The sequence below is a fragment of the Hesperophylax consimilis genome, chromosome 22 (assembly GCF_061612785.1).
Source record: "Hesperophylax consimilis isolate HC1 chromosome 22, BYU_Hcon_1.0, whole genome shotgun sequence".
Classification (NCBI taxonomy): Eukaryota; Metazoa; Arthropoda; class Insecta; order Trichoptera; family Limnephilidae; genus Hesperophylax; species Hesperophylax consimilis.
The window spans coordinates 4356992-4479893 of NC_142857.1; the positions used below are offsets into that span (position 1 = coordinate 4356992).

A 122902-nucleotide genomic window follows, 5' to 3' on the forward strand; every position below is an offset into this window, starting at 1 on the left:
CTACCGAGCCGAACCCTCTGATATGAAAATATCTGGAGTCGGTGAATTATTTTCCCATTTGATATCTGGTGAGTTGACATGTTGTCTTGTATTATTTTGTATTTATTTTGCTTATATAATGCACTTACATAATGTTGATTGACTAGATGATCATTTGTGGGAAAGTGTGTGGAAGGGTTTAGTTTTTCCTATGGGGATGATTTAACACGGACAATAAAATCGGAAGTTAATAAAAAAAAAAACAAACTAAAATTTGGAAAAAAAATTGATTACCTCATGAATCGGCAAAAAATATAAATTTTTATAAAGTTATTCAATTATATAATTTAAAATAAAGTCTTACATATTAAACATGATTACAGCAAAAATAAAATGAAACTTTTTAAATTGTATGTGTTTTTCAAAAACATTATTTTTCCCTAAAATTCAAAGGAAACTTATAAAATGATTGTTTTTAATGAAGAATTATATTTACGGTACCGGTGGTTTCTTATTTAATTTTCGCATTTATTTTAACGAAAATTATGTTGTTTTACTAAGTTTTATCCTTTAAAACGTTGTAAACGTGTTTTTTTACCCCTGAAACATGTTTTTATTTTATTTTTGGAATATGGCATCACCGTGCATGGAATCCAATGAATAAATTATTGACAAGAATAATAAGTTCGGATTACCTTCGGATGTGATTGGTTTATTTATGTAAACATAATTTATACGAAGTATTGCTAAATAGTTCGTCAATAATGCGTCTTTTCGACCACCAAAGATAATAAACCGCCGCGACAAACCGGCAGGTTAATACTATCAGCCATTTTTATTTTATCGAAAGAGAAAGTGAAAACGAGCGATTTCGGTCTGTGATTAACTAGTGTTAACGGAAATAAATCATGGGTACGTGTCGGGAGAGGTTAATATGTTGTTTCTTTGTTATTGTGGTGGTGCAAAAATGCTGTGCAAGAGTTCTCGATGGTGGTGTGGAATTATCGTTTGCGAATCCTAAATACTTGAAGTATGACGATCTCACGGAGCTGTTCCAGCAATTGGAGAAGGAGAATCCTAACCTGGTCAAGTTGCACGCGGCGGGACGGTCCGTCCAAGGCAGGAACTTGTGGGCTATCGAGATAACTAACAATGTCCAGGAGGAGACTCCGGGGAAGCCATTGTTCAAGTTTGTGGCGAACATGCATGGAGACGAGGCGGTTGGAAGACAGCTGATGGTTTACCTGGCTCAGTATTTGCTGAACAACTATGGAAAAGTTGATAGGATCACGAATCTTGTTAATAATACTGATATTTATCTGATGCCGTCCATGAACCCTGATGGTTTTGAAGCATCTAAGGTTAGTTCTTTGTTTTGATTGTTAAACTTAACATTTTTTCTTAATTTGCCTCCCTCTCATTATTTTCATGTTTATTGTTGTATTAACAGATTTTTCCCATCATCACACAATGGCTGTATTTTATTTCTGATATCTAGGCCAATAATTATATTATGTTTTGTCCTTATTCATAATCGAAATGTGCTTGAAATGGCAGTAGCCATGTTTATTGACAAGATCTGATAAGCTAAATACTTCCCAACCTTCCTCTATCCCTACCAAATCCCTTCAGCCTCACAACGTACCCCAATTGGGGATGTCATAGTCCCACTGGCTCTGGTCAGTTGGGCGCAGCGCGCAACTCTTGTGGGATATTCACAATTTTTTTAACAAGAGCATCATCTCGTGCATACTATTTTGTTATTCTGACTCTTGACATGATAGATTATAGTATTTGACTTCCTAGGACATCTCTGTCTTCTACCATCCACTATCGCATCATACATTCTCCTTGTACTCCTTTCTTTGTTTATAGGCTTTACATGTCAACCATCTAAGCTACACCTATTTCAATCTTATTCATTATTCTTTTATTAGCCATGCATTCTTTCCGGATGTCCACATTTGAAACATTTTATACAACAATAATAATAACATGGAGATATAATAGATTTGAGGGGCTTCTACGAGAGTCGTTCAAAAGATATTTATTTTTAAACGATCGACAATTAAGAATCCAAACATGTCAATTCTGAAAACAACGGATAAGAATTCATTTAAATAGATTAGTAATCCAGACACTGTTTCAAAACAAGTCGTAATGTTGTAAGTTCATTCTAATGAATCGGTATAATTAGTTGTCGAAATACTGGCTTGGATACAACTAAAAGACATACTGTTATTACAAAATACTTATTGGTATTCACAACACTGCGTAAAAATAATCCCATATTATTCTTATTAGAATAGACAATATGCAACTTAAAATAGAAATGACTTTCATGTTGATTTGAACGGAAATCGGTGTCGCAACTGACTTAGTACCTTTTGACTATTATTAAATTGAGACAGCCTCTGTCTCTCTTTTACTGCCTGACATTGTATATCACCATTCAATTTGATTTTTTGGTAGACCAGACCCTTTTTGAGGGAAATCAATAATATAATGTAAAATGAACTTTAAAGTGTTTAAGTGCAAGCGATTCTGTTTAATTTTTTTTATGCACTTTCTCATGGCATACAGGTTTAAATCGCATATCAAAAGATTTCAGCTAGGGCGAAATCCCAATGCCAGCAGCGCATGAACGGTTTGTCGGCGGGAAAAAAATCTTGTCACTGGTGCACAAACGGTTTTCCAGAAGTTAATACTTATGTTTTATGTAAAAAAATAATTTTAGTTAGATAATAATGAAAAGTAAATATTTCAGTTTCCGGAAATGGAAATAATGTATTAATAGCCATTTTATTAAAAAGATTTGATAGTTTGACTTCTTTGTAAATATTCGGGATCGCTGACCACGACTAACACAAAATATATTTAAATAAAACCTTTTGATTCACCTTAATTACAATAAAAGGAAACTGACTGCATTTGGGAAATTTTCAATTTTACCATTTTAATTTTCAATTACATTTGAAACGAAAAATGTGAAATAATTATTTTGAAGTCTGTTTTCCCCACATTAATGTTATCTTAATTGTTTAATAATGATGTGGCTGCTATTAATTTATTTAAATGTGTTATTTTGTTTAGATTTTGTGAACATATTTAGAGCGGGGAATAAATAATTTTCCTTGGTTTATTAATTAATGTTATTTTAGGGTCATTGCTTCTTTTTATTGATTTCTAATTGTTCAAGTAAATTTAATCTAAGGCCCTTTCTTTCTATGTAAGGGTTTAAGTTAAGATATGAAATAGAGAATGTGAAATCTATTGTCACAATTATTTTATAAGTAAATCGGTTTAACCGGTAACAAATCATTTTAAATTGGGAGGGGGTAAAATAGAATCATCTAAATAAGTCCTCCAAACGTGGTTATAACCACAGTTTGATAATGGCCATGAAAGCCGAAACAGTAGTAATTATTAATTAAACCAAAAAATACTTGCAGAACTTAATAATTATAATATTAAATTTTAAAAAAAATTGGAGATGCCAAATTTCAAACAACAGTAGGTGGCAATAGACACTGAAAAAACACAAAGACATGTAGTTCTGTTTTGAAGCATAGACTAAAACCATTTGTCATTTTTTAAATTTTTTTATTTTTATATTAACTCCACACAGGAGGCCCTGAAGAAAATAATTTCCCTCAGGGCCTATGTCATCTTTGGGGATGCTGTGTGGAGGGTCTTTTTGTGGAGAGGAAGGAGTGAACATGGGTCTTGAAGAGTCCCATGTTGTAGGAGGGAGGAAACACAGAGGCCGGCAGTTCGTTCCACAGCCGAGCTGTTGAACTTAAGAACGAATCGTAGAAGCGACCCGTTCTCATGTGACAAATGTCAACCGTGTACAAATGTTGGGCGCGCGTTTGGCGTGTATCCCGACTACGCACCGGTGCCGAAGGGATCAATGACGCTAGTTCCTCAGAGCATCTTCCATTGTAATACCGATAGAACAAGGACAGCATACCTACCTGGCGCCTGTGCTCTAAAGATTGCAGTCCACCATTCAGAATTGAAACTCCAAATGGCTTTAGCCGTGTTTAGTGACTAGATCTGAATAGCCAGGTACTTCCCCACCTTCCTCTTTCCCTTCCCCACTTACCTTCAGCCTCACAACATCCCCCAATTGGGGATGCCATAGTCTCACTGGCTCCAGACGGGAGCAGTTGGGACTCTTGTGAGATATTCACTATAAAAAAAAAATAAAAAAAAGTCCGTTTGTTAAGATTGGGGAATCTATCAAACGGACCGCCCGTTTTTGCACAGTCAAGGGTCATGCATTCGGCTAAGTACTTACCAGATCAGTGTACATTATAAATACGTAAAGGCACGAACATAATCTTTGAGGTACTTATTTAAATGTCTAGAAATTATTACTAACGGAAACAAAAAACAAATTAAATTCTGGAGCTTAACCACAAATTTTCATAAAGATTTCGTTCAAAATGCTGGTGATTTTTTGATTAGTTTTTGATGTTTAAAGACAGGATCAATGGCGGCAGCAATAGCCCCTCCCCATGCTATAATTCCGTACTCGATCAAAGATTGATGTAGTGCATAGTGAATTGTTTTTAAATGATTCAAGTTAACCCCTTAAGCTAATTTGTTCGCTTTTGGGAACAACTCATATAGGTTTCATAGAAATCGTGTCATGGTGAGAAATATGATTTAAACGGTGTCTGAGAATACACAATGCTTTATATTCAAATCTAAAAGTTAACCACAGAAAAATTTCAATGTAAACCAAAGTTTCCCCACTGCAATTTGAGAAAAATTTATGGTTTTTGTGAATTGTATTTTTACATGAAGCAACGAAAAATTGAGTTGGCAATAACATTTAAAATACATTTGTCTAATAAAATAAATGTGTTTTTATTTTCTTTTTAAAATTCAGTTAACATAAGGTGAGCCGATTTTAAAATCAAAAAAAATTGTATTTCAAAAATTATAACTTTATTTGTAATAATAAAATTTTAATAACATTCAGTTTAAAAAAAAAATTATTGCAAAGTGGAAATAATCTGACCATCTGACAGAATATGCCAGAGGCCTGAGGGGTTAAGAAAGAAGCCTAAAGAAGTATAATATGGATTTTCTAAGTTTGTTTGCTCTAGTGATAATAATGTTGCTTCCACTTTAAATTACTGTAAAAAATAATACCCAAGTTCCTATTTTGATTTTAGTCACCTGTCAAATTTTATCTTGCAATGACGGAGAAATTTCTAATCTTTTAACTGATTGTCATCAAATGATTTGTTCCGGAAAAGGTTTATTTAGGTAAACCCACACACATACATACGGCTGTGGTAATTTTTGATTGTTTAATTATGAATCATCAGATTTGAGCCAATTAGCAATTTTAGATTGATTTAAAAAAATTAAATTTATGATAATTTCCTGATATTCCATCTAGCAGTTTATTTTATTTTGGTGATTACCCCACTTATTTCACACCCAACTGCCCAAAGCCAGTATAACGTCCAAGTCTAGCACTTTTTGATAGGTAATTTATTCAGTATTCGTAGTGTATTTTGCAAATCATTACCAGATAATGTGTTTATATATATTTATAAAAATAGTATATAATCCAAGTAGTTTCCCCAGAATAACTAGATATATTCAGAGAAAATATTTTTTAATAGTATTTAATTTGGTAGGTAGGTTTGGGTACCGTCGCCCTGGGAACCATTTATTGGATGACCAACACTTCTGCCATAGGTCACGTCAAGGGGCTCGCTACGTTTGGGATCTTGAATTTAGCAGGGGTGCCCGGGTTCATGGGGTGAGGTTTGTCCAGGACTTGGTGGCGGATGCGTCTGCTAATCAACGCGTGGCGGGTTGGATATGGAGAGACCAGTTGAGGAAGACCGTTTGACCTCTCCAGCAGGACTCTCTCGGAATATTGCCGTGCACCGCGGTGGTAGGAATGGATTTGTGGATCCGTCACTCGTGGACCCACCTACCCCCAGATTCCTATCCCCTCATGCCTTTTTCCTTTCCAGAACTTTCTCTCCTTCCTTTCCTAAAATAGACTCCACAGCATCCCCAAAGATGAAACAGGGCCTGAGGGGAATTTTAATCAGGGCCTCCTGTGTGGATCTTATTTAAAAACAATAATAAATCCTTAAGAATGCGATACGCTGGCGATAAATAGTTCCAATTTTAAAAATTAGTTGTTTATCTATATAAAAAAAAATGTTTGTTTGTTCAAAATCTTAAATCTCCGAAATGTCTTCACCGATTGTGTTGAAATTTTGGCACAACGTTGCATTCGAATCCGCATGCGTTTTTATATACCTATATTACATAGATGTCACCTATCACAGATAAAAACATGCTTTTTTGAAAAACGCCATCTGGTAGACATAAAAGCAACATGCGCTATTATTTCTCTATGTGACAGACTGAGACACAGAAACGCTTGGCAGGGTGCAGCTAATGAACACAATATAATATGTAAACTCTTGTTTTTCCAGGAGGGAACATGCGAGTCACTCCCCAAGTTCCAGGGGCGCACCAACGCCAACGGTGTGGACTTAAATCGGGACTTCCCCGACCAGTTTCAGCTGTCTCGAAGCATCAGCCAGGGGGAGATCTTCAGGGGGCGCCAGCAGGAGACCAAGAACATGATGAGCTGGATCATGTCCAAGCCGTTCGTGCTGTCGGGGAACCTTCATGGGGGAGCCGTGGTCGCCAGCTACCCTTACGATAGTTCCGGGTAAGAGTCTACTTTAGGTTAGGGATGTTCAGAATTCTAGTAGTGGGCAAAATAAGCTCTTTCAATTTAAACATAAATCTTTTATTATGTTTGATTTTGGGGTTATAATCCCTGTTGCACTTTTTCCTCCTTTAGAGCCTGTCCACATCACGCAATTGTCTCTGCATTTTACGCGCAAAAATTTTACGGCTCGTGACTTTTGAGCGTAATAAGAGTGCAAATTTTGAAAAATTCGAAATTATTGATGTTTAATCCAAACGATTTTTTTTTTCAAATATATCAATTTTCAGATTTCAGATTTCCTCAAAATCTTCAAACAAAAAACTGAATTTTCGTAAACAAAAGAAGACATTTTCGGCTACAACAAAAAAAATAATGCCATTTTTTGTAATATTAGCACTTTAGTAAACCCTAAAGTTACAAGTCGCCACTGGTTTCAATTCTGAGAGGTGGTCTTACACTAGGGCAAGCATCTTCCACTCTGGAACGTGCCACAAGTATACTATATATTATTTATAAATTAATAAATTGTGAAATAACACAAATTCATCGAAAAAAAATTTACATGCACATTTACGTGCACGCTGGGATTTGAACCCAGATTGTTCGGATTGTCGAGAGCATTACCCCTAGACCACAGATGCCGTCGGTGTTTGCAATTTACACGCAAGTGGTAATTGGCCGCAAGGGTATCTCGACGAATTGTATGTGCATCTAGTAAGTCGCAATCTTGCTGCTCAAATTGCTGCACTGATGCGCTATTGCGTTGGGACATGCACTTCTACGGGCTTCCTAGTCAACTTCTAAATTAACATTTAGACAGCACTGGTAGGAAAGTAACTACTCTACTAAATACTGCCACCGCGTATACAATGCATAAAGGATGCAAACCCGACACTTTGGAACACTACACAACAATTTAAAATGATTCCTTTTCTTGCTCTTAACATATTTCTTTAGCTTATAATCTCCATCAACATCATTTAACACATTGCCACGTCTCCAACAGAACAGGCAGAGAGTGCTGCGAGGACAGCCAGTCCCCTGACAATGACCTGTTCTACCATCTGGCCGAGGTTTACGCCAGCAATCACCCCGTGATGAAGCAGGGAACGTCGTGCCCCCCCGATCGTTTCAAGAATGGTATCACCAACGGTGCCAATTGGTATGAAGTCGTCGGTAAGTCATGCCAACATCATTTGCATAATTTGTAATCGGTTTATATTTCGTAAAGGCTAATCACTAGCGAATGGATGGGGCAAGTTGGAATCAGCTTTACACCCCGGTAGTTGTGATTAACAGACATTTTGATCTAAACCTGGAATGGGACGAGAATCAATTTTTTGGTGAATGTTATTTGTTTTGACAGGGACGAAAGCCGATGTTTTGATGAATGTTATTTATGTTGACGGGGACAATAACCTATGGATTGAAGAATGTTATTTACATTGAGAGGGATGTAAACCAATGTGTTGATGAATGTTATTTGTATTGGCAGGGACAATAATTTTTTTGACATGAAAGGGTATGAAACATTTAAGAAATTAAAACTTCCCAAATTTTTATTTTGGGTTATTATACCGTGTTCCGCTTCCTCATTCTTTAGCCAACATTTCAAAAGTGCATGTTTATGTATAATTAGTTAAATTAGACGGCTACACCAAAACTAAACCCCTAAAACCACATTACTTTATTTAACTAATTATACTGAAATACCGGCCCTACGAGGTAACACGGTGTCGCTTCTACATACATAAACACACACTTTACCACATCTACAAATCTGCACTGATGATGGGCACTGTAAGATGATATAAAATGCGATAATACTTAAGCCTTGAAAAATCAAATCATACCTAAAGATTGATTGTACGATATTTTATTTAAATATCTAATGTTACACAAAAATACCACAGACTTAACTAATATCATTTATCACCTGATTTTTACCACAAGTTATGTTATGTTAGTTAACTACCAACAAAAATGTGGTAAAGTTATCATCATGATTCCTATCAGTTTTGTTTGTTTAGTATTGGAAAACGTTGTTTTACCAACAATTAGTGTTTCCTGTGAGGTTTTCCCTGAATAAAGCAATATATGCTTGATGTCTTTTGTAATGAATGATCATTTTAATATTTCATTAATTATTTTGCTATCGCATGCCACAGCAAAATTATTACTGTCAATAGTTTTTTCCCTTTTAGGAAGAAGTTAGCTACCCATTTTAATCAATATTTAGATATGTGAATACAACACAAGAGTTTCAACTGTCTAAAATCAATGGGACTACGGCATCCCTAATTGGGGTATGTTGTGAGGATGAAAGGTGTTGTAGAGTGAGATGAAGGAGGTGGTGAAAAGGAAAATTAAGAAATATATGGCCTATTCCTATCTGTTCACTAAACACAACTGAAGCCGTTTAGAGAATTGTTTCGATTTCGAGCAGGGAGATATTGACAGTATCTAACACTCTGGAATATGTCACAAAAATTTTGATAAATTTTTTAATTCTGTCTGATTTCATTAAAATGTTCATGGACAATACATACATACGTGTAGGCACTTCTGTGGGTTGCTTTGTGAATACAAACTAAGCATTTTCTAGTATCTCTTGTAAACACAACTATCAAGTTTAATTATGTACTGTTGTAACCTAAGGAATTACAACTAAACTTAAATATGTACATGTTAGGCCAGAGATGTTCCCATTCATGCTACAATATTTATTTATATGGATTTAGGAATAACTTTTGACACGTGCCTGACTTTTCGTTCTCATATCAATTCTGTGTGCAACACTGCACTTTGTAATCTGCAACGCAAAATCTTCTTCTAATACGGCAGTCATAAAAATGCTTTATTTTACTCTGATTCGTAACATTCTCGGGAGTGCCTCGGTAATTTGGGGACCCGAAGATGCCATACGCTCAAATGATATAGAAAATGCACAAAAAAAGATTATGCGATACCGTAACATGCAAAAGTTTGGGTACAACCCCTTGTTATGTCCTTTTCTCGCTGGAATGCTAGGACTAGATCGCCTAGACCCCAGGGGTGCACAAACTTTAACTGCTGGCGATCTACCTCAATATTATTAGATTCCGATCGATCGACTCTGAGAGGCTGCAAGTATGTGTGATGCAGGATTGTCGTCTATGTAGGTAGTGTGTATCGTGGCGCAGGTATAAGTGTATATATAGGGACGTTGCATAATTGCATGGCCACGAATCCACATAGAATTTGGAGGAACGACAGAAATTAGTTTGCAATATGCATTTTTTTTAGTCAAGGTAGGTGGAGGTCTGCACTAAAAAGTCAATGAAAAAACTTATTTATTCAAAATTGCAAGTTTATTGGTTCTTACAAGAAACAAACGAGTTCTAGTTTCTAAACTTAACTGAATAATGACTTTGGATGTTGAAGCGTGGCACTGCATGTCCTCAGCGTACTTTTCATACGATGGTACGTAATTACCGAGTGATAATCGCAAGCACGATGACATATGTTCGTCAGTTAGTCGATTGCGATATTTTGAATTCTACAAACTACAAATAAATAATAAAAAAAGAAGACATGAAAAATGGGAAATTTTTCTCGAGATCGACTCAAAAAGCACTCTCGATCGACCGGTCGATCGCGATCGACAGTTTGAGCACCCCTGGTCTAGACGTTAGGAGAAAAATTGCAGTGGTGGTAGTAGCACATAAGCTGCTCAACGAAGGTTCGAAACCTGACATGTAGAAATAAATTTTATGGGTTATTTCACAATCATTTTATTCAAATTATATTGTATATATGCGATATGTTCAAGAATGGTAAATATCTCCGTATTGCGCTGTTGGATAGACCACCATTCATTATCGAAACATTGCTTTGAGCTGTTACCTTATTTAGTAGCCAGTTAGTTCCCAATGTTCCTCTTGCCCTTCTCCTTCACACTTCCTTAATCCTCATAACATATTCTAAATTGGATACCATAGTTCCACTGGCTCTGGGCAGTTCTGACTTACAAAAATATTGAGAGAACTTGACTACTTATAGATGCTCATTTATCCTTGTGAGTAAAGGAGTCCTTTCATTTGAGTACTGCACAGGAGTCCAACCGTCTGGAGTCAGTGAGACTATGGCATTCTCAATTGGGATATGTTGCGAGGCTGAAAGTAGTGGGTAGAGGGGGGGAATATGGGGAATCACCTGGTTATTCAGATCTGGTTACCAAACATGGCTAAAGCCATTTCAAACAACATTTCGATTATGAATGGTGGTCTTTCACCAGGGCGATACTGATAGTATCTGTCACTCTAGAATGTGTCGTAAATACACTTTTAATTTAAGGCGATACACTACGTCGTGTAATATTTTAAATTGAGCCGCTATCTTTTTTTTTTTTTTTTTTTTAAAGTCGGAGGCGGTTTACTTACGTTCCCCGCGAGCACTTAGGCCATAGGCCCATTGTACTATCTCCCATTTTACCTCATTCCCTTGCCAGTAACCCGGTCCCTTTTATGAAGTTCACCAGGGCTGTCATTGGATATGTGGCGATGTCTTCTGGTTCCACACTGTGTCTTCCCAGGTATCTGAGCCTTATTCCCAGCAGAGCGGGACATTGGCACCATAGGTGAATTGGAGTCTCTTCCTTCTCTTCACATTTCCTACAGATGTTGGTGTTTTCCACTCCCAACAGTTGCATGTGTCTCCTGAGATGGCAGTGTCCCGTTAATAGTCCTACCAGTTCCCTCAGTGAGTTTCTGTCCATATCGAGTAGTTGCCTGGTTCGGTTAGGGTCCGGTCCGTTTATGAGTACTTTAGATTGCCTCATTCCGGGTGCCTTCTTCCATTCCTTCCAGTGTTGGGATTTGACCCACCTCTTGATATGTAGTTTGGTGTGGCAAGCTGCTACTCCTACGGCCGGCTCGGATCCCGCAAGTGGTGCTTTCGCCCCTTTCCTTGCTAGTTCGTCAGCCCGCTCGTTGCCCTCAATACCTTTATGTCCTGGTACCCAGAGCAGGGTTACTTTATTGATGGTCGCCAGTTCTATTAGGATAGTCCTGCATTCCATCACCAGTCTGGAGTCGCATCGGTTACTTTCCAGTGCCATTAAGGCCGCCTGGCTATCCGAACATATGTTTATGTTCTTATTTCTGTACCCGATACTCATATTCTCCTGTGCGCAGGCTAAGATGGCTTTCATCTCAGCTTGAAACACAGTGCAGTGCATTCCTAGAGGTATACTGAGTTCCCTCTTAGATCCCTGTAGACAGACCCCGGCCCCTGTTCCTTCCTCCATCTTGGACCCGTCTGTGAACCAGATTAGTTCCTGTTTGGAGTTTGGACCTGGGACCGAGTCCCATTCCTCCCTTGTGGGGTACGTCACTTTAAACAGCTGTCCGAAGAAGTATTCGGCTTGCTTGCCGTCCTGCTTCATCCCAGCCGTCGGACTAATTGCCCTCAGTCTTATTCCTATTTCCGTGTGACTGTTTCTGGGCAACTCTCCTCTCCATTGGCCATTGCAATGTAACCTGTAGGCTGCCGCCATCGCCGCCCCCTCTATTTCTATGTTTAGTGGGGGTAGGTTCAGCAGCACTCCCATGGCTAGTATTGGAGTGGTTCTCATGGCTCCTGTGATGCTTCTGCATGCAAGTCCCTGTATGTGATTGAGTGTGACCATCACTGTTTTCAGTGTTGTTCTCCTCCACCAGACCAGGGATGCGTGCATGATCCTTGGTTTTACAACGGCTGTGTAAAGCCATTGCATCATTTTAGGTTTGAGACCCCACGTTCTGCCGCAGATTCGCCTAGTTGCCCACATCAGAGCACAGGCCTTTCTGCCTACAGTTTCCACCTGGTTTTTCCAGCTCAGTTTGGCATCTATGATGACTCCGAGGTACTTAACCGTGTCAGAGGGTTCTAATTCCTTTCCATAGAAGGTTGGATTGCTCCATCCTTCTAGTTTCCTTTTACGCGTAAAGATTACTAGTTCTGTCTTGTCTGGGTTGACTGACAGTCCTGTTTCTTCACACCATTCTTCCACTGTTGCCAGTGTTGACTGTATAAGGCCTCGGGTTGTGTCTGCATCCCAACACCTTATTATGGTTGCAATGTCATCCGCATACCCTTGCGTATATAGGCCCCTGTTGTTGAGTTTCCGGATGAGGTTGTCCACCACCAGGCTCCACAGCAAGGGTGATAAGACCCCTCCCTGTGGACACCCTCGTGTCACCAGCACTTTGATGCTTACCTCACCCCTTGTCACCGTAAGTATCCGGCCTGAGAGCATGTTCCTCAGCCACCTTCTGGTGGTTTTGTCGAGTCCATGTCTTTCTGCCGCTTCATCAATGGATTTAATAGTGGTGCAGTTAAATGCTCCCTCTATATCCAGGAATAGCCCTACCGCCAGTTCCCCAGTCGCTTGTGCCTGCTCCAGTTTGTACACCAACCTGTGCAGTGCCGCGTCGACTGACTTACCTGCTTGGTAAGCAAACTGTAACTCGTGGAGGGGCTTCTCTTTCAGTGCCCCGTCCCTTATGTGCCTGTCCATTAGCCTCTCCATTGTCTTCAAAAGAAATGAGGTGAGGCTAATTGGGCGGAATGCACCTGGTTGGTCGTAGTCAGCTCTCCCCGGTTTGGGTATGAACACTACCCTTGTCTTCCGCCATGGTATGGGGATGTATCCGAGGGCACAGCATGCCCTCAGGATCTTCGTCACCGGAAGTAGGATTGTATCTAGGCCCCTCTGTAGAAGTGCTGGAAAGATTCCATCCTCTCCTGCGCTTTTAAAAGGGTCAAACCCTCTGATTGCCCATTTGACTCTGGAGGGAGTAACTATTTTAGCCGCAGTGTCCCAGTCCTTACCTTCCCGTGTAACTCGGGCTGGTGGTGGACCGGTATCATCTGCTTCTAACTTTTTGTAGCCGGGAAAATGTTTCCCCAGCAGTACCTCCAACTCCTCCTCCCAACTGTTGGTATATCCTCCATCAGCTTTTTTGAATGGGCCTTTTGCTGCCCCTGGGTCTTTTGCAAGAATTTTTTGGATTCTTGCAGTTTGTGGGATGGTTTCCACCTCCCCACAGTATTTCTCCCAGGAGCATGTTTTGGCTTTCTGGATTGCCACCTTGTACTCTTTCTGGTATTGCTTGTGGGCATCCCAGTTTCCTGACTTTTTGGCCTTGTTGAAAGCTTGCCTTACTATTTTCCGTAGCTCCTGCAGTCTTCTGCTCCACCACGGTGTTTTGTCCCTGGTACTTGTCTTCAGAGGGCAGCTATTTTCGTATGCCCTTATCATTGAGTCCCTTAGTACTTCTACTGCGTCCTCAATTTCTTCGGGGCAGCCGTATTTAGCTGGGAATCTTGTCATTCCTATATTTAGTTCCTCCGAGTATCTAGTCCAGTCAGTTGCTTTTGGGTTCCTGTATGAATCGGTCCCCGTTTTGCTTGTTTCTCCCTCTAGTTTAAATTCTATGTGTCGGTGGTCCGACAGGGATGGTTCGTCCGATACTCTCCATCCTGAGACTCTCAATGTTCCTAGGGTCAGGTCTATCACCTCCTGTCTGTTACTTATAAAGAAGGTGGGTTCCCTACCTCTATTAAGAATCTCAAGGTTCACTGTCATCAGGTATTCCAGGAGGTCCTGTCCTCGTTTGTTGATGTCCGTACTCCCCCACACAGTGTGGTGCGAGTTAGCATCTGCTCCGAGTATCAGTTCCCTACCCTTCTCCCTGCAGTCCTGGACGAGTCTCGTTATTTCCCTTGAGGGTGGTGGTTCCACAGAGTCATAGGGCATGTATGCTGATGCCACAACTACTTCCCTGCTTCTTTGGTCCAGCGTGACCTGTAGCTTCACAGCCACTAAGTCCCTACTGCAGTGTTCGGGTAGCAGTGTGCCAGGTATCCCTCTGATGAGAATACAGGCCCTGGGTCTGTCCCCCGACTCGTTATAATAGATTAGACCTTGGTTCATGTTTAGTCCTCTGACCTTCCCCCTATAAGTCCAGGGTTCTTGGATCAGCGCGACGTCCACACTGTCCCGGGTGACTCTACTGCTAAGCACTGCAGTCGCTGCCGGACTGCGGTGCAAGTTTATTTGAATGAACTGTAAGTTTTTAGCCATTACTGCCTAATCCTTAAGTCATTCTTCCTCCTATTTACGCTCCTCGGTGTTAGGAGAGCGCACCGTGAAAGTGGCCTTCCTTATCCCGACATGCGCCGTCATCCCCATCTCCCTCAGCACCTTCACACTTTCCTCGTCCACACTCATGATCAGGCGATACATGTTCTTATCCCTGATCGAGTCGTGGACGATCCATTTTTTTGTGTGTAGCCGGGGAGTCTGGTTCTCCAGCAGTTGTAGCAACCTCTCGGTGCTTACTGCTCCATTTTCGGGGATTACTGCCCTAACCTTTACGTACTTTGGCAGTTCCTGCAACCCCACCACCTCCAGGTCGCAGCCCTGCCATTTCCGTATGGTCGGCACCATCTCCCTTAGCCATGTCTCTGACTCCTTGTCGGAGCAGGTCATTTTCAGGACGCCCCTCTGAGTGAAGCATTCGTCGAATCTGGGTTTGAACTGCCCCTTTGGGATGCTCAAAATCAGATCCGCGGCCGCCTCACTCACGAGGGCCTCCTGCTCTTTTGTAAATTCTTCCTCTCTGTTTCTATGGACGACAGCCACCCGAATTTTATTTCCAGCGGCTTCCGCATAGGTAGCAGAGGTGAGAATTCCTCGGGGCTTTTTCCTGGTATTTCCCGGTGAAAGCCCCAAGGGTTTAGGTTCCGGTGAGGTTCTTCTCCTCTTCCCGGCCTTCTTTTCCCCGGACGTTCCAGGTTGCTCCCGGTTACCTTGTGCGGTCCCCGTTAGCTTCCGGTCTGTCCCTGGTTTGCTGGTTCCGGCCTTCGAGGTCCCTGGTTGTCCCCAGCTGACTTTTACAGTCCCTGGTTGTTCCTGGTTTCCTTCCTGCCGCCCCTGCTTCTCTCTTTTGAGTTTTCTCCTCGCAGCCCCACTGAGTTTCTTATTGATGTGAATTTTTTTCACACCGTCTGACAGGGACTTTACCTTGTCTTCCTCAGCGGTGGTTGTTGGAGTAAGTCCCTTCTTTAAGTCCCCCCCTCTCCGCTGGTTCCCCGAGGACCCCAGTTGGAGTCGGGGGTTCTTAAAGAGGTTATTTTCCAGGTCCCCTGATGGTCCCTGCATTTCCACGTCTGGATCCCCTGGGGGATCCCGCCGTGTTGCATCTGTCGGAGGTCCTTCTTTATGGTTCCCAGAGGGCCCCTCAAGGGAAGAGTCCACCAGGGTGGTCCCATCTCTCCTTTCCACTTCCTCTTGGTTCCTCAAAGGCCCCAAGAGGGATGAGTCCACCGAGGCGGCCTCAACTCCTCCTTCCACTCCCCCTAGGTTCCTTAAAGGTCCCTCGTCAGTGTTGTTTTGGTTTTTGTTTTTACAGTCCATATTTGGTCCCACGAGTATCTAGGGAAATAAAAGGTCCACCCCAGCAGAGCCCCGAATGCTGGGGTAAGGTCTGTATACTCCGAGATGCGACCTTGTGTCTCGGAGGAACCGTTCGTGACACTGTTCCCCAGTGTCATTCAGCCCTGAGCACGGTATCTCACACCTTAGCTTGGGATGGCTATTGCAGGTCGTGTTTCCACTCCCTGAGCGATGGGTTCGCCACACTCCCTACGCTATGAGCCGCTATCAATAACAACCCCTACGTAGATGGCGATAAGGTTTAAATTCCCGCTTAACACCATCCGCCTGTTTTGATTTACGCAAGAAAAAAACATGGCCAAAAAGTGCCTTTTATTTTATTTTGTGGATGTTCAGGCATAAATATTTAATTTTTTTTCGATCATTTTATAAATAACTTAATTTTCCACATTATACAATAAAATCATAACCGAAAATGGGTTCGTAAGTAGGAGATTTTGAACTTTAAAGCAGTTTTCATAGGCCTATAGATTATTTTTTTTGGGCTCATAAAAATACTTATCTAAAAAATACTCGATTATTTCAAAGACCAAGATGTATTCTACTCGCAGTATTTAATTAAAGCGTCTGAAACATTTCTAGGCGACCAAATTTTCAAACCAAAAACACATGATTTTGAATTACTACGTATGGCATTGCCTTAAGTGAAAAATTGTGAAATGACACAAATTCATCAATTAAAATTTACATGCGCCTCCCGGGATTGTACACGTAACCTCCAAATTCGTAACCAAGGATCGTAACCACTCATCCACTGAGGCCATCGAAGGCCTTCAATCTAAAGTATAATACTACATTCAGGCTTAATACTGCTTCTAAATTGTTCAGTCTTAAACCTATTTCGTTTTTATGTAGGACTTTAATTCCTGTATCACGGTCAAAAGTATGATCTTTATTAATTAAATATAAATATTAAAATTTATCAATGAAGTGACAACCAAGTATTTTCATTTCATTTATTTAAAATGTCAAGTAACAATGTGTTTGCTTCTTTTGAAAAATCAAAAAAGAAAAGTTTAAAGACAAAAAATGCTCTATTTGTTTCAAAGACCAAGATGTGTTCTAGGCTCAGTATTTTATTAACCTTTCCTTATCTGTGGTGTGTATTTACTACACATTGCTTCTAATAACTTTAATAACTCTATAAATATAGTAAATTTTGGGTTCAGATTTTAGTTATTCCTCCGTTATACATTTATGCATTGAATTAAAAAATAAAATTTTACATAGTTTTCAAATTCAATTAAAAATCAGAGATTTTTGTTAAAAATCGGAAACAAATACACCAATACAATCAACCGTGTGACACTGATATGCGAAGAGTGTGCAAGGAAATGACACGCTATTGATGTCCCGCTTTAGTTCGCTGTGCGGGAACTTGAGAAATCCACACGTCCACAGTTGTATTTTGATTTAGACCATCGATACCTACGACCGCATAGCTGTGTGTGTGCTAGCCGCCAGTCAGTCAGTCGCGGACCGTCGTTAGATGTGGACCCCTCGCATGTTTTTTTAGCATCTGCCGATGGTTTTTTCATGTTTTCAGCAATTAAATTACAATTATTATCACTTTTGATATAAAATATAATAAACATAAGCGGACTAGCTATGAATATTCATATTTTTCCAATATTAAATCGCTTATTTTGAGATGTGTATTGACTACACAGCACCGGAAAGCGTGGATTTTTTAAGCATAGTAAGGGAAAGGTTAAAGAAACACATGATTTTACTTCATTGTGGCGCTTCGCCTTAACACATTTTGCATAGTTTTTTCGCACCTGCTCTGTTATACACTGCAAAATTAATATTCTATTGAAAGACCAAATCAAAATAACCAGTTTGTTATCATTATGCTATAGTGTAAATGATTGCTTCCCATCGCTGAAGGTCAATTGCTTCACTCATGATTTAAATTGTAACAGGTTTTTTTTCCAGTTAACACAATATAATACATGCTATACTCAGTAATTTACTGATCAGTGTCGGTGTGTTTCGCCGGACATTGAGAATTTTAAAATGATGTTAAATTGATCATTAGAATATGAATAAAACAATAATTTTTATCAACCCCTCCTGGCATATTATGTCAGAGTATTTTCACTTTGCAATAAAATCCATAAAATGGAATATTTCCGAATGTATCCGAAAACTAAAAACTGTGTATGAATACGCTTTCAAATTCTATTATTAGAAATAATCTTATAACTTTTGAAATATTCAAATTTTGAATGCAAATAAAAAAGATTTTAAAATGTCTCACCTTACGCCTTTTTTCACTAAATTACTGATATGAAAAAATAAAAGAAAAACACACACATTGTATTAGAAAAAATATATTATAAACGTAATTGTTACTTCGCTTTTTCATTGTTTCATATAAAAAATTCATAAATTGAAAAAATTGCTGTCGGAAACTTTGGTTTCGTAGATGTGAAATTTTTTAATTCTTTTGTGGTTAACTTCTAGATTTGAAGATAAAGCGTGTTGTTTTCTCTTTCTAATTTCTTTTATATTATATTTTTCACCATGACAATAAGGGAGACAACGATTTCTATGTAACCTATATGAGCTGTGCCCAAAAGCGAACAAATTAACCCGAAGGGTTAACCTCCAGATTTATAACAAAAGTATTTGCTATATGACCTACATTCGAATTTTGAAAAATACGGTACATAAATTATTTACTCCTATCGCTGACTCGTGAATAATTGTAGGATATTATTATAATTCAAATTTTTAAAAAGACAATTGAAATAATATTCTCTTAAAATATTATATTATAGGTGAGTACCTACTTAATCGCTTGTCTAAACTATTCTTCACACAAGCAGTTCCAATTTCGAAAATGATAATTGAAATAATATTCTCTTAAAATATTATATTATAGGTAAGTACCTACTTAATTGCTTGTCTGAATTATTCTTCACACAAGCAGTTCCAATTTCGAAAATGATAATTGAAATAATATTCTCTTAAAATATTATATTATAGGTAAGTACCTACTTAATCGCTTGTCTGAATTATTCTTCACACAAGCAGTTCCAATTTCGAAAATGATAATTGAAATAATATTCTCTTAAAATATTATGTCGTAAGTAAGTACCTACTTAATCGCTTGTCATTATTATTTTTTTACACAAGCAGTTCCTATTTCGAAACACTTAGGACGGGTTGTTTCGGAGTATTTGAACAATTCATCAAATTTCAACATTCATTTTCAAGTTCTGTGAAAGATTTTTTCAAGTTCTGTTTTTATTTCAGTTCTTTCAAGCAACTAGCCTACAATGATATACTAACAGAACTTGAATTGGACTTTCACAGATCCCAGAAATGAACGTTGAAATTTGATGAATTGTTCAAATACTCCGAAACAACCAGTCCTTAAATTGGTGTTCATTGAATGTGAATAATTTTAGGCAGGAATAACACGCATCACAGACAGTCAAAATTAGTGTTTTTTAAATACTGCTTCCTTTAAATGAAATATGGCCATGTGCCATGTGCTTTCATATTGTATTATTTTTTAATTCGGAACTATTTTTAAATCATTTAACAGCTGTTCAAAGACAACAACTTCCGTCAGTTGTAATAAATAGCGTTGTCTAATAATTCTGCATCTGTTTACACAAAAATATAGGTGTACATCTATAAATACCTATATTAGTGTTATATTTCCACAACACGATTCTATTTAATTTCACCACACGATTTAATGGTCTTTTCACAAGGCTAATGATTCGAGCAGCAAGATTAATGCACTATTAATGACATCAATATTACGAAATGTAAAAAAATAACATGTGTGTTACAATAACAATTGAATATCACTGGCGTACGTCATTAGTTTTGTCTTCTTTCTTCCCAGGTAAGACTAAGGAAGGAAATGACAATTTGAACAGGACATTGCGATATGGAATAGTCACAAAACTGGTTCAATATCAAACGGACGCATTATGTTCATACCAATCGAACGAAAAATATAGCACGTTACAATGCAAAGTGAATAACAAAATGCATAAGAAAAGAATAGCCAATAACAATGTGTGAATAGATGAATTAGCTACATAATAGCCTTCATAGCTAACGCATTAGCATAGAATGGAACGCATTAGAAAAGAATAGCCAATAACAATGTGTGAATAGATGAAATAGCTACATAATAGCCTTCATAGTTAACGCATTAGCATAGAATGGAACGCATTAGAAAGGGATAGAAAGAATATCGTCGCATTAATTCGTAGACTGCGTAACTCCAAATTTTTCGAAAATACTATTTTAATGCCATCTGGTGTTAAAATTAGACCCGCATCGACTAGTAAAACTCGAAAATTTAAAAAAAAATCAACCTTTTAGATAAACACAAATTAGAAAACTGCGTAAAATTATGGTGCCATTTTTACTCGCGAATACTTCGTAACTCCTTAATTCAGTATTGGCCGGTGAGCCGTGCACGCTTGTTGTGTTTTTGACTGAGGAAATTTATTTACGGTGTAATAGTTTTACCGTGAAATTAACTGAGATAAGTTGATTAATCAATTTTGAACATTTTATAACCTTAATTTTAATTGTGAAGTCACGAATAGTGTTTTGTATCTGTAGTCTAAACTGACGTCTTCTGCACCGTGTGACGCTCTGCCGTAGCTCTCTTGTTTTATGTGCCTCTGCGGTTTCGTAAATACCTAATAGGTCCTTGTTCTGTGATTATCTCTTCTTCAAGGTCACCATCTCTTTGCAAGTGGATCTCCTCCTGATGCATATCCGGATCCGGTTCTTCACTGTCCTCTTCAAACAAACCCAAAATATTTACGGTGGAACGTGCGGCAATTCCATCTCGTCTCTCCTCAGACACAGTCCGTTCTCTGTCAGGCATCTTCCGCGGGTCAAGCACATGTCTTGGTATGCCATCTACTTCGATGTTGTTGACTGAAGTAAGTCCTGTCACCCTTCCATGCACGATGTGCATCTCCCATCTACTGGTTTAACCGCAAGAAGATCGCCCACTTAGAGCTCAGTCAATATTTCCTCTTCTATATTCACTTGCGCAGAAGGGTGTCTCCACGAGTGTGAAGTGTGAACTATACTAGACAGCGCAATACCTCGATCATCCTGACTTTTTGCAGCCAAAGATTGTACCGAAACACTGCCTGCAGGGGATCGCTTCCACTTCTGGCTGCAGTTCTCTTTATTGTTTGATGATTTCGTTCAACTATTCCGTTTCCAGCTGGTCGGTATGCCGCGCAAAATCTTTGACGAACATTCCATCTCTTACACTTATCTGTAACACTGTAGGAACAAAATGCAGTACCATTGTCCATGAGAACTACTTTGGGCGGGCCTCTTTCCGAAACACTTCTTCCAAATGTCTGATAATCGAAGCTGCATTATCTGACTTGATTTCCCGCCACACGGCAAATCTACTTGGACCGCAATCGATAAATGTGAGTAAACATTTCCTACCGAAATGAGTAACATCAACTGCCAAGCGACTCCAGGTTGTCACAACATTAAGATTACCCGCTTCATGGGATGATGGCGGAGGGTCAATTGTCCTGCATTGTACGCAGGAACGCACGCATCTATCGACGTCCTTTCTTCTCGCCTCGGGATCGACCAGCCGGGCAAGATGAAGCGTTCACTTTACTCCAAAGTGATGCTGAGCATGAAGAGTTTCTACGCTTAAAGCACATGTTTGCTCACCAGTTCCACTTTCAAGTCTCTCCCACCTATCTTCACACTCTGAGGAGTCTCTTTCACAACGTTTCCTGTCATGGCTACTCTTTGCCCGGGTCTTGCAAACCCTAGTAAGTACATCAGTTTTATTTCTACAGGACAACAAGGGTGATCGACAATGTCAGATCAAATTCTTCTACAATCTCCTTCATCAACTCCAAGCGTCACTTAACGATCATCTCTGACACGACTACTCCCGGTCAGTGTAGATCTCACCCAGCACAAAACCGTCGCCGAATCTGTAATGATCTCCAGAGTTTGAAGATTTCACTTGAGAGTCAGATTTAATCCCTTAAGGAAGGAAAAGTACCAGCATTTACAAGACTTAAAACAGACATTAGAAAAGGATTACCACTCCTTTAACGATAACCTTCCGCATCATTAAAATCATTAAAATGCATCTAAATAGACTGCCTCGACATACACATACATTGTTGTGTTTTATTTTGTAAATGTAAAATTCCTATCTCCCAAATTTTCCGCTAGGTTGTTCATAAAACTGTTCGCAGAAAAGTATGTATCTTTTGTAAAATGCGTATCTCCATTCTCGGTTTTTACGTAAACTTCGTAACTCTGATTTGAAATAGAAAGCCTTAACTTACAAAAGTTTAATCATTGAAAATAAATTTCCAAATATATTATATGTTCGAAACATAAATAAAAAGAATAAGCCGTCTTTCATTTTTTTCACTACGAGGTTTTTTGTGCCTCCTGTAAAATTTTACTTTTGGGAGTTACGCATTCTACGAATCAATGCGACGATATGTGTGTTCGTGTTAAACAGTTATACTATTATTTATTTATTAAATTGCGGGAAATTATTAAAACCCTGAAGAAGTGAGCGTTGCTCATGAAACATGTTGGTATTTATGAACAATAAAAGTGGTAAAAACTAAGTATTTTATTAATTTGGATTATTTAATTGATCAGGTGGCATGCAAGATTTCAACTACGTCCACAGCAACTGTTTCGAGGTGACCTTTGAGCTGTCCTGCTGTAAGTACCCCAATGCCTCCACGCTGGAGAAGGAGTGGACGCTGAACAAGGAGTCTCTGATCTCCTTCATCGAGCAGACCCACAGAGGAATCAAGGGCTTTGTAATGGACAAAGACGGAGTCCCCATTGAAGTAAGTATGTCATACTACTATCCTGTATTAAAAATCTTCCAGCAAATGAAGAAGGCCATTAAAAAACTACATTAAGGCGATGCCATACGTAGTAATGCAAAATCATGTGTTTTGGTTTGAAAATTTGGTCGCCTAGAAATGTTTCAGATGCTTTAATTAAATACTGCGAGTAGAATACATCTTGGCCTTTGAAATAATCGAGTATTTTTTACATAAGTCTTTTTATAAGCCCAGAAAAAAATAATCTAAAGGCCTATGAAAACTGCTTTAAAGTTCAAAATAACCTACTTACGAACCAATTTTCGGTTATGATTTTATTGTATAATGTGGAAAATTAAGTTATTTATAAAATGATCGAAAAAAAATACATTTATGCCTCAACATCCACAAAATACAATAAAAGGTACTTTTTGGCCATGTTTTTTTCTTGCATAAATCAAAACAGGCGGATGGTGTTAAGCGGGAATTTAAACCTTATCGCCATCTACGTAAGGGTTGTTATTGATAGCGGCTCAATTTAAAATATTACACGACGTAGTGCATCGCCTTAAAGAAAATATCTAAAACAATTTGTTTTTCATTTTTATGTGACTATCGCACAGGAGACAGTTTCGTAGAATTTGAACAATTCTTCAAATTTCAAAGTTAATTGTCAAGTTCTATGAAAGATTTTTTCAAGTTTTGTTATTATTTCAGTTCTGTCAAGCAACTAACCTATGATGATATAATAACAGAACTTGAATAGGACTTTCACAGAACCCAAAAATGAACATTTGAATTTGATAAATTGTTCAAATTCTGGGAAACAACCCATCCTTAGAAGAATAATATTTGAACAATTATTCAAAATTATTTGAGAGAAGTCATGTCTTATATTATGTTTTGTCAGTACAAAAAATTGGCATTGTATAGGAAAAGTACTGAAGCAAGCGAGGCTTTGTTAAAAAATGAGTGTATAAAGCTGATTTCATGTTTTCAAATTTAAAAATTAAATTATGATCTTCTTCCCTTGTCCTGTTCGGATCGGGGACCCATCACATCGACGCATCACCTTCAGGCATCTCTGTTCTGCACTCTTTCAGCGGCTTCCGTCCATAGCAGGCTCGGCTCTCACAGCTTCTGACGTTGATTATTATAATAATACACAGCTGTACAAATCGCAGGTGCGCCCCACTGTCTGGAGCCCCAAAATACTGGAAAAAACCCTCGACTCTGCGCAGAAACAAAAGATCTTTAGAGCATATTATTTAGGAATACTGTCATTTTTCTGCCGGTATTTCGATGGAAGATGCTCCGAGGAACTAGCACCATTGATCCCTTCGGCACACGTCAGGTTGGGAAATACGCCAAATGCGCACCCAACATTTGTACACTTGACATTTTTTTAAGACTCATTCTTGAGTTCAGCTCCTCGACTGTGGAACTATTTACCGGCCTCAGTGTTTCCTCCCTACGACAAGACCCATGTTCAATTCTTCCTCTTCTAAAAAAAGGGCCTCCACACAGCATTCTCAGAGATGACAGTGGCCCGGAGGAAAATTATTTTCCTGTGTGGAGTTAATGTAAAATAAAGACCCTGGAATCTATTTGTTCATTCATTATCTATTTAACTCTTAAAACGTATGACGTGTCGATGTACTTTTTCATTGATACACGTTTGTAAGACAACTGTTGTTACGTCATCACACGGGGCACGGACGCTCGCAATCCAAACTGTTGTGACGTCCGCTTACGACAGGTTAACCTAAGAATAATATTGTCTTCAATGTTGAATGCGTTATATTTTAGGGTGCCAAGATCCATGTTGTTGGAATTGACCATCCCGTCTCCAGCACGGAGCGGGGGGCCTTCTGGAGGATGCTGGTTCCCGGTACTTATTCTGTCTACGCTGAAGCCTTTGGGTAAGTTAAACTTTACTTATGGACATTTTATACAACACCCTTTTCGTGCAGATTCCATATAGGTTGTCTTTCCGTCGTTGTTTTGACATCTATTTTCGTTACACATATGGCGCTTACGTTTCGTTATTTGACAGCTGTCATTGATTTACGTAATAATTATTTTGCATATTATGTGAAAATAATGTTAAGAATTTGAATGTTTTCAAGAGAATCTTGTCATAAAGTAGAAAAAAAATTATCTGTAAAGTGGTAAAAACCTCTAATGGTGAGCTATGGTGCTATGAAATCCGCCCAGCATTTTCTGTCTTTATTCAACACAACTATTTATAGCCTACAACGCCACATCCTGAGCTATGTAGCCACGAATTGTTCATTTAACTGGCAAATATAATACAAAACACTACTACATTGTTTGTTCCATATTGTTCAATTGCTTAACCACTCAGAACATTAGAACGTCAAAAGACGTAAATATGATAATAGCGGTCAAGACATTAGTACGTCTTTTCACGTAAACGCGCGAGATTTTACAAAAATCGATTTATTTCCATCACTAGTATACGGATTGCCATGATTTAAAAAACAGAGTATCGATAATGAATAACGCTACGCGTCTGTATTCAAGAATATCTATGGAATGTAGTGGTGCATTATCTAAGTCGATTGGATCTGTCATCTTGTTCGTTCATAATTTATTGCGTTTCTAAACAATTTATTAAAAATATTTTAGTTTGGACGGTTAATATTTTGAGGCGACTAATAGTTTTTAATTATATTTCTTCAATATATAAAGTGTTATTTCTTTATGATACTCAGAAAAAAGTACATTTTTCACAGCTTTGAAATAATGGTCAGCGATTTTTACATATTTTTGACGTTTTCAGAAAATGTATATTTAGAAACGCAAATATTTACGTATAACAATATAATACGATAGTGAATTTCATAATCTTTCCAAAACATCTTTTAGAATGAGGCTACGTTTCCCAAAACGTGAGTTATGAAGCTTTTAACAAAACTCGTAAATATCACAAAAATTTTCACGTTTTGACAGATCGCAAAGGAACACAAAGTAAATAATAGTCTTTGTCCGAGAGGTTAATAAGATTCGAAAAAATATTATATTGAAACTCAGACAAAGCCAAATGGTAAATTAAAGTAATTTATAAAAGCTGTAAATATGTAACACAGTGCACTTATTGCTATTAAGAGACAATTGATTATTTATTTAGAATTCAGAAACAAAAAATATGCACTGCTAAAATGTTTATTTAGTACAGCTTTTTATACTTCAATAGAGGCATATTATAAACATCAGCTAACATAGCACAAGAGTTACCAATGGTGTACAATCTATTTATAACAGAATTGTATCTGTAGTGTAATTGTCAAAATAATTGATCTGATTGTCCTACTTGAAAGTGAATCAACATAAATATATCAGGGCTATACAAATGAAAATTTACAATTTTATATAAAAATATAAGATCAAATTTTTTTCTTCTGTCAAATATCATAATCTATCTATCAATTTCAAAGGAATTCCAAGTCTAAAATTAAAACATCTCAAAAATTTGCATTGCACCTTTCAATGATATTAAAGTGTTTTTGTTATTTGTTTTTGCGGTGTTATGCCGTGTTGCGCTAACTCCTTCTTTAGCCAACGTTTCGGACAACTTTACAGTGTCCATCATCAGGGCAGATGTACACTGTAACATTGTCCGAAACGTTGGCTAAAGTAGGAGTTAGGGTAACACGGCATAACACCCCAAAAGGCGCCCCTGAGGTGATATCTCACAAAAGCGGCGCTATACAAATTGTCCAAATATTATTATTATTATTATTAAAAACAAATATACTTTTGGCCGTGAAAATCTTAAATCATATTTGATATTAAAGTGATTTTAATTATGGAACGGGATCTGCTGTATCTAAGTATATACATAACCTGAACACAATTAAAAAATAAATCATAAAGACCGTACTGAAAGTACCCACAAGAAAGCCTTCAATTGAAATTTTAAATAGTTTTGATGTACCAAATGTACAACAAATATATGCTAAAAATATACTATTGAAACTATTCAAAACTACTGAATCCTCTACAATACTGCGTATTCAACGAACAAGGTCAAATCACAATGACATAAAAAATATTCCAGGTCATAAAACCACATTCAGACAAAGAAATTATATTTATTTTGCGATGAAACTCCACAACATCCTTCCCCCTGATATAAAGCGAATAGAAAATATTAATGATTACAAATTAAGAATAAAAATCTGGCTGAAAGAGATTAATGAAAAAACGACATATAAAACTAATAAAACAGAAATGAATAACTTTAGTCCGCCTCAGCACAGGTCACCCTAGTGAGGAGGACTAAGAAATACAATTTACTATACATATGTTTAGCATCATATTTTGTATGTATAATGTTTAAATAGTCGCTATAGTAAAAATAAAAAATAAATATTTTAAGATGTTTGATCAAATTGTAGAGTTGTATTCTAGAATGCTTTTAATGTGGGAATATTTTTTAAAGCGTTGGAAATCATTACTATAAAACCCAATGTTTTCATCGCACTGTTAGCAATAGAAGTTATATGATACATAAAGCTGAGTTTCTGGTCAAAAATGATGCCTAGATCAAATATTTCAACTACAGAGATTAAGGACGGATTATTTCACAGAATTTGATCAATTCATCAAATTTCAAAGGTGATTTTCATGTTCTGCGAAGGTTCTATCCAAGTTCTGTTATTATTTCAGTTTTGTGAAGAAACTGGCCAATAATGATATAATAATAAAACATGAATAGAACCTTCACAGAACTTGAAAATCAACTTTGAAATTTGATGAATTGTTCAGAATTCTGTGAAACAAACGTCTTAAGCCAACATTACTCTATGAATAATTATATTTATTTATTATATAAGTGTGAAATCAAAACTTTAAAACTGATGATTTTAAATTTATTTTCAGATTTGAGAGACTTCAGTACGATGGCATCAAAGTTCAAGACAAGAATGAAGCGTTTGTGGTCAATTTTACAATGAGTGATTTATCTCTGTCAAAGGAGTCAGGTAATTACTATTGAATAATAACAAGCTGCATACTTTACAATAATACTGAACGGTGAATGAAGCACCCACTAATGCATCCTCGGTGTAAGGTGAAACAGTGAAACCCGAATATGGACATTTCAGATAAAATAATTACGTTTTTTTCCTCGATAACCTCAAAACAGACCAATATTACTCACATTTTCAATGTTAACCAATCAAAATCGCCACCACTTCTTGAAACATCGCACGCTTTGTTACAAAATGTCTTGACACAAGTGACTGTCATTTTCGCTAGACTATCATATTTATTGATTGCTCCGCCATGTTTAAAATCTCGACGATGTGAATAGCAATGACTTCGACCGGCTGATCGCGAGAGACTGGCATCAGCGGCAAGTCTACAAAATGTACGTGTATCTGTGTATGAACCTTCCGTGCAGATTTATGAAGGTAGTCACCCAAGATACTTGAATTGTTGAGTATTTCATTCGAGCGTATCCTGTAAAAGAAGTACTTAAGGCTACAGCCGTAAAATCAATTTTTTTATATGACCTAACCTAACTGTCATTTTTCGCGAACTCTAAACACGTTTGAATACTATTATGTAAATTTTCAACGCTAACCTATTAAAACGCTCTACAGCAATGACCGTAAATTCCACAGTTTTAGATATTGTGAGCTGAATAATTGTAACTGTCATATTTCTGGAACTCTAAAAACGTACATATAGATACATAACTTTGTGCAAAGTATCAATGTTTACGCGTTGGCGGTCCGCAATTATGGTCTTAAATTTCAATTAAAAAAATACATTTTTCAAAATAACATTTAAGATAGTTTTTCTTGGATTCCATTTGCAAACTTAAATGCTAATAATACCTCTGTTGAGTTTTTGTGGAATAATTCATTCTACAAAAATGCTCTATTCTTGATAACGAGAAATTGTGCAAGAATATTCAGTAAATAAAAATAGATTTTTGTTAAGGCCAACATGAAGACATACCATACTTGATAAAGTGACATTTTGATTTTTGTGTTTAACTAACCCAGTAGAAGTAATATGCAAAGGTAAAATGAATGTATAAGGTTGACACTGCCATTGTAGTGGTTTGTGACGTGTGTGGGAATAATTCTTCAACATTGCAAATGCAGGACTCCAGCTCTTAGGGGTTAAAATTTTTATTTGGGTTTCATTGTGTTAGGTAATTATTAATTAACAAATGTGGTTTTTTGAAATTTTATGTCTGTTCAATTAATAATTTTGCCATAATATTTTATTACATCTTGTACACAGTAAATGTGTTTCAATAGATCTCTGTCTTTTGTCTTCAGATATGCACCAGAAGACAGAGATCTTTTGATTATCTACATAATTGTTTATATTTTATGCCATTGTTTTGTCTGCTATAATATAAAAGTTATATACAAAAGTGTAAGTAAACTTCAAACGCTCTCTATTTTATAAATAATACTAAAGTTATAGCCTTTTTTATTGTAAGAAAGTATGTTATCATTTAGCTTTTAATGTTTACAAAAATAATGTTATATTTTTATTACATCGATGTGAATACATCTCTGCGTAAGTCATATCTGGCAACTTATCGGGAAAGACAAAACGCACCTTTTATTTTGTTATTCTGCAAAATTATGTAAAGTTATTTGAACTTGTTTTTATTTTTTCTCTTACTACAGTGCACAAATGTAATAGCTAGCAATATGAGATTTTTGGTGACCGGGTATCTCATCAAAATGACAATTCAACACACCTACAAAAAGTGATATAAAGCCATGAAAAGTGATGAAACAAAAACTAGATTAAATAAGTTACATAGGTACATATGTAACCTATTTAACCTAGTTTTTGTTTCATCACTTTTCATGACTTTTTGTCACTTTTTGTAGATGTGTTAAACTGTCATTTTGATGAGATACCCGATCACCATTTCAGTCAACTATTTTCAGCATACAATGTTGTTTCTATCACAAACTGTGACCCTTTGCAGTTTCCATCGAAAAAAAAAACAATTTTATTTACTAAACTTTTACATGTGAATACGATTCCACAAGGAAATCATCAAAATGTAAATAAATATCGACTTTCATAGACTTAAAGAATTTGTAGACTTTTGTTAGGTTAGGATTTTTATTTATCTCCGGCTATAAGGGTTTGAATCTTGAATAGAACATATGTTGGATTTATTAGAAGTGATTGCTTGTTTTACTGTGATTACAGTTTATAACTAATCAAGCACTGATTGGAGGCAATTTCATGAACTGAGTTTTTTTTATTAATGTAAGATTATTGCTGTTATTTTTTTAGATATACGAATTTGCAATAATTTATGTGCAATATATGTATTTGAACTAAGTTGTAAACGGTGGTGGTTATAAGTTTTATTGTGATTACTTAAAATTGCTGATTTAAAATCTGTTTGGTGATGGATCTCTTACCTATTTTTTGTACTTAATCTTATAATAAACAGATTGTTGATTAATGAGAGAGATATTTAAAAAAAATTATGTTCGTTTTTATTGTCAATTTTGCAAGCACAAATTGTAAGGAACGATTTATTGTTAAAATATGTGATATGTTACAATCAAATTGAATTTATTTATCATTTTATTTAGTTCTTTCAACTTTTTGTTGAGTTTGCAATGTTTTCTATGTATTTCAAATGTGCTATGTACATTAGGGCGGAGTGAAAAAACTTTTTTTCAAATTTCGTGTTTCCTATATTACCAATGTGTGCCTTGGTAGTACCCTACAAAGTACACAAAATATCATCAAATTCCAACTTCATCTTCAGGTGGCGCACTGACCCTAAAGTTCTACAAAAAATGGTGTTTTTTCAGATTTTGTTAGTAAACAAGCACATCATCTAATCCAGCTTAAACGTCACAAAATGTATTTTAGTTTTAGCCATCTAACTAACCCCTCTTCCCCCCACCTTTTGACACTATTTTGCGTAACAACAGCTGCAGTCAATCAGTAATTAACAGACATTAGCGCGGAGTGCACATTCGTTGGAACAGCTGCGAAAACTTGATTGTGATTTCTTTGTAATATGCCTAAAACAAGAAAAAATTCAATGTGTTCTATGTTTGGTTGCCCAGAAAAAATTAAGGACAATGTGTTGCCAACTTATTTGGATGTAATAAAGTATTATTTGTGGATTAAAAATGACTTGCACTGGTTAGCAAATGAAAAAGATCCTTCTGTGAAAGATATTTGTGAAATAATTGCAATTGATCTAATTACGTTGTAGGATAAAGCTTCTATTTCTATTGTAACTGAACGTCAAATTGTAACTAAACTAACCCGGTATTATCACAAGTACAAATGCTTAAAGAAATGTCGAGTACCTAAAAAGAAAACTGAATTTTATGAAGATGCAACAAAAAAACTCTTTGATGTTGCTGTTTGCAAGTGCATTTGTGTCGATTTTTGTAAATGTTTAGTGAAAATACCCAAAAAGGAGCTAGAATTCCTGCAAGATCAGAGAAGTAGCCGCAAAATGTATATCGGCTCAAAAGATTTGGTGGCAACCAAGGCTTTGGAGCATAGGCAATTATGACTGATGAGGCAAAATAAATTACTTCAAAATCAGACTGTTGAAAAACCTCTGAGCTCCTCACCAGAGACTTCAGAGACCTCGGATGATAGTGTAAGATTATCAGACAGCAATCAAGATCCAGACTTTTATACACTTTTTCCGGCATACTCCACGCCATCCACATCAAAATCACATACAAATCAGATGAGGCATCGATTAAAAAATCTTGCCACTGCCTGTGACAGGACTGGTGTCTCCGACAGATCAGCATCAACCTTCGCCAGTGAAGTTCTTCAAGATATTGGTTTTATTTCTAAACAAGATTTCTCAAAAGTAATACATAGAAGTAAATTACGACACGAGCGCCGAAAAGTTCGAGAAGAGTTGCAAAGAAGGCAGATTTCGAGCTTCGGGAGTTCTGACGGTAAAATAAGTGGGTTATATTTTGATGGTCGAAAAGACAAGACCATTGTGCAGGAAAAACATGATAACAAGTACCACAGGAGAACCATTACTGAAAAACATATTGTTTTGCTCTTCGAGCCAGATTCTCAGTACATTGGCCACGTCGCGCCTCCTTCTGGAACCGCTAATTCTATTAAGGATTCAATTGTAGAATTTTTAAATTTGCACTTCGGAGATTTATCAACCATTGTAGCCATTGGATGCGATGGAACGGCTGTAAACACGGGCTTCAATAATGGAGCAATCGCATTGATTGAAAGACATTTAAATAGACCATTACACTGGTTTATATGTTTGTTGCATGCCAACGAATTACCACTGCGTCATCTTTTTAATACTTTGGATGGCAGTACTTCAGGTCCCAATACGTTCGCAAGAGTCATTGGCAAGATGTTACAGCACTGTGAAGACCTCATTGTGGTGAAATTTGATAAAATTACGACAGTCTTACCGGATATCGACGTGAAAATTCTAAGCAATGATCAAAAATATCTGTATGAAATTTGTCAAGCTGTAACACAAGGCAGCGTAAAAACTGATTTGGCTAATAAGCAACCAGAAAAGCTGGCACACTCTCGTTGGCTAACCTGTGCAAAAATAATATTGAGACTATATGTAGCAACAAAGTTTCCAACTCATAGTCTGGTTGAGATTGCTACGTTTGTGATAAAAGTGTATGCGCCAATATGTTTCACCATAAAAACTAAACCTTCATGTAAAGATGGTCCGAAACATGTCCTTAGTATGATAAAAAAGATGCTCCTATAAAAAATATGAGCTGAAAACAATTGGTTTTCGAATAATCGAGCGGAACTCTTTCTTCGCTCCTTCTGAAAATATTTTATTAGCGATGCTACAAGACAAAAGACAGCATATAAAAGAATTAGCAGTAAGAAGAATTCTTAAAGTCCGACAAGATGCAAAGGAGAAAAAAGTAAGGACATTCTTGACTCCAAAACTAAACTTCGAAGCCAACGATTATTATGATTTGATAAACTGGAAGACAGAAAAAATATTCGAGCCACCATTCACAAAAAAATACGGTGACAGTGAATTATGGGACAAAATTATGAGCGAAGATATAAATATCCGGATTGAAAATTTTCCCTGTCACACACAGGCTGTGGAGAGAGGTGTGAAGCTGGTCACTGAAGCTAGCTTGGCTGTTTGCGGAAGTACAGCACGCGATGGATATATTCGAGCAAGAATAAAATCGAGAAAAGAAATGCCGAAATTCGAAACAAAATTACACCTTTTCCTCTGGAATTCAGGGAGCTACCCCATACGCATATGACACGACTGAAGGCTGAAATGATTAAAAAAAATATATGTTCTTAATTTTCCTTATATTTTAATGCAAATAATAAAGGTAAATATGATAATAATTTTGTTTTAAATTTTTAAAAAATTTCTAGAATCGATCATTTTTTCAAAATTTCAGGTCCTCTGCGCCACCTGAAGATCATATGTGAAAAAAAAATAAAAAATATTTTTCAACAGCTATTTATCTACAGCAACATTAAATGATATAGGGTTTTTGAAATTCGAAGAAAATTTTTTTTCGACCTCTTTCACTCCGGGCTAATGTACATCTCATTTTTTTTTCTCCGTAATAGCAAATATTATTTTAGAAACTAGATAAAATCTTCTTTTCGGTGTGTGTATTGAAAATAAACGTTTTAATATCAAACGTGTAAAATGTTGTCAAAAAAGCTTACCACATTTTTATTTAATTTTTTTACTACAAACGTAGAACAATTGAGAAAACTCGATTTTCAAAAACACATTAGTTTAGTTTATAGAATTTGTAAGAAAACTGTAATTTCACTTTTTATCTCGTTTACATATAAAAAAACTAGCTGTACCCCGCCACTCGTTGCTGTGGCTCATATTATCTGTGCAGATAGAAAACAATAGCGCGTGTTGCGTTCAAGTCCCATAGATGGCGCTGTTTAAAAAAAAAAAACCTTTTTTTTACCTGTTGTGACAAAAAAACATGTTTTCCATCCATCCATATAATATTGGTATATAAAAACACCGCATATTTGAATGTTAAATTGTGTATAAATTTCAAAGCAATCGGTGAAGAACATTTGGAAATTTAAGATTTTGAAAAAACGAACATTTACATTTTTATTCAAATAGATTAAGGAATAATTTTTAAATTTAAACCGAACGTTACGTTTGAAAAATGAATTATTGACGTTTGGCTATTTTTAGAATTTATTCATGGCATGCAGTATAAATATTGGAGGCAAACTGGGAAGAATTATTATTTATCGTTCTAATTTCGAAAAAATATGTATTTCCGCACGATAGAAAAAAAGGAAAAAAATACTTTGGTAAAATATGGACGCCTGGTCATGGTGACTGGATAACTCTTCAAAATGACAATTCAACACACCTATAAAGAGTGTTATAATGTTATGAAAAGTGATAAAACAAAAATTAGGTTAGATGGGTTACATATGTAACTATTTAACATAGTTTTTGTTTCATCACTTTTAACCTTTTGAACGCGTTAATTTGCTCCGTTTTATCTATACCCGTACGCGGTACACATTTTCAAATACCTATGCACGCAATTAAATGTCAAATTATAGCATTCTGGCATGATTTATTGGACTATATAGACAGAACAGATTATTCTCCACAATATGATAACAAATCCTCGTGTGTCAACACTCTTAGATGTTTATAAAAACAAAAACATAAAATTTCATACAAAGACGTACCGTATCTTTTGAATGTGGTCCCGCCATTCACTCGGCGTGTGTGTACTTAGGCCACTGCGTTGATAGACACAAGTGGGACACCATGATCACTTATCATTTTTAGTTATGAAAAGTTGTGAATGACATACTAGTACTAACGCCATCCATTGACAAAAATGTAAACTAAAGGACTAAAAGGCGCACTTGATTATCGATCTTTTTTTATGAAATACAATTTTATTTTTGAGAATTTCTTGTAGATGTCAGCATCGTGATAGTTCTAAGAATGTCCACGTGAGCAAGAAATACATTTATGACGAAAGAGCGCTGGAATATCGGCCGTCAAAGTTTCCGTATCAACTGTTGATACAGCCGCGTGTGAGTATAGACTTTTTGCCGTAACAACAGTTGATACGGCCGCGTGCAAAGAGTTAATAACTTTATATCACTTTTAAAAGGTGTGTTGAATTGTCATTTTGAGGAGTTATCATGGAACCCCTGGTCGTATATGACCCTAAAATGCTGCATGGGTTAAATATTAATTTCTTTAGTGAAGCGTTTATTGCTTATATATTTTAGGTTCTTCTCATCGTAATGAAATCTCACTATGGATAGTAAATAATTACATAATTAATGAAATTTAATGCATTTAATTCTTCAGAATACATTGTTTACAGACTCAGTCAAAGACTCTAAATAGTATAAAATAAAGTTGCTATCTGCGTCTGTCTGTTTGTGCACTTAGTTTTTCTAAAATATGCAACTATGATAGAATTTTCACTATTATTTATAGAATTTCCTCCGGAAGGTTTACATATATAATACATGCATATTATATTTATGAAAAGTAGAGAAAAGTCGATTTTTTGTAATCAAGTCGTAACAAAAATATTTTTTCGGGCATTTTATTGCTAACGCTGGCTAAACCTTACAAGAAATATCAAAATAATGTACTAGGGAATTGCATGTCTTGAAAAGGCTTACAGAAAAGTCTGCTATGGTATATGTCTATTTCCTAAGGATAACCCCCAGCAGCGCCGGGTAAACGTCTGCTAGTTTATATATAAATCGTTAATTTAATAATAGCAATAAATTTTTTCACTAAATTAGTTGAAACGAAGACATTTTCTCTAGTAAATTAATACCAAATTATAGTTAGAAACCAAGTAATGTTTCAGCGAATATATGAATGGAATTTTTTTTGTGAGATGATTAGATAAACTATAATAAGGAAACAAATACAGGAAAATTAGCAAATATGTTTTAAATGTACCTAGTCTTTCAAGACTTCTCTGAAAACTTGTGAACATATCTCGATGTGTAGTATAGTATTTTATGACAATAAACGAAATAAAAAAACTCAAAATGTATCTTAAGAATATTTTTATTTTTAGATTTTGTGCATGAAAAAATATAGTACTCTTTATCCCAAGTAATATTTATTCCAAATCTAAACTTTTGCATAACTGATTTTTCTTTTGACTGTAAAAGATGAAACTTTTTTTTTTCTTCTTCGTAACATTTAAAATTCTAATTTACATAATAAAAAGTGATAATTTAATTTAGTTCCTATGTTAAATGGTGCTAAGGTTGCAATTTTTTTTGGTTGACGACAAGTGCTATTTAACCCTTTAAATGCCGGAAGGTATTTTGCTTGGATGTACCGACAGGCCGCAAATTTTTTAGCTTTAAAAGAAGCTTCATTTAGATCACTCTAAAGTCGATATAATCTGTGAACTGTTATATTATAATTATTTCTTCATCATCCCAACAGATGTCACCGTGGGTTCCATATTTTATATTTTTCAAATTACTTGAGTTTGACAAGCAATATCGTCATATAGAACAGCGTGTTAACGCGCTCATTTTGTATGGCCGGCCTTGTGAGCACGGCTACCTAGAGCGCGTAAACGCGCTTAAGGCACACAACCGATTAAAATTATTGGTACCGAAATTTTTGATCAAATTATGATCAGATTGGTGATCAAGCATAACGTCAATTATGTCTGATGACTGATAAAAAGTTATAAGTAGACAAGTCTATAATTTCTGTTAGAATTATGAGGGACCATTAACTGCAAGAATTCTACATAGTGATAGAAAATTTTAAATATTTAACCGTTACTGACTGCCAAGAAATTTCAATAAATAAAAAGATATTTTTGTTGAAACTGATATGCAGACAATAACATGCATAATAAAGTGACATTTTTATTTTTTAAACTAGTAGAGGTAATATCCTAAGACAAAATGAGTGTAAAATGTCGACACTGCAATTGCAGTACTTCATACTGTGCGTGAGCAAGATTCTTCAACACTGCAAAGGAAGTGGTTCAGTCTAGAGGTTAATAAAAGCTTCTACTTCATTTATCTGCTTGATTATTTATTACCTTTTTATTGCTTTCGCTTTATAACTAACCTGGTGATAGTTTGGAGTTTAATTTTATAACAAGTTAATTAATCCCTATTGCAAATATGTTATTGTAATGTATCACTCACCACAATCTGTTTTAACATCCTTTTAATTCTTATATACTCTGCGTCACAAAAATCGAATCTATTGCAAAATCTTGTGACACGATAAAGCGATTGTCTCTTTCGGACATGCAGCGTCGTCGCCCAGATTTACGCCAAGCCAAGCCATCAGTCTCTTGCAACTTAAGGGGTTGTTTTGTAGGACTAACTATTCATGTGTCCCCTTCAATGTTCGGATAGTGAATGACCTACATTTAACTTAAACAGTTCCTTTTAAAGCCCACGAAGATGACACAAGTTGTGGCACCCATAAAGAGTATATGCATAATATTTTTTTAACGTCCTATACTAGGAAAGTTTGTATCGTTTATGAAATGAAACTTTTGTCTGCTAAGAGGTCGTTAAATGTACTATTAATTCATATAAGTATTGTTTGGGTTAGATGTATTGGCTCGGGGCTCAGGGACTTACGCTTGAAACTTATTTTCGAAGATATGCGATTTTTATGATGCCCAGTGTAGTTGGATTTTCCCCTCAATTAATTAATTAATACAAATTTTAATATGCTTTATTTAATAATTGAGTGATAAAATGGATTAATCTTTATGTAAATGAGTTTCTTTACTAAAGCCAATAATAATTATGAAAAACTCATGTTCAAAGTAGACTTTTATAAAGTTACTGAGTGCTTTACTGTCAAAGTGAGTTTTAAAAAGAATTAAATGATTGTGATTTAAAGAATATATGTTTTTTGGTTCAATTTTGAGTAATACATCAATTTCAAAGTTGAAATTACAGAATCATATGGAATGAAAGAGGCTTTGATATTCTGTTCTCTCCTAACCTTGAGGCAAAACAATATCATATTTGATGTGAACACGATGAGTGCTTACTCGTAAAATAGGTGAAAATTTGATATGAAACTAAATTCAAAAGATGTTGATCTTTCACAAAATTATCACTTTATGGCCCTACATATTAGTGACTAATTTCTTATAAAATTGTATTGCGCAATCTAAAATTATCTAAAGCTAAAAATCCAAAATTCTTCTCAGCTATTCTTAGATAAACATATTTTAATGTTGATTTTCATATTTTAGTTTCTAATTTACATTTGCTAAATACCTTAATATAATGAACATCTTAGCTAACTGAATTAGTTAAATGTTAATTATAAGGTATACACTAGCCTATATTATAAGTCTCCGGCATTGGCCGGGGTTTACGCAGAGTTTTTCGAAAACTAATGTAGACATTAATTTTTGTCTTATTTTGAACATAAAGCATGCAAAATTTCATCAAGATGTTTCAAAAATTCTGCTGTAAGGGGTGGGAAAAGGGGGTGAAGGTGGTTTTTCGAAATCTCACATAAACAGTGACTTTCTGCCTGTTTTGAGGGTTTAGTGCAAAATGTCATCAATCGTAGAATTAAACTAGACGTGTATAGAAAACAATGCTATTCATAGATAATGTTCTTTACTATACAAATATATAGAAGATCATAGAAGAAGATAGAAGAAGATAGATAGTCAGTATAAATTAGAAAATAAAACATGGAATTGATATAAAAATGTGTTTATGTTAGGGTAGCAAATCTGCAGATTCCATTTGTTTGTAATCTTAGATTGCGCATTAATTTAACAAGAATTTTATATAAACATATACATTTTTTTCTCCCTGCTTTTGTTTCTGCAATAGTAAACAATGATAATAACAATAATGAATGTTTTATTATGATGTATACTTACTGTTGGTATGGTTTTTATGAAGAAATCACCGGACACTCTGGAGCGGCCATAAGTGGAAGAAAATTCACAATCACCATCTCCATTCTTTTACCTGTCTACTTCTATTTTCTGCTTTGATGCTCATTATTTAATTTTTCTTTTACTACTTTACGATAATATCCGCACACAATAGAAACTAAAAATTAATACAAACATATCTGTATCAACCAGTAGGGGCCGAAAAGAAACTTCAACTAATAATAATCTAATTTGTCTTTAACAAGCTTGCAAAGGTAATATCCGATGCCAAAATGAATGTACAAGGTCAACACTGCAGTTGTCCAGCCCCTTGGGGTTGATAAGAATATTTTCCATAAATATTTAGATAATTCATAGATAACTTCTAATTCATTGACTTTTTATTATCTTTCTAACAACAAAAGAGGTATTTTACCATCTCTGAGTAAACTATTGAGTAACTACTCAAGTAGCTTTCATCATAGGTTTGACGTGGCAGTAAAAAACAAACATTTATTGACTAGTAGCTTTACTGAGCGGTGGTGAAACAGTTAATATTAGTGCTACTTGACGAGTAGTGCTAATCGACCCTTTACTGCGACATGAAACTGTTTTAGAATGTTCACTATCCAATTTTCAATAATTCTTCAAAGAGGCACTCAGACTATAAATAGAAGCACAATTAAGTAATTTTTTGTTATATATAAAGTATTATTGATTCAATGTTTATTGATTTTTCTTTGACATACCCAAGTATTAATATAATTTGATTTCTGTACTACATACAAAATATATAGATATCAAATATAAATTTGAACTTTTAACCTCTTCCTGCATGACGGCATCAACTGTTTCTAGCAAATTAAAAAAATTATTTTAACCTCCGCTCTTTATTTTTCGTCAGCTAGAGATTATAAAAGTGTCAAGCTATCCGTCACAACTCTTCACAAAATTTTCGTTAGTCGTCGAACACTCGCCCTTATTACACAATTCAACATGAATTAACACAGTACCCTTATCCGATTTCGAAAGATTCTGACGGATGCTAAACAAATAAATTAAAATTTTCAACAAAAAATCTTATCGATAAGAAATTTTAAATTAAGACCTTTTTTATAAAAAAATGTAAAAAAAATAATTTTTTTTATCTTTAACATCAAAATTAAAAAAAAAGATAATTCTGTTATTTTTTTTTTCTAGATTGATAGATCATACAGGAAGAGTTTAATCATTTTATATTGGGACTGTGCAATATATATATATTAAATTTAATCGGAAGTATTTCACTATTCATTCAATAATTTTATTAGATTAGGAGTTACCCAAAAATTATGAGTGCATTATATTTTAAAAGTTATTAGCTATCTGAATTTAAAAAATCGGATCTTAGTGCAAGACACAGCAGTGTCATTTTGAATTTTTTTGTTAGAACAATCGCTGTTTGGCCTTTTTCGTACAAAACTTAAATTTGGATTTGACGCCAAAATACTTGACCAAATTGAATGATTATGTTTTTAATAAAAGGGTATGGAAATGTGCTTCTTTATTTATTTTTGTTTTACATTATAAAATGTAGGCCATTAAATAATATTGCCATCTGCAAATAAAATGAAATATAAAATAAAATATATTTTTTAGGTAATTACCATTGAATCTCAAATAATTGACAAATTTGCCTCTAAAATTGTGAAAATAGATTTTTTGAATGGCCTATGTTTTATAAATTGAAACACTAACAAATAAAGCAGCACATATCCATACTGGATATTTGCTATTTGCTATGAAAAAATAATGTTATCAAAAGGTATAGCATAGAATCTTTCTGTTTCACATTTTCGAGTTTCAATATCACCTGCAATGATTAAATATTACAATTTAAGGTTTTACTCATTAAGTTATTCAACTATATAAAATAATAGTACATTATTCAGCTTGGTCGAGTATTTTGGCCTCAAATGCAAATTTAAGTTTTGGACGAAATGGCCTCGCAGCCGCTCCTCTTAAGGCGATGCACTACGTTGTTTAATATTTTAAATTGAGCCGCTATCAGTAACAACCCTTACGTAGATGGCGATAAGGTTTAAATTCCCGCTTAACACCATCCGCCTGTTTTGATTTATGCAAGAAAAAAACATGGCCAAAAAGTGCCTTTTATTTTATTTTGTGGATGTTCAGGCATAAATGTTTAATTTTTAGTCGATCATTTTATAAATAACTTGATTTGCCACATTATACAATAAAATCATAACCGAAAATGGGTTTGTAAGTAGGAGATTTTGAACTAGCACTTTTCATAAGCCTTTACATTATTTTTTTCTGAACTTATAAAGAGACTTATCTAAAAAATACTCGATAATTTCAAAGGCCAAGATGTATTCTACTCGCAGTATTTAATTAAAGCATCTGAAACATTTCTAGGCGACCAAATTTTCAAACCAAAAACACATGATTTTGCATTACTAAGTATGGCATCGCCTTAAACGTCAATTTTCGATCAATTTTCGGTCAATTTTTCCGGCTTTTGAGCATCTGTCAAGTTTGTTAATAATTTTTTTACACTTTATTAGGTTATGTTTTCAACGAGGTTTATTTTTCATTATTTTCTCACTTTATTGTTTTAGGTTGTGGTTTATTTTAGTTTATATTATTATGTTTTGCATTCTTGACAATGTATTTTATTGTGGCAATAAATTTGTAATCTCTATAATATTGCCTTTACTTTATTCACCCTTTCTATTGAAGTTTACTGCACATTGTAGCTAATAAATGATTGTACCTAATATTATTTCAAAGTAACATTGTAATACAACATTATGGTAAATATCCAGGGACGCACTCCATCATTAAGGCACACATAGGTTAAAAAAAACAAACACAAAAAAGTTTTTAGGCTAGTTATTATTTTAAAAAGATTAAACCCAAAGTAAGAACCTACTTTACAAAATAGATTAATCATGTTCTTAGTTTGGGTTTTATTTAACCCCTCAGGTTAATTTGTTCGATGTATAAAAGAAATTAGAAAGAGTAAACGGCACGCTTTATCTTCAAATCTAGAAGTTAACCACAGATGAATTAAAATGTGCACTTCTATGAAACCAAAGTTTCCAACCTAAATTTGAGAAAAAAATTGTGAAACTTTGTAAATTTTTTATAATTTGAAATAACAAAAAAGGGAAGTGACAATAATGTTTAACACTTTTTTCTAATGAAACGTTTTTTTCATTATCAGTAAATAAATGTTTATACGAAAAACTGTAAAGTTAGTCATTTTTAAAACGTTTTATGTTTGATTTCAATACTTTAATATTTAAAAAAATATTTTTAATAATAAAATTTAAAAGCGTGTTTCATCACCTTTCAAAATCAGTTTTTAGTTTTGAGATACGTTAAAAAATATTCCATTTATTAGTATTTTATTGCAAAGTGGAAATACCCACAAATTGTCTGACTTGAGCGTCTTTAAGAAATATTACGGTCAAAATGCCAGAGGCCTAAGGCGTTAAAAAGAAATGAAAACTAACCTAAAACTTACCATCATATGTCGCATCGATAGTAAGATGGCCGCAATGACGAATTTTTGAAATATTAATTTAAAATGCATCATTTTGCTTCTCCATAGACTGAAATAATTACCTCATTGTAATTATGATGCAAATTGTTTTTTTAAAATAATTTGTGCATATTAAGGATGAGGTGCGCCATGGTTTTACTTGACTATTTACCTAAAGCATTACTTGACATTGTTGTATAGAGAGCACTTAACAATGTAACCTTCTCTTTCATGTAAATATAATATATTTTTAACCTAATTTTAATAAGGGCCAGTTGTTCTGCCAATATTCAAATGAAGCGCATTGTCATTGAAGCACCAATCAATGCTTTAATTATGCTTGTCAGCTGATCACAGTTTGTCAAAAGCTAAGGGCCTAAAATTGGTGTTTAACAGACCATTCAATTGTAAAAAAAATTGTGCGGGCGCTTTGATGGCGATGTTTCATTTGAATATTGGCGAAATCACTAGCCTAAAAGGCTTTGGTTAACGAGCAACATTGTTCGACTATTTCTTGCCAGCAAGGTATTTCCGTCCAGATTTCCATATTATCAATAAAGATTGCGCACAGTTGTGTATGCTTGATGGTATTGCCTTGTCTTGCAAGTGAGTTCGCTCGGCTATCGATATTATGACAATATTGCCGGGCCAAATCTATTTCCTTCTCGCTCTGTTACATACATGCGCCTCTGTTCGCCACCTACCTGCTGCCAAAACAGAAATCATTTCAAACCAGCGATTATTAAATAAATAATTAATCAAGTTTTTACAATTTTGGTGGAGTTGTTGCAGGAGATTGTTTTTGTGTTGTGAATTTGTCTTATGCATAACGGCAATCTTGACGGGATACAACAATATTGATGGCCAACAACTTGCCCTGCAAGACTATTACTGCTAGGCCAAGATTAATTTTCGGCAATTTATCTCGTTTGTTTACCAGCACCTTAAGTTATGCATGCTGTGCACATTTCTTCATAATATCTCATCATAAAAAGATTGCCACATTAAAAAAATGATATTTATAATTATTGAAACAATTCCAAAAATATTATTTAATATTATATATTAAACATACAGAAGAGAAAAAAAAATGATGTCATGTTCGAGACATAAACTTGGAACCTTCCTATAATTCAATCATTAACACAATTATTTTCTTTCACGATTGGGATCCATCTTCATGTTCGTAAGCGAAGATTCTAACCAAACCGTATACATAAAAGCTGTTTTGGATAAATTATCCAATTTTATTTATGGAAAATCAATCGATGTTTAAAAGAAAACGGTTGCAACTAATCATTTTTCTTTTTTGTATAATTTTTCTAATTCATTTTGTTTGAATAAATTAATATTGTTTCAATAATGAATATCCTAGTGTAAAGGTTTGAAAAGTTAATTTAATTAAAAAAAATAATTAAATATTCAATAACATATGAAATCTACTTTATCAGTGGGTAATAGATAAGCTTATGTGGTTACTGATGGGTTATTAGGTACCTACAAAATGGTGGGCTGGAATATAAAATTATTTTGTTGTAAAGGTATGTATGCACTATTATTATGCTTTGGGTACGGGTTCAAATAAATAACATATTATACACCACTATATTATGGTAAATTATTGTTGGTTGTATGAGTAAACATCAAATAAAAAATAAATGATGTTATTAAAAAACAAAGAAAAAAATGTTCTCATAAACAAGTTTAATACTCTGGAATATGAATCCATTACCAATAAGAATAAGTCTTCGTCGGTAGAAAAAAAATGAGACTTATTTTTCTAATGCACGGGGAATACATAGTACCTAACTATGAATAGTGATAATATTATCGTTGTAAATTTCTAATGCAAGAAAATTGCCAAATAAATCGAAAAGTTTCTTGAAATGGTTTCAGTTGTGTTCAGTCACCAGATTTGAATAGCTATATACTTCCCAATCTTACTTTTCCTCGTCTCCTCTTCCTCCCCTCACTTTCTTCTGCCTCACAACTTGATGCCATAGGCCCACTGGCTCAGGGCAGTTGTGTATTTATACAATTAAATAAATGGGGGTTTATGCAAACTACAAAGAAAAATAGAATATTTTAAAACAGTAATCATGAACAAGGCACTACATTCTAATGTGGCATTTGGCTTCCTATACAAATGCCTAGTGTAGCATTTGGCCTCCTTCACAAATGCCTAGTGTTGCATTTGGCCTCCTTCACAAATGCCTAATGTGGCATTTGGCCTCCTCAACTTCCTAATATGGCATTTGGCCTCCTCCACAAATGCCTTGTGTGGCATTTGGCCTCCTCCACAAATGCCTAGTGTGGCGTTTAGCCTCATCCACAAATGCCTAATGTGGCATTTGGCATTCCAAAAAAATGCCTAGTGTGGCATTTGGCCTCCTCCACAAATGCCTAATGTGGCATTTGGCCTCCTCCACTAACGCCTAGGGTGGAATTAGGCCTCCTCCATATATGCTTAATGTACTCCACTGACTGTGGTCCCTCGCCATTCGCATATCAATCCTTTCAGTTCTGCTCCAATCCTCTTCCACGCAGTTTATCCACCTCTTCGTTGGTCTGCCTCTGAGTTACTTCCACTGGGGATAATAAAATATACACATGAAACTTTAAACAGCTCTATTGCAAAGTTACCAATCTGACATAGTTCATTATTTGAAATAAACAGCTGTGATTGGTTATGGAATAAAAAGTATAACAATCTAACAGTATAATTTTTCGATAGTAAATTACCAGATCCAGTTTGATACAATTTAACAATGAACAGTGTGATATAATTAGAGATTTTCACAGCCGAAAGTACCATCGTTATTTATTTTTGGGGTATTATACCGTGTTACACTTCCTCATTCTTTAACCCTTAGAAGGCTAATATTTTGAAAATTATATTTGAAATAATCTACAATGTCAACGTTTTACTTAGGAATTTTCATGGACAATATTGAAATGCGTTCAAAACTTTTAAAACCTAACACTACACACTGCACATTGCTGTGCACCTGAAGGTAGTCATGATTTCACAGAACTGCTATTGTAGTTGGTCGTATCCTAAGGGTTAGTAAACGTTTTGGACAGCATTACTGTGTTCATTACGTCAATTCAGACAGCTTTACAGTGTCCATCACATTGCCCTGACGATAGATACTGTAATGCTCTCCAAAACGTTGGCTAAAGACGAAGGAAGCGTAACACGGCATAATACCCCAAAAATAAATCACGATAATTAACAGAAATTAGATATGCTTGTCAATACTCACTGTTACCTCTCCAACGTTCTGATTTACACTGCTGTAGGTTACAACACTGTTGTACGATGGACCAAGTTGTTTCCTTGAACATTCAGAATATTTATAAGTGGTTTTGTCATCAAAACATGTTCTACATTCTAATGACCTCTTTAGCATCTCATTGTAATGATTCGGTAATCATTGCATTGTGATAATAATTGTACATTGAATAGTAAATTTACAGGTTATTCCTGCTTAACAACATACCACTGAAGAGATAAACTGAGAGAAATGTATTGTGGGTGTGTCTAGTTTGACCAAAGTAAGGTTAATTTTCACTTAGTTTTGTTTATTGGTCTGTCTTGGACTTTAAAGGGAGTTAAAAGGTCTTACGTAAATTAATTGTGATTATGTCTGAAATAAATAAATCTTTACATTAAAAAGTAAATATATTATTTGGTTCAAATCTAAATAGTTCACAAAATTTCTTATGGTCCTTCACAAAGGTCTTAGAGCATGTTGCCAATGGGACTTACCACACCCTTCATTTGAAAATATTGCAATGAATGAGGGTCTTTTGGAAGTACTTGGATGTCGAATGAATACATTTTTTTATTATGTAAAGTCAACAATCATGATTTAAATTAATGTATTTGATTTAAAAAAGAATAATAATTTTATTTAAATATCACGGTTGTCATAAGCGAAAAAGCAGCTGGAAATTTTCAGTGGTTGCATTCTGATATACGAGACCTTTCATTATCATGATTTATTTTTGGGGTATTGTGTTACTTCCTTCTTTAGCCAACGTTTCGCACAGCATTACAGTTTGAGACCTTTCATGTTTATCCACCTATTATAATAAAAACTACATCAGAATGTTATCATTAAAGATTTCCAGCTGCCTTTTTGTTTACGACGGCAGTATAACAGCAACACCAAATATATGGTTACTTACGTAGTCTTTGGTTTTTTTTGAAAATTTTTCCTAGTAAACTGATGATATGGGTTCCATCTATGCACTTCACGCTATTCCACGGATAAAATAATAACTAGATAGAGAACCTTTACTTTTATTGTGGCAGATTTTAGTGTTTTTAAATACTAGCAACACCAAAGATATGACTTCTTTGCTTGTTTATGGTGACTTGACCTAGCAAGCTAACGATATAGGCACCACTATCACTACATGCTATTCGACGGATAAAATAACAACTAGATGGAGCAATTTGACTTTTATTATGGTAGATTATTTGATTTGCTGATGTCATTTCCATGACAATAGAGAGATGAGGGCATTGTTGTGTATACATAATAAAGCTTGCTCATTGTTCAAATGATTTGTTATTTTATCCTTGTGCTTTATTTGCAGATCAAACTCATAACACGTAATTGTATTATATCATGGAACATTTCATTCCGACGATAATGTTTTTTATACAATACAATTATTATTGCTTTAGCGAACATATGAATATATATCGAATAATCTAACAATATGACGCAAGGCCCGTCGATATAACTTTAAGAAGAATGATCGGAATCAGCGAAATAATCATGAGAATAATTAAACAATATAATTTCTTTTTAGATGCTTACGATAATGTGGAAAAAATTGTTCGCTCGGCCGTGGATGAGTTTGGTTTCGTTATCCCGGTCACATTCGAGAACCACAATTACGAGAAGACCAAGTCTCTACTGCAGCTTCTGACAAAGAACTATCCCAACATCACGAGGCTGTACAGCATCGGGAAATCAGTCAAGGGCAGAGAGCTGCACGTACTGGAAATCACAAAGAATCCTGGAATGCATATAAGAGGTAAAAATGGTTGTAATTCAAAGTCAATTTATTGTTTGAAGGCAGGTCAAAAACCAATTGTTGTGATTTACAACAAAACACTTTGTCTTTATTTAGATTGGAAATTCTTATAATCGGAAACGAGTGTGTAGGAAAGCCTGGAGGCCAACCTCCCCTCTAATTTGCTCTCAAAATCTCTCTCTTGCTAGAAACTTAACTGCTAGCCCACCTCGGTTCTGAATATGAAGGGGCAAACTTATACACTAGAGACATCTCTTGGATAACTCTATAAACTCTGTGAACTACTATTAGAGCCATCTATGCTACATAGCCAGAACTTCTAGAGTCCTCTCCGACTCTAGGGTATGCCTCCTCTTTATGGATCTCCTAGGTCGTATTTTCTTTTATTCAGTAGTTTTTCATTAAAAGGTGTCAAACTAAAACCAGTTTGCCGGAATATCACTCAAGTCGGTACAGTGTTGACCAAAGAGTCTCTGCAAACACCTGAAAAGGTAGGTAATGAGGGTCTTGTAGAGATTAAAGAGAGAGGTAGGAAAGATGGATGCCAGTAGCTTGTTCCACATGCATGTCGTTTTACATGAGAATTAGTCTGACCCGTTAAATGACCCGTTTTCATTCAGCCGACATCAACATTGAACGGGTGCTCCATTTTTGTCTGTCGAGTTTCTCCGAAATTACTAGACAAATAAGCCGACAATACTCATTGGACTGTCAGAATCAGAAATAAACGTAATTAATTGATTAATTTGTTGTTTTTCGACATTCCAGGAAAGCCAGAATTCAAATATGTAGCCAATATGCACGGGAACGAAGCTGTGGGAAAAGAGATGCTGCTGCTGTTGGCTAAATATCTGTGTGAAAACTATCTGAGAGATGACCGCATTACAAGAATGTTAGACTCTACTAGAATTCACCTGATGCCCTCTATGAACCCAGACGGCTATGAGAGATCCAGAGAAGGTTTGTTTTATATATATATATTTTTTTTTACATTAACTCCGCACATCTTGGTGCACTCCTTAGTGAACACGGGTCTTAAAGAAATCCATGTAGTAAGAGGGAGGAAACGCAGAGGCCGGCAAATTGTTGCACAGCCGAACTGTTGATCTCAAGAGCGAGTCGTAAAAGTGACCCGTTCTCATACCACGAATGTCAGCCATGTATATATGTTAGGCGCGCGTTTGGCATGTATCCCGACTACGCACCGGTGCCGAAGGGATCAATGACGCTAGTTCCTCAGAGCATCTTCCATTGTAATACCGATAGAACAAGGACAGCATACCTACCTGACGCCTGTGTTCTAAAGATTGCAGTCCGTTTGTTAAGATTGGGGAATCTATCAAACGGACCGCCCGTTTCTGCACAGAGTCAAGGGTTTTTTTCAGGTATTTAGGGGCTCCGGACCAGAGATGGCTGCCAAATTCGACAGTAGGGCGCACTTGCGATTTGTACAGGGTCAGCAGTTGTGTACTATTAAAGTATCTGCGCGCCCTGTACAGTACGCCCTGCTTCTGAGAGGTCGTCGTTAATTATGATTAAGTGCCATTTTCAAAATTGGAACTGATTGTGTCAAATATTCATACAGCAATAGAAGTATCTACCTATAATATAATATTTTTAATAGAAAATTATTTTAATTGTGATTTTCAAAATTGGAACTGATAAATTCAGACAAGCTATAAAGTACCTAACTATAATATAGTACTAACAACAATAAAGTACCTTACACTTATATAGTACCTTACACTTATATAGTACCTTACAATAATATTGTACCTAACTACCTATAATATAGTAAGTATATATTATAGTATAGTAATATATATAAAGTACCTTACTATAATATAGTACTCAAATACAATAAAGTACCTTACAATAATATAGTACCTAACTACCTATAATATAGTAAGTATATATTATAGTATAGTAATATAGTATCTATATTAATATAATTTTTTTACAAAAAAATGATTTGAAAAGTGTATTTCTCTTTTTTATATTTCTTAAGTTTAATCTGGACAAGTAAAATCAGATTTCGTGATTTTTCAAGGGTCTGCACGTTTTACGTTTTCTAGAAAGCGTTATTTACTAGCTAACTAGATTTACTATCATAATATCCCATGATGTTAATTAAATTATATTGTCAATGATACCTCTGTAATAAAATAAATTATTATAAGCAATAATTATTATCCTGAAACACCCATACAAATTGAAAAAATCCCCCGAGATAAAAGATTCTGATTGCCGGTCAGCTGCTCTAATCAATAATTATTGTTTGTACTAATTTGTTATCCTTTGTGCTATTCATAAAATCCTTTTCACATTCATTTATGATTAAAAATGACATTTTTCAGGTGATTCTGATAGTGTACAAGGAAGATCGAACGCCAATCATGTGGACTTGAACAGAAATTTCCCCGATCAATTCGAAAAGACAAAGGTACTTAGATAATTTATTACCCGGAAAGAAATGGTAACCGAGTGCTCCAAAGCATTGAGTTGCCACTCAGGGGACGGGAGTTCAACCCTCACATCCAAAAACCGGGCAAGTGTCCAATTACTGAAAACGGCGATCTTTCGTTAAATTTTCGTCTTTTGGTTTAAGTTAAGATGCCATTTTTAGGCTTGCGAGAAGACTCCATTTTGTAAACTTATTCATCCAAAAAATATGACAGAACGAAATGAACAAAAACACATGCAACAGTTGATAGAATACACAGACTAACCGAAATGTCCTCAAACAACAATTAATAATGAACTGATGACCAGCAAGTTAGACGGCGGTATAGTAATTGAGTAAATTTGACTTACTAGCGAGTTATAGAGCTTGATTTTATGCTTTAAATTAGTAAAAATAGCGACGGATTATAGTAGTTGTCTAATAATTGAGCGGCGAATTACTGAGATAATACTGTATCGTCAGATTCACATTGGTCTTAAAAATAAATAAATAATTATTAACAATTTAAATTGTACTCATTTTCTTCGCCAAATTTTTATTACACTATCAATCAATTATCAACTGCAATTCTACATATAATTCAACACTCCTCACACACTAACACTAAACCAGTCTTTAATTCCGACATACACCAGCACAAAAGACGATCACAAAATCAAATAATAATTAACTCCTTACAATACACTGCAGAGAAGAAATACAATGCATTACCTAGTAATCTAAAACTTCCAGCAACGAACAAAAGAACATTGGCAAAAGCTCTTAAAAGCTATTTCCTCAGCAGTTTTATTAATGACTGACACATTCTTTCTTTGAAACTCCAAAATAACTTCTGCGTTTATTTGTTTTAATGTTTTTATGTTGTCTTGTCTTTAATCTAATGTTGTCTTTCCCGAAATGAATTTTGTAAACTCACTGGGAATAATACATTATCATTTTGTAATGTATTTTTATCTTGTAATAAATAAATAAATAAAAATTCTGAAAAACTCGTTTTTCTGTCTAGTTGAATGCCATTCAGGAACCAGAGACGCTAGCCGTGATGCAGTGGTCTCGCTCCATCCCCTTCGTGCTGTCTGCCAACCTGCACGGTGGCGCCATGGTGGCCAACTACCCCTACGATGACAACCAGCAGATGGCGAGTGGCGTGCCCAACTCTAGTCCAGACAATGCCATGTTTGTGCACCTGGCGCACACTTACTCTGATGTAAGTATCTTGTATTCAGTATGTCGAATGCCATCTAACTACTAACAACTCTGTCTTGATCCAGTGGTGGTTTGTAGTTATTTTCAATGCAAGTTAAATTCATTAAAATCTTACTGTTTGGCGCACTCCATTCACGTTCATTCAAACATTAATTCAGTGTCCCGTCGTGCGGCATCAATGTGTCCTCGGTAACTGCTAAAGTGAACATTCTTTAACCCTTGGAAGCCAAGCTAAAAATGCCAAGTGGCCCGCCGTGCGCCGGCTGACAATATTTTCGTAAAAACTTGATGGTTTTATTAATATGACCACTCAAGCGATAGGGTTTTCAGATTCAGCTGTGCTCATTCAAAAAAATCATACCTCCGAATATTAATTTGGAAACATATTGTTGTGTTCCCACAAACAGTTGTCCAACTCGTCGTGGAAGGAGATTTTAAATAATAGGTTTTTTTTGTAAAATCAGGGATTTATTAATACTTTGCGTGTTACAATGGTGACTCGATAGTCGACCTAACTAGGAGCTGGCTAATTGAGATCTGAAAACACCAAGTTTGTCTGGGAGCATTCTAACTGGTCCTGGCGACTACTGGCTACTAGCTGCCATCTTGCGGACTTCCAAGCAAGCTCTATGCACTGCCCTCTATGAGTGAATCTGTGAAGCTCTTACTCCTATTAATATTTAAAAAAATTATTCCTAATAATAAAATTTGAAAGCCTTTCAAAATCAGTTTTTAGTTTTTGGATACATTCAGAAATATTCCATTTATTTGGACTTTTACTCTGACCTTTTGACAGTTAAGTCTTATTTCAGTCACTCACTGCTATATATCTTTATTTCCAGGCACACTCCACCATGCATCTAGGAAAACCTTGCATCAATATGCCTAAAGAAAAATTTGTGGATGGCATTACAAATGGGGCCCAGTGGTAAGCTTGAAAATAAAGTTATTATTCTCAATTTAAAAAAATATATATTTACTATATTACTAGTATAAATCATGGGCTCTTATAATTCTAATTTAAAAAATGAAAACTTAATTAATTTTTGTCTAAATATTATAAGTATTGAAGTAGTTAGGCACACAAGCTGTTTCAATTTTGAAAATCTATCTATATAAATAAAAATGTAAATGTTCATTTGTTCAAAATCTTAAATCTCTCGAAAGTTTTTCACTGATTTGTTTGAAAATTTGACACAACGTTGCATTCGAATACGCCTAGGTTTTTATATACCTATATTACATAGATGTCACCTGTGAAAGGTAAAAACATTCTTTTTCTGAAATTGGACAGACAGATTTAGCCACAGCAAAGCATGGCGGGGTACAACTAGTGATACATAAATTCAAAGGAAATTTGAGTTAATTGAACCAGGTTTCGGTTTTCACGGGACAAAGAACCACCAAAAGCAACCGAAATTAGTATGTTTGATCCTTATGAAAGTTCATATTACTGAAAAATAAATCACTCTGTATTTTTTTGGGATCAATGTCATCTTGGGGGCGGCTGCCACTGCATTATATATTCATTCACCTCACTTTAGTAGAGTTTTCCTGTACCTAAATTGTAATTTATTATTGACTTTAAATACATATTTTGTTCAGGTACGTTGTCTCTGGCGGCATGCAGGATTGGAACTACCTGAACACAAATGATTTCGAGCTGACCCTTGAGCTGGGATGCTACAAATTCCCCAATGCCAGCAGGCTACCCACATTCTGGCTGGAGAATAAAGATGCCCTTTTGTCTTATATCGAACAGGTGATAACAATATTACCATGCAATAATACTATGTTGACAAACTTTTGATAAAAAACACAAAATTTAACCATGAATCGGGTAAAAATGTTTTTTTTTCCTGATCTAATAATATACCCCATCTCTTTTCCTTCCTCACTACTTTCATACCCACAACATACTCCAATTGAGGATGCCGTAGTCTCACTGGCTCCAAACAGTTGGGACTATGTTGGGCATGTATCGCAGCTAACAGATGACCGTTTCTCTTTCTAGTACCCACCTATATAATATCATCTTATTTTTGCTACAAAAATGTTAATGTTTGTCAAATTAAATCGGCTTAACAGGTGCACAAGGGCCTGCATGGATTTGTGTCCAGTTCCATTGGTCACGGAATACCAAACTCGGTAATCCGAATTCACGGCATTAATCACATTGTGAGGACTGCGGCGATGGGTGATTACTGGAGGCTTCTCTTGCCTGGACGATACAATGTTACCGCTTCTGCTACTGGGTAAATACTAATTACCATACCTACTAAAATGTAATGTAACTAAAATTGTTTAAATTACTTAACCCTCAGGCTAATTTGTTAGTTTTTGGGACCCATTGTATCTCCCTCGCTGTCATGGTGAGAAATATGTTCTAAACGGTGTGAGAAAGAGAAAACCTCAAGCTTTATATTCAAATCTAGAAGTTAACCACAGAAGAATTTAAATGTACACCTCTATGAAACCAAAGGTCCCGATCGCAATTTGAAAAAATATATGAAACAGTAGTGTTTTAATTTCTTTTTCTCTATCAGTAATTTTTACTTTCAAAAAAATATTATGTTTGAATTGAAAATTTTAATATTTAAAAAATGATTTGTTATTTCTAATAATAAAATTCGAAAGGGTATTTCAAAAACCGTTTTTAGTTTTCGGTTACCTTCAGAAATATTCCATTTATTTTGATTTTATTGCAAAGCGGAAATACTCCTTCTGACAGAAATGCCAGAGGCCTCAGGAGTTAAATTGAAACTAAGCCAAGATTCGACATGAACTTGTTTTTGAGTAAGTTGGCTCACATGTGGAACATTTGCTTTTTATGCCATCTTTTTTTCCTCCTTCATAATATAATCCAGGCCTCTTCAAGACCTGCATTAATAAATCCTTGCCTATTATAGCCCCTAACTTAACCCGGCTCACAACACTGCCCAACCGGGTAGCAATATAGTTCTCCTGTATTTGCATTGTATAGACAAGGAAGCTCTTGTGAGGCGTCACATAACAAAAAAAAGATGGTTCAAAGGTTTCAAAATAAAACTGTGCAGCAGAAATGGACACATTCACGAAATAAAAGAATAAAAAATTGAGTTGTCATTTTTCTTGACAAAAATCAAACATAACCTCATATTTTAATGTGCTAATTATGAAATATTATGAAAAAAATTATTTCACTTTATTAAACTCATGTCAAACTGATCATTCAATTAACAAAATTATTCTAGCCTAGTTTTGTTTGTTTTTCTCAGAAAAAAATCGGTTGTCCGGTTCAAATGTAAAAATAACAAATAAAATAATTTTCCAGATATGAAAGTCTGACGGAAGAGGTAATCATTCCTGATGAAGGATCCTTGAGCCATAACTTCACCCTGATGGCTGATGATCCCCAGCATTGGTCCAGCGCCTATGATTTTAGGTTAGTATTAAGGCGAAGCTTAATGCTAAATCACTATTTTGATTAATCTTTATAACGAATTGGTGTGCATTATGAATACCAAAAAATATGTTTTAGATAAGTTGGAGGTTATACTATCGCTTCGCTTGAGTAGAATACAAATAATAAAATAAATTAGTCAATAAAAAATATAAATGTAAACTACTAAAGAAAACATTTTTTCAATAGAAATTTATGAACGCGTAAATGAAACAATTTAAAAAAAATACAGTATTATAGCTAAGATTATTTGTGACAGTTTCACTTGAGGGTCAATCCGCACCAAATCATCCAGGCCATGTCACCCACCATCTCAGATTTTGATGAAACTTTAAATTTTTAATCCTTCCATATAGATAAGAAAATATACCAAATTTTACCTTCCTACCTCAACTCGTTTTTTTTTTATGGGCAGTTGAAGTTTGGGCAAAATAAGCGTTTTTACATATTCCGAGCACTCCGGAAGAGCTTGTACCTTCAATGAAAAAAAATTGTATCTTTGTCATTTATAGTGCAAATGCAATGAAAATTTTCAATATTATCAAGAAAACTATGCTGATTGCAGAAAAAAATAAATAAACCCTTTACATTTATCTACTTGACTTTAAAAAATTACCAAAAGTAATTTTTTAAGTAATTTTTGGGACGGAAAAGGTACTTTACAAAAAAGCAATATCTCGGGAAGGTACAGTGTTAATGAAGTAATTTTTTTTTTTATTCATATCTACAAATAGCATAGAATCACATACAAAAATAAAATTCATGGCATTTTACTTGCTTCAATAAATAAAATCCATTTTAAACTTTTTTCAAACTTTTTGTAATTTTTTTTTTATTCTTATATACAATAAACATAGTACAACCTAAAAAAATAAAACTCCTGGTATTTTGTGTGCTTCACAGTGTAGAAACGTTTTTAAAATGAGAAATCTTTATCATACAGAATTGTTCTAGGTTTTTTTAAATCTAGATACAAAAATAAATAAAATCCATTTTAAACTTTTTTCAAACTTTTTGTGATTTTTTTTATGTCTATTTTTAGTTTGTAATTGGGCAAGTTATAGTTTAGGTATATAGCTAGTAATATAGGTTGAATGAATGGACTAATATCAAAGAAACAGTCCTAGAGACAAGTCACTACATGGAAATGATGTATCTGCAACAAGAACAAGACAGAACATGAAAATTACTATCTGCCTCATCACTAAGTTTGCAGGATACTACATGCTTTGTTTCCTCTGACATGCTTAGTTCTGAGTCAGCTTCAAAGCAGTGATCATCTATATAAATACAGTAGTTGTTTCATGTTATGGTGTACGTTGTTAAAATGTCTCTAATCGAAACAAGTTTAGTTAAATGTAGTGTGGGACAACATAATGGTACTGAATGTCACAAAAAAAGTTATACTAAGTCAGAGAAATTAACGAGTGTGGATTTGTTAAGTCAATTTGAAAAAAAGCTTATTCAACAAAGAAGTTTTGTATCTACAGACTTGGTTTTCAACATTTGTGAGCACCACAGAATATTTAACTTAAATAAATATGAAACATTTCAAAAAGCTTGTTTTGACCCGTTCCAAAGCCACAAAAGGAAAATTACAAAAACTTTAAGAACAGTATCCTTGGAATTTTCAGAGAACATTAATACCATTCTAAAAGTAACTAATAAAGCAATCCCTGGACAAAAAATTTGTAATGCATGCAGAGCAAAAATTAGTAAGAGCCAAAACCTTAACAATGAAATTGAAGAGCTTAACACTTTTCAAGAAGACATAAGTGAAGTTGAAAATGTTTTAAACAAAGAAATTTTTTTACAAGAAATCAACACTTCTTTAACTGACAGCTTACATTGCAAGCTTACCAGCATGTTGTAAAGGACCGAATAAGTTTGACTTTTTTTATTTGCAAATACAGTATCTAGATTTTTAAAAACTTGGAACAATTCTGTATGATTAAGATTTCTCATTTTAAAAACGTTTCTACACTGTGAAGCACACAAAATACCAGGAGTTTTATTTTTTTAGGTTGTACTATGTTTATTGTAGATAAGAATAAAAAAAAATTACAAAAAGTTTGAAAAAAGTTTAAAATGGATTTTATTTATTGAAGCAAGTAAAATGCCATGAATTTTATTTTTGTATGTGATTCTATGCTATTTGTAGATATGAATAAAAAAAAAATTACTTCATTAACACTGTACCTTCCCGAGATATTGCTTTTTTGTAAAGTACCTTTTCCGTCCCAAAAATTACTTAAAAAATTACTTTTGGTAATTTTTTAAAGTCAAGTAGATAAATGTAAAGGGTTTATTTATTTTTTTCTGCAATCAGCATAGTTTTCTTGATAATATTGAAAATTTTCATTGCATTTGCACTATAAATGACAAAGATACAATTTTTTTTCATTGAAGGTACAAGCTCTTCCGGAGTGCTCGGAATATGTAAAAACGCTTATTTTGCCCAAACTTCAACTGCCCATAAAAAAAAAACGAGTTGAGGTAGGAAGGTAAAATTTGGTATATTTTCTTATCTATATGGAAGGATTAAAAATTTAAAGTTTCATCAAAATCTGAGATGGTGGGTGACAAATCCAAAATTTTCTGGATGATTTGGTGCGGATTGACCCTTGATTAACTTTTTTGCTTTCTGTTATATCTCTGCCTTTACTTGCAGATTTAGTGTGTTGGGAACTCTTGATAAAGTAAAAGGTTCTTTACAATAATTGGGTGTATTTACGTTACAATAAATATAAGTCTGGATTTAGCTACACTGTTCATTACCCGAGGGTTGGTAATTCTCTGTTTCTAGAAGCTTGAAGTCTGACAATGATATCCCACAGGCAATTGCTACACTCTAGCGACATCTGTCGGACTCTGGAGTAAGCTTTCTGACTAGTGCCATCTATCGCTTGAATACCCAACTTATTACCATACATCACACTTTCTTATAAAATTATTTACAAAATAAATAAAAACCAGATTTTGGCTTGAAATCGAACGTTTCTAGACTCCGTTTGCCAAGCGATTTTAATGCCTATTACCTACAATATTAGGTATACCAAGAATTTACATATTTTTTGGCTTGTAGCTTCCTGTCTTCAGAGATGTGTTTTATTTCAACCATTTCAAATGGGAATGCAAAATACAAAATGGGTATTTTCCATTTTGCATTTGAAATACTATTCTAAAAATTATTTAACATTTTGCACTTCAAATGGTTTTGGGTACCCATTTTGCACATCGCTGCTGTTAACACACATTCATTGTTAAAGTCAGGATTTGAACCCACAATGAGTATCTTAACGGCCCGACCACGTAGGTTGTACATTGTTAATTTATTAAGCCTTGTCTTCTTTTTGCAGGATAATCGAGAACGTAGTTCACACCAAATACCACACAGAGCAAGAGATCAGTGCTCAGCTGGCTGAGTTTGAGAACAAATACCCAGAAATTGCAGAGTTTGAGGCAGGTGACAGCGAAATCTCCATGGCTATTCATTCCCTCAAGTTGACAGACCAGGTAAATAACTATGTATAATACTAATAATAATTGATCCCTTATGCTTGCTCCCTGATTGATCGTAAGAGCCGGCAAGAATATTCAATAAATAAAAATACATTTAGGTTAAGGCCAACATGAATTACCATACTTGACAAAGTGACATTTTGATTTTTGTGTTTAACGAACCCAGTAGAAGTAATATCCAAAGGTAAAATGAATGTATAAGGTCAACACCGCAATTGCAGTGCTTTGTGACGTGCGTGGGCACAATTCTTCAACACTGCAATTCCAGTGCCTTGTGACATGCATGGTCATAATTCTTCAACACTCTGCCTTGTGACATGCGTGGTCATAATTCTTCAACACTGCAATTGCAGTGCTTTGTGACGTGCGTGGGCACAATTCTTCAACACTGCAATTCCAGTGCCTTGTGACATGCATGGTCATAATTCTTCAACACTGCAATTCCAGTGCCTTGTGACATGCGTGGTCATAATTCTTCAACACTGCAATTGCAGTGCTTTGTGACGTGCGTGGGCACAATTCTTCAACACTGCAATTACAGTGCCTTGTGACATGCGTGGTCATAATTCTTCAACACTGCAATTCCAGTGCCTTGTGACATGCGTGGTCATAATTCTTCAACACTGCAATTGCAGTGCTTTGTGACGTGCGTGGGCACAATTCTTCAACACTGCAATTCCAGTGCCTTGTGACATGCGTGGTCATAATTCTTCAACACTGCAATTCCAGTGCCTTGTGACATGCGTGGTCATAATTCTTCAACACTGCAATTCCAGTGCCTTGTGACATGCGTGGTCATAATTCTTCAACACTGCAATTGCAGTGCTTTGTGACGTGCGTGGGCATAATTCTTCAACACTGCAATTCCAGTGCCTTGTGACATGCGTGGTCATAATTCTTCAACACTGCAATTCCAGTGCCTTGTGACATGCGTGGTCATAATTCTTCAACACTGCAATTCCAGTGCCTTGTGACATGCGTGGTCATAATTCTTCAACACTGCAATTGCAGTGCTTTGTGACGTGCGTGGGCATAATTCTTCAACACTGCAATTCCAGTGCCTTGTGACATGCGTGGTCATAATTCTTCAACACTGCAATTCCAGTGCCTTGTGACATGCGTGGTCATAATTCTTCAACACTGCAATTGCAGTGCTTTGTGACGTGCGTGGGCATAATTCTTCAACACTGCAATTCCAGTGCCTTGTGACATGCGTGGTCATAATTCTTCAACACTGCAATTCCAGTGCCTTGTGACATGCGTGGTCATAATTCTTCAACACTGCAATTCCAGTGCCTTGTGACATGCGTGGTCATAATTCTTCTACACTGCAATTGCAGGGCTACGGCTCCTAGGGGTTAGACATTTCATTTGACTGTAGTGAGCATATACACATTGAAAGTCAAATAAATTTATGGTGATTATTATTTATTAGTGATTGGACAAAACTGCAATACATTTTTCAATCAATCGGCACTCTTCGGCTTCACAGAAAAAGGTTAAATATTCCAAGCGCTGACCGCACGATCCGTCAGTTTCAAATTGACTTGACTTGATCGTTGTACAGAATGCCTACTCTAAGCCTTGTACTGCCATCTGTGGTTGAGATTCTAAAACGATTTTTGGTCTGTACATAATATATATGGATACATGGCGCGTAATTTGAATGAATTTGCACAAAAATAGTGTTATTTCTATGTACATATTATATTCTGGGGGGTGTGTGGGGAGACGAGAAACGTGCCTGAACAGCGCAATTTTAATTTTTTTACATTTTGGACGGTCCATATTAAGCGCTGATTCTAGGCCAGCTTTCGATAAGCTAACAAGCATAACAACAATAACCATAATTCAAAATGGTGCTGATGGTCGATTTGAAGACCATTAAATGTGATGGAATTAAAAAAAAGCCAACCATAGTCTTTTTACTTCACGTCTGACTCTTTTCAAGTCAAGAAATTACATAGACAATAAATTATGATTGCTGTGCCTCACAGATATTCTGCTAAACATTACATAATATCCTAATGATTGCACTAAATTTTAAAACTTTTTTCAGGCCGGATCGCCAGACGAACTTAAGTTCCACATTGCAATGATCAGCAACTTGTATGGAACGCAGCCGCTGGGGCAAGAAATCCTCATGAACTTCGCCCGCCACATCGCCACTGCCTACTCCATTGGAGAACCCATCCACAAGAAGCTCTTGCAAAACGTAGTCCTCCACTTCATCCCCAGTCTCGATCCTATCTACGGGGACATCTTGAAAAACTTCGACAACACAAACCAGTGCAGTTTAAAAACGACCGAAGTAGAATTCGGCGATAAGTTATTAAACCATCTGCAGCACAATAAAGATCCTAACCTTCACAATAAGGAAATGATGTTTGAGCTGATGTTAAGATGGCAGAAATTCCACATGTTTATCGACTTGGGAAGTGGAAGTACAAATGTTGTTTATCCGGAAAAATCTAAAGCTGTTTATGACAAGTTTTCAGAAACTTATCAGAATAAGAGGCAGATGACCACTGGCTCCGTTTGCGACGGTTCTACGTCTCCGAAGGAAAATAAAAAGCACGAACAGTTGATTGATCTGCTTTGCGACCGGTTTAACATTCCCATGTTCAGTATTGGGTTGGATTGTTGTAAGATGCCAACGGAAGATATGATTGGACAAGTCTGGAGAGATAATATTCAGAGCATCATGGCTTTTGTTAAGATGGCTAATACAGGTAAACTAATTCATCTTCTCCCACAAAGCATTTCTCTGATCTATTTTCAAGGCCTGACTCAAGTATCCGATTCACTTGATCGTGCCATGTCTTCCTCAGGCGTTCCCCGACTTCTGCTACCAGAAGTACTTGTTCTGCTACTTGTTATATAATACAAGCATATTATATTTATAAAAAAGTAGAAAAAAGTCAATGTTTTGTAATCATGTCGTAAACAAATATTTTCGGGCGCTTACATTGCTAAGGCTGGCTAAACCTTAGAAGATGCATCAAAATAATATTCAACGGAATTGTACATCTTAAAAAGGCCTACAGAAAAGTCCGCGATGATATATATCTCCTAAGGATAACGCCAAGTACACGTCAGCTAGTATTTTATAAATACTTTCAGCTTCTACAATAATTATACATGTGATTTTTCCCAGGTCTGTGCTATTATTGTTATGTTTTTCAAAACTTATACAAATTTGTGTAAGGCTAGTAAAAACAGCCCAATGCTCAACTTTAACAATGTTTTTTTTATTGATAATTCCAGGCATCCAAGGTTACATCAAGAACGAATTCTCATCGGCCGTCCGCAACGCCACCGTCAAAGTCTCGGGCATGGATATAACATTCGACGTGTCGTCCAACCTCGCCTTTTACAAGATAATGTTGCCGCCCGGCGACTATGAGGTTGTGGTACAGGGCAGGAACTTCCGCGACGAGGTGTTCAACGTGATTGTTGTGGCGGACAAGCTGTCGCAGCGGGACGTGGTGTTGGTGCGCGAGGGGGCGCTGAGCAAGGGGAAGGACGAGGCGGAAGCGGTGAAAGTTAGCAAGATGGTGGCCATCTCTGGTAATTAACTTTTTATTAACGTATAGGATTCTATACATCCTCTAATATGTCATTGGGCAGAAGTACATTTCATAATAACATTTTTCATTTCCTTTTTTTTTGTTCATGCAAGAATCCAAAACTATCAAAGTTTTGTGTTTTATTATTTCAGTAGACCCGTGAAAAATTACAGAATAGAATTCTTGACAAATTAGTTTCAATTTTTAATAACAATCAAAATTATTTTTTCTGATAAAAATGTAATATTATAGACAACTACTTTATCTGTCTGAATTCTTCAGACAATCAGTTCCTATTTTGAAAATTCACTTAAATTCAAATCAAATTTAAATTCATTGAACTTGATTTTACCTAGGACTAACGCACAGATAATTGAAATTAGTATGTTTGATAATAAAGTGGAGTTTGGCAATGTCGCTCAAAGGTGACAATAATAATTATTGAAAATATCTAAATTATACATTTGCGTCTTATTTTTCCTTTCTGCGATTGATTGGCAAATCAAATTTAAATTTAAATTAAATGTCAAAAGCCTGTAAGATTGACATGTATTTTTATTTCGTTTGCTTTAGGCTTTGTAATGGACAATGATAATTCTCCGATCGCTGACGCCGTGATCACCATCAGACACCAGTACCCGGCCATCTCTGTCCGCTCCGGCCAGGACGGCGCCTTCACACTGCTGGCGCCACAGAATCTCATTGGCCGCCAGGTGACTGTGGAGGCCGCCAACAGCCGCTTCCTCAACGAGACGCGCCTGGTGCCCGTGATGGAGCGCACGCCGCCCCTCATGTTCCGCATGGAGAGGCACGAGCTGATTATGGGCATGCCACGCTCCGTGTTCCTCATTGTGGCCGGTAAGTACTTTTATTTTACATGGTGGAAAAACAGTACGGTAAAATGGGGTGACTTTGATCAATTTTCCAATCTAAATAACTTTTTTATAAAATCAATTTATGTTATATTTATTTATTCCACATGTTTAAACTATCTCCGAACTCTTCAAACATTTGAGCGATACTATTGATGATCTCTTGCCCCGCTACCCTTCGGCCGAGTTTATTGTTCTGGGGGACTTCAATGTTCATAACGAACCATGGTTGAAGTTCTTAGGCTCAACGGACTCGGCTGGCCGACAGGCGGAATCCTTTGCCATTTGCTACGGATTAGAGCAATTGGTTCAGGAGCCCACAAGGGTTCCTGATGTCCAGACTCACCGCTCCAATCTGTTAGACCTATTCTTAACTACTGTGCCACACGGTTATAAGATTGACGTCACAGCGCCTCTGGGATCATCCGACCACTGCCTAGTGATGACATCAATCCCCGTTAGCCTCAGACCAACCAATGAGAGGCTGAGGAGAAAAGTGTGGCACTATAGGTCAGCAGATTGGTTCGGTATGCGGGCCCATTTTAACGCTTTTCCGTGGTCGGCTGTTTGTTTTCGGACTTCGGACCCTTCAAGATGTGCCCAGGAGATTGGTGAAGTCATCAAATCGGCGATGGATGGCTTCATACAATCGACTACTAAAGAAACTGGTGTGGGCTCAAAGCCGTGGTTCAGTCGACAATGCTCCGAAGCAGTTCGACGAAAAAACGCGGCTTACCGAGCCTACAACACATCTCGAACGCCCGAAAGCAGATCAGCATACAACAAATCGGCAAAGGAATGCAAGAGAATCATTAATAGGTCAAAATTCGAACACGACCTGCAGATTAGCAAAAAGCTGGCTGCCTGCCCGCATGGCAGCAGAGCATTCTGGTCGCTTGCGGGCTCAATAGGTCGGAATTTTTGCAAACCCAGTTTGCCACCTCTTACCAGACCTGACGGCTCACTAGCAAACACCGCCACCGAAAAGGCAAACCTATTAGGGAAAATGTTTGCGGAAAACTCGACCCTCGACGACGGAGGTGCTGTTCCGCCGTCGGTTCCTCACTGCGGCTTCTATATGAAAAAGCTGAGGATCCGGCATCGGGATGTACTCCACGTCATACGGGGCTCGATGTTAACAAAGCTAGTGGACCTGATGGAATACCTGCCCTGGTATTGAAGAGGTGTGCTGCGGAAATAGTTCCAGTTTTGACGAAGCTCTTCAAAATGTCCCTGAAGTGTGGCACTGTGCCCTCTGGTTGGAAAAAAGCGGTCATTCACCCTATTCCCAAGAAAGGTGACCTCTCCAACCCGGCAAACTACCGCCCCATAGCGATCACATCAGTTCTGTCCAAAGTGATGGAACGTGTGATCAACGACAAACTGCTCACATACCTCGAGAAGAATAAAATTATCAACGCCCGTCAATACGGATTCCGGCGGAACCGCTTGACGCACAAAGGGCACACAAACTCCAACGGCTCGGAGGGCTTTGAAGCAGAAAATGGACGGTTATCTGGAGAGTATTTCCTCCTGGGGTAAAAATAATCTCGTCGAATTTAATGTTTCAAAGACCCAATCCTGTCTGATTACGTCTAAAAGGGATCCAAATGATAATCTAGTCTCCTTCAACAGAAGCAATCTTCCAAACAGGCCTTCCATTGATATGCTTGGTGTAACTATAAGTGACCAGCTCAGGTACGGGGGCTCCATCGGAGCCAGAGTAAAGTTGGCCTCTCAGAAGCTGGGCGTACTGTACAAGGCCCGCAGATACTTTAATAGTACACAACTGCTGACCCTGTACAAATCGCAAGTGCGCCCTACTGTCGAATTTGGCAGCCATCTCTGGTCCGGAGCCCCTAAATACCTGAAAAAAACCCTTGACTCTGTGCAAAAACGTGCGGTCCGTTTGATAGATTCCACAATCCTAACAAACGGACTGCAATCTTTAGAGCACAGGCGTCAGGTAGGTATGCTGTCCTTGTTCTATCGGTATTACAATGGAAGATGCTCTGAGGAACTAGCGTCATTGATCCCTTCGGCACCGGTGCGTAGTCGGGATACACGCCAAACGCGTGCCCAACATTTGTACACGGTTGACATTTGTCACATGAGAACGGGTCGTTTCTACGATTCGTTCTTAAGTTCAATAGCTCGGCTGTGGAACGAACTACCGGCCTCTGTGTTTCCTCCCTCCTACAACATGGGACTCTTCAAGACCCATGTTCACTCCTTCCTCTCCACAAAAAGACCCTCCACACAGCATCCCCAAAGATGACATAGGCCCTGAGGGAAATAATTTTCTTCAGGGCCTCCTGTGTGGAGTTAATATAAAAAAAAATCTAAATATTATGATTTAAGATTTTCACGGCCAAAAGTATTTTTGCTATTTGTTTTTGGGGTGTTATATCGTGTTGCGCGACATAACACCTTCTTTAGCCCATCTGCCCTGATGATGGAAACTGTAACGTTGTCCGAAACGTTGGCTAAAGAAGGAGTTAGCGCAACACGGCATAACACCCCAAAAACAAATAATAAAAATATCTAAATATTAAGTAAAATAAATTGTACAATACATATTCAACACATGAAATAAAGAATTACCAAACATGCGGAAATGTTGTTTTGTGCCATCGCCAATTACCTAAATAAATGCCCTAAATACCATTAATTTCAACCATTATTTGTATGTTAATGGCTGACAATCGAGGTGCGGCATCTAGTTCTATTGATAAAATATGTCGTAAAAATTGTAAAATTTGTTAGGTAATAAAAGAAGATTATAAACAGGTGTTTTCATAAAATATTGTTAATATCTTCATTAAATCCTCTTTATCTCAGCTTCAGTTTTTTGGCACTTAGTGCTTATTTTTATATCTTTTGTTGTTTATGTATGTTCTTGCGGAATCAAAAAAAAAAAAAACACTGTGATAAAGTCGCTCCACCTTTCGGAGTGGAGCGAGTTTTACACCATTTTTTATATGCTTTTAACAACGATATGCCAATCCCAAACATTAAAAAAAAAAAGATTGAAAGTTCAAGTACATAGTTATATACAGGTGTCCGGAGGTAAAGTGCACTAATTTCGGGAGGTGATTGATTCTATGATGGTAGAAGTAAAATAACCGGGGTGGTGGTACCCACACCCGCCTCCCTAATAGAGATTATATCAATATGATGTTTAGATATTACAAAAAACTTACGCATCTCCGGTGCGATAACTGTTAGGATAACCGATAACCTGTTATAGACTACGGGTTTAAATATAGTTTCCTTTTGATAAAATATTCTTCCACACAAGAGACAAGAATTAGTAGATGGGGAAGGCTTGGTTCACATTTTTAAATACATATACATATAGTTGGGACCTGCACAGAGAGATTGATATAAAATGTTTACATAAAATTATTGAACAGCAATGTCTTTTCTGCCATTCAAGTAAGACCGGCGTAAAAGGTAGAACTACCCTTCCTGCCCGAAGTGTGTTAATAATATATCATTTCCAGGTGGTTTTGGAGTACTAATGGTGGCCGTCGCGGCCTGCTGCTACTCGTGCTGCACCGACAAGAAAAACTCCCGCAAGGACCGCGACGATTACGCTTTCTCCGTTCTGCGCCAGAAGGAGGCCAGGCTGTTTGAGGATGAGGACAGAGAGGACGCCAAACTGTTTAAAGATATTCCTGGTAAGTTTAATCTTCACTTTAGTCTAGCCTTCACTTCACTTCGTCTAACAAGATTAAGTGAAATTTCCGAAGTTGTACTAAGTTAGCACCAAAGTGACTTTTTGCCAACAAAATCTATCAATACAAATATGTTAGTATCTTTTATAATATATTTGTGTAGGAACACAATGTGAATAAGTAGACCTTGTGTTCAATAAAGTATGTTTCTAATTAGGTACTTAAATACCTACCTACTTAATTATACTCCATTATGTAACATTTTTTTATTTCAAATAAGGAATAATACAATTTGTTCAAAGAAATAATCAATAATAATTCTTTTTTCAAACTTTCTTCAGGCAGGTAGGGACCATACGGGGGATTAGGATCACAGGGACCTAACTGCAAACACTGGTTTTTTGAGTTAACCTTGGTTTCGGTAATGCCATAGTCATATTTATTAGTGACACAAAGCTCTATCTCGTACAAGCAGTCGTTTAAGAGATACAGTTCGGAGTATTAGTTGGGCATTCAGTTGGGTATATGAGCATTCCAATCTTTATTTGCGTTTATCTCAAAACTATGTTTTCGTAGATAGACCCCTGTGATCTTAAACCCTCGTATAGTGGTGCAAACCGTTTTAATGGAGAACTTGAATAAATAAATAATATTGAAAAAAATGCGTGAGTAAAAATATACAATTAAATAAATAGTACGATTTCCCATTTGAAAAAAAGACTTTTTATTGAAATGTTAAAATGGGCACCATCTTGAACCGAAAACAGAATGTATAAACAAATTTACAGACAGACTATACGCAAAACAGTTGAGTTAAAACTGGACTTCGCGATGCTCAGTCAATAAGAAAAGTGTTTGTTTTTTATAATATCTGAAATTGATGAAATTATGCACATTTTATGTAATAGTTGTTACGTATCTTAATTTTTCATTTTCGTTTTCCAGAAGGCACAGTAGAGCGACCTTATTACGACGAGGACATCCCACCGTCAGAAACGGACAGTGAAGACGATGACATAGTACTCATGAGGTCTAACAGGGAATGGAGAGCGCAATGACAGCCTTCGGTATTACAACTAACCTAACCTAACCTAAGCAATAGCTAACTGTAGGAACTTATGAATCGAGGTGCAACTTAAAGTCTTCCCTTTATAAATATAATACATATGTGCGTAATAATAAGATAGGACCAATATATTTTGTAACAAACATAGTATACACTTAATCTATCATGGCTTGTTTTAAAAGGCAATGTAAAAATTAAGACTATGTATGTTGACATTACTGTATAAACGGTTTTTATTTGGGTAGAGAAAGGAATAATGCTTTTTGTAAAATGGCAACGATCATCTACGTATAAAACAGGGGATAAACTTGTTGAGTTCCGCCTCACGTTTAATAAGCGAAAAATATATATATAAAAACATAGCACAAGGTTTCAACTTAATTACTACAGAAACTCCTATTTATGTCGTGGAGATGCATTAAAGTTCCATTTTTTCTCAATTAAAGTTATGTTTGAATGTTAGGAAATACACATAAATTATTAAAATAACCAAAAATTAACAATCTAAAAACCTACTTTGTACATGTTTTACATCTCCCCGGATTTAAATAGTTATTTCAAATTAAGTTGAAATTATTTTCATTCTGTTGAATTCAGCAACTTTACCAAAAACTGAAATTACAAACTTTGAAAACATGTTTTGGATGGTTGAGCTATATTTATAATCTCTTATGTAGGTAACAAATATTTGCCTTATATTATTTTAAGTTTGCACAAATGTAGCATTTTCTGGATGAAACTTTGATTATCTGTGTTAAAATTATTATCAATGGTCACAATGTTACAGATCTACAGAGTTATCTACGCAGGCGGTAAAAAGTGGAACTAATAAACTAATTAACCGTTTTTTTGATCCATAAATGTTTTGCAACCGCAGTACAAGAAACCCTCTTATAAGGATCCCACATAAGAAGTTTTCATGCTTAAGAAGTTCTGTTTTTTCGGTCTCTTGAAAACTGAAATTTTAAAACAAAGTGTTCATGTACGGTTTTCCCAGTCCCTTGGAAAACCTTATAAGAGTGTTTCACTGTGTACATAACAGCAACATCGCCCCCGACTGCATAGATAAGTATGTCGATCTATAATCGCTTTCAAAGTCACAAAAGACCCCTTATATCAATTGTTACTAGGCTATTAAAATCATTTAAAATTGTAGGAAGATGTGAAGTTATTTCATAGTCTAATTGTTTCAAATGATGAGATAATATTATTTAAAAGTCAAAATTCCACACACTGAGTTCAAATGTGGGATAAATAGGGACCAACGTGAAAGTCGTAACAACCACATTTATATTCCGTGTGCAATAAGATTAGGTTTTAAAATTATATGTAGTTAATATCGTTACATGTTTAAAAACGTCCAATTACATTCATATTTATGAAATTATCATGACATAATAACATTTTCTTATAAGATAGTAACAAATTTTAATAATACAACTTAACTGTTGCAGCTCAACACAATTAAAAGTAATTTTTTGAACATGATAACTTATATGTAAATATTATACAGTCTGACAAATAAATGTGCATAAAAAGGGGTGGCTCTGCAACAATTTTAATTGCTTATGGCAACACGACAGTGGTTCAAAACTAAAAGATTGTATGTATCTGTGAGAGAAATCAGAAAATCTTCAGAAATCTGTGCGACAAGCACAACATAACCTCACATCTGCTGCACAATAATTGTTCCAAATTTGACTTTTCTCAGTGTTGCCATAAGATCAGCCCACTTAAAAATTCTATATTTTACTGTCCAACTATATAATATACGATTCCAGGTTTTTTTTTTTAAATCTTAGCAATATTTGATTTTTAATATGTAGATCACCTCGACGCAATTAATAATGACACTTTCCTAGAGCATAATACGTAATAGTTTTTGTATTGCGGAAGAGATAATAATAATTGTTTTATTTAATATGTCACATAATGAATTGTCACAAAATGTTTTTGGTTTTTTTTTGTCTCAAAAATAGCGTAGTTACTTTTTAGGTAATATTTAATTTCTAATTGCTTCCACTTAATGAACTTTGTTACTTTTGCATATTATCGATTAATTGCTAAAAATGAATCAAAGTTTTTGATATTAGTTGTAAGGAAACGTTGTGATGTATAATACGTAGGTTATAAAATGTTAAAGAGAATTATATTTCTATTATTAAATGAGTGTACTCAATATTTAACTGTTTCGTACCCAAAGATATTAGAAGAACGAGATATGCTATGTTGGCCGCAGGACCGTAGGCGGAGTATTACCTAATTAGGGTACTTTGAATACTATCGGGACGTGTACGCACAGAAATCTGTTCTATGTATTAGTGCGGCTACCTTAGCGTAAGCGAAGGTGTGCAGTAGTATTGGTGAACAAAACCGGCGACACTGGCCAAAACAATTCCACACAGTATAAACTGCTCATAGCACATCTCGTTCTTCTAATATCTTTGTTCGTACCCATGTGGGGTAGCTGGGTTACCTCAACATGACTAATAATATAATTAATATATGTATGTTTGATTACGCTATTCCAAATTCCTGCAATATTCAAAAATCTGTTAATTAATGAAAAAATAAGAAAATACACAGATTTAAGAAATGAAATAAAAAGAATTTGGCATTCTCAGACTATAAAAATATTACCATTCGTTATTTCGGCTACTGGCATTATACCTAGCTCTCTCATTAAAAATTTAGGCGTATTAGATCTATCAAAAAATTTATATATAAAGATGCAAAAGTCGGTCATTTTGAATACATGTAGGATAACGAAAGATTTTTTAAATATTTATGTTGAGGGATCAGTAAGATTTATAGGCCCTGTTAGGAGTTCTACCGAGCCGAACCCTCTGATATGAAAATATCTGGAGTCGGTGAATTATTTTCCCATTTGATCTCTGGTGAGTTGACGTGTTGTTCTTGTATTGTTTTGTATTTATTTTGCTTATATAATGCACTTACATAATGTTGATTGACTAGATGATCATTTGTGGAAAAGTGTGTGGAAGGGTTTAGTTTTTCCTATGGGGAAGATTTAACCCAGACATAAAATCGGAATTATGTTTGTAGTGCTGATTTATTATTCAGGTAATTATGTAAATGCGGACATCAATTTTGGTAACCATGTTTTCCACACGCCATTCATGAAATCTTAACTCCTCAAGTCTCAGGCATATTTGGTCAGAAGGTCAGAGTATTTCCGATTTGCAATAAAATTAAAAACTTAACTTCTAGATTTGAATGTAAAGCGTGGTATTTTCTCTTTCTAACACCATTCAAATTATATTTCTCACCACAGCAGTAAGGGAGACAACGATATCCGTGGGACCATATGAGTTGATCCCAAAAGCGAATAATTTACCCTGATGGGTTAATGTTTTTATTGAGAGTTTGAATAGTTTAATTCCTTGTAATAATTGCTAAAATATGATTCATGACATAATGGATAAATGTTGGGGTAACTCTATAACCCCTCAGGGGTACCACATGTTTTGTTAGCCATCTTGGCTTGTTGAAGATTAAATTAACAACTGTTTCACATATTTGTTGTTGCTTCATATTCTATATATAATAATTGTCGTTCTTTCGTATTCGTCACAAATAGAATATTAAAAAGTAAAAGTGATAAAAATTGTTGTAAACAGGTGAACAACGGTACTTATGATAAAAAATATATAAAATAATGTTTGTTATTTTTATACAAAAGACCTGACAAACAATAACTTTCTTTTCCATCCTTTAATATTTTGCATCAAGTACATTTTAGTTACCCTGTTTAATTTAATGTATATTTTTGTTAAATGTAATTTTAAACATCTGTTGGGTATCATTCCATTGACTTTTTTAAAATTTAGTTAAACCATTCCTTATAACAGGTCACAATTTTTTTATAACCTCAAATTTTATCTGATTTTTAGATAATTTTGTTACTATATATTTTTTGTTGAATTTATTAAAATGTATTTTTCACTGAAATCAAATAATAAAAAAAATCTATTTATCTAAATGTTTTATTTTCGTATGCGCTGGGGATTGTTCCCATTGTCCCCCTGTGAAGAACCGCCACCGAGGATTATCCTTTCTTGCATCATCTGAGAGATTATTATTATGCTTTTTGAAGATCTGAATAAATTTAGCAGCAGCTTCTGCCATTATTTTCAACACTTGCACGCAGTGACACACTCAGGCGTCCAACACGCAGGACCACATGCGTCAAGAAGCTTGCAAGCGGCTACGTGAGCGCCGACGTTGCCGCCCCGTCGATAGAGCTCTGTTAGTTACTATGGAAGCAACAAGCACGTCCTTGCAGCGACGTTTCAGCGGACGATGGGCCTTAGGGAACAACATTTGTGAAATAAATAACGATAAAATAAATATTTTGGTGAAAATCATTTATTACCAATATCTGAACCATACAATTAACATTAAAATAATGGTTAATTTTCTACCATATTCGCTTCGAATCAACATAATAATATTCACATAAATAATATGAAAACTTAATTTAATTACAAAAATTATGTGATGAAATGTCAAAATATAAATTATTTCACCTTAGAGAATTTCCACAATTTATAACTAACTGAGTTTGTTCTGCTTGAAATAGTACATAAAATAAAAATCATTTAACGTACATAATTATAACTAACTTATAATATTAATAATAACTGCCACACAGATAAATGGGAAAAAAATTATTTATAATTGGGACTGTTTGATTCAACGCCAACTAATTTCAAGAAGCCGTTGTTATTATTGCGAGCCAAAAATATCTAACAATAAAAAAAAATAACTAGTAGATTTGTTCATAAAATTACAGTGCAAGACTGTAGACGAACTTGTGACACTAGTAGGTTTCCAAAGCAAAAAGTTATTGATAATAATTCATTACAATGATGAGACTTCTCGGACTACCTTAACAAATACATAAAATGAAAAACTGCATTTTTTTGCAAAGAAAAAGTGTTTTTTCTACCTGCACGGCTTACAATTTGTATAAACCATATAAAACAACGTTATTCAACTTTACAATGCTGGTCTTTCAATACAATCTAACCCATCATATATATCTTTATAAATGTATATATATATTTTTGTGAAACTTCATGGATCATATATGCAACACCGAGTATGGAGATTGCTGCTGATGATTCGCATATGTGACAGCTATGTAGATTGGGTTAACAATAAGCAATAATTGAATGTATTGCAAAATCACATTGCACTATTTTGTTATTTAATGATATGTTTCAAAGAGGCCAAATCAGTTAAAATCAAATTAATTTCATAGTGAATTTTTAAAAAGTCCACATTTTTAGCTTAAGATGGCGTTAATGTAATTATGCACAAAAGTTAAAGTTAAATGAGACGCTCGTTACATTCGACGTGTTTATAGATAGTGTTAATTACAATACACTTTTCGCAAGGTATACTAATACATATTGTTTGTTTGGCAAGGACATACGCAGTATGAATATGAATAAACAATTGTGTCCGTAAAAGAACTCAATTCTTTCAAGAAAGGCATACAAATACAATACTGGATTGAATCATCAGTTCAATATTGTATTTGTATGCATTTCTCGAAAGAACTGAATTCTTAAACGAACAAAACTATTTATTCATGTTCATATTGCATTTATACGGGCGCAAACAAATAATTTGTCTTAATATTGTAAAGCAATACCTTACGAAGCGCATATTTATATAAAATAAATCAATTAACGCCATCTATGAACACGTATAATATAACGAACGTTGCGTTTAACCTAAATTTTTGAACCAGGTACCTTTAATAATTCTAAAACTAAGGAGCCTAATGTTCTGCCATGCATTTATCTTTGTATTTACTATTTCACTGGCTGACTCAATTCAAGCTCAGATTCAGTTAACTTGTAGTAAAATACATTAGACGTGCGTACGAATAACAAAAATTAGAATGATAGTAGGAATGCAAATAAAAAATATTGAATAACGATTGAATAAAAACTCATTATTTGTTTGACTTTTGGTTCACAAAAAGCAGAAATGATTGGAAGACTAATCTATATACAAGGTACAGTCCAAACTGTAACTGTAACTTCAGGAGGTAATTCTACATGATAGTACAAGCATAAAAATATAAATAATAACTTTGTTTGAAATTTCAACATTTTACGGTACTTTTTTTGTAAAACATCAGAACTCACGTTGTATGTGCACTTTCCATGTACACTCTTCACTCCCAGGTATTCTAGTATTTACATATTTATCGGGTAAGTTTGACCTTGAACTAGACTTTTAGTAGGTATAACTTTTGTATGAAATTTCGATAAAAATTACGATGAAATTATAATTATTAAATTATGTCAAAAATGAATCCTCCAAAAAAGTACTTTTTGAGATATTAGCAAAAAATAATTTTTTTTGGCTGTTTTTCATGCTGTTGTAATTTTCAAAACATTTTTCTATTAGGTATGGTTTTTTTTTTGGCCAGTTTTGAAAGTAACATATTCCAGATATTTCAATAAAAAATAAATTGCCAGTGTCAGATAAAAATGTGTTTTTTTCGATTTGACTAATTTTGATAATAATTGTCACAATATTATGTGTCTGTCTTTTTTCTTGAAATAATGTAGAATTAACACCCAAAATTACGGCACGTTATCGCCGGACGCTCTGAATTTTGTTGTGATTAACGCAGTAGAAGATGGTCGATATTCCTTACTCGGTATAAAGAACCGGTTCCATATCGGTCTCTGGTAATTGGAACCGCAGTGACAACACACTTCAGGTATCAACCATCTCTATAACACAGAGTGATGTGATATTGTTGATGGAACGGAGACATTCTCAGGCAGCAGTTTTAGTAGAATACTTTAATAATTAATGACTACATATTAATCCTCACACGGAACAGGATAACACGAACGCGGACAGGACGAGACAATGAACATAGGACACCGATTAACATTCATTAGGTACATTATTTCTATTTTACAATAAATTTCCTTCAAACAACAATGGTAGGAATATAATCTCTTTAGAATTAACGGGCGTTTTTTCAACCCAGGAACTGTTCGCGGTTATTCGAATTTTTATCATATCATCATTTACTCAAAATAGTTTAGTATTAATCTATAAGTATCGTATTAATATTATAAATCATTTCATTTTCCAAACTCTGGCTAACGCTATTTAGGATAATACTTATACAATTTGCAGTCCACAGCTATAAAATATCTTACAAAGACAAATAAAATACTAGAACAAAAAGCCACAAGCGTTAACGCATTATCAAACACGCTAAAATATTACATCTAAATATCGTCAATGGGAAGGCAAATGAATTTGAAATCTTTTATTGGGCATTTCAGTACAATACAATACGTACACCTTTTATAATTGCGTAAAGATTGTCACATTTAAAATGATACTTCATTTTACAAAAGAAAAATACAATTCAAATGAAAATAGTCCAGTTTTTTTCAAAGTAAGGTTAAAATTGTTTAGACTTAATTTATTGCAGTCAAATTTCTCTTTTTTTGTATTAGTACGTACAAAAAATAAATGTTAAGATGTTATTTTCAAAGATATCCATTATATAATCGTTATTGATTTTTGGGGTATTATGCCATGTTGGGCTTCTTCCTCCTTTAGCCAATGCTTCAGACACCCTTATAGTGTCCATCATCAGGGCAGATGATGGACATTGTAATGCTGTCTGTAACGATGGCTAAAGAATGAAGAAGCACGAAATGGCATAGTACCATAAAAACGAATCACGATGATACTTTTGGCTGTGAAAATTTCAAATCATATAATAGAATAACTCAACGATCTGAAACAAATTTCATACGTAAGTGTTAATTTTAGAGATCTAAAAAAATAAAAATACGACAATCATTTGCTGTAATGCTGATTAAAGTTAGTGGTAAGCAATCTATATACAAATACTTATATCAGATTAACCCCTCAGGATAATTTGTTCAGTTTGGCGAACAAAGAGCTATTACCCGTACAGTCAATTTGTTCGCTTTTCGAAACAGCTCATTTGGTCTCGTACAAATTGTTGTATCTCCCTTACTGTCATGGTGAGAAATATGACCTAAACAGTGTTGGAAAGAGAAAACACCACGCTTTATATTGAAATCCAGAAATTAACCAAAGAAGAATTAAAATGCTTACCTCTATGAAATCAAACGTTCCGACCGCAATTTGAGAAAAAATTAGAAAATTTTATGAATTTTTTACTAATTATTTTTGTACAAAACGGCAAAAAGTGAGGTGTCTGTAATGTTTATAATACATCTGTCTAGTAAGATATATGTTTTTTTCATTATCAGTAATTTTAGTTCAGTGTTCAAAAACGTAAAGTGAGCATTTTTTAATATTTAAACAATTATATGTTCATTTCTAATGATAAAATTTGAGAGCATATTTAGTTTTAAGATACATTCAGAAATATTATGTTTATTTGGATATTATTGCAAAGCGGAAAACATACAAATTCTTCTGCTTTCTGACGGCGTCTTTAAGAAATATAACAGTCAATATGCTAGAGGCCTGAGGGGTTAACCAATTATTAAACAAATCTCCTTACTAATAAATGTGTTTTGAATTTTACACAACTGATATAATGTATGGAAAATAGTAAAATTTAATTTGCAAAATTTGAAACAAGTTTATAATTAGTAAGGTTCTTAGAGTGGAATCCCTTAGTATGAATTGGACAAGATAGTAATTTTATTTATTCCTAGAAACGTAAAATTTTTGAATTTTCAATAAATTTCGAATATTCCTCACACCTCTTTGTGAAAAATACAACAGTTAAATTGATGAATGGAATTGATATTTCCAAGCACCATAGCTCATAATGGAAATGATTTTGCAAACTGAAAATATTTGCGTTCAACTAGAAATTCCAGACAGAAAAGCTGCGTTTGCATATTTCATAATACAAGAGCTCACCATTATTGAAAACAAAGAAATTGATTTGTATTACAGTAAACTAAATACATAGATTTATTGTTCAGAAACACATCCAGCACATTTACAGTTAGTAGCGAAAAAAAAAAGAAAAACAAAAAAGGTTTTCTGTTAACAAAAAATCAGATCTATAATGTTGATAATGAAATATATTAAGTGTACAGTTGAATTTCTTTTTATGCCGGCAAATAGTATTTCAAATTACATACGTAAAATGAATTGTTAATAGATCATCATTCCTTTTCGAAAACTAATTATTAATGTTAGTAAAAACAGGATTACAAAATAAAATAACATTAAAATCTTGACTCCAGTCTCATTTAGGAATATAAATTGCATGCAAAGGCGGCGGAGTCGTCCGCGTACCTACAATAGTTGCCATGCCAAATAAATAACTAAATATACAAATAAAATAAGCAATGAATGAATACATTTTAAAATGTAAATTAATAATTTACAAGAGAACGATTCAACTTTCTTTAGTATCAAATTGCCGTTAAAAATACATTTTTCAAATACAAGCGGCAGTGTTTGAAGCTATTATATGGCATCTCCAATTGGGTTATGTTGGGAGGCTATTGGGAGTGAAGAAGGGAAGGAGGTTAGGAAGATGAAGGAAAAAGGTGTGAAGGTAGGAATCTGAGGGTCAGTGTCCAGCAAGGAAAAAGGAATTTAGGGTAGGAATTTAAGGGTCTAAGGCGATGGGTCGAGAGAGTCTAGCTGGATAGGTCAAATGGGCCTTCCTCAACCAGTCCCCCACGATCCAGCCCGCCAGGCAGTAGGCGGCAGATGCATCCGCCGCCAAGACCTTCATAATGAACCCGGGCACCCCTGCTAAATCACTAAACATAGCGTGGCACTTGGGATGACCTATGGCAGAGGTTATCCGATAAATGGTTCCCGGGGTGGCGCTAACCCCGGTACAAAAATAAATAATAATTTTTTTAAATGTGAAAAGGTTAAACTAAATAGTTTAAAGAAAATGTTATTCTTTTGTTGAGAAATTAACATATTTTTTTACGAGGTTGAATTTTTAATTTTTTTTCGGTCATTGATATCTCGTTGGAATATTTACAGATCTCTCGTTTAAATTCTAATATTATGTTCCTTAAATACACATGTATTATATGTATACATATGTTACATTGTGATTACATTTATAAGACACTACCACTATTGCACTTTTACATGACTTTATATTTATGCACATAAATTATTAGATATGAAAGATAAATTTACAATGACCATTTTATAATATCGATATTTACCACCAGATCAACATTTAGTAAATTTACACAATTTTTTCCAAACTACAATCGAGTCCAGATTTGTTGGAACGCCTTATTTTGATATAGTAAGTACATAATTACATTAATACGTTTTGAAGTTTGTGTGTCCAATGCCCAGAAGTGAGAAAGATGTGCATACACAATAGACAATTTTGAAATGGTGTGACACAACCTATCCTAACCTAACCTAACAAAAGAATATTAGTGAGTATAGATATCGCAAAGTTGTCACAAACTAGTTGCGCAGATGCATTGCCTGCATACCGCATGTTTCAGAACTTCGGAAAAGAAAATTCCAGTGATTTTGAAAAAAAAAAAAATTAACCATCAAACGCAGTAGATTCAGTTGTTCAATCTGGTTTAATGAACTCAAATATACTTTGATATAGTTTTCAAATTCGAACATCCTTTTTGTCCCTTTCTCGTTATAATCAATAAGTAAGATAAGTCACTGTCAATTCTTAATGTGTGTTGTTTGGGTCAACTCTAATTGGGCACTTTACAGTAAGAACTGATGATATTTTTATATCAGGTTGGTGATGAAGTTAGGATAGTTTAGGCTAGGTTGACAATGAAAATTTATTTTGCAATATATACAAACACAATCAGTCTCGCATATCTGGGTATTTAACATCTCGGTTTTAAACAACAAAATTTTACTACCCAGTGATCTTCATAAAATAGGTACAATGTTTGAGGTTTAGTGAAAAAATAATTATAATTGTTGATGTTTCATATTGATAAGACCTGAACATTTAGCGACATTTTTCAGCGAAATTCGTTTCATCAGATAAATTTGCAGTATTTTTGGTAGTGTTAACTTTTTCATATATTCACAGCAGGAGACATTTTTTTTTTTAACTGATCTGTGTTTGAAGTTAGCTTCATTTTACTTTATGGGTATTCAATCGCGTTAAAGCCACAGACAAAGAAATATTTTGAACATATAATATTCCTCCAAAGAACTCGAAGAATTTGCGATTTTTAGTAAAAATTACGAATTTCGCAAAAAATTTTAGTGTTATCACAAATGACAATTTTTTATGAATGTTTAGTTTGAACAAAACTAGGAATATATACATAAAAAAATTGACTTATAATAAAAAAACTTTACATCGATGTGATTTTATACACGTACATATTTAAGCACTCATCTGGAAATCAAATTACGTTTTTACAGGAGCAAACAATATACGTAGAAGTTTTTTAAAATATATAGATAATGTTTAATAATTAAAAAAATTACGAGTATATTCATTCAAATGTAAAAACATGGAACGGCCTCTTTGGTCGAGGGGTAAGGCTCTCAACTAGCAATTTCTAACGAAGGTTGCGGGTTCAAATCCCGGCAGGTTCAAATTGCGGCACGATCCAGATTGAAAGATACTCTCTGTATCGCCCTGCGTTAGACCACAATTCAGAATTGAAACGTTGTTTGGAATGGGATTTAGCCGTGTTTGGTGACCAGATCTGAATAGCCAGGTACTACTCCACCTTCCTCCTCCCCATCTCCACCATCTTGACCCTCACAATACACCCCAATGGAGATGCCATAGTCTCACTGGCTCCAGACGGTTGGGAGCAGTTGGGACTCTTGTGCGGTATTCACATAAAAAAAATAAAAATAAAAAAGCTCCGTTGCTCATGATGGAAGATGTAAATAGTTGTATAAACGTAAATTCAGCAATTTTATATTATATCAATTATTATTTTAACAAAATTAAAAAGTTCACTCCTGTGATGTTAAAATTTTCAGATATTCACTTTACGTAATAAAGAATATCGATATGATTGAATTAAATCATAAATATACATATTCAGAAACCGATTATTGATCTAAACCGAGTAAGCCACGTTAGATTTAAAAAAAAATTCTCCATAAACTGAATTCACTGAATAATTTAATTACATACTTTACTGTCTATTTTTAAATGAATACATCTAAACTTCAAAGTAATTAATTTACGTAAAAACTACAGTGGAGTATAAATACAATGACGTCTTGATGTTACAGAAAAAACTGGACAAATATTATTAAATATAAAAAAGCAGCATTAGTAGAAAAACATTAAAAAAAAAAACAATAAATTTATCCAACCATAAGTTTTGATTTACAATAACAAAATTCACCCAACCAATTGCATTACATACTGAACGATTAACCGAAATAACTATTACAGTGAAAATCACTTAACCCATTCCCTCTGAGCCGCTACAATATAGGGCCACCATCTTAGAAGGACTTTCCTCAGGGCCATCATAATTTATACCTCTCGATAAAATGTTCATTTTTACGTAAATACTTTTTTTTAAAAATAATATATATTTTTTTTTAAAGTACAAATATAAACAGTTACGCCATTTATACTATTTCAATAAATTTTGGACAAAATTTGATTCAGCTACTGTGGTCAGTTTTAATGGAAGTAACTTCAGATGGGATGGGTTAAGATATTTTGTTTAGAAGTTTCGGTACCTTGAAGACTTGACTGAAAAATGATCCTATTTATCCAACATACCTATAAAGTTTTTCCACAAGTTTTTTTCAAGTTTAAAAGTCCCAAAATGATCCCAAATGAGTTTTATTTTTGTTCCTTGAAAAACCTTATAAGAGAGTTTCACTGTAAACTTTTAAACTGGAAAAAAATACTTTCCATAGTAATAATAATAATTGCATAATTTGTATAGCGCCGTTTTTATGATCACCTTAAGGGCGCTGTGTTCCATGTGGGAAAACCTTATATTATGTGGGATAAACTTTCATTGAAAGAATTTCAAAAGTTTACAGTGAAACTCTCTTATGGTTTTCCCATACAAGTTTTTTTTTTCCTTAAAAAACCTTATACAGTAGAACCTCGTTAATTTGAAATCCAGCGGACATCAAAAATCAAATTTCGAATTAACGAATTCCCACGTAATTCGAAATTTTATGAAAAAAAAAAAAAAAAAAAATACGCCGAAAATCGATTTTCTCGGCCGCCTCTTCAAATCCGGGTGGTATTTTAGCTGTAAATTCGTATTAATACCAATTATTTCTTTATTTTCGCGGTCGATTACCGTAGCGGCCGGCCCTGTAAATTCAGATATTCGCTATAAATTCGTAAAAATGCTATATATTTACGCGTAAATCGAGATTTTGCTGCCGATTTCGGTCGCGGCCTACCCTTTAAATTGAGATATTCGTAAAAATACGATATATTTCCCCGTAAATCGAGATTTCGCGGTAATTTTCTGTCGCGGCTGGCCCTTTATTTCAAATATCTGAATTTGAATTCGTAAAAATACGATATATTTCCGCGTAAAACGAGAATTCGCGGCCGTATTCCGTCGCGGCCGGCTCTTCAAATTCAGATATTCGAAATAAATTCGTAAAAATATGATATATTTCCGCGTAAATCGAATTTTGTCGGCAGTTTTTCGTCGCGGCCGGCCTTTTAAGTTCAGATATTTGAAGTAAATTCGTAAAAATATGTCATATTTCGGCATGGATCGAAATTTTTCGGCCGATTTCCGTCGCGCTGTATTTTTTCAACGCGGATATTCGAAGTAAAGTTAGTAAAAATACGATATATTTACGCGTAAATCGAAATTACGCGGCCAAGTTTCGTCGCGGCCGACCCTTTAAATGCAGATATTTGGCGTAAACTCGTAAAACTACGACATATATCCGCGTAAAATGTATTTTCTCGGCCCTTTAAACTCGGATATTCGAAATAAATTTGAAAAAATACGACATTCCAGTGTAAATCGATTCAGATTTACAAAATAATAATACTAATTAGGACTATGTATAACCACGTAAAAATACATTTTTCGGCGTTTTACCGCCACGGCTGACTTTTAGATTCAGATTTACGAAATATTATGATTTATTTTCGCAAAAATCAAATTTTTTCGAATTACATGAACAAATTTTAGTGCGCGGACAAAAATAAATTTCAAATTACGAATTAACGAATTTCGAATTAAAAAAAATTTTGTATGAAAAAATTTTTCAGCGGAATTTTTTTTTGAGAAAATTTCGAATTACGCGTTTTTTCGAATTATCGGGGTTCGAATTAATGGGGTTCTACTGTAATAGAGATTCACTGTAAACATTTGATATTTTCTCAATATTTTTCTGAAGTGAAATAGATAATATTATAGTAAATACATAGGGTAATAGTGCCATTAGTATTGTTTTTTTGAGAAATTTTAAGTTTGCTAGGTAGAAAAGCATCTACCTATAATTTGAATAAATTTGAGATAGTGTATTAAAGGGGTTTTGATGTCAAAGTATGCATATCTGGGCTAGGTGAATTTTGCAAGTGGTACACAATATGTAAGGTTTATGCTATTACCTATAAAACAACAACATATATTTGAGGTATCCTATGATATAATTAGTGAAATATCTACTAGTGATCAACCTCCATGTGACTCTCCAGGGACTGTAAACTGTCGAAGGTGGCGAAGCAGAGGTTGCAAACCAGCTTCACCTGAAATTACAAATAAATTCACCTCATTACTCATTCATTTCCAATAGATTAAATACAGTGAAAGTCGCTTCAGAAGTTCCCACTTAAGTTTTCATGCCAAGTGTGGTTTTTTTTGGTAAAACTTGCTCCTATTGCAGGCATTTTTACTAAAGATCCTTCCGTAATCTGAAAATAAATAAGATAAATAACTACCAAAAGTAATTTAAAACACTTCAGTGTACCTAGATTATGTAGTAATTTCAAATGATCAACAAACGCTGATTCTGAATACATACATTTTAAATAATTATAAGCAATAATTAGTCGCCTGAAATATCAATACCAATTGAAAATATCTCCCGAGTAAAAATAAATGCCGCCAACGGGAATTGAACCCGTGCCTTCTGATGTCCGGTCAGATGCTCTGAACCACTGAGCTATATCGGCTTATTTCCAACCTGCCAAACAATTCAACATGTACTAGTACCTCAATCAACAATTACTGCTTTTTTTTTTTTTTCACCTGTAAACAACGAACTTTGTAGGAAACTTTTTACTTTTTTGTAGGAAAGGCTTTGTTAGTGCTAAATTTCCCACTAGATGGCGTTGAGACATATATCTACATTTGGTGGTGAAATATTTTGACTCTTCAAATATTATTATTTTTTTAATAACATTTTACTATGTATAATTATACATTGAATTAATAAATCGCCATTTAAATACGATTAAAACCATATGAGACAAACACCCTGTGATTGGTCGGCGGGTTCCGATAGATCTTACACCGCAACCTCACAAGTTGGTCGGCCGCATGTATTAGAATGCGAACAATTTTGTGCAAAGTTGCATAGACTAGAACACAGATTACCACTGTGGTATAACAATTGTTTCATAAGAATTCTTGTTTATGGAAATCTTGTTAAATATTTAAATTGGAATTTGTCGATTTCACATCGACCCAAGTGGAAATTGACCTTACTGTTAACCGACAAAACCGAGTTATGAATGATGTCTCACGCCTACCCTGTCAGATTTCGTCGATTGTTTTGGCGGGCTTTAAAAAATGCTAACTTTGAAAATTATTTTAACTATGAATAAAAATATGTTGGAAGGTGGAACACCTTATTATCTTCCGTTATACTAAAAATGTACAGAATGTTATTCGCTGTGCCGTCTTTCGATTTGTGAACTCGGTCAGTTATGAGCGGATACTCAGGGCAGAAGTATGCATTTTTGATTCCAATATTGTTTCTACAGTCGTATGAGGGATAACGGCGAAGAATGGGCAGTTTCAGAGTCCGCTTTTAAAGGATATTAATTAGTGTGTAATGGTTGTTAAAAAACTTACATCTTTTTGAATGGAGGTACGCACAGGAAGTGTGGATGATTTTCTTCTATCACTTTCCCGGCTATCTGAATCATCATCATCCTCTTCTGATGTGTCACTGCTATCACTGAAAAAATCAAACACTCAAACTTTATTTAAATTGGCAGAATTACCGGCACAAAGATAATAATAAAGTAAGAATGGAGGGTCGCGGGTTCAAATCCCGGCGTGCACAAGTAAACTTTTGTTATTTCACAATTTATTCATTTAAAATAATATATAGTATGCTTGCGGCATGTTCCAGAGTGGAAGATACTCTCAGTATCGCTCTGGTGTAAGCCCACCATTCAGAATTGAAACGTTGCTTGAAATGGCTTTAGCTGTGTTTAGTGACCAGATATGAATAGTCAGGTACTCCCCACATTCCTCTTCCCCTCCCCACTACCTTTAGCCTCACAACATACCCCGATTGGGGATGCCGTAATGTAATGTAATTTACAAAATGATTAAAATACCACTTTTGGAAATATTTTTGCATAAAGCACTTCTTCCACAGAGATATGCAAGTATCCCATACTCGACGGTCTGCGGAGGTTCGTACACAGATACACGTTGCTGACATTTTGTCAACTCGTCGGTTGCCAGTCCCTCACGACTGGCCGGGTGAGGTTGTTCCCACTCACGTCGTCGAGACTTGGCGACACTTGTGTACGATATTTATAACGATGTGTGATTTCAAGAAATCAACAATGATTGGTGGTGACGCGGGCCTTGTGATTTCAGTAGTGACGTGTACGGACTGTGCGCGACAAGTTGTTAGCGACGTGAGTACATAACATGAGTCTCGGATACTTGCGTATTCTTTGGCAGAAGGGCCTAAGCGGTATTGCATGACGAATGACGATATGCTGCCTATTGCGTGATGAAATAAAAGAATTAACTGTTTATTACCTGTCACTGGAACTATCGGGTCGTTCCTGTTTCATATGATGCGCCGTGTTTACAGGTTGTGTCTTGGCTTTGTTGTAGTCCGCATATCGGGACTGGGAGGGGGAGATGGGTTCTGATGACGCATCATCGTCGTCTATTTCAATTATCTGCAAAAATTTCAGTCATTTGGATTAAACAAATATACATCAAGGATGAGCAGATTAAATTATTGACAATATTTACAGTGTAATATTATGTAACTACAAAAACATTGTCAGAAGCTACCTAATTTTGAGGAAGCGTCTGGAACTTTGACACAACCAATATTGAGAACCAATTGACCCCTTGGAATAACAAAGATCCGTCTGACACTACCATGTTATGCGATAATGAACTCCAAACTAGCTTTCTCTAGAGTCCTATTTCGCAGTACATTGCTATGATGGAATCTTGATTTCCAAGAGGTTAAAATGCTTTGAGGTAAAAATATTGGACGGGAAGATTGGAATGAGGTTGTGTGTGACGAAATCGTTCTAGTATCTTCTGTATTTTTCGTTTTCATACAAGACTTTTGAGAAGGAATAGGACAATCGTTGATGACGTACATACTACGTACGAGGGTGGTCTGAAAAGTTTCCGACCTCAAAGCAAAGATGGCGGTACTCGTCAATAAAAGCTGGTGAATGTAGCTGTGCATTTTTTGACAGTTACTCACCAAAGTTTTGGCCATTTTTGACGCGCAGTTTTTAGTTGACAGTCGTTTGAGTGAGTCGATGTGTGTTTTTGTAAAAATGGAAAAAATTGAGTATCGAGCTGTTATTAAATTATTGTTTTTGAAAGGCAATACGCCTACGCAAATCAAAGATGAGTTGGACTCTGTGTATGGGGACTCTGCACCATCATTTGCCACAGTGAAATTTTGGACAGCTGAATTTAAACGTGGCCGTAAGAGCTTGGGAGACGATGAATGTTTGGGACGTCCAAAAACTGCAACTACTGACGATAACATTGCTAAACTTCACCAAATAGTGTTAGACGACCGCCGAATTAAACTGAGAGAGATAGCAGATTATGAAAATGTATTATACAAATATTTTTAACACTGATGTTTTTACAATAATATACCAAACAACCAAATTCATCAGAAGTAAAGTGTATTTTAAGTTTACTCATAAAATTTCTTTAGGAAAAAAAGATTCCTTCCTCCCCACAACTTTTTCTCGGCCTGTGGCCTGCTGGAGGCCCAGGTACACTCCTTCCTTTTCTCAAAAATACCCTCCACACACCACTCCCAAAGATAACATAAGCCCTGAGGGAAATTAGTGTTCAAAATTAAATAAAAACTGTATTACAATTTTGGGGAGTCAATGTCCAATTGACCAAAGGAAATTTTTGAACTTGGCAATGGAAGAGTTAACTAAATAGAGGTGCAATAGATAGAGATGACCACGTGGCCGGTAATAACACTTTCGAGGCCATGTCCGGACCCTGTTCGGTGTGCATTTTCTTGCTGTTGACCGGCACTTTACTCACCTTCTATCCTTATCCGGCCGAGTACGAACTCCGTTCATGTAGATATTTTCGGCTAATTGGCCAAGTCCGAACTGTGTTCATATTTGACTGAATATTTTTCCTACCTAAACTACGTGTCCTGTTTATGAGGTGTTAAGTTTAGACTCAAGTGGGTTTCATAAACCACACACACTCCCAAAATCGTCGCTGTATAACAAACCGTTTTTATACGGCGAGAGTTGCCGCACAAGCTTGACGTGTTAGACTTTTAGTGCGAAAATGGCAAAACAACAAAACCATCGCTAGAATTCAACTGAAATTGAAGCTCTGGTCAATGAAGGAAGTTAAACAATCAGTTTCCTCACACAGACGTTGGGAAAGGGTGGGTGCCCTCCAATGGGGATTCATATATATACAAACCTGATGTAAAACCAAGCTGTCAAAAATTTTTCCGAAGGTTTGTCCCTCTACAATCCACTTAAAACACTTTATTTAAAAGTGAGTTCATGAAAGAAACAATCATCCATTACGACATTATGTATTTACAATTTATTAAACTCAAAATTATTATCCTCGCTCAGTAAAAACTCGTAAGATTTATGCTGCGTGATAGACCGCATCGTGCGGTAGCCATCAAAAAATTTTAAAAATCCCCTCCCCTGCCTTCGCGTTTTGAATGCGCGGATAATGTTTTCCATTGGCCACGGAAAACACGAACATTAGAACGCCGCCCCTTTTTCAAATGTTGGAAGCAATGTTCGTTGTATTGTTTGAAGTAATGTTGTGGAAACGATGGCTGCGGCTAGATATATTAAAAAAATAACCTCAATTTAAATAATGGTTATGTAAATATAAATTATTAAGATGTGCGAAAAAGCACGGCAGCATGGGGTATGTTTACTTAAAGGAACCCGGCCAGTCGGGCGATAACTGCATCACAAACAGCATTTGGACGCGGCCGGATACATTAGTACGCATGCAAATTCGTGGCCTGGAAAGTGTTAATGTTCCCTGTCAAAATGTCCCATGTTAAAATTTTCCCTACCAAAATATCCCCGGTCAAAATGTTCCTAGTTAATAGTCACACCGTGGAACTCAAAGATAACACAATAACAATAAATAATTTCATTAAAAGGTTAGGTTAGGAATATTTTGGAAAGGAAAATTATTACTGCCAAATTTTGACCTGGGAACGCATTTTAACTAGGAACATTTTGACAGGGAACATTGTCACCAGGAACATTATCACCCAGAACCAAATGATGAGTGTTGTGGTTGGTACAAACCTCATCGCTGTAGTCCATAGTCTTGTTGGATTTGGTCTTGTTGGCGTTGACAGTGAGGCTGTGCTGGACGATGAGATGGTTGTGGAGTCCCGGCACGCTGCTGAACATCTGCTTGCAATCCCCAAACAGGCACTTTATGTGGTTGCCCCCGCTCGGGTTGGCACTTTTCTTCTTTAACTCGTGTTCTGGAAGAATAATAATTGAATAATTTAAAAAATGGTCAGCAAAAAAAAATACTGATAGCAACACTGGTAGCTGATCTTGTATACATATATTAATACTCAGTTTCTTTGTTTTTATTTGGTCGCTTAAAATTAGGCGAAAATCGACCACTTGACCCTTCAAGTCGCTCACACTCTAAGGTTCGTTTTGGCGTGAAAGTAGCGAAAAAGTTGCCTCTCATTTGTTTCAGGCTTCAAGCAAAAGTAGACCGAGACGCCTCTCTGCGCGCGTAGAGCCCGGCGTTCAATTTGGCGTGGAAAACCCGAAATACCGAGTAATCCGAATTTTGTATGAAAATAATTCCCGGAAACTCGAGAGGTTTCGTTAGGGAATCGATGTTGTCAAAATCGTCCCGGAACTATGGCGGCGCGCCATACGAGAGCGCTGATTTTCTCTTCTTCGGCGGCCGGGACGGCGACACTCCAATAAGTTAATTGGCGGCCGGTCAATCGGCAGAGCTTCCCGGCGACAAATCAACTTTTCACCGCGAGTGTTGCAACACGCACGGTTTCGAAACGGCCAAATTTTGGTGCATTTTCTCAATGTTTCGTTTTCATCGATCGCCACCGATCTGTAAAACTGTTTTTCCTTCACCGTTTATATTTTTATTCAATTTCGAGCGCACCCCGAACGCGAAATCATTAAAAAAAAATTCTTGCGCCTTTTTGCTCGAAAATTTTGCGTTTTTCGCATTACTCGAACGCAAATTAAAAAGACGATTATTTTTGATCGAGCGTCGTGTCTGATTTAATCAGGTATCGTTGATTTTTTTTTTAAATATCACGAAAAAAAAATTTAATTTCACGATAAATATTACAAATTTCCTCATTTATCGGGAAAGATTTTTAATTTAAGTGAAATTGTTTTTCTTTGCATAGTGGTATCATTGGACAAAATTTAGTCACGTGGTCAACACGAAACACGTGGTACGATTTATTTATAAAATCTACATGGTCATCCTAATGATTAAATTCCGTCGCAAACACGCAGTCTGCAGGTGAAATTATCGAAAAAAATCATCGTCCGAAGGTTAAGGAACGTTTTTCGGCCGTCCTACAGATGGCGCTCGGTTCAAAATGTCTTACAATAAGCGGCTTAAGTTTTGACATTTGCAATTTGAACCGAAAAATGCCAACAGGCGGGCTTTTGTATAATCAGAAATCAGCCAATCATAGACAAGCACCGAAGAGATGTTTTATTACATAGTGATGTTACTTCAAAGAAACGATAAAATCTGTGTAGGTACTTACTTTGGCAGTATATTTTTAAAAATCGATAGTGCTTTTGAACGAAATAAAATAAATGGAAAGTTTTTAGATTCTCACGGCCAAAAGCATTTTTGTTGTTTGTTTTTCGGGTGTTATGCCGTGTTGCGCTAACTCCTTCTTTAGCCGACGTTTCGGACAGCGTTGCAGTGTCCATCATCAGGGCAGATCCGGTAGATCCGAAACGTCGGCTAAAGAAGGAGTTAGCGCAACACGGCATAAAACCCCAAAAAAAAACAAAAAAAAAAAAAAAAAAATAAAGTTTGGTAAAAATAATTTGAAACGGATACCGTCGCCCCGTAGTGAAAGACTACATCAATAGCATCACACAAATTTATAAATTGTACCAAGTAGTAGTAGTAGTAGTAGTAGGGTAGTGGTAGTGGTATGGTAGTGGTAGTGGTATGGTAGTGATAGTGGTAGTGGTATGGAAGTGGTAGTGGTAGTGGTATGGAAGTGGTAGTGGTATGGTAGTGGTAGTGGTATGGTAGTGGTAGTGGTAGTGGTATGGAAGTGGTAGTGGTATGGTAGTGGTAATGGTATGGTAGTGGTACTGGTAGTGGTAGTGGTAGTGGTATGGTAGTGGTAGTGGTAGTGGTAATGGTATGGTAGTGGTAGTGGTACTGGTAGTGGTATGGTAGTGGTAGTGGTATGGTAGTGGTATGGAAGTGGTAGTGGTAGTGGTAGTGGTAGTGGTAGTGGTAGTGGTATGGTAGTGGTAGTAGTAGTAGCAATATTTTTTTCCAAAATAAAACTCGCTGGGACTTTTGACGAGTGTCGGTGACAAAAACCGTACATTCGATATGGGTATCAAATTACGCGTCTCGACTTACAAAATCCGAATGGCTCAGTGAAAAAAGGATCAGAAAGCTCCTTGGCACTTTTTTTTTCTCAAAATATCCATTTCTTTCTATCCATACATATATTTTAATATATTTGTGGTCACACACACATACTTTCATTTATATGCCAAAATACATATTACATTTTTAAAAGTTTTTAAATTTTTCGTGTTAATTGAGCAATTCTTTTTCCAAAATAACAACTTTTGAAGAATGTCGTTGAGAAAAACCGTACACACGATATGGGTATCAAATTACGCGTCTCGACCTACACAACCCGAATAGCTCGGTGAAAAAATGATCAGTAAGCTCCTTGGCTCTTTTTTTTCTCAAAATATTCATTTCTTTTGATAAAATTTTGTAGTCCCACACCCTCGCCTCATCTACATTCAAATACTACACCACGCACCACATTTTTACCCATTAGTTTCGGGCAAAAAGCAAAAGTGTCGAAACACACTCTTTGCTTCATCCACAATCAACACCAAATTACAAATTATTTTTTTATTTTTCACATCCACTTACTTGAATAATTTTTACCCATTAGTTTCGGGCAAAAAGCAAAAGTGTCGAAACACACTCTTCGCTTCATGCACATAAACACCGAGATACATATAATTTTTATTTTTCACATCCACTTACTCGAATAATTTTTACCCATTAGTTTCGGGCAAAAAGCACAAGTGTCGAAACACACTCTTCGCTTCATCCACATCAACACCAAATTACAAATTATTTTTTATTTTTCACACCCACTCGGTCGATTATTTTTACCCATCAGTTGCCTGCAACGGGCAAAAAGCTAGTAAACATAATTCCTTAGTTTGACAGCAAAATGTAGAAATTTAATAAGTGGAATTGTTGCATCAGAAACTGCTTCCGAATTACAGCTTCAGGTGAACATGATTTGTGGACTGTAAATGAATTAAAACGAAACAAAGTGGATGGTGTTTGTTGGAATTGGGTGATCATATGTGTAGGAATGAAACAAGGTATGGAAAGAAGGAAAAAAAACAGGATGACTAATCGCTAACCAAGAAGCAGCACACAACACAATATAATTCAGTTCCACTGTGATAACTCGAGGTAATTGTCGCCACAACACAATGAATGAATACTTAAACGATATTAACCACTTTCAAAACTTTCTTCTTTTCAAAGATTATTTACACGATAACCACAAACAACTTGCTACCAGTACAGTAGAACCCCGTTAATTCGAACCCCGATAATTCGAAAAAACGCGTAATTCGAAATTTTCCACAAAAAAATTTCCGCAGAAAAATTTTTTCATACAAAAATTTTTTTAATTCGAAATTCGTTAATTCGTAATTCGAAATTTATATTTGTCCGCGCACGAAAATTTGTTCGTGTAATTCGAAAAAATTTGATTTTTGCGAAAATAAATCATAATATTTCGTAAATCTGAATCTAAAAGTCAGCCGTGGCGGTAAAACGCCGAAAAATGTATTTTTACGTGGTTATACATCGTCCTAATTAGTATTATTATCTTGTAAATCTGAATCGATTTACACTGGAATGTCATACTTTTTCAAATTTATTTCGAATATCCGAGTTTGAAGGGCCGAGAAAATACGTTTTACGCGGAAACATGTCGTAGTTTTACGAGTTTACACCAAATATCTGAATTTAAAGGGTCGGCTGCGACGAAACTCGGCCGCGAAATTTCGATTTACGCGTAAATGTATCGTATATTTACGAATTTATTTCGAATATTTGAATTTAAATAGCCCGCTGCGACGGAAATCGGCCGCGAAATCTCGATTTACGCGTAAATATATCGTATTTTTACGAATTTATTTCGAATATCTGAATTTTAAAGGACCCGCCGCGACGGAAATCGGACGCGAAATTTCAATTTACGCAATATATCGAAATATATCGTATTTTTACTAACTTTACTTGGAATATCCGAGTTAAAAAATACGGCGCGACGGAAATCGGCCGAAAAAATTCGATTCACGCGAAATATGACATATTTTTACGAATTTACTTCAAATATCTGAACTTGAAAGGCCGGCCGCGACGAAAAACTGCCAATAAAATTGGATTTACGCGGAAATATATCATATTTTTACGAATTGACATCAAATATCTGAATAAAGGGTCGGCCGCGACAGAAATCGGCCGCGCATTTTCGATTTACACGGAAATATATCGTATTATTGCGAATTTATTTCGAATATCTGAATTTAAAGAGCCGGCCGCGACGGAATATGGCCGCGAATTCTCGTTTTACGCGGAAATATGTCGTATTTTTACCAATTTAAATGCGGATATTTGAAATAAAGGGCCGGCTGCGACGGAAAATTACAGCGAAATCTAGATTTACGCGGAAATATATCGTATTTTTACGAATATCTCAATTTAAAGGGTAGGCCGCGACCGAAATCGGCAGCGAAATCTCGATTTTCGCGTAAATATATAGCATTTCTACGAATTTATTGCGAATATCTGAATTTAAAGGGCCCGCCGCTACGGTAATCGGCCTCGAAAATAAAGAAATAATTGGTATTAATACGAATTTACAACTAAAATTCCACCTGGATTTGAAGAGGCGGCCGAGAAAATCGATTTTCGGCGTTTTTTTTTTTTTTTTTTTCTTCATAAAATTTCGAATTACGTGGGAATTCGTTAATTCGAAATTTGATTTTTGATGTCCGGTGGATTTCGAATTAACGAGGTTCTACTGTAATTCAATTCTTCTTCTGTTATTTCCAAACAAAAACTTGAATTTGGAGTGTTCTTGCTATTGTTCGAAATTTCAAACACTTTCCCAGCAAGGTGATGGTTAGGGTTAGGTAGGAACTGAATAAATGAAATGCGGGTAGGAACTAAGCATACTCTCATTTAAAAAACAAACAGGAATTTTTCTTTTCATTATTATGGCAAATTAATGGATGCAGGTATGTACATTAAAATGCGAGGTTTTGTTTAACTTTGAAAATGTTGCAAAATATGGCTAAAGAAATTTCTAGTAACGTTTCGATTCTGAATGGTGGTCTTTCACCAGGGCGACAGACAATATAGATATACCCGATAATGGTAGACCATTATTGTGCTCCATAGAGCCAAAGAGGAAAGGGAAGGTTCTAAGTCAATGTTATCCAATATTAAAGGAAAAAACTTCAAAAATGGCAGCAAACTAATATCATTGTTAGTTTGGATTTGCATCAACTAATAATAGACATACTGTGATGACTGCCCGTTTGTGATGATGAACTAATCACCAAGTAAATTTCTCTTGTTTTTTTACATTAACCTCACACAGGAGGCCATGAGGAAAATAATTTCCCTCAGGGCCTCTGTCATCTTTGGAGATGCTAAAGTACCAAAAGTGTGTTTTATTTTATTTTGCAAAGTTCAAGCACAAATATTTAAATGTTTAACGATCATCTGCCACATTATACAATAAAAACATAACCCAAAAGGTGTTCGTATGTAGGAGATTTTGAACTTTAAAGCAGTTTTTTTAAGGCTATTTAAAAAAGAATGAAATACATCCACTGTATCAGAAATTTCATTCAACTGCACCATTCCTCAGGTCATGCTCATCATGGCTCATCGTCTTTAGAGACACGATCCTTAATATACTTAATATAAAGCTAGCGTGTTTGTTACCTTTATTGGGTCTCCTTCTCCTGATAGCGACAGCGGGCGCACGTCTCACGAGCTGCGCTGCAACCCCGTCCCCCCTCTCCCGGCACTCGCCGGCGACGTGACGTGCCAGGTCCTCGGGCCGCGAGAAGGCTTCCCCGCACGCCTGGCACGCCTGGATGGGCCCCCCGCCGTACAGGGCTCCCGCCCAGCCCGCGTGGTCCATGGCCACGTGGCGGGCCAGCTGGCCCCGCTGCACGAAGGCCTGGCCGCACAGCTCGCATGTGAAGGCACGCTGGTCCCGCTGATGTGACTTGCGGTGGTTGTTGAGGTTGGTCACCTTGGAAATAAATTCGTGATTTGAAATGGGAACCGCATATCGCTGGGATTGTCCAAATAGCAAATTCAATAACATACTCAATCAGGAAAATCTTCTTTGGTCTAACACCGGACATTGTGTTAAAAATATACAAACCATCAACAAATATACAACCTCTCCTAAAATATGCTTTCCAAATATGGAGTACATATTTTGTGGACGTACATTAAATAGAGATGGTACAGGGACAATCCACAAAAATACCAAGAGCTTTAAAAGACCACCAATATGAAGATAGATTGAACGAACTTAAATTAAGAACATTAAAAGAAAAAAAGAGAAAAGGGAGATTTAATTGCAACTAAAAAGAATATATGCTAGTTCTTACAGGGACTTGCAGAATAATTTTCATTATGGCTTTTTGGGTTTGGGTGATTTTAGGATATTTTCATTTGCACTGCGCCATCCGATAATACCGTATTCTAAGAGAGATTGGCAAAAAGCCAATATGGACAGTGCACTTACTGAGAGAACTAGTAGGACTACTAATGGGACACTATATAGGACACTATGCGGGACACTAAGTGGAAAAAACCCAATAGACGCAGGAAATGTGAAGAGGATGAAGAGACTCCAATTCTCCTATGGTGTCTATATCCCGCCCTGACGGGAACATGGCACAGATATCTGGGAAGAAACATTGTAGAACCAGAAGATAGTCATCCGACTACTGTTAAAGAAATAAGGTAAAATGGGAGTTAGCACAATGGGCCTATGGCCCATGTGCTCATGGGAACCATACGTAAACTGTCTTCGCTTTTTAATAAATAAAATCTTTTTTTTTTTTTAAAGTTACCTGAGCAAAAGCCTTATCGCATCCTGGTTCCGTGCACGCAAACGGTTTCTCACCCGTGTGCAGACGTATGTGATTATTCAAATTCGTCACCTGGAAAAGAATAAACACAATAAATTAACAGATAACCCATGGTTTCCAGTATGGCGTGACAAGAAAATGTAGTACTGTAAAATCTCACTAAACCTCCACTCCTAAAAGCAGGCAAGTGTCTTATTAGTGAAAGTGGCAGATTATAATAATGCATGAATACAAAATATGCTCAAAATTAAAACAGGTATTTCATAAAAATTAAAAACACCACTATCGGTCTTTCATAAAATACCATAGTGTTCTTCAAACTAAAAATGTGGCAGAAAGAAACTGACAGAAACACATGCGACACTTGTTAAAATACACGGAGGACTAACCTTACAAATATTTCTGATGAAAGCAGATGAAATAATCTTTCAAATTTGAATATTAGAAATAAAAAAAATATTTTTTGAAATATTAAAATTTTGAAGGCAAACCTAATTTTTTTTTTTAGATGACTCACCTAACGTTTTGTAACTAAAATTACTGATAAAGAAAAAATAAATAAAAACACACATTTTATTAGATAAATGTATTACAAACATTATTGTCATCTCACTTTTTTTTCGTTTCATATAAAAAATAATTAATAAAACCGTTTATATCATATTCCTCACCATGACACTAAAGGTCGAATTACACCTGACGAGTGCTCGGCCGAGTCTTTCGTTTTGTTACTCTTAACATGGTTTCGCGATGAAGGAAAAAGAGAAATATTAAGAGAGTTTTACAAGAACAAACACTCCTAAAAAATTCTTTTTTTTATTTTCTTTCGCTGACTGACTGATCGCACTGACCGAGTGTAGAGCGAGTGAAGCGCCGAGTTGAGTATGCATGTGGAGGGGATACTTGCTCAACCGAGTCATTGGGCTTTGCTTCTATCCACTGTCTCGCCTGCTACTAGGCCGAGTACTGACTGTACTGATGACATCAGTCGAGCGCTCGGCAGGTGTAATTAGGGCGGTGACCGGATAAATCATCACATCTTTAAAATGTTATATAAAATCATGGAAAGTGATGAAACAAAATTTATTAACTGGGTTATGTAGGTTAGGTTAGGTTTATATTATTTTTTTTCATTGTTTCTAATGACTTTACATCACTTTTTAAAGGTGTGTTGAATTGTCACTGTGTTCAGTTATCATGGAATCAATTAAGGCATAAGAGAGATAGACCATATGAGCTGTTCCCAAAAGGGAGAAAATGAGCCTGAAGAGGTAAGTTAATTTTGCTTATTTTACCTGCGTAAATGCTTTTCCACATTCCTGACATTTGTAAGGTCGTTCATTGGTGTGGATCCTGAGATGGGCGCGCAGGTTGTTTGATTGTGAAAAACCTGCAAATATATAATCAATATATATATTACAATGTGCGTGCCGTTAAAACTCAGAGACAAGTCCTGGTACGATCAAGGGAGTTATATGATGTGGTAGCCCTCTATCCCCCATCCAAAAAGAAGGTTCCCGTTTTTACCTGAAGGGCGTGCTTTTGAAGATATAAGGGCTGGAAGTTTCGCCCTCTATAAAATTTCTAGAACAGTCCAGAACATTCAAGAGTATTCGAGAACATTCCACAGCATTCCAGAACATCCCGGAACATTCTGGAAAGTTGTGGAATTTTCGGGAATAGTCTGGAACGTTTGGGAACATGCCAGATTAAAATGAACTAAAAACGGGATTACAGCCCGTTTCCTGATAAACTTTTAATAAATTCGTAATCGTGACAATACATTGGTATCTCTAAATAGTATGAAACAAAGTCACTATCCGCGTCTGTCTGTTTATGAGCTTAGTTCTTCTAAACTATGCAATGGAGTTTGATAGAGTTTTCACTATCACTTAGAGAATTTCTTCCGGAAGGTTTATATATATAATACAGGATATTATATTTATTGAAAGTAGAGAAAAGTTGAGTAACGCCGGGTACACATCAGCTAGTGTATTATATAAGAAATATTTTAAACTAGGACTACTAATTTAATGAGTCTCCAAATAATGCCCCAAAACTAATCTATAAGACAGATATATAATTAATTTTTTTGTGAAACTGCACAAGAGTCCTAACTGCTCCCAACCGTCTGGAGCCAGTGAGACTATGGCATCCACAATCGGGGTGTGTTGTGAGGCTGAAGATGGTGGGGATGGGAGGGGAAGGGGATGGGAGGGGAAGGGGATGGAAAGAGGAAGGTGGGGATGTACCTGGCTATTCAGATCTCATCACCAAACATGGCCAATGCCATTTCAAGCAATGTTTTAATTCTGAATGGTGGTCTTACACCAGGGCGATATTGAGAGTATCTTCAACTGTGGAACGTACCGCAAATATACTATATACTAATAAATTAGTAATTTAGCACACTCCGGGATTGCTAGTCGAGAGCCTTGCCCATCCACCATGGAGCCACGGTGGCCGTTGAAACTGACTCTCTTATTTATTTGGCGCCAAGATTGCTAAGTCTATACAGTTGTATATAATACATTGCGCTGAATTATATTTACTGATATCATCAATTAACAATTAGATAAATATTATTCCAGAAATATTGTTGAACTACGACACTCTTTTAAACAATCTGAATATGCTTAAATTGTCAAACAGAAGAATTTTATCAATCTCTTGGTATTTCTATATAAAATTTTGAATGATGCATATGATAGTCCAGAATTGCCTGCATTGATAAGCTTTCGTATTGCATTACTTAATACTAAAAGTCGGGATTTATTTCTGCAGAAATTCTTACTACTAATATGTATGTATGTTTAACTACCATAATATGTACTCTTCATTGCTCAGAATACTAACGGAGGGTAATAATAATGCTAAGTCAGTGGACATCTTCGATTTACCAAAAAATAATTACGAAAGATTGTAGACGGGGTAGTTCCAGTGGCAGCCCCTAAAAGCAGTGTTAATATTTAATTGTTACAATATATTCAATTTAATTCAGTGTATTAATTTTAAATTTTTTAAAAATAAATTTGTAAACTAGCTAACTAACTAACCATCACACCGTTTCTCCGCAGGGGTAGGCAGAGAGGACGGACCGCCAACAACTCGGTCTTGGCACACACTTCTTGCCTCATTTACATCCATACATCGCGTTTTATTATTCTGACTCTTGACATGGCCCGACTCGAGTATCTGATTCACTTGATCGTGCCGTTTCTTCGTCGGGCGTCCCCGACTTCTGCTACCATTCGCATTTGCATCATATATCCTCCTTACACTCCTTTCTTCACTCATTCGCTCTACATGCCCAAACCATCTAAGCATCACTTTCTTAATCTTACGCATTACGCTTACATCAGCCTTGCACTCTTTGCGGATCTCCACATTTCTCACATATGGTTTTACCACACATACACCTCAGGGATCTCATTTCTACAGCGTTCAGTCTACTTTCATCCTTTCTCTGCCAGTTCCATGCCTCACTTCTATACATCACAGTAGGTACCAGCACTCCATTGTGGACTGCTAACTTCGCTTCTTTGGACAATTTTTTGTTAGCGCCAACCGCGTTCAGTGCTCTATTAATGGAGTTACCTGCATTTACCCTTTTTTTCAATATCTTTGTCAGCCTTACCATCTCTCGCGAACATACTTCCTAAATACACAAATTTGTAAAGGAGAATTATAACATAAATATAAACAGTGGGTATCAACTCTAATAGTAGCAGAGCTTGGCTTTTAAAGTCAGCTTCATCGATGCTAAATACTGAATTGATTCTGTTCGACGGCAAGATTTCTCTCCCCATTGGCTAGTTGACCCAATAGTAAAAGGAACTCACCCTTGCAGCAGTGCGGACAGACGTATTTGCGCTCGGCACGGTGGTTGCGCATGTGGTTCTGGAACTTGAGGTTGCGGTCAAAGGTCTTGTTGCACATTCGACAGTGGAGGCCCCCGTCCTCGCCGGACATCTGCCAAGGAATATTATGTCTTACAGTGAAAATCTTACTAACCATGTGAGCGATAGTTACCCAAATTTGGTTAGGGGATTTTTATAAATTTAAAGATTTTTAAAAATGTTTTCATAAAACCTAAAAATATACGATAAATGGTGAAATATAGGTGGATTCATTGGCTTTAAACCTTAGTAAGCAGTTCATATGTTTCAGTATAATATTTGGAGGTATTACAATAATTAAATAGATTGGTCGAATCGAAAACCGAACACTCGGAAATCTCTGTCGCCCGAGTGGCAAAGCTCCTCTTTTTCCACACAACATCTTCAACGGGAAAACAAGCCCGGGGATAGATAACAGAAACTGTTGTGAAAGGTTCTTGATAAAAAATACACCTCGTTCACAAAAAAATGATAAATGTGTCTTTTATTTAGACTAAAAATTATTACAATCAAGAACGAATATGTAGGACTGCCTGGAGGCCAACGTCCTCTTGTTATGCTTTCAAAATCTCTCTGCTTCTTGAAACCTCACAGATCGCCATACCCTGGTACCCACGATTGAGGGGTGACCATATATACCACCGTCATATGTCGGATAACTCTTTGATCTCTATGATTTATCTATAATAAAGCTGACTATGGCTTTTAGTTTCAACTATCACAGAAACAAAGCTAAATATGGCATGGAAGCATGCCACTTGTCGCCGCGCTGTGGTAAAAATGCACAGACTATCAAAGCAGCGGAGCCAATGAAAGTAATGCTTTGGTGTGTAGGTAGAAACAAAGGCTGGGCGCCATAGTGCATTGATGGGTGAACGATTTTGGCAACACTTTTGTGTATGTGGTTTCACACTGGTTCATGGTCTATCTCCTTCGTTTCTATTACCTATGGCCCCAAGGCAAATGATATCCTCGGAGCCAGTAGGAGTACGGCATCCCCAATTGGGGTATGTTGGAGGCTGAATGGAGTAGGGAGGGGAAGGAGATGGGGAAGAGGAAGGTCGGGGAAATACCTGGCTATTCAATTCTTGTACTAAACACAGCTAAAGCTAAAGCTTTAATTCTGAATGGTGGTTCGGAAAAGGCTATAATATATTTTATCATAATGTGACCTTTTTAATTGATTTATTTATTAAAAACCAAAAAGAGTATCATTCTTTCACTTACTCACTAGATGCGATGTTGCATACAAATAAGTTTTCATTCATATTTGTCTTTAGATTTCATACAAGTATCCATCAAGCAATGTTCAAATATACAACTAATAACAGTGTTATGTTAAACATGATTTAATATTGAACAAAAAAATAATCACAGTACCGTTCACAATAGGTTTATCTCACTAGAACTCTTCAACGGCAATTAGTAAACAACTTTCATAATAATAACAGATTTCTAAGTGTATAATTTATTGTATTAGAAAAGAGATATTGAAAGGAAAATACCTGTGTAATGAATAACTTGCCATCATTGGCATTAGGCAGGTCATCGATGGAAGAGTTCAACTCCGGGGCACCGTGATCAGGCGCCGTGTTGGTGTCCTGAACGTACGGTTGACATTTGGCGCAAGCAAATGTTGAACTGTCGCCTGTCGTAAATAGCTGTCAAAAAAATGACCTGTCATTATAAAAACTAAAAAATACATCGGAGAAACGCGCAAGAAACTCGCTGACACCCGAAAAAGCAACGCCACAACTTGATTTGGACAAAATAAACGATCCGCCAAACAAAAATACTTATTACAAAAGAAAAAAAACATACGCCTTTTACTTGACCCGTCTGTTAGAAATTATACCGCTATTTGAATGATAAATGGATCATTTTAGAGAACGTAGAATAATGTCACCATTGCTTTTGAATTTTAGGGCATCTTGGTTAAATTTAAACGTCAAGTCTGCGGATTAATCTTCAAGTTTAGGACGGGAAGTCTTACTAGTTGGTAATGACAACAAAAGTAATGTTTTTACTTACGTTCCCCGGCTGAAGGCAAAAACTGCAAATATCCATTGCGTTTCTCTATAGTTTTACACACTGAACAACTCGTCATAAAATAAGCTGTCGCGGCGTAGATCATAAAAAGGATAGAAAAGCCATTACTCGCGCTAAAAATCAAATAAAAAAACAGTGTACGCTTCATCACCTACACAGAATAAGTTGGTAATATTGACTTATTTTTAATCTTCTATGGCCATCGAATATACCTAGCTGTCATACGGCAGTAAGAACCGAAACAGTGCTTACTCCAGATGTTCGGGCGGTTGCTGAAGTTTTTATTTTATTATTATGATTTATAACACCTGTCTAAAGTATAAAAAAAATTATACAACTGCTTCTTCTTGATATGTGAGGCTAACCACCTTATTGTCTTGTTAATGTTATTGAAGAAAACAATAAATGCAAATACAAATAGTGTTTATTAATCACAATAAACTATATGTTCTTGCAATTTTAATTTTGTTGGTCTAAAAATAATACTAAAATCGAAAATTTTACTCACAGTTGTTTTCATACTATTTGATTGACACAGTTTACAGACATTGTACTGCGTACAGACATGAAAGAACGCGCGAGCCCGGCAACGAATTACGGAAAGGGAACGAAGCAACCAGCGGTATTTTGTGCCATTTGCTTCGTTGCTTCGTTCCTTTCCCGTAAGTCGTGGGTCGTAGTCGTAGTTTGGCAGTTCAGCTCGCATGTTTATAAACTTCCTTATGATTTAACACGTGAATATCATCGTTTCTTAACCACCAAAAAATCTAAATTTAGTTAAATGAATCCCATATTATGAAAGATTAAATAATTTGTATACTGCCGTTTTTGTGAAAAATTACCTCATTTTTTTATAATATACAAGGTTCGTTTAACAGAGAGTTTAAAAAAAAAAACTCAACGGTCTGCTCGTAAGCTCGTGACGTAACTCGAAGTCCGAAACGAACGATCTCTTTCACTGTTCACTATATTATAGCGCTTTTTGCTAAATTTAAGTTAATTTCCTTACAACCGACTTACATACGAGTAAAATTATGGTCGATATAATGTAAATTTTTAATAGTTATAATGGGATATACAGTAGTGAATGGTAAAAAAATTTGGGGACGCCCGAAGAAGACATAGCGCGATCAAGTGAAAAAATTCTTATATATGGTAAAATTAGGCGTATGTGATGAACAAAGAAAGGAGTGCAAGGAGAATGTATGACATGGAAGTGAATAATTGAAGAAGTCGGAGACGATCGAGGATGACAAGGCGCAATCAAGTGAAACAAATACAAAATAAACCTTTTGAATTCTCAACAATAATATCATTTTCACCATAAAACTACACCCAGTTTTCTGGCACACTAGAATTCACAACCTCAAAATTTTACTCCAAACCATCCATAACCCCGAGCCACCCCGGGTACTCGTCAGCTAGTAAATATTTGTTTTGGTATATCTTTCCACTACACACTTTGAATACATCACCGTTACATACTTTGAATACACCACCATTACATACTTTGAATTCATTCACCATTACATACTTTGAATACATCACCATTACATACTTTGAATACACCACCATTACATACTTTGAATACAGTCACCATTACATACTTTGAATACATCACCATTACGTACTTTGAATACATCACCATTACATATTTTTAATCACCGTCGAATTTTTTTCTCAATCTCTTCCTACAACCAATTCTAAACTCATGTTGAAAGAGAAAGGGGCCTTATTGGCCCGGAGCTCTGTATGCCATTTATTCAAAAAGTCAAAAAGTCACCGTCGAATTTGGCAGCCACCTCTGGTCTGCAGCCATAAAATACTTGATTAAAAAAACCCTTGACCCTGTGCAGAAACGGGTGGTCCATTTGAAACATTACTCGCAACATAACCAGCGAGCCAAAATTCAGATTTCATAAAAAGATGGTCCTCAGAGTTGAGCTATTTTTAGAACGAGTACTGTTCTGAGCAAGAAGCGTTGCTTAAAGTGAGGTTAAAGTATTGATGAATTATAGGTTCCATAATTTTTATTGAAGATGTTGTCATTAAATTTTATATTGGGCGTCGAAGTGCGTAAACATAAAAATACAAATAAAGCATTATGTAGAAAAAAGATAATGAGCTATAATCAACAAAGCTATAATAAGTCAATAAGAATCGATTTTATTTCATACAAATTTGCTAAAATACCTATCATGTTCCTACATTCGAAAAGAAAAAGCATGATAACATATTTTTATTGTTGATTCTACAAATAATAGCTAAGTCTATAAATGATGTTTAATAATATTTACTATTAAAAAATGAATATATTTGACATTTTATATCCGCCATCTTGGATTTTGAATTACGGCTTTGAATTATATAATATTTAATGTAATCCATAATTCAAGATGGCGACCAAGAAGTGTTAATTATATATCTCTGCCTGATCTCTGACCACTCGAAATCATTTCAATTTATATACGGTGTCCGAAAACTAAAAGGGAAAACTGGTGAATCTACACCACAGAGAACCCCAAAAAACTTTTTTTTTTATCTGAGCACGTTGAGACGGATGTTTTTTTTCTTTTTCGACAGCTAAAACGTTAAAACTTTTGACGTCGGTATTTCGGTCGGGTAATCTAATGATTTCAGAGATATTTTTTAAAGAAGACTGAAAAAACTGTATTTTCAATATATATGCCGTTCATAAAAAAATAATTATTGATCATATAATTCTAAATTTATAATCAATCTTCTATATCTAGCATCTATCTATCTGTATACATATATATTTATAAATATTTTAATAAAATTTGGCTGTCTTATATAGCGTCGTTTTCGTGAAAAATCACCTCAAGGGCGCTATACAAATATATGTATAAATTACAAATATAAAATAAATACTCGTATAGCTGGCTTATGACTAGGATTCATAATAACTAGTGGCCTTACATCTAAGACTTATCTAGTAACTTACGACTAAGGCTTACAATTACCGACTTAAAAATAGTGTAATAGTGTAACACATATATGTTAGTAAGTAAGAAGAAGAGAGTAGCGGGTGGCGTGGTTTTGTTTTTATAAAAATCTACAGTTTTATTCAAAGATTAATTACATTTTGCAAACTTTCAATGATTAATTCTTTGTGTGCCATTGTACGGCTTCATTGCTTCTCCAAACATAAGAAATGAACTGTCTGGTACATTATCTATAAAGAGTGTCTTTAGGTTTGTAACTAACTAACTAACCCTCACACCGTTTCCCCGCAGGGATTGGCAGATAGGACGGACCGTCAAACAACTCGGTCTTGGCACACACTCCTTGCCTCATCCACGTACATACATCGTCTCATACATACTTTTTATTTTTTTGATTCTTGACATGACCCGACTCAAGTATCTGATTCATTTGATCGTGCCATGTCTTTCCTCCGACTTCTGCTACCATTCACACTTGCGTCATATATTCTCCTTCCACTTCTTTTTCCGTTCATTCACTCTGCATGCCCATACCATCTGAGCGCCAATTTCTTAATCTTAATCATTATGCTTACACCAGACTTGCATTATTTGCGGATCTCAACATTTCTCATCGTACATGGTACGATCATACATGGTTTTACCACACTATATTAGTAGATTTGTTTTTTTGTACAAATCTACAGTTTTATTCCGAGATTGACGAATTTTGTCCGCATGACCTTCAAAACAAGAAGAAGATGACTGGTCAGTGGTTGAGTTGACATCGCGTTTGAGTCCCACCCATACTTGGTGTGTTCAATTCCTCGGCTGGCTAAGTCCTCCATCAAACCACAAAAGACATTTTCCGCTTCAAAATAGTTTTTCCGACCCCTTTAAAGCAGAATTTTGATATTACTTGATGAATTTTTTGACACTAGACGTACAAAATAAGAGGAAAATCACTACATCTACTACTGATTTCGAAAAACTCTGCGTAAAGCTCAGGCAACGCCGGGGACTTTAACTAGTTCTTTATACAAGTTAAAATGCTTACTTTTAAAAACAGTTTTTGGTTACTCTTGTTAAAGCAGTATAAATGGAAACAGGAGATTTACTAACGGCGTTATGACAACGTCAATATGAAAAATTCCCTCGTTGTACGGTACTGTGCAAGGAAATACGAGACGGTCATTATTTTCCTGGAAAGCGCAATAGTTTTTCGTGCAGTGGGGTGTAGTACGCGCAACGTGTTATCGTACGTGTCACGTTTCTGTCGGTGAAAGAATGATTTACCAATGGCGTGCACAAATCGCTTTCTTTGTTGACTTTTAATCTCAAGTGTCGATATGAAGTGAAAGCACAAGCGAGCGGTGCAATCGAATAATTTCAGATTTCATTTGGATACCGTTCAAAAGTGGTGAGACTATGGCAACCCCAATTGATGTATATTGTGAGACTGAATGACTGAATGGAGTGGGGAGAGGAAAGATATAGGAAGAGGAAGGTTGAGAAGTACCCGACTGCTTGAACGTCAAGTGTGCAAGTATGTAAATAAGTTTTTAGTTTCGTGTAAAGTAATTATTACAGTTAACACAATAAAAGCAATCTGAAAGCCTTTTAAAATATTATCCATGTTTGCGATTACAATTTTAATATTTTCAATTACATAGATCCAATTGATATAAATTAACATTCCACAACATTCCAGAATGTTTCGGGATGTTTTGGAATGTTGTGGAATGCTCTCAAATACTCTCAAATGTTTTTGACTGTTCTTTAAGTTTCTAGAGAGCAAAACTTCCAGCCCTTATAGCTTCAAAAGCACACCCTTCAGGTAAAAATTGGAACCTTATTCATGGATGGGGGATAGAGGGCTACCACACCATGTAACTCCCTTGATCGTACCGGGATTACTTTTTGAGTTTTAGCGGCACGCATATTGTACACTTACTTTTATAATATATATTGATTTCATTTTTTCGAAGAAAATTTTTTCTGAAAGTTTATCCCGATGTCATTATTTATTAGAATAATACAAAAATAACTTTGTTTACGTCACTTTAATAAAATATATAACCTCTACATGTTTCATGAATAATGTTCACCTCATCAGGAGCAAGTATATGCATTATGCATTGCTAAGAATATACTTGCTCCTGATGAGGTGAACATTGTTCATGATGAATGTAGAGGTTATATATATTAAAGTGATGTAAACAAAGTTATTTGTGTATTATTCTAATATTGATTTCTGTGTTTAGTGCTTCGTTTGCAATTGGGTGGCCTTCATTGCCTCTCCGAACATGTCTTTTCTACCATTCATGAAATCATGTAAAAAAATTAAAAGACCCTTACTTGCTTCCAAAAATCGTATTTTATTCTGACATAAGTTCAAAAACCGCGAGTTTATCTGGAATCTAATGCAATGCGAAATTATTTTCCGCACACTTTGCATTCATATAATAAAAATTAATATTTTTTTGTGCCCTATAGACTTCAAAATTACGGATTACGACGATTTCGTTGAAAAGTTTGTTCTTATTAGTGCCAGAAGTGTTTAGAGAGTAGTTTGAATTGTAGAAGAAATCGAGGACGCCCGAGGAACACTTTACGGATTATCTCTGCACGGAAATGATATACGGAGTTGAATTACAGTCGATATGTAGATTTTCTAAAGTAACAACATGGTTTTTTTGTTATTTGTTTTTGGGGTGTTGAAACGAAACGTTGGCTAAAGAAGGAGTTAGCGCAACACGGAATAATACCCCAAAAACAAATAACAATAATACTTTTGGCCGTGAAAATCTTAAATCATGTTTAACAATATGGTATACAGTAGCCAATGGTAGAAAAATTCGGGGTCACCCGAAAGAGACTTAATTCTTAATTCTGCATTAGAATGATATATGAAGTCTTAATGTAGTGTTTTAAAACTAACAATGGGGATTTCATGATATTACATGAAGCGAATGGGAGAAAAGACATGATTAATTCCTATGTTCGGAGAGGCAATGAAGGCGATCAAATTGAAAACAAAGCGCTTATCACAGAAATCAATATATATTAAAAAAAAGTAAGTGTACAATGTGCGTGCCGCTAAAGCCCTCTTTCCCCCGTTCATGAAGAAGGTTCTCGTTTTTACCTAAATGGCGTGATTTTGAAGATATAAGGGCTGGAAGTTTCACTCTCTAGAAATTTCTATAACAGTCCAGAACATTGGAGAGTATTTAAGAGCATTCCACAACATTCCAAAATATCTCGGAACATTCTAGAATGTTGTGGAATGTTCGGGAATAGTCTGGAACGTTCGGGAACATCTTAATTAAATTCAGCCGGCTTATGTTTGTGCTCGCAAAACTCGAAAAGTAGGCGACCGGTATCGGTTAAAATTTAAAATTTGTTGTTATTGGTGCTAGCAGTGTTTAGAGATGTTTAAATGATAGAAGAAGCTGGGGATGCCCGAGGAATACTTAATGCAATATCTCTCAACCGTAATGAGATAGGGAGTAGAATTAAAGTCGATGTAATGTAGTTCTTTAACAGTAACATTGTGGTATACAGTAGTGAATGGTGGAGGAAGTCGGAGGAAGAAATTAGCAATAGCGAAGCATTGCTGGGAAACCACTATTTTATAATAATTATAAAATATCACTAATAATCAATTATAAATAACCCCAAGTGAGCTTTTGGATTGCATCTCTCGCAACGAATAGGAGGTGCTTGCGTCAGCAAACGCAGTGATGCGGAATAGCTCGCAAGATGTGGTCAAGTTGATCAACGTACGGAAAAAGCTTTAAGCTCTAAGCATTCTAATAGCAATCTAACATTCACTCAAAATAACAACGTTTGAGATTAAAAGCTTAGTGGTAGTAAATATAGTGCCAATCTACCTGATTACTTGAATCGGTTAATTATAGTGTAAAACTATTAACTAGTATCTTCTTAAATTTATTAAGTTTTAACGCTTTTGCCATTTGTGTTGTGTGTTGTACAAATTGTCGTCAGTTCAAAAGTTCGTTTCGTGTTTGTTATAATAATTCATCTTCAATATGGGAGTTCATTTCTGCAAGGAATTGAGAAAGGTAAGTCACATTTTTGACGATTATTTTTTAATTGTTTCTATTTTTGTCTTCCCAATCCCAACTAATTTATTTATTTTTAAATTATACTTATTAATTGTACGCCAATGGGGCTTTTACATTTGATTACAAATGTAAAAATTTGTTTAGGTATGTTAAAATATTAATTTGTTATGTTAATGTCAGTATTATTTGTAAATTCGTTTGCTTAACCCTTCAGTACTTTCATCGCATTTGTTCAGTTTAAAATGTTTCCTGTGTATTTCAAATCCGCTATATACATCTCATTTTTTAATTTTCCGTAAAAACAAATACTTTTTTAGAAACTACATAAAATTATCTTTCCGTTAGATGCATTACAAATAAACATTACTATTTCTAAATAGTAGAATTTTAATATAAAAACGTGAAAAATATTGTCAAAAATGAAGACGACATTTTTACTTGATTTTTTTACTTTTTACAATCATAGACAAATTGGGAGAACTCGATATTTTGAAAACACGTTCGTTTTGTTTGGGGAATTTGTAAGAAAACTGTACCTTCACTTTTATCTCGTTCATATAATAAAACATAAGAAATAATTAAGTTAAACCGATTTTGGTTATTTTTGGGATGTTATTAATGGATTCCAGTATGCAAACTGGAAGGAATTATTATTTCTCTTTCTTACGTCAAAAATTGTGAATTTTCGAATGATATGAAAAAAGATAAAAATACTTTTATAATATATGGACGCCCGGTCATATATGACCCACAAACGCTGGAGGGTTTAACTATGTAAGCGAGGAATTTTAAAATGTTTGCTACAGAATTTGTTTGTGAAAAGTGACAATTAAATAGGTCCTTATGCCTAGTGTGTCGAGTAGGCACTCTTATATTAACTAGACTCAGGTGTTTGAACCGGTTGAGCTCCGAATTTACAAATTCTTTCGTCGATCTTCAAGGGTTTGAGTTATTTAATATAAATGTGTGGTTTATTTGTTCTAAGGGAATGATTAACTTAAAATTAATAAATCGTTAAAACTTGCTGAAATCGATGAAGAATCGTAATATTTTCGTACTATTATTTGTAATTTGTTTTATGTGGTGTAAAAAATTCTAGATTTTCATCAAATATAACTACGACGTCTGTAATTTTAATTAATATCACCAAAAATAATTTTAATTAATATCTGGAGATTTGTTTGGACGGAAAGTTATTGGTCGCATTTTTTTAATATTTAGAAATAAATTGTTAGTTACCAATTATACAATTCAATTAAATTTGATTGACGCTCCTGGCAATAATTAAAATGGGCAATCTATTTTTAAATTTTATATCATCAGCAAAGAGCATAAATTTAACATTGCTATAGGTATATTTTATTTAGTTATAAAATTTAACATATTATATCTAGTGTACGTCTATTCTAAAACTACTATAGAAATATTCTATTGCCTACGTACTTATATTTGGACTTCACAATAGACATACCTAACCCACGAAAAAACTGCAAGCCATAAATAAACCACTCAGTACTCAGCGGATCGCCACACTTGAGCAGTGTGGCGATCCGCTGAATATTGCCAGCGGCAAAAAGGAATATTCCGCATAAATTATTGTTAGTTCTTATTCCCTACAAAAGAGTAAGATCTCATTTTCTATCCCTTGTCTGAATACCCAATGTCAGATTCCTTCAATCTTCCTGTTACATTTTTTCTTCACTTACTCACTGCCTTCAGCCTCACAACTTCATAGTCCCACCCACTGGCCTAACTTCTTCGCTGCTGCCAGTATTTTATGTAAAAGTCGATCTTCTAGCATTCCATATAGAAGAGAGTATATTTCCAAGTCACTCATTTGCGACTTTTCTACGAATAGCAACAACATGGTAAAGACATCGGATAGTCGAGCTAAAAGTAAAATTCGATTCTATTTTTTGCCACCTGCCACTCCTCTCAAAAGCAGGTAAAAAAATACTATAATAACTTGACTTTATTGAGACTTTCAAAATTTTATGTGAAAATTATATTATTATTGCTTCACCATCAACTTAAATGTAAATCACCGAGGGTACATAAAATGTGTTTGTAGTTAGAAAATTTGATTGCCTAGAAATAGATATACGAGTATATTATATGTAGATGCTTTAAAAATGCTACGAGTAGAACACATCTTGGCCTTTTATAGGCATAGACAAAATAAAGTATCAGATCTATAGAAAATTATTTGTATGGTAAAATTTCCTAGTTAAGTTCTTCAGATTGTGATCGGAAAACCTTTTAATATTTCGACCTTAACTTCACAAAATAAAATAACACATGAATTAAAACAGGCTGCTGGTGTTGCGGGAATTTCGACCTTACCATTATCCGATCTGTGTAATTTTTTTTTATTTATTTATTTATATAAAATTTGTACATTTATTTATAACAATTACAGGTAATAAAGCCTAAGACGTTATAATTGTACCATTCATGCAGTGTATATGCAATGCCAAAAATCTCGCAAATGCGCTATAGGACACAAAAAATAAATCTAATTTTTTATCTACCGCATTCAAAAAGTACGTAGCTCTCCCCACAGGAGAGTTCATTAATAAATTAGTGCGGCTTGCTCTACTATATAGAAGATTGTGATGACGTCCTCGAGAGTGAGACTCTGGTACAAAAAAAATTAATTGGGCCAGTATCTCATTATTAGATAAGTGACCGTTTATTAGTTGGAAAAAATATTTAAGCAAAGCAATACCTCTACGTGTCTCTAGGGAGTGGTAATTGGTCATGCCTAATATATAAATCGATGGGTAAAGCCAAGGGTAACGTCCATAGAGCCGCGAGAATAAAGACCTTAAAAAATTTTTATGGACTCTTTCAATGCGTAAAGTGTATGTTAATTCATGTGGAGCCCAGATGATCGAGTTTGATTCAAGTACACTTAGGACTAGTGTGTTATATATTAACGTCAGTGTTTTTGCGTTACGAAACGGATATGAGTTTCTAATTACGAAGCCGAGAAGCCTGTATCCTCTGCTTATTAAATCATCGATGTGTTGGTGAAAAGTTAGTTTGCTGTCGTAAATAACTCCTAGATCTTTGATTTGGTTTAGGTGTTGGAGAATAATTTCATTGATTGTATATTCAAATACATGCGGTTTCTTTGATCTTGTATACGAGACGATATTGCACTTGGGTGTACTGAAGTTCAAGCCATTTATTTTGGCCCAGTTTGAGACGCAGTCAATGTCACGTTGAAGGAGAATACAGTCAAGATGGTTTTTTATTGAGCGATATAGTTTCAAGTCATCTTCAAATAGTAAATACAGCGAATGTGTGATGACTGAACCAATATCGTTGATAAAAATCAGAAACAGAAGTGGTCCAAGGATAGACCCCTGAGGAACTCCAGAAAAAACTATGAATTCCAAAGAACTGGAACCCCTATAATAAACAAACTGTCTACGATTTCGAAAATATGAAGCAAAAAAACAGAGTAGTCTTTTGGAAAAACCAAATGAAGCTAGCTTATTTAGAAGAATGTCGATGTCAACCTTGTCGAATGCTTTTTCCAGGTCGAAATAAGCAACATCCACCTGTCCCCGATTGTCGAGAGTTTGTGACAAGAAATCTGAGATGCATAAGAGGTTTGATGTTACTGACATCTGGGGTCTAAAACCATATTGACGGTCATCAAGAATTGGATTAACGTGATTAAGTATATATTTATGTAGAATTTTCTCGAATATTTTCATGATGGAACATAGAACGGCAACTGGTCGATAATTCCGGATATCGCGTTTGTCTCCCTTATTGTAGATAGGGGTTATTTTAGTTAATCTCCAGATGTCTGGGAGAATCCCGTTTTTTAGGCATACATTGAAGAGATGACATAATGGTGGTATTAAAAGGTCGGAACAACCCTTTAGTATAAATGTTGGAATATTGTCAGGACCGATGGAGTGAGGTTTCTTTAAATTTGAGAGTGCCTCCTTAACATCTTTTTCTGAAATACTGACCAGGTCGAATGAGGGTCTCTGAGGCAAATCTGTACAGTGTGAAGGGTAGAGTCAATATTGAGAGTTGGTTGGACATTTTTGTATAGTGCGTGATTTCGCATAATTCCGAGTATTGTTACGCGGATGACAGTACAGTTCATGATAGCTTTTTGTTTGACAGGCCCCCAAAGGGCACACAAACTCCAACGACTCGGAGGGCTTTGAAGCAGAGAATGGACGGTTATCTCGAGAGTATTTCCTCCTGGGGTAAAAATAATCTCGTCGAATTTAATGTTTCAAAGACCCAATCCTGTCTGATTACGTCTAAAAGGGATCCAAATGATAATCTAGTCTCCTTCAACGGAAGCAATCTTCCGAACAGGCCTTCCATTGATATGCTTCGTGTAACTATAAGTGACCAGCTCAGGTACGGGGGCTCCATCGAAGCCAGAGTAAAGTTGGCCTCTCAGAAGCTGGGCGTACTGTACAGGGCCCGCAGATACTTTAATAGTACCTACACAACTGCTGACCCTGTACAAATCGCAAGTGCTCTCCACTGTCGAATTTGGCAGCCATCTCTGGTCCGGAGCCCCTAAATACCTGAAAAAAACCCCTGACTCTGTGCAAAAACGGGCGGTCCGTTTGATAGATTCCCCAATCTTAACAAACGGACTGCAATCTTTAGAGCACAGGCGTCAGGTAGGTATGCTGTCCTTGTTCTATCGGTATTACAATGGAAGATGCTCTGAGGAACTAGCGTCATTGATCCCTTCGGCACCTGTGCGTAGTCGGGATACACGCCAAACACGCGCCCAACATTTGTACACGGTTGACATTTGTCATATGAGAACGGGTCGCTTCAACGATTCGTTCTTAAGTTCAACAGCTCGGCTGTGGAACGAACTGCCGGCCTCTGTGTTTCCTCCCTCCTACAACTTGGGACTCTTCAAGACCCATGTTCACTCCTTCCTCTCCACAAAAAGACCCTCTACACAGCATCCCCAAAGATGACATAGGCCCTGAGGGAAATTATTTTCTTCAGGGCCTCCTGTGTGGAGTTAATATAAAAAAAATAAATAAAAAAATTCACTCGTCATTGACATCTGGAGGTCTATAGCACGGACGATCGATAAAGCCCTATGTCAATACGGTATTGACTAAATCCGTCATCTATGGTAAGCTAGAGAGATATTTGCGAGCACGGTCAACGATTGATAAGAAATGTTCCGACGGCGCACAGTGGGCTGAAAATCGGCTTTCATAGACGCGCTTAGAAGCTGCAGACACGTATCTATATAAGCTCCCGGACTTTAATTCTCCTGACGGGGTAGTTCTTATACTAGTGTTCTGAAAGTTCGCCCTTATAAGTGAAATATTAAAATTGTTGTGTTTTTTATGTTAAAATAGTTGTTTAGTGTAAATTCTAATAGATATGACAATTTAAAATATTGAAGTAAGAGTTTTATTCAAAAACTTTTAACAGACATAGTTGTATTTAAAAGTGCAGTGTGAGTTCACAGATGGATGCCACATGTTTTTCTGCCAGGGTGGAGCGATGACCGGTGTAAGGTTACGTTTTATTTTTTGTGGGAACATTTCGAAATGGGTAGTAAGGTCATAAATCATGATAAGATATACTTTGGACGAACTGTATGGCTTACGACCCTTACCGGTAATAAACAATCATAATAGTTTTAATAGTGGTGATAATGAAAAGGACAATGATGTACTTCTTCCCCAACGTAAGGGAAGGAAACGAGGGTGTAGAGCCGGAAGGAAGGTAAAATTAGTGAAAAATCTGCGGTTAGCACAAACCAGAAATTTGCGTCCACCTAAGTCTCTGAATGTTGCGGCTTGGAATGCGAGATCCATTGCTAATAAACACGAAGATATTGTGGATCTGATAAAGGGCAAAGATATTCATATTTTGGCGCTATCGGAGACTTGGCATGAGAATGCAGACTCATACTCCATCAAAACACTTCGGTCAAGCGGTTTCTCGGTGTATGAAGCTGCAAGACCGATCAAAACGGACACAAGCAACGTTAATTTTACAAATCACGGGGGGGTTGCAATTGTAGCGCAAAATGGTATTCGCTTAGACAGTATAGGAATACGTCAGGTGTATACCACTTTTGAGTTTGTCGGCTGCAAGGCTTCAGCTAATGGTGCATCCCTCGTGATAATTTCCATCTATCGTCCCGGGTCATGTACACCGACTGCAATTTTTTTCAATGAATTTAGATCTCTCCTAGAGTGCACCTCCAATTACAATTGCGACGTTGTTATTCTGGGAGATATAAATATTCACTTGGAAAAGAAAGCCAATCCCATGACTAAAAAATTTAATAAAATTCTGCGTGACTTCGGCTGCGACCAGTGGGTTAACTCACCTACTCATGATGCAGGAGGCACACTTGACGCAATAATTTCCCGGGTCGGTTTTCCTCCGAAAATCGTAGATGTTACGGACATTGGACTATCGGATCATCGTCTCGTCACATCCGTGTTTGCCTTCGATCCTCCAAAACTGGAGTTTAAATCTATTATCTCCAGAAATTGGAGAGAATTCGACTTCGAGACATTTTGCATCGAATTAAAAACCTCGCCTCTCTGTGATAAGGAAAAGTATTGCGAAATGCAGGTAGAAGAGTTAGTTACTCTCTATAATTCTACGCTACTGGCGTTAATTGATAAAAATGCTCCTTTCACAGAAAAGATCTGCCGCATTAGAAATTGCAGTAAATGGTTCGATGTAGAATGTCTTCAAAGGAAAAGGGAAATGCGTAAATTGGAGAGGGCTTACAGACGGAACCCAACTCTCAGCAATCGGCAGCTTTGGATTGCAAAGCAAAAAGTGTATAAGGAAGAAGTGACGAAGAAAAAATCAAACTTTTGGTGTGACCAAATTGAGTCAGAAAAGGACCCTCGAAAGCTCTGGCAAAACATAAAGACTCTGTCTGGAGAGAGCAACATCAAGGTTGATTCCTCCCTTGAAGCAAACAGCCTCGCAACACACTTCAGAAATAAGGTTGAAAACATTCGGGCCCTCAGTGTAGTAGGATCGCCTTCTGTCGCAGCACCAAGTCCGCTCTCTGGTGACTTCACTACTTTCGCAGCTGTAACGGAAGAAGATGTCACGCGTGCTGTGATGTCTTGTCCTAATAAACAATGCACACAAGACCCCATACCTACCTGGCTCTTAAAGAAATGTCTTCCGGATATAACGCCTATAATTACCGCAATTATCCAGAAGTCACTAGTTAATTCACTTGTACCGGGAACACTCAAAAAATCAATTATAACTCCGATTCTAAAAAAACAAAATCTTGATACAGACAATACGGATAATTACAGGCCAATATCTAACCTACCATTTCTGTCAAAACTGCTTGAGAAAATCGTTGCCAAACAATTGGTGGGGTACTTGAACTCGGCCGGTCTATTTGCCAAAAATCAATCTGCTTATCGACAGTTTCATTCAACGGAAACTGTCCTTTTGCGGGTAATTTCAGATTTGATCATCGGGATGGAAGCAGGTAAGTTGGGTTTGGTATCTGTTCTTGATATGAGTGCGGCATTTGACACTGTAGATCATAGTATTTTATTAAATGTGCTTGAAACCGAATTTGGCGTTCGAGGTGATGTACTCCAATGGATGTCATCGTACCTGTCTGGACGAGTAGCTTCAGTAACTTTCAATAAATATACATCACCTGAAACTCCCATCGAATTTGGAGTTCCCCAGGGTTCTGTACTGGGTCCCATTCTCTTCATTCTATATACTAATCGTCTCGAACGACTCATTCACTCAGCTGGCTTTGAATCACAAGGCTACGCGGATGATCGTTTGATTTTCAAGTTTTGCTCCCCGGATGAAAAAGACGTCCTTAAAAACGAGGTGGTTAGTTTCATTGACACGGTTTCAAGTTGGATGTCTGTTAATAAACTCAAACTTAATCCGACAAAGACGGAATTTATTTGGATAGCTTCTCCTGGAAGACAAGCCCTCATCGACTCCAGTCCAATCCGTATTCAGAATACAAATATAATCCCTTCTACGGAAATAAAATTTCTAGGTTTCACTTTAGACAATTGTCTTTCTCTTGAATCGCAAATTTCAAAAACTGTAAGTGCTGGCTTTTTCCATCTAAGGCAGATAAAATCAATTAGGAGATGCCTTCCCTTTGATGGAGCAAAATCACTCATAAATTCGTTCGTTGTCTCACGTATGGACTATTGTAATAGTGCATATGCTGGCCTACCTAAAAAACAATTCAACAGAATCCAGTCCGTTTTCAATGCTGCGGCGAGAATGATTTTTGGTGAATCTAAGCATTGTCGTATAACCCCGCTTCTAAGGGATCGTCTTCATTGGCTTCGATGCCCTGAAAGAATAGAGTTCAAGATCTGCTTAATGACCTTCAAAGCATTGCAGGGAATGGCGCCAGCCTATATATCGGAATTATGTGTCCGACAAAACCTAAGCGATAGACAGCTTACTCTGAGGTCAGCAGATCTAGATGTTACCAATCGTTTAATCGAACTTTCTCGGTCAAATCGAGCTGTTTACTATGATCGCTCTTTTCGTGTAGCTGGCCCACTCATTTGGAATAAACTTCCCCCAGCCCTTACCAATATACAAAATTTGGCTGAATTTAAACGGGTTTTAAAAACAAAATTATTCAAAAAATCATATTTAATAATTTAAAATCATTTATATTCTCATTAATCTAAGCTTCTTTTTTAATATACTATAAAAAGCCAGGTTTTGAAGTTTTCAGGTAATTGTTTGGTTTCGGTTTCCTCCTTATTGTACTTTTATGTTTAATGCCCACCTATTATATAATATTTTAATGTTTTCCTGTTTTATATAATATTTTAATTTTAAAGTTTTTTTCGTGCACTGTCACTGTCTTTTATTGTTGTCCTCTACTAAAATAGCACTGTTATTGTTAAATTTTATTCTCTGCTTTTGTGTAAACCGTTTATTCTTTATTTCATATTATGTAATTAATTTTTTTTAAAGGAACACAATAGGAAATTTTATTTTAAGTTTATTATAGTTAAGCGCACTTGAAGTGAAACAACACAAAACTGCGCTATATAAATGTTATGTTATTATTATTATTATTATAGAGACTTGAATTTTCAAGGGTATTTTTTTTGGCTAGAAATGGATTTTGCTGATCATTACTATGCTATAAAATGTCGTACGAAGAAATTGCGTGTACAAATGAAGGAGTTATAATTTTTTTAAGAAAAATTTGTATGGCGCTGACATTAAAAATGAGGCTATCTCTGGAATCATAAGGTTGGCCGTTCTATCTTTACACACAGATAATACTACTATTTATTTGTATTTTTTTGACATACTTCATATTGTGGCGCAAGGTGCGATTTATTTTTTAAAATCCTAAAGTTGAAAAAAAATCTTTTTTTTTGTTAATGAATCATTTTAATGCTTAAATGCTTTACATATGAGTATGCTTTGTCTAGTTTACAATATTTTATTTACACTGCAAGCCAAAACACTGTGCACAGTGGGCTGAAAATCGCCTTTCATAGACATAGAGACTTGTATTTTCAAGTGTATTTTTTTGGCTAGAAATGGATTCTGCTGATCATTAATATGCTATAAAATTTTGTATGAAGGAATTGCGTGTACAAATGAAGGAGTCATCATTTTTTTAAGAAAAATTTGTATGGAGCTGACATTAAAAATGAGGCTATCTCTGGAATCATAAGGTTGACCATTATATCCTTACACAAAAATATACTACTATTTATTTGTATTTTTTTGACATACTTTGTATTGTGGCGAAACTTGTGATTTTTTTTTTAAAAACCCTCAAAGTTGAAAAAAAAACTTTTTTTATGTTGAAGATTCATTTTAATGCTTAAATGCTTTACATATGAGTATGCTTTGTCTAGTTTACAATATTTTATTTACATTGCAAGCCTAAAAGCATTTAAGCATTAAAATGAATCATCAACAATAAAAAGGGTTTTTTCAACTTTGAGGATTTTAAAAAAAATAATCGCACCTTGCGCCACAATATGAAGTATGTCAAAAAAATACAAATAAATAGTAGTATTATCTGTGTGTAAAGATAGAACGGCCAACCTTATGATTCCAGAGAAAGCCTCATTTTTAATGTCAGCGCCATACAAATTTTTCTTAAAAAAATTATAACTCCTTCATTTGTACACGCAATTTCTTCGTACGACATTTTATAGCATAGTAATGATCAGCAGAATCCATTTCTAGCAAAAAAAAATACCCTTGAAAATTCAAGTCTCTATGTCTATGAAAGCCGATTTTCAGCCCACTGTGCGGCGGATAGACAAATGCTTAGTATATAGTATCGATAAACTTCGGTTAATTGTGCATACGCACACACATCTTTGTTAATAATGTTACTCGTTTTGCAAAATTACTGGCTCATTAACGAACGCAGTTGAACTAATAAGCTCTTAGAATTTAAAGAATGCGTGTACGCGGCGGGCATATTGGTTCGGGCGTGGAGAAACGAAATTTGTTGTGAACAAAGACCTAGAAATAATAACGCCATTTTAATAAAAAAAGTAAATGCAGACTGCCAAAGCATATTTAGGTTAGGTTAGGTTGAGGTTACGTGAGTTTTAACGTTTACGTTTCGGAATGTCAATTCATAAACAATACCTCTAGTGTTGCTAGTGTATATCGATTTCTTATTTATTACATTATCCCTGTTCACCTGATATTATAACCTTTACGATCCTAAGCATAATTATTAAAAAGGTTTGTTTTGTTTTGCTAACTAATCAAAACTGGGATATACATTATATATAAAGAATGATTTAATGTGTAGATCTTTCTCTTTAACCTTAGTGTTTTTCAGCAAATGAGTTGTTTGCGTAACTCTCTTTTGCTAAAACCCTATTTATTTAGGACATTGGCGACAGCACACAATCGTACATTTCTGCTGACCATTCCCGTACAAACAAAACCTAACAAAACTAACAAATTGAAATGTACGTAGAAAAACGAATAATGGTTTTTCCGTTCTAAACATAACATATTTTAGACCGGTCGGTGGCCGAGTTGACATCGCGCATGGGTCCCACTCGGGCGTAGTGTGTTCAATTCCTCGGCTGGCTAAGTCCTCCATCACAACAGAAGCAACATTTTCAGCTTACTGTGGTGGTAGTAGGAGATTTTTAAATATTGTCAGGTTATTCGTAACCCGGGAATGTTTGTCTTTCTTTAAAAAAAAAAAAACAAATTTACAAAATATTATCGAATAAAAATCTAAAATTTGATCGTTCGACTGACATCAATGATTTACTGTGCAAACATGAGGTCATTTGGAATAAATTTATTGACATACATTCTTTATTTAAGTTGCAAGTTTAAGAGAGACAGACTGCATGCTAAATGGTCTATAACCAAAATGGCACATTTGTTTCCATTCACATTTATAAAGAAGACACTTCTAGCTTTTTTATTTATTATATGGCTGTGGTCTATCTTTAGGAGTTCCTTCTCTTTTGCTTTTGGAAATAAGGAAAATCATAGAAAACCTTATTCAAGAGAGGACTGGGAAGGGAAAGAAGATGGAAGAGAGGTTGGAAGTACCTACTTCACTATTAAGATTAGATTACAAGACTGAGGGCACTTATCCCGACAGCTGGATTGAAGCAAGACGGCAAACAAGCCGAATACTTCTTCAGACAGCAGTTTGGGGTAATCTACCCCACAAGGGATGAATGGGTTCTAGGTTCTACCTCCAAACAGAAACTAATCTGGTTCACAGATGGGTCGAAGATGGAGGAGGGAATAGGGGCCGGGAGTCTGTCTGCGGGGATCCAAGAGGGAACTCAGTATACCTCTAGGAACTCACTGTACTGTGTTTCAAGCTGAGATGGAAGCCATCTTCGCCTGCGCACAGGAGAATATACGTATCAGGTACAGGAATAAGAATATATGCATATGTTCTGATAGCCAGGCAGCCCTAATGGCACTGGGAAGTAACTGATGCCACTCCAGAATGGTGATGTAATGCAGGACTGTTCTTACAGAACTCGCTACCATCAATAAAATAACCCTAATCTGGGTACCAGGACATAAAGGTATTGAGGGCAACGAGCGGGTTGACGAACTATCAAGGAAAGGGGCAAAAGCACCACTTGTAGGATCCGAGCCGGCCGTAGGAGTAGTAGCTTGCCACACAAAATTACATATTAAAAGTGGGTCAAATCCCAGCACTGTAAAGAATGGAGAGGGCACCTAGAATGAGACAATCCAAAAGTTGATAAAATGCACTGTCATCGACAACGAGTCTATCTGTCCAGTAAGGTTAATTTTCATTTTTAAGATTCCACTTATTCAATCATTCATTCATTCCATCAAGAAAAGAAAATCGAAATTCAAATACATATATTTAAAAAGAAATGAGAAGAAAAAATGGAGGGCTCTGATATATTGTAGAAGTTTACTGTCCGCAGTTTTAAAATATAATGCCTTCGTTGTGGATGGGAAATACAAAGTAAACGTAAAGTAAAACAGAGGAAAATTACGGGTTGGAAACACACACTAAAAACAGTCCGTCACGGTTACGTGTTCCATCTACACGTAGGGTAGATCCACCCCCGTGAACGGGAACTATTAAAGTTTTTGTCCCTAGGCGGTTTGTCTTGAGCCATAGAGTCAGAATTCTATGAGAGAATATCTGAAGAATATAATATGGCATAATCTGAATGGCCCACCATCTAACAAAGTTGCAATATTTAACTGAAAAGTTTCCCGAAACGCGTAGGCACATTGCTTTTTAATGTGAAGTATTATTGAGGAATGCACTGTCGTACAAATTTTAGCCAAAATACCGAAAAAAATAATTCATTATCTTCAACAGGTAATTATTTTAAAAATTGTACTTGTACCCGTGATTTTTTACAGGACTGTGAAAAATCCTAAAGTATATCCTTTTAAATACTAAATATATAAAAAAATTCGAATAAACTCAATACGAATGCCATGGAAAAAATGTTCAATCTCACTGCCCAGATTTATAAATATCACCAAAATAACCTAGAATAATAATAATCAAGGACTTCGGAGACTAGGTAATCAAGAGTATTGGTAGAATAAGTTTAAAAGATAAAAAAAATGGTGTGAAAAGTGAGTCGTGAAAATGCAAGTCCGCAACACGGTATTACCAAAACCAATGGACTACCACCAAATTTCCAGGAAATCTAAAACCAAACCAATCAAAATTTTACAAACTCTAATCGACTGCATTGCAAATAATACCAGATATGGATTCATTCTATTCGCTATTGTGTGTGATGGAAGTTACTCGAGTTGTAGCTGATGTTACTGATTTGATAAGCAGATTGCCTTTAGAAATCGCATCTATTATCTTCAGAAAACTTGATGACGATTCCTTGCTATCGGCATCCAAGGTTGACCCCGTGTGGTCTTCAGTCATCAAGGGAGATAAAGTTTTAAGGACCCGACTTCGCAGATATGTGCGTTCATCAAGGATTTGTGATCCTCTTAATCTTCGGCGTTTCAATACCGAAGAGCATTTGGCCAAGAAAACTTCCAAGTCAATGTTTGTTGCTGGCGCTACCTTTGGTTTCAACGCTGTTAAAACTTTTGGGCCCGGGGCCAGTAGGCTTCTGAAACGTAAGATGGTTGATGATTGTTCCGTCATTATTCAAAAGAAGAAAATTATGAGATTTTAAATTGTTTTTGTTGTTTTTATAATATATATGAATAATGTTTAACTGGTTTAATAAAAAAATATTGTAAATAGCAAAACTATTTTTTCTTTGGCACTAATTATATAGATTCTATTTTCCTCTAGTGATTTTGGAACAGAACATAAAAATTAAGACAGTCTAAAATAAAACGCGCAAATTTAGAAACATCAAAATGTATTTTTTTTTTTTGACTTCCGTTTTAGTTGTCCGGGTTAAATCTTCCCCAAAGGAAAAACTTAACCCTTCCACTCACTTTTCCACAAATGATCATTTAGTTAATCAACATTATGTAAGTGCATTATATAAGCAAAATAAATACAAAACAATACAAGAACAACACGTCAACTCACCAGAGATCAAATGGGAAAATAATTCACCGACTCCAGATATTTTCATATCAGAGGGTTCGGCTCGGTAGAACTTCTATATATATATATATATATATATATATATATATATATATATATATATATATATATATATATATATATATATATATATATATATGTGGGAAGCATAGAATGAGGACAGTTTTTCGAGCGCGCCCATACTTCGGGGACATTTGTATAGTTTGGGGACAGGCCCAAAGTATCTGTCCCCAAACTAACACTTTGCATTATATACGCAACGCATAGATTGAAGCCAATTTTAAAATTATGCAGAAGGCATGCTTTGAGCCATACATTACTAAAATATCCATAGATGCCACTATCGTATCGTTCTCAGATTTTTGAAATTTTCTATTGTGAATTTTCGAATTAGCAAAGGCTCGGTACCTATTTACCTAATTTATGTTTGTATTCTTTCTCGCTTGCTTTTGTCGGAGAATGTCGCATTTTTAAACCCGGTGTCCGCAAATATTTTTTTTATTTAATTGTTGGTATTATTTTTTCTCAATAGATAATGATAAAATTAACATGCTTATAATATATGCTCGTACATAATATTATGATGGTGTATTAAAAACTGATTTTAAAATAATCTAATACAAATAATTACACATATTACGTTTGTGCAAACATTAAAAAAATACTTCAATATTTTTAATCATATTACAGATACATGTATTTTCAAAATAAATTTATTTTAATACTTTGACAATGTGGGCTTCACCACCCGTACTGAAATTTATACTTTTTATTTTTATGTTTTTTTTTCTAGTTACCTATTCAAAAGTATAAATGTACGTAAAATAATAATGAGAGGTACATACTTCCTACTCTCATGTTACGTGAATAATGCAATAATAATATAACTATAAAAAAAGAATTCAGAAATCGCGGGTTACAAAAATTTGTTACGCCGTGCAATTTGCATAATTTCACAATATTTGTTTGTTTAAATAATACGTTAGTACCTATATGGTATATTTGTGGCAAGTTCAAGAATGGTAGATAGGTACTGTCAGTATCGCCATGTTACGTGAAAAATGCAATATTTTAAATAACTACAAAATAGTTGTTAATTTTTTCGCCGTTGAGATTGAGATTACGATCCTTGACTACGAATTTGGAGGTCGCGGGTTCAAATTAGGGCGTGCGCAAGTAAATTTTATTTGATAAATTTCTATAATTTCACAATATTTATTAGTTTTAAATAATTCGTTCGTACCTATATGGTATATTTGCGGCAAGTTCAAGAATGGTAGATAGGTACTTTCAGTATCGCCATGTTACGTGAATGATGCAATATTTTAAATAACTACAAAATAGTTGTTCATTGTGTCGCCGTTGAGATTGAAATTACGATCCTTGACTACGAATTTGGAGGTCGCGGGTTCAAATTAGGGCGTGCGCAAGTAAATTTTATTTGATAAATTTCTATAATTTCACAATATTTATTAGTTTTAAATAATACGTTAGTACCTTTATGGTATATTTGCGGCAAGTTCAAGAA

General features: G+C 35.5%; 2 protein-coding genes across 2 annotated transcripts; one reads left to right on the top strand and one right to left on the bottom strand.

Moving 5' to 3' along the window:
• Positions 1 to 630: 630 nt before the first annotated feature.
• svr (Carboxypeptidase D svr) lies at positions 631 to 69959 on the top strand. The gene is made up of 20 exons (XM_089645101.1): positions 631 to 1340; positions 6462 to 6703; positions 7713 to 7882; positions 22851 to 23047; positions 24836 to 24948; positions 27935 to 28035; positions 47348 to 47575; positions 48344 to 48535; positions 49933 to 50018; positions 51046 to 51246; positions 52088 to 52173; positions 52851 to 53007; positions 53334 to 53500; positions 54559 to 54669; positions 58047 to 58203; positions 60269 to 60941; positions 61477 to 61779; positions 62352 to 62636; positions 66157 to 66333; positions 67276 to 69959. The coding sequence occupies exons 1-20, from the start codon at positions 888 to 890 to the stop codon at positions 67386 to 67388; spliced, it is 4212 nt and encodes a 1403-aa protein (XP_089501227.1). The 5' UTR covers positions 631 to 887; the 3' UTR covers positions 67389 to 69959.
• An 11867-nt stretch (positions 69960 to 81826) lies between these two features.
• Positions 81827 to 100395, bottom strand: LOC149412724 (uncharacterized). The gene is made up of 10 exons (XM_089645078.1): positions 100235 to 100395; positions 99709 to 99864; positions 98147 to 98276; positions 95600 to 95694; positions 94287 to 94376; positions 93136 to 93451; positions 87165 to 87349; positions 84388 to 84533; positions 83458 to 83563; positions 81827 to 82127 (listed from the first exon to the last, which is right to left on the bottom strand). Exons 1-10 carry the CDS (start codon positions 100268 to 100270, stop codon positions 82047 to 82049), a joined length of 1341 nt encoding a protein of 446 aa, XP_089501204.1. The 5' UTR covers positions 100271 to 100395; the 3' UTR covers positions 81827 to 82046.
• Positions 100396 to 122902: the final 22507 nt, after the last annotated feature.

Coding starts and splice junctions, on each gene's coding strand:
- svr (XM_089645101.1), top strand. CDS start 888: ATGGGTACGTGTCGGGAGAGGTTAATATGTTGTTTCTTTGTTATTGTG. Junction 47,576..48,343: donor TCCTGGAATGCATATAAGAG/GTAAAAATGGTT, acceptor TCGACATTCCAG/GAAAGCCAGAATTCAAATAT. Junction 62,637..66,156: donor CGTGTTCCTCATTGTGGCCG/GTAAGTACTTTT, acceptor TATCATTTCCAG/GTGGTTTTGGAGTACTAATG.
- LOC149412724 (XM_089645078.1), bottom strand. CDS start 100,270: ATGGATATTTGCAGTTTTTGCCTTCAGCCGGGGAAC. Junction 94,377..95,599: donor GTGGAAAAGCATTTACGCAG/GTAAAATAAGCA, acceptor ATTCTTTTCCAG/GTGACGAATTTGAATAATCA. Junction 93,452..94,286: donor GCGATAAGGCTTTTGCTCAG/GTAACTTTAAAA, acceptor TTTATTTCCAAG/GTGACCAACCTCAACAACCA.